We start from the raw sequence: 123681 nt of genomic DNA, 5'->3' as shown, positions 1-123681 counted from the left end.
AGAGACTTGTGCTTTGGTATAGTCTCTCAATGGGTTCTCAGATTGGTGCTTTGGTAGTCTCTCAGGGTTCTCAGATTGGTGCTTTGGTAGTCTCTCAGGGTTCTCAGATTGGTGCTTTGGTAGTCTCTCAGGGTTCTCAGATTGGTGCTTTGGTAGTCTCTCAGGGTTCTCAGATTGGTGCTTTGGTAGTCTCTCAGGGTTCTCAGATTGGTGCTTTGGTAGTCTCTCAGGGTTCTCAGATTGGTGCTTTGGTAGTCTCTCAGGGTTCTCAGATTGGTGCTTTGGTAGTCTCTCAGGGTTCTCAGATTGGTGCTTTGGTAGTCTCTCAGGGTTCTCAGATTGGTGCTTTGATAACACTTGCTATAATACATCCCATGTCTATATGATACCGCTGTTTCTCAACCAATGGTACACACACAGACTACTAGAGGGCCATCCATGGCATAATCAGGCCTGTTTGTGGTCCATGGGAATTGATTTTTAAAATGTAAATACACATGCCTAAATACCTTTTAAATGTATTCAAAAAACGTTTAAATAATATTTAATATAAGTCCATCAAATGGATCAAGCGTGGTGTGGGGAAAAAACAGTTTGAACTAAAATAATGACTGCAAAACGCTTGATTTAATTTGTTGCACAATACTACTTGCAACAAATTGTATCAAGCCGAGGCATTATTTAACTGAAATATACGAGTGGAAGAGCTAAAACATAAAATAAAATAAAATATCAATTCCTATCCCACTGTTACGTTTATTCCATTCTCTTACTTTATCGAACCTTCCATTAAACTCACGTTAACTGATATATTGATTTGTATCTTGTGTATGAGTGAGCTGACACACGTGATTATATGGGCACATTTCCGAATAGGCCTAATGATGACCCAATGAGGCAATCTGGGAAACTTCCCCTTCTTTGAGTATCAGCATTGACTCTTGTCTTGTATAAACTCTGGACAGAATGGGATGGATATGAAAGGGAAATGGGAAGAGGGAGTATACAGGGGGAAGAAAGGAAGATTGGTGCTCAGAAAGCCTGACGACTTCTCGTAAAGTTTTACGAGAAAAGTGAGGTCAATGTAATCGTAACTAGTCCAATAAACAAAAAAACATTTTAGGGCCCTGTGATCGTGACCTCTCCAAGATAATTATTATTTCATAAAAATCACACCCGTGTGAAGTGAGGGGCGCTCTTATCATCATACATCATCATACATAATCTCATTCTGCAGGCCAATCACAATTTGTGTCCTCACTGTTGTCTTCAATGTTTGTGTTTACACACTGTTGTCTTCAATGTTTGTGTTTACACACTGTTGTCTTCAATGTTTGTGTTTACACACTGTTGTCTTCAATGTTTGTGTTTACACACTGTTGTCTTCAATGTTTGTTTTTACACACTTTTGGCTTCAATGTTTGTGTTTACACACTGTTGTCTTCAATGTTTGTTTTTACACACTTTTGGCTTCAATGTTTGTGTTTACACACTGTTGTCTTCAATGTTTGTGTTTACACACTTTTGGCTTCAATGTTTGTGTTTACACACTGTTGTCTTCAATGTTTGTTTTTACACACTTTTGGCTTCAATGTTTGTGTTTAAACACTGTTGTCTTCAATGTTTGTTTTTACACACTTTTGGCTTCAATGTTTGTGTTTACACACTGTTGTCTTCAATGTTTGTGTTTACACACTGTTGTCTTCAATGTTTGTGTTTACACACTGTTGTCTTCAATGTTTGTGTTTACACACTGTTGTCTTCAATGTTTGTGTTTACACACTGTTGTCTTCAATGTTTGTGTTTACACACTGTTGTCTTCAATGTTTGTGTTTACACACTGTTGTCTTCAATGTTTGTGTTTACACACTGTTGTCTTCAATGTTTGTGTTTACACACTGTTGTCTTCAATGTTTGTGTTTACACACTATTGGCTTCAATGTTTGTGTTTACCTATGCCCTTTTTGAGGGGTGCTCTTATCATCATACGTCATCATACATCTGTATTACATCATCTCATTCTGGCCAATCACAATTTGCGTCCTCACTTTTGTCTTCAATGTTTGTGCTTACACAGACCCTCAAAGCTGGACATAGGAGGGGGGCTAGCGCCCCTCAAAAGCAAAAACAAAAATGTCAATCAATAAACAGTATACACGCATTAACAATGAAATGTAATTGTTCTTTGTATTGTAACGACCCTGCAGAAGATTTTAAATTGTGATGGGTTCATCTCGTAAATGTATTTATATTGTATAGCCAAATCTTTCTGGTTGTGGTTTGTGGACCAAAACAGAGAGAGAGCCCCCATGCTGTAAAGTTGACCTGATGAGTCGTGTTGTACGTATAGCTATATGTGAACTGCTTCTTCTGGTGTATTCATTCATATCAAATCATTGCTCTTCTGTTTGGGGTTGCATGGGTTTTGGTTGAGATCAAGTCAGGTTCCAGTTATCAGAGGAAGTAATCTCAGGGGAGCCGTAAGGCATGTGGAAACCACAATCTGATGTTAGACAAGTCAAACTGGTATAAGATCAAGGTATGGATCTGGGTGGGCAGACAGCCACCGATCCCAACACCAACACACAATGGCTGAATAACCTGAATATCCACTGGCTCTGATGACATTTACATTCTTCTGCACTTTGCTAAATGGCAATTGTATTAATGCAGCACTTTACAAGTTTACATATATTGTGCATTACATTCATTACATTCATTACATTCACCCATTCACGCACGCACGCACGCACGCACGCACGCACGCACGCACGCACGCACGCACGCACGCACGCACGCACGCACGCACGCACGCACGCACGCACGCACACACACACACACACACACACACACACACACACACACACACACACACACACACACACACACACACACACACACACACACACACACACACACACACACACACACACACACACACACACACACACACACACACACACACACAGGCGGAGGAAACCATAAATATCTGCATTACTTAATTTCCAAGAAGTCTACACAATTAGAGAATAATTGTCAGTGCTATACCCTTATCCCTAAACTTCTTTAGGGATAAGGGGTATAATAGCATGGTGAAAATATAGGGCCCTAATGTAAATCTCATCAAATTATGGTCTGTGGCTCAAATGCCCCAAAAAGAATGGTCCTTGATGTGTAAAGGGTTGAAAACCACTGATCTAATATATCTGCTTGAGGAATGTGTTTGTGCCTATAGCCAATATAAGCTGCAGTATTCCATTTTGGGCGGGAACCCCTTTTGGTGCTAGCATTATGTTATGCTTTAGCTATTGAAAAATAGCAGACCTACAAGCTCATAGCGCTATGAGCTTGTAGGTCTGCTATTTTTGAAAAATCGAAGAACGACTGACATAGAAATATAGCTTTTTTTTTAAATCTGATCTCGGGTCAAAATGGGGTATTCGGTCCATTATTTCCAGACCAAACCCCCTCACAGCTCGAGAGCTGCTCGTGCTGGCTGGAGGAAAACAAGAATCATTTGTGCTCTCTGCAGGTGACCTATAAATAAATAGGCCAAAGGAAAATATAATCCAATTTCTACGGTGGAACAATCTTCTATCGCACTCTATCAGTGCATAGAGAGAGAGAGGGCCGAAACGAGACCCGGCCGGCCTCCTCACAATCAGTCCTCTGCATGAACGAATGCTACGCACCATCAAGTTCATGGCTACCGGTATTTAGATACTGCGTAAGTATAAACTTACGCAGTGTGTGTGTGTGTGTGTGTGTGTGTGTGTGTGTGTGTGCGTGCGTGCGTGGGTGCGTGCGTGCGTGCGTGCGTGCGTGCGTGCGTGCGTGCGTGCGTGCGTACGTGCGTGGGTGCGTGCACGTTTGTTTTGTGTGCTGATGTGTGTGCACTGTCTGTGGATCAGTGACAGCATGAGATCTGAATTCCTCTCCTGGATTAAAGGATTAAATTAGTTTTTAATGATGTGTTTTCACTAGCTGTGTCTCGTTAACGGACGAGCTACAACCCAGAGATCAAAGGTTCCTTAATCGCTACAGTGATATGAAATGATGGGCATGAATCGGTGCTTCAGCAAATTGGACAAGGAAGGTCAGCGTGTTTGTGCGGTTTCACCCATCCCCATCCAAAACCCACTTCTCTCTGTGTGTGTGTGTGTGTGTGTGTGTGTGTGTGTGTGTGTGTGTGTGTGTGTGTGTGTGTGTGTGTGTGTGTGTGCGTGTGTGTGTGTGCGTGTGTGTGTGCGCGTGTGACGCGTTGTGAGCTTGTATAGATCTGCAATTTTTTGTGAATGTTCCCCCCAGAATAGAGACGCTGATTAAAAGTATGACGTTAAAATCTCTTTATTTTTTCCTTGTGACACGTACACTTAGGGGGGAAGATTCACAGATCTACATAACCGTAATAATGACAGTCACAATATAGTCTAGTAGCCAGCCCATTGAGCCCCATTGTGAACCCGGACATGTTGAGTACACCAAGGTTTTATGTTAGAAATGTTTAGTATGGGTCCCCAGCATGTAGAAACTGCCGGATGCTAACTTGCATATGTTGGGCAATTTTCATAATTGGCATAATATGTGACCATACCAATTACAACCTATAGAAGGCAAAATATTCAAAATTTCATCATGCTTTATGTAGCATGTGATGTGTCAAACTAGGGGGTTTTCATGATGCTGAATCCATTCCAGGCATTCGCTTTGCAAAAAAACACTCATTGGGCTAAAAACGGCCAATGCCGTCATCACAAATTGATGATGTCAGCACATTTGGGCAAGTGGGCATGGCCGTTTTAAGCCCAATGAGTGTTTTTTTGCAAAACATTTCTAATGTAAAACGAATCCGACTTACTCCCGAGCACACGGACACAGCTCTCGCTTTGGGTGTACAGAGATTGGATGGACCTCAATAAGGTCCATCAATAAGGTAGAATGAGCATGAAAACTATTATATCAAATGTATAAAATAGGCTATAGCTATTAAGGAGGAAAGTGACCTAAGTTTCACTATGAAAATCTCAACCCAAACGCCATTTCTGAATAGGCCTAAATATCTCTGAAAACTGGTTCCCACTGAAACACCATTTAGCAGTAAGAACAGGCTCATCATATCAGGACATCAGCCAATTGTCTGTAATTACTGTCTTTTACAATGGGTGTCTCTCTCTGTCGCTCTATCACACACACACGCACGCACGCGCGCGCGCACGCACGCACGCACGCACGCACGCACGCACGCACGCACGCACGCACGCACGCACGCACGCACGCACGCACACACACACACACACACACACACACACACACACACACACACACACACACACACACACACACACACACACACACACACACACACGACATGCGCGCACGCGCACACACACACACACACACACACACACACACACACACACACACACACACACACACACACACACGCGCACACACATGCACACAAATATGTATATTTCAAAATGTTTTTTGTAAATAGAAAAATCGAAGAACTTCTTTAAATAAATAAATCAATAAAATATATATAATTAAATGAAATAGTAGTGAAAATTGTCAATCTACAAGCTACTTCGCATCTGCTATTTTCACTAGTTTGGGTCCCGGGCAAACGTCGAATCTCTCTCTTGGGTCTCGACCTGAAAGGTTTGGAAACCACTGAAGCATTGTGCAAAGTAATGCTATAGCGTCTAACACAGCCTACAGTATAGAAACAATGCCCTCAACACAGATAAACAATGTAATGCTATAGGGTCTAACACAGCCTACAGTATAGAAACAATGCCCTCAACACAGATAAACAATGTAATGCTATAGGGTCTAACACAGCCTACAGTATAGAAACAACGCCCTCAACACAGATAAACAATGTAATGCTATAGGGTCTAACACAGCCTACAGTATAGAAACAATGCCCTCAACACAGATAAACAATGTAATGCTATAGGGTCTAACACAGCCTACAGTATAGAAACAACGCCCTCAACACAGATAAACAATGTAATGCTATAGGGTCTAACACAGCCTACAGTATAGAAACAATGCCCTCAACACAGATAAACAACGTAATGCTATAGCGTCTAACACAGCCTACAGTATAGAAACAATGCCCTCAACACAGATAAACAATGTAATGCTATAGGGTCTAACACAGCCTACAGTATAGAAACAATGCCCTCAACACAGATAAACAACGTAATGCTATAGCGTCTAACACAGCCTACAGTATAGAAACAATGCCCTCAACACAGATAAACAATGTAATGCTATAGCGTCTAACACAGCCTACAGTATAGAAACAATGCCCTCAACACAGATAAACAATGTAATGCTATAGCGTCTAACACAGCCTACAGTATAGAAACAATGCCCTCAACACAGATAAACAACGGTGCATGCAATGTACTGCTAGTCTGTGCATGTTAGTCTGTGGTCATTTACTGTCCTTCGCCCTGTAATAACACATACCTACCCTCCTGTAATAAAACATAGCACAATCTTAATCTTAATCACAGCCTGTTGCCTGTCTACCTGTTGTACTCACACGTACATGAACACGCACGCACGCACACACGCACGCACGCACGCACACAGCTGTGCAAACACAATATTCGTGCACACTTCCACATTTATTAAGGCAGGACCAACACACACACACACACACACGCATGCTTGACGCTCGAACACGCACTCAGGCACGTATGCACGCCCATACGCATGCATGGAGCGCATTGTACACACTTCACACAACACATTTATTGATTTACTTATTTACTCACTCACTCTACATTTTTATCCCACAATTTTGTAACCCCTATTTTCACCCAGTGCCAATTGCTGCAACTGTAATCCTGCAGGTGCTACTCTGTCAACCTGGGGAGAGCCCCGAACTGAGCTCATGCCTCCTTCAACGCATGGGGAGTGAGCAGGCTGCTTTTTATCACCTGACAGGGTGGGGGGGGGGGGGGGGGGGGGGGTTCCCCGGTAGAACGTAGTGCGTGGAAGGAACACGTTATTCCAACCAGTTCCTTTCCCCTCCATCAGGTGACCCGGCTGACCTGTGGGATCCAGTATAGAGACCAGGATTACTGCATGTTTTTGTGAGGGTACCTACCCTAGGGCAGTGGGTTCCCAAAGTGGGGTCTGGGGACCCCTAGGGGTCCTTGAGAGAGTTTCAGGGGGTCCCCAGCTAAATGATAATTAGGAAACAAATGGACCCTTATGTGTCTGTAACTCTGAGAGTGTACAAATGGAACTAGATGGACCCTAATGGGTCCATTTGGTTCCATGTGTATGCTCCCAGAGTTAAATTAACTTTGATTTTACAATGTACATTGGGGTCCCAGAGATAGAAATGCCATTACATGGGGGACCGTAGCCTAATTCAGGTCAAACCGGGACCCTTGAAATTACACTAGTTGAGAATCACTGCTAGAACCATAAAAATCGTCTCTCATGGGGGTCCTTGGCATATATTTTCTAATGGAGGGTCCGCAGGCTAATGAGTGTCAATTTGGGGGTCCTTGACATGAAAACGTTTGGGAACCACTATGCTGTACCAGCACTAAGTATATATACATACATAACATTGATATATATACTTTATGTATAAAATAAATATATTATTAGGCCTAACAATAACAACAATAATAATAATTAATTAGGGATGTCCCGATCACGTTATTCTGCTCCCGATCTGATTCCGAGTATATCTGAAGATACAGATTTTTCCAGATCCGATATTTATATTTTATAGAACACGTTTATGCCATATCACAATAGTACAATATCCCAAATCACAGACAATTTCCACGTCTAATATCATGATATGGATATGATATGGATGGAAATGATTAAAAGTTGTGCCTCGAGGCCTGGGCCATGACTCAGCAGTCCAGGCACCTTGGCTGGTAATCCAGTCCAACAGCCTTTACTGCATGTCTTCCCCCCCATCTCTCTCCCCATTTCCTGTCAGCCTACTGTATGTCCCTCCATAAAACATATAAAATAAAGGCGAAAGCCACAAACAAAAAACGTTGTGCCTCGAATCTTGAATCATATTCTTGCATCATCAACACTATGTCTTATAAGGCGTTATGCACTTTGGACAGTTCATGTGCTTTGTCCATTTGTCCCCTAGCAATATCTCCAGGATGCACGATAATTATGAGTCATCTCCAAACATGTGCACGCGCACGCGCACGCGCGCGCACACACACACACACACACACACACACACACACACACACACACACACACACACACACACACACACACACACACACACACACACACACACACACACACACACACCCTGATGCAATAATATCCCATGTTGACAATATGTTATGGTGGAAATTAAAGAGCTCTGTTTCTGGTGCACCCTCTCTGTGTTATCAGCCCTATTTTATATTAATAATAATGTTAATAATAATAGTAATAATAACAGTACTAAAATACTGATCCACAGGAGTTTGTAAATCCTCTATATTAGCTATAAAAAAATAAATACATACCCAAACTAGAAAAAGTGCCCTTCTGGGCACAGGTCTCCACCAGGAGGATAGGATTGTGTGTGATGTTTGGCAAAATGTTTAGGAGTAATATAAACATGTTTATTTGTTTGTGTGTGTGTGTGTGTGTGTGTGTGTGTGTGTGTGTGTGTGTGACGCGACTTGGACTGTTGTAGCGCCACCATGAGGCTGATTTGAAAACTGTCAAGTGGCATTTCTTCCTCAGCCTAGTAGTGGGAATAGGCATGCACAGTTTCACCGCAATCGGACGCTGCGTTGCGGAGTTGTGGCGATTTGTACAAAACGGGTACAAAACGGGCTACTCCTGAAAACTTTAGAAGCCAATCGTAGCCAATCAGGATGGATAATTATGAGAAATCAAACAAATCACATGATCACATGACTATGGAGAGCATGTGTACCGATTTGCGTGAAATTTGGATAAAATCTGAAGGAGTAATATTAGAAAATGTGTTTTACATATGTCGGCCTCCTGGTGGCGCTATAAAGAGCAGATGTGAAAAATTCCAGGCAAAGGTTTTTCCTTGGCCTCTAGGGAGTGTGCATACATGGTTTTACACAGATCGGTGCAGTTATAGGTAAAAACACAAATCGGCCAGTTATAGCGCCACCATGAGGCTGAGTTGAAAATATTCAAGTGGAATTTCTTCCTCGACCTAGTGGGAATGTGCGTGCAAAATTTCACGGAAATCACACCACGTGTTCATTATTTGCAGCATTTTGTTTGAAACGGAGCACTCCTGCGAACTTTGGAAGCCAATCTTAGCCAATCAGGATGGAGTCTCTGAAAATCTGAAAGACCCGTTTCGTTGAATGGCTCTAGAGAGACTGTGTACCAATTTGTGTAATGTTTGGACAAAATCTGTAGGTGTACTGTCAAAACATTTGTTTTGCACAAAGTGGCCTCCTGGTGGCGCTATAACAGGCCAATGTGAAAACTTTGGGGCAGAGGTTCAGCTCTGGCATTCAGGGAGTGTGTGTGCAGAGTATGGCTGCGATCAAGCCAACGGTACCAGAGATTAGCTGTTCACAGACGGACGGACACACGGACGGACGGACGGACACACGGACGGACGGACGGACACACGGACGGACGGACGGAGTGCAAAACATACTCTCTCCCCATGCCTTCGGCCTGGTGGAGACAAAAAGGGGACACCCATTTGAAAGTGATCGGTTTTACTAGGTACGTATAGGTAGGTAGCCTACTTTGGTGAGTATCTCTATTATATGTACTGTGTGCGTGCGTGCGTGCGTGCGTGCGTGCGTGCGTGCGTGCGTGCGTGCGTGCGTGCGTGCGTGCGTGCGTGCGTGCGTGCGTACATGCGTGTGTACGTGCGTGTGTCTGTGTGTACGTGCGTGCGTGCGTGTGTGCGTGCGTGCGTGCGTGCGTGCGTGCGTGCGTGCGTGCGTGCGTGCATGTGCGCCTGCACAGCTGCGTGTGTGCGTGTCCTCACATGCAGGTCCAGAATCTGGCTCTGGACTGGAGTGCAGAGTTAAGCACCCCCCCAGCAGACTCCGAGCTGCTCTATTCACACCATACCGTAGGAGCTAGGGGATCTCCCCTCCAACATCTGCTTCACATTAGGGTCTGCAGGGCTGGGGGTGCATAAAGAAGAGCCTGACAGAATGTTTTTTTTCTCTGCTCCTGCTCAGTGGGGGGGCGAGGGGGATGAACACCAGACACTCACCGCTTCCTTCATGCCGTGAAGCTTCTCTCTCTCTCGAAACATGCCCATTACTTATTCATGCCATGCACTGATGAAATGATACGTCATTCGTGATGCAGGGATATTTGTATAAACAACACCAGTTATTGGAAGTTGCATTTAGTTTTAGTGCCAACGTGTATTGCTGCTGATTTACCCGTTGTTGTATCATCAGTGTTGGAAAAAGTACTCACATGTTCTACTAATAAATGAAAGTATCAATACTGCTTCAAAATGTACTTGAATAAAAGTACAAAATGTACTCTTTATGCAGAATGTCCCATTTCAAATGTTTTCGAATGTATAAAAATCTTTTGAAAATAGCAGATCTACAAGCTCACAATGCGTCGCGTCGTGCCGCTCAGATCAGCCGACTCAGGGAAGCTGGAAGTACCTTCGCTAAACACCCCGGGACAGCGCTCCACACGTCCCAAACTCTTCTCCATTCTGGCTCCAAAACTATGGAATGAACTTCCCATTGCAACCAGAACTGCAGACTCACTCCCAATCTTCCGCTGTAGTCTGAAAACCCACCTCTTCAGACTCCATCTTAGCCCGTATACAGCACTTACCCTAGCCTTGAAGAGGCGTATGCAAAGGCTTATTTTATGTAACTCAGATAGAATTTTATGTATGTCTGACATAGCACTCTATAGTATATAGTTTCATTATATAGATATCCCACTGTTAGGTTCTGACTATTTTTTATGTATTTGATGTATTACCATGTTTTTTAGTCGCTCTGGATTAAGAGCGTCTGCTAAATGCCTAAATTGTAAAGTACAATATTTGCCTACAAGATGTAGCAGGGTAGAAGTAAAAGTACTGGAAATTGGAAATACTCAAGTAAAGTACAAATATCTCAAAATTGTACTTAAGTACAGTACCTAACTAAATGCACTTTAGTTACCTTCCACCACTGATAAACACCAGTTATTGGATGTTGCATTTTATGTTAGTGCCAACGTGCTCAGTCATCTGTTGCTGACGGTGCTGCTGATTTACCCGTTGCTGTTATATAGGCTCGTCTTACATTTCATGCCTTTAGTTGACACTCATGTCAAAAATTATATATGCACTATAGTGGTATAGGTGCGCCTATACATACGCATGCACGCACTTGACGCACACACGCATACACAGGCTAATATAGTGACCATTCAACCCCCACCCAATTAATCAGCTACAAAACAGACAGACCATTATTACATAACACCAAAGTTGATTAGTGTGTGTGACCTATATCACCATGGTGTCGTGGCCCTAGTCCTACCCTGGAGCAAAGGGCTTCATTTTCATTGTGACTTTGACAGACTGCTGTACCTGATGAGATTGTTGTGTAAGCTTCATACGTACCCTAGCGCAGCAGACGTGGGTGGGGAGTATAACGCGTTTAACTTTACTCCCCATTTCGAAGGAATGGGGAGTAAAGTAAAGTTAAAGTAAAGTTAGGAAGAGTATAGTGTTAATGCAACACACCTTTCACTTTTTACTCAACATAATATGCAACATACTTTCACTTTTTCGAGGGCCTCCTATGTGAAGCTTTGAGGGTTTGTGTGAACAGACATTGTGTTAACACAAACATTGAATGCCATTGACAATGAATGGCCAGCTTTGAGTGTTTGTGAAAACACAAACATAGTAAACACAAACATTGAAGATGAAGGTGAGGACGCAAATTGTGATTGGCCGGAGTGAGATAATGGATGATGATGAGCCCCTCCTATGCCAAGCTTTGTGTATCTGTGTGTACCCATAGCGATGATTTGATTGGCTGGGGGCAAAGCTTGAAATTGTCTTGCAATTTTTGCAGTATTTTCTTTAAAAAAAAATGTTTTAACCTTTATTTAACCAGTAAAAACACATTGAGGCAGAAATCTATTTTACGACTGGGAACATTATTGCGCCTTTCTAATATTTTTGCCTTTGCTTTTTGTTATTATATTAAAATGATACAGTGCTCACATTTTCGCATTAGACCGTGGTTTTGTCATTTACTGTTTTAATTTATTTTTAATAATTCTTTTAGAATTTGCTCCTCCGGCTGGAGCTGGAGGAGGAGGTTCGTTTTCCAAAAATAATTATTAAAAATAAATTAAAACAGTCAATCTTGCACCAGAGTTCTACGATCTGCTAGCTGTGTTCTGGGCCTTGGCGTGGCTGGGGTCACCACCAGGCCAGCCCACTGCGAGTTATCAGCACCAGATGTTGTTCTGAAGTCAGATGATGGCGTACATGTATGGTCCGTCGAGCACCAGACGTCACAGAGGGCCCCCTCAGAGTCACCGGCTGCCTATGTCACCGTGTCACCCACTGCGAATGAGCAGCTTCATCTCCTCTGATGAAAACAACACATTGCCTTACGTCGTCTCCATGGTTATGCCCGATTGTGCAAACACGGTTTCCACCTCGAAAATGTTACATTTCATATTGCCTAGATCAAGGTGTTCACCACCTGGGGGTCGTGACCACTCTGGGAAGGGGGGGGGGGGGGGTGTTAGTCTGTTTTGAAGGAGATGTTCTGATTATCTCAAGATCTGGAGGATTAATTTACGTGCAGCATTTCGTGAGTTTTCTGTACTGTATTTTGTATACACAATATTCGGCCTAGATTTCGAGAATAACAACATGCAGGTGTACTTCCTGCATCATGTGTTTATTAGCTCCTGTAGTTTAGAAACCTTTGATAGGCTGGACCGATTGGCTCCGTTTATTAGCTCCTGTAGTTTAGAAACCTTTGATAGGCCGGACTGATTGGCTCCGTTTATTAGCTCCTGTAGTTTAGAAACCTTTGATAGGCCGGACTGATTGGCTCCGTTTATTAGCTCCTGTAGTTTAGAAACCTTTGATAGGCCGGACCGATTGGCTCCGTTTATTAGCTCCTGTAGTTTAGAAACCTTTGATAGGCTGGACCGATTGGCTCCGTTTATTAGCTCCTGTAGTTTAGAAACCTTTGATAGGCCGGACCGATTGGCTCCGTTTATTAGCTCCTGTAGTTTAGAAACCTTTGATAGGCCGGACCGATTGGCTCCGTTTATTAGCTCCTGTAGTTTAGAAACCTTTGATAGGCCGGACCGATTGGCTCCGTTTATTAGCTCCTGTAGTTTAGAAACCTTTGATAGGCCGGACCGATTGGCTCCGTTTATTAGCTCCTGTAGTTTAGAAACCTTTGATAGGCTGGACCGATTGGCTCCGTTTATTAGCTCCTGTAGTTTAGAAACCTTTGATAGGCTGGACCGATTGGCACCAGGAGGGAGTGTGGGGGAATAAATACAGTACACTACACGGCATCCTGTTGGACAACTTTCTTTCCAAGCTTCTAGATTTCTTTTTTTGTTTTTGTTATGTGAGCATTTCTTTGATTTAGTATTTCTCAATAGTGGGGGGAAAAGTGCATAGAAAGGTTTGGTAACCCCTGGCTAGGCTAGCATGTATATGTAGGGCCAGTTATCAGCCTTGTTTATCACAATAACAACTCATTCCAGAATCCAGAATGCAGTTGCTTCTGTTCAGATGTAACAGATCCTCTCTCAAACAATTACACACACACACACGCATGCACGCACGCACGCACGCACGCACGCACGCGCACACGCACACGCACACACACACACACACACGACGAGTCAGAAGAAGAAAAAAAAAAAACATAGAATAAAGTCTGAAAAACATTAGTGTGTCTGTCTGTAGGCCTAGATACCAGATTGTGACATAGTCCAGTCAGGAGGAGTAAAAGTCTGGTTTGAGAACTGGAGACTGGCTGCATGTGTGTTGTGGTTGTTAAGGAAGAAGAAGGAAACATATTGTGGACCACAGAAGAGTCAGTGAAACTGCTGGTGACGACCATAGTGTTCCAGACCAGACGAAGGGAGGGAGGGTGGGGAACAGGGCCTTTTTATTTGGATGATGAGTGGACTCTGGTGGTGTGAGGAGGCCAGAGTGAGTTAAACACAGTCTCATGGGCGGGTGGGGGTCGGGACGGAACGGGTGGGTGTGGTTGCTTTGGTGCAGCACTATACGTCATGCAGAGAGAGAGAGAGAGAGAGAGAGAGAGAGAGAGGGACGGGACGGGACGGAGGGGGGGGGGACTGTATTATGTCATGACGGATGACGCCCTTTCAGTGGTGGAAAGTAACTTTTAACTCTTGAACGTTCTCAGTAGCCTACCATCCTACCTTCAGTAGCCTACCATCCTACCTTCAGTAGCCTACCATCCTACCATCAGTAGCCTACCATCCTACCTTCAGTAGCCTACCATCCTACCTTCAGTAGCCTACCATCCTACCTTCAGTAGCCTACCATCCTACCTTCAGTAGCCTACCATCCTACCTTCAGTAGCCTACCATCCTACCATCAGTAGCCTACCATCCTACCATCAGTAGCCTACCATCCTACCATCAGTAGCCTACCATCCTACCTTCAGTAGCCTACCATCCTACCTTCAGTAGCCTACCATCCTACCTTCAGTAGCCTACCATCCTACCTTCAGTAGCCTACCATCCTACCTTCAGTAGCCTACCATCCTACCATCAGTAGCCTACCATCCTACCATCAGTAGCCTACCATCCTACCTTCAGTAGCCTACCATCCTACCTTCAGTAGCCTACCATCCTACCATCAGTAGCCTACCATCCTACCTTCAGTAGCCTACCATCCTACCATCAGTAGCCTACCATCCTACCTTCAGTAGCCTACCATCCTACCTTCAGTAGCCTACCATCCTACCATCAGTAGCCTACCATCCTACCTTCAGTAGCCTACCATCCTACCATCAGTAGCCTACCATCCTACCTTCAGTAGCCTACCATCCTACCATCAGTAGCCTACCATCCTACCTTCAGTAGCCTACCATCCTACCATCAGTAGCCTACCATCCTACCATCAGTAGCCTACCATCCTACCATCAGTAGCCTACCATCCTACCTTCAGTAGCCTACCATCCTACCATCAGTAGCCTACCATCCTACCATCAGTAGCCTATACCATCCTACCTTCAGTAGCCTACCATCCTACCTTCAGTAGCCTACCATCCTACCATCAGTAGCCTACCATCCTACCATCAGTAGCCTACCATCCTACCATCAGTAGCCTACCATCCTACCATCAGTAGCCTACCATCCTACCATCAGTAGCCTACCATCCTACCTTCAGTAGCCTACCATCCTACCTTCAGTAGCCTACCATCCTACCATCAGTAGCCTACCATCCTACCTTCAGTAGCCTACCATCCTACCTTCAGTAGCCTACCATCCTACCTTCAGTAGCCTACCATCCTACCATCAGTAGCCTACCATCCTACCATCAGTAGCCTACCATCCTACCTTCAGTAGCCTACCATCCTACCATCAGTAGCCTACCATCCTACCATCAGTAGCCTACCATCCTACCTTCAGTAGCCTACCATCCTACCTTCAGTAGCCTACCATCCTACCTTCAGTAGCCTACCATCCTACCATCAGTAGCCTACCATCCTACCATCAGTAGCCTACCATCCTACCTTCAGTAGCCTACCATCCTACCTTCAGTAGCCTACCATCCTACCATCAGTAGCCTACCATCCTACCTTCAGTAGCCTACCATCCTACCATCAGTAGCCTACCATCCTACCTTCAGTAGCCTACCATCCTACCATCAGTAGCCTACCATCCTACCTTCAGTAGCCTACCATCCTACCATCAGTAGCCTACCATCCTACCATCAGTAGCCTACCATCCTACCATCAGTAGCCTACCATCCTACCATCAGTAGCCTACCATCCTACCTTCAGTAGCCTACCATCCTACCATCAGTAGCCTACCATCCTACCATCAGTAGCCTACCATCCTACCATCAGTAGCCTACCATCCTACCATCAGTAGCCTACCATCCTACCATCAGTAGCCTACCATCCTACCTTCAGTAGCCTACCATCCTACCTTCAGTAGCCTACCATCCTACCATCAGTAGCCTACCATCCTACCTTCAGTAGCCTACCATCCTACCATCAGTAGCCTACCATCCTACCATCAGTAGCCTACCATCCTACCTTCAGTAGCCTACCATCCTACCTTCAGTAGCCTACCATCCTACCTTCAGTAGCCTACCATCCTACCTTCAGTAGCCTACCATCCTACCATCAGTAGCCTACCATCCTACCATCAGTAGCCTACCATCCTACCATCAGTAGCCTACCATCCTACCTTCAGTAGCCTACCATCCTACCATCAGTAGCCTACCATCCTACCATCAGTAGCCTACCATCCTACCTTCAGTAGCCTACCATCCTACCATCAGTAGCCTACCATCCTACCATCAGTAGCCTACCATCCTACCATCAGTAGCCTACCATCCTACCATCAGTAGCCTACCATCCTACCTTCAGTAGCCTACCATCCTACCTTCAGTAGCCTACCATCCTACCATCAGTAGCCTACCATCCTACCTTCAGTAGCCTACCATCCTACCATCAGTAGCCTACCATCCTACCATCAGTAGCCTACCATCCTACCATCAGTAGCCTACCATCCTACCATCAGTAGCCTACCATCCTACCTTCAGTAGCCTACCATCCTACCATCAGTAGCCTACCATCCTACCATCAGTAGCCTACCATCCTACCATCAGTAGCCTACCATCCTACCATCAGTAGCCTACCATCCTACCATCAGTAGCCTACCATCCTACCATCAATAGCCTACCATCCTACCATCAGTATCCTACCATCCTACCATCAGTAGCCTACCATCCTACCATCAGTAGCCTACCATCAGCGTAAAATGAAACCAACGGCGCATTGTGTGCTTGTAGATCTGCTATTTTCAAATGATTTCAATACATTTGAAAACTTGACATGGGACATTCTGCACAATGAGTAGCCTATTTTTACTTTTGGTACTTTAAGTACATTTTGAAGCCAATACTTTGTACTGTTACATTTTTAATTCCGGACTTTTACTTTGCAGTATTGATACTTTTACTTAAGTAAATTATGTGAGTACTTTTTTCCACCACTGTTCCCTTCTCCCTCCACGTCTCCTCTGTCTCTCTCTCTCTCTTTCTCTCCCTCCAACACCCCCCCCCCTCTCTCTCTCTCCCTCTCTCCTAGGCAGATCTACATGGTGCAGTGAAAGCTTGTAGAACTGCAATTCAGAGCCGGGACACCCTCTTACAACGCAATGCATAAATCAGGCTCTTAGGTCGTATACTGCAACACTCGCCTCAAAACAGTCGCCCCGGGCGTACAACCTGGTATTCCTAAATGTAAGCTCAGTAAACTATATGCTTAAACGGTTAAACCTAACCCAATTCCTAAACTTAACCCCAGTAAAACTATGCCTAACTCTAAAACCAAGAGGTCGGCGTGAGGTTGGTGAGAAGGAAACGAGAGTGCGCGTGATTTAAGGCGAGCATTCCGGAAACCCTTATAGGTCATGCGACAAAGTGGAACTAATAAGCCTTAATTTGTCTTCTCCCTTAACTGTTATTCATCCTCGTGTCTTTTTCATTCGTTTATTTTCCCCCTAACGGTGGTCCACCATAACCTTCAGCTTTGGATCAACAGCCCTCTCTGTCCACACTTGTCTGTCTCATTAGACGATCCCCGTCATTCCCCAGCAGTAACACCTGAAAAGCAGTGCCTTACGGGCTGTCATTAGTCTTTCCTTGAAGAAACTGCAGGGCAATCTAACCAATGATTGAGAGCCTAAGGTCAAAGGTCATGACGGGGAAGACAGCAATGTTAATTCTGCCCTGAGCAGAGGACCAGTGGTGTAAAAAGTACTCAAAATGTTTCACTTAAATAAAAGTATAAATACTGCAATATAGAAATACTCTGTTAAAAGTAATAGTATTTGTACCAGAGATGTAGTGGTAAAAGTAGTAGAGGTAAAAGTATTGGAAACTGGAAATACACAAGTAAAGTACAAATACCTCAAAATTGTACTTAAGTAAATGCACTTAGTTACTTGACACCACTGATGGTAGGCTACTGTTGCCAGTTTCTGAACCCACAGATACAAACTACTGGCAGCTATGAATGGATTCCTGATTCACATTGGTGTTTACGTATCAGCAATAGCTTGAGACAATTGAGAGTAAAACATACATCTACCGTATATATATATATATATATATATATATATATATATATATATATATATATATATATATATATATATATATATATATATATATATATATATATATACACGGTAGATGTATGTTTTACTCTCAATTGTCTTACAGATATATGTGTGTATATCTATGAGGACTATTATATTTTTTGAGCATCCACATTGAGGTTGTGATTGAAATGTGGACTCTTGGGAAAAGCAACTCACTTTGTAATGCTCCAAAAAAAACCTTCATTTAGTGACACAGCAGGCCAGGACTCTCCTGCCTGCTGTGTCGCTAAATAAACGTTTTTTTTTGGAGCATTACAAAGTGAGTTGCGAGCCCCTGCTTTTTCCTACGTTGTCTGTTTTAACAGTTTGGCTCAGCACCAAGTAAGGAGCTAGGATGTGCATTACAAATCTTATTTTGTGTTGTGGACTCTGTTGAGTTAGAACAATTTGATTTTAATGTTATAGTTATAGTTAATCATGCTTGGTGTGGGCGGCTCATAAGACTTATATTAGTTTTAAAGTGGAAACACGATGAAGGCAGGACACACTCCCAGTAATAAATATAGGCCTACTACAAGCGCACGCATTGTTTATTCGTAGAAAGAATAGTGTCATTTTGAGTATCTAGATCTATTACGATGAATGGATCAATAACGCTTCCAGCCATGGTGAGACAACACACACAGTTATCAGGTAGTGTTCGAGTCGACGGTTGACAATGAATGGACAGCTTTGAGTGTTTGTGTAAACACAGACATTGTGTAAAACACAAACATTGAAGACGAAGGTGAGGACGCACCCACCACCCCTTTTCCCCTCGCTTGTATGGGCTATATCTTGCGCCACCCCTTAATCCTTATCCCTAATTATTATTATGATGATTTCCTGTTTTTGGTTATATAGAAGTGTATATTTGTACGTCTCTACTTGTTCTGATGAATTGAAAAGGATGGACGGTAAATAATTGTAATGCTTTATGGTGTTGTCCACAGTTAACAGTTTGTATTGAGTTGTGCTTGAAATGTACTGTAATTCTCCAAACTGTTAATAAATACTTCAATCAATCAATGTATGATGATAAGAACCCATGTGAATGCTCACTTCACATGGGTACATGTTGACAGGCCGGGAGGTGGAGATTAAGTTCACACAGTCCATATTCTACAGAATGCGCAGCTAATTTCACAGCATCAAACTTGTATTTCACATTCTCAGCAGGCCAAGGAGGACACTCTACCGATTAAAACAATTATAATAATTACTTCACTCCCCATATAGGTCACACCCAAAACAATTATAATACACATACACCCACATACACATACACCACATACACCCATTCCCGCCTACCATTCTTCTTCAAAACACACTTTTTGCTACCATTCCTACAGATTCCAAAACTGTTCTAACAATGTCTATTTATCAAATTCTACTATACATGTGGGGACATTTGGCCCCCACAAGTACTGTGCACATTGCACATACGCACAGGCACACGCACACGCACACACACACACACACACACACACACACACACAGGCTGTTCAGAGCTTTAACAAGGTTGTAAAAGCATCTGAGCCTGAGGGGGAGGCCTCCTCCGCTCTGCTCTCTTCATGACAGGGTGGTTTCCTCCCAGCATGAACTCAGCGGGTCGATCCGCTCCAAACCTTCAGCTGTTTCTACTGTAGGATTTTACTGTAAGCAGTATTGTAGAGTTATGATTCATAACTAGGGATGGAGCTCGATAACCGATACCCAAGAAAAGCCGATAACAAGCTTATTGAAACTATATGACCAATGAGGAAAAAAAACTCCCATGTATCTATTATGAGAAATACAACAATAATGTGCAAACACGGCAGCAAGATTTGTGAACTGTTGCGACAAAAGAAGGTTAGCCGATGGAATACAACCCCCCTAAGGACTACTATCTGTACCAAGTCGACCGCTGGACCTTGCACATGCAAACAGAGCTGCTACCTTTATTTTCCTGTATACTATTTATATATAATATATATAAAAATGATGCCATTTGTCCCAAAGTGACTGCAAAACAATTGCTGTTATTTGTTTTACAAAAGCTTTATACCCTGTTATAACATGTATATAACTATGCAATGTGACATAGCTCTGTTTACAAAATGCTGTACCTGTACCCTCTAGCTCCAACTGTATATACTTTACCCATTTTCAACTGTTTTTATTATATTGTGACACTTGCTTTGGCAATGTAAATGTATGTTTTCTTATGCCAAAAAAGCTCCTTTGAATTGAATTGAATTGAGTACCCGTTATCAATAAGCTTATCAAGCCTGTTATCAAGCATAGCAGCCCATGGCGTCATGTTTAAACAATCAAGACAAGAGGCGATCAAGAAATAAATGTAATCATCCATGCCTGGCACAAACATGGCGGTCTAAAAGTATGTTGATACTTGGCAACAGCTTAAACAAAATATATATATTATTATTATTTATTTTTTGTTTTGTTTTGTGGCTTCAATAAGGTGCTCGTTATCAATAAAAATTAACGAGCTCTAACCCTATTCATAACACAGGCAATGCCACGATAAAATACTCAGGATGAAAGTGGACTACATCCATACAGTCTGTAGACTGCAGTGCTGGAAAAAGTACTCAATTGTTTTACTTAAAGGACAACTATAGTTTTTTTTCAACCAAGGTTCATGTTTTAGGTTGTTATTAGATAAAGTAAAAGATGAGTGTTCATTTTCTTTCATTTGCTGCTTTCTTTCGTTTTAGGGATTTTAGCTGTTTTTGACAGGGGGTGGGGGCATTCGAGCATGGGGCTAAATATGTATTTTTTTTTTTACACAATTTTATGGTGATTTCTTTTTTTATGGTTTACTATAGTCCTAATAAACGCCAGGAAATTACATCTGGCCACAGAAGATCACAGGATCTACTGAATGTGAAGGTAGCCTATGGGGGAAGGCTTATACTGTGTGTATAGGCTCAATATGTCAGTTCATCACATTCAATAGATCCCATGATCTTTTGTGGCCAGATGTAATTTCTTGGGGTCTAGTAGGACTATAGTAAATAATAAATAAAAAAATCGCCATAAAATTGTGTAAGAAAATACATATTTAGACCCATGCTCGAATGCCCCCGCCCCCCTGTCAAAAACTGCTAAAATCCCTAAAATGAAAGAAAGCAGCAAATGAAAGAAAAGGAACACTCACCTTTTAGTTTCTCTAATAACAACCTAAAACATGAACCTTGGTTGAAAAAAAACTAAAGTTGTCCTTGTAAAAGCATAAATACTGCAATGTAGAACCAAGACCAGAATTCGAAGTATACTTGAGTAAAAGTACAAAAGTATTGATTTTGCACCTATTTTAATGAAGTTGTGTTTTTTCTGTGTTTGGATATTTCAAACATGAATTTGAATGACTGTGACATCATAGTGCAGAATGTCAGGTCTTCCCGGACTACAATGGACTACACAGCCCATGTTTCTAGCTGCAGTTCAAGTCAGACTGGCCCCTATAGGGAAAGAAAAATGGGCGGAGTCAGAAGTACTTAAATTTGGTGCAGACAAAAATAATCGAGTTCAGTGCATTCAGTGCTTGCTTTGACTACAGAGTGACGTATCAAACAACATGGCGGCCGAGTTATGCCGCCGTCGGCCCGAATGTCAACCATCTCGTCACCTCGCTCTTTCCCTATAGCTCCAGTCAATCGTCTTGTTTTTGTTTGTTTGTTGCTAGTTTGGCTTTTGTTTTGAGTTTCTTTAGTTCTTTATGGATTTTGTTTAACCCATTCGGGGGCGGGAACCCCTTTTGGTGTTAGCATTATGTTATGCTTTAGCTATTGAAAAATAGCAGATCTACAAGCTCATAGCGCGCCACCGAGTGGCGCACTACGAGCTTGTAGGTCTGCTATTTTTGAAAAATCGAAGAACGACTGACATAGAAACATAGCCTTTTCAGAAAACTGTCAGGATGTAGAAGACATTTTTAGAATCTGATCTCAGGTCAAAATGGACCTATGCTAGAATAGAAAATTGTAAAAGTTATTGTGGGAGTGTCATGGTGCAGTTAGAACTACAGCAAACATGCAGTCCATGTAGTCCAAGGAAGATACTTTAAGGACAGTTAGTATGTTAGCACCGGATGTTTGGTGAAATAACATTGGAATCTATGAGAGCCGGCTGGACCAGCTTATGAGCAAACACTATTTCAGCGACCTTTGTCATATAATCGGTGCAGTAATATTAAAGAAGACTTATCACGGTTTTCTAATCACTCTGTTGTTGTTTTTTTTTGCTGTGCACACTGCTGTACAATTTTATCGAGCTATTTGGTTGTCATGGCAACGATGGACAGTCTCGTGATATGGCTACTTTGGCATGTTCATAAACATCCACTTTTTCCTCTTTAGATACCTCTATAAAATGATACAGTCTGCACATCGAAAAGCAACACAGCAGAACAATGTCTGATATGTCTTATTATACAGTCTGCACATCGAAAAGCAACACAGCAGAACAATGTCTGATATGTCTTATTATACAGTCTGCACATCGAAAAGCAACACAGCAGAACAATGTCTGATATGTCTTATATATCGTTATATCACTTGGTTGGTGATGGGTGTGGGCACCGCGTTGACGCTCCATTATTGGTGGGAGCGTCTCTGTGGGTGGCCACCGGTAGTTGACAAATACAGGTCACTCTAAGGCCTCACTCACACCTTTCGATAACAACATTGATGCATGCTAGATGTAGGCAAGATGTAAGTATCATGGCCGCCCCAATGCATTTCCAATGGAAGTCACATGGTTTGATACAACATTTTTGAATTCAAGCTGTTGTATGGCTTTCGGCTGTGTTTCGACCGCCCCCCTCCCCCTCATACAACACAAATGTTGTGTCAAACCATGTGACTCCCATTGGAAATGCATTGCGAGCTTGCATCAGCTATACATCTCATACAACAAGCATACATCAATCTGTTGTGCATGTGTTGTGAACAACAGATTCACAAATCAATCTGTTGTGGGAGGGCGAAGGAGTTTCAGTGGAAGGGCGAACTGGACCGGGCGTTCCCACCCGGCTGAACAGGAGTGTCGACAAACCAGTTAACATTCAGGGCGGGAACCCCTTTTGGTGTTTATAGCATTATGTTATACTTTAGCTATTGAAAAATAGCAGATCTACAAGCTCATAGCGCGGCACCGAGTGCCGCAGCTTGTAGATCTGCTATTTTTGAAGAATCGTGAAAATGAGGCGCAAATCTTTGAATATATATTCTTTCAGAGCGAACGTTTTCAATTCAAATCTTTGCTATCTGGGGGGTTCCCTGGAACTACATATTTTCAGATGGGGGTCGGCGGCCAATTACATATAATCTTGGGGGTCCTTGACATGAAAATGTTTGAGAACGACTGATATAGAAACAGGGTTTTTCAGAAAACTGTCAGGATTTAGAAGACATTTGTAGAATTATCCTCGGGTCTACATGGGTTAAGGAATCCGACAAGGACACCATCCCCTGCCAGCTTCCCACCCTGGTCTGGAACACTGCCATTTTGGTTTGTTGGAGCGCCTGCCAAGCCCAAAGCACTGCTCTCATGAACTGAACCCGGTCCTCTGCAAACACTGTTTTACCTCCACACCACTACAAATTAGGCGTATACGAAAGCAGAAGAAGAAAAAAAAATACAAATAAATTAAATTAAATTAAAAAATCACACCCGTATGAAATGAGGGGCGCTCTTGTCATCGTACATCAATCTATGTTTTTTTTTGTGGCTTTCGCCTTTATTTTATATGTTTTATGGAGGGACAGACAGTAGGCTGACAGGAAATGGGGAGAGAGATGGGGGGAAGACATGCAGTAAAGGCTGTCGGGATCGGGAGTCGAACCCGCAGCACACTGCCAGACTGGATTACCAGCCAGGGTGCCTGGACCATTGAGCCATGGCCCAGGCCACATCAATCTATGTTAGCGGACATTTGACATTGCTACATAAGGCCAATAAGGTGGTCCCTTATTGGCCAAGCGCTCCCACCAACGTGATTGGTTGGCCGATTTGCTCGTTTACATATGACGTAAGTTTTCCCTTCAATGTCAATGGCATTTAATGTTTTAATGTTTCATTTACGTCATATTTAGCGGAATTCTGATGTAATTTCTCGCGCCCCTTAAAAAAAGAAATAATAATAAAGGGGGCAAGATATTATCATGATAAAAGATCCCCATAAGGACTATTTGTCCTCTCGAGTCCTCTCTTTTTAATACATCATCACCACAATTAGCCTACATTCATTAAATCATTTTGTTAGGCTAAAGTTACTTTAGAAAACTATGAGCAATTGTTTAATTTAATAATATATAGGCCTATATACTAATACTTTACTATGCTTTATAATTTGGTCCTGTGATGCTTACACATTTTCTCATAATTTACAACAATGTATTCATTCTCACAAAAGTTGAGCTTATAGCCGAATTAATATCCGTTGCGCGATTCGTGCCTGGGAACCGCTTGACAAAAACACAAGACATACAAGATGACAAGGTATCACAATTCATGGATTTATAGATAGTGATATATAAGTGGTAACAATACCACTTGAAATAACTGAAAGAATGAAACTCAAATTTACAATTTATTCTTCCAACTGGCGCTACCCTCGGGCCACAGTTGCACCAAAGTCAGACCACAATGGAAACAAGTCCCCGGGGACATATTTGGGTCATCCTTTTAGCTCAGCTAGAGCTTGAGGATTTATTCTATACTACACCGCGTTCTGTTTACATTTCTGACTAATAGAGAGTTCAATCAATCAAAAGTCCCGCCCTCCTTTCATTTCATTTCATTTCCAATGACATTCAATGCATCCCAAGCACAATAGATGTTTATTCACCCTCTCTCCTTACATTCGAGAAGGTGGTAGAAATAGAGAGTCTAGTAAGAGAGTGGTGACACGCTTTGATCTCGCCGCAAAGCGGGTGCCTATGGGCGATAGTTCCAAACATTGCTCCTATGGCTGGAACTATTCCATTGAGATAGAATGAGCACTTCCGCATTCCATTGTTACAATGAGAGTCAACGAGAGTGTCATTACTCTCTTACTAGATTACTCTGAATAGAACATGACCCCCGAGATTCAACCTGTGTATGTATGAGTTCATCCGCTCCCTTCATTGACACTCTCCTCTTAGTCGGGGGATATATTAATAACATCTGGGAATGCAGTCCTTACCAATACATTTCTTGACCAATGTGTTTGTATAAAGGTGTCTATTAGTAACACATCTCACACATTCTGAACTTCAGTTTCCCTATAGGAGAATCTGTGACAGCTGTTGCAAGTTTGGGTACCATTAACGGTAAGATGTCATTGGTCCGTCCTCCCGTTTAGTCAGACCATTACTAACACACATCGCAAACCCTGTTACCTAACCCTGAACTCACAGGAAGCCACGGGTGACTTTTAGCTTTTAACCCACAGCACGGGTGAGTCTTAAAGGGCCACGCAGGTCTGACTAACAGGATGTCTGACTTCCCATTAACAATCTATATGCAGGCAAAAGTGACAAAATGTGATTCTTCTTTAGGTAGCATCATGTGACGGGTCAAACTAGGGGGTTTTCATGATTCTGAATCCATTGCAAAAGCATTTGTCTTGCACGGAAAACACTCCTTGGGCTAAAAACCTCCATAGCCATCATGAGGTCATCACATTTTGAAAAGTTTAATTTTTCAGCCGCTGACACAAATTCTCCTATAGAAACTGGATTTCAATCTTTGTGCGATGTGTTGCTATAGACACCTTTACAAAGACTGTTGGCGAAGATATTTATTGGTAAGGAATGTATTCCTAGATTGGACATTGTTCTGATAATATTATTCCCTGACTATCTTCCCCTTCATCATCTGGGGTGCATTCCGTTGACGTACTAACAGTCCGACACGCAATAGTCCGACACCCTACCCCAAACCTTAACCTAACCGCATGCGGAAGCCACGTATGTGTCTTAACTGGCAACGCATGTCGGAGCCACGCGTGAGTGTTAATCGGCCACGTATGTGTCTTCCGACATCATCCGACATCATCTGTTCCTCGTTAAGACATCCAGGGTGCACCGGATAGCAATACAGATACATGTGAAATGGCCTCCGAGTAGTTCCAGCAGATGGTGAGGGTGACCAGGACTACTAGGGTAGAAATAGCTGCACGACTGCGTCTTGTATTCATCAGGGGCTTCCTCCCCTTGACCCAGACAACCACCCAATAGACAAACGCCAGAAGATAAAGCACGGCCAGCAGCATCTTACTGCCTAGACTGTTCCACAACGTGCTGTTCTCCAAGGCCTCGAGCTGCAATGCTTGCTTCTGGTGCTGCCGCTTCAGTTTCTCCGAGGCCTCCAGGCCCTTACGGTTGACCCTGGCTTGTACGTTACACTGGTTGTCCATTTTCTCCTCCACGCTGGCGAGCTCCTGTTTCAAGTCATCGACCTGCTTCTCGAGGCTGCCCAGTTCCTGTTTCAAGTTATGGATTTCATTTTTATTTTTCAAGTTATGGTTTTCCTTTTTCACTTTTATGTCATTTTCACAGCGGTGTCTGTCCTCCTGCATGGCTTCCAACACCATCGAGTAGTCCCTCTCGGAGTGAGACTTTAGGTTTTCAAAGGCTACCTCCAGTCGACACTGGTTGTCCCGTAGCTTTTGGATCTCACAGAGCACAGCGTCAAAGTCCGAGCTCTGTCCGCTTTCAAACGAGCGATTTCCCTTGGAGCGAGGTGGGCCTCGGGGGGCTTCTGTGGTGCTGTTGGCCCCGACGGAACCAAAGGCAGCGATGGTGCAGTCGTCCTTACTGCAATGGTGGCATTCGGCACGTACAAACCTTTTACGGATGAGCGAGGCGATCTCTCTGCGCTTGGACACCACGGCGCCCGCTGCAGAATGAGATAACGTAGAGAGGCCGCCCGTCACCTTGGCTCCGACGTCTTTGAGGCCCCGGTGCATGTCCTGGAAGACGTCTTTGGAGTGACGCGGTATGCCGGCGTCGTCGTGCTCCACCATGCGAAGCTTACAGTGGCAGTGCTCCAGCCGCCTCTGCAGCTGATGGATGGTCTGGGCCGACACTTGGTTCGTCTTCTCAAAGGCCTGCTTAATGCACGAGCGCTGCTGCTTGTTAGAGTTGTTATTGACCAGTTTGAGGTATTCCACCACGTTGTCGTGACAAGCACTCTGTTCCATTTTGAGTTTCTCGGAGAGCTTGAGGATCTTGTGTTGAAGTTGGAGTTGGGTGTGGGAAATGGCGTGCTTAGTTCGCTGGGCGCTCGGGATTCCACTGGCTACATGAACACCATAACCCTCCTCGGCGCCATCTTGTTCTAGATGTTTTACGATGACTGACATCCTGTATGGTTTCTCATCTCACAACTTCTGTGTAAACCAGAGGAAACAATCTTAATTCTTCTCGTGTAAAATGGCTTTTAAGCTGTACAGTTCGTTGCGTCATTTGATGACATCACCCCTTCGACGTACTCTGATTGGACAGTGATCAGTCAGACATGATTCAGTGTTCGGCATGTTGTGTCACATTTTTTGAGGGGCCCTCCTATAGTGTCTGTAGATTATTGTCCTAACACAAACATTAAATGCCATTAACAATGAATGGAGAATTTATGTCATATGTGTCTGAGCAAATCAGCTATTTTTGTGCTAACACAAACATTAAATGCCATTGACAATGAATAGAGAATTCACTTCATATGTAGACGAGCGAATCGGCTATTTTGTCCTAACACAAAGACCAGCAGACCTTATTAACTTAATATTTATTTTCATATTTTTGAGTGGTGTAAACCACTCCTACAACTGGCTTTTGTGTGCAGAAAAAAATGAGCATGGTTGCTATGTTCAAAATAATTTCTGACGTAATTAAATCACACCCGGGTGAACTGGATGACCGTAGCAACCATGGTCATTTTCTCTGCACAGAAAAAGCCAGTTGTGAAATCACATCCGGGTGTGATTTCATTACGTCAGATCAGAGCTGATCAGGCTACATAATATCTTACCTTATTTCATTACGTCAGACATTACGTCAGACCACAGCTGATCATGCTATATAAAACCTTACACCACTCAGTTCACACGGGTGTGATTTTTTGTTTTACATCATGCAAGATGTATGATGATAAGAGCGCCCCTCACTTCACACGGGTGTGATTCTTTTATGGCGATGTGGCACCGAAGGGTCTAGAACACAGCTGGTTCTCAGATTTTGGGTTTAGGCCTTAATCAATACTATCATAGATGTATCATAGATCGGGTCTGACTTTTGCTTCCATATCTATGATGATAGTCTTGGACTCTATCGCCCCATCATGTCATCAAACTCTTTGGGCCCACACCTGGAATGAGGGTATTATGCGCTGGGTGAGCGAGTTCCATTGAAATGAGTGCCCCTCTCCAAGTGTAATATAGCTCTGTCACAGTAGCATATCCCTCCAGTTGTAATATTCTTTTTTGAGGGTCCAACACCCATCTTTGTGTGTGGCCCGGCCCCCCACTTGGCAGCCAAGTCTATGGATTTTACTTTGCTTTATGTATGCCCCCCCCCCCCCCCGTGATGTCACAATGTATGTGTGTTCCCCTAAAGGTGTCCCTCACTTTACACTAGTGTGATTGTTTCATTCAGAACCCGCCAATAAACTTGGGGTTTGGATGTATGTATCCTTCCTCCGTTTCACGTTTAGCCTGTGTACCTTTTATGCCCATGTAAGGAGATCCCTGATGTCACCAATATGATGTAATTAGTGCTGACATCATAAGCTTGCCTCCAGGTACTATGACGCACTTATTCTGACAACGGGTACAACAGGTACTCTGACCAGGACAATGTGTACTCTGAAAACTGGTACAACGGGTAGGCCTATTGCATAAGTGGAGGGAAAGTCAGAAAGAGTAAGAATGTGAGACGGTCGGAGGAGATAAGAACAGAAAGAAAGAAAGAAAGAAAGAAAGATTGATTTTGAGAACACGCTAGCCCTTCCTCTATTCAGCTATAGCAATTATTTTTCCCAAGGGTAAAATGAGAAACAGAAAATATTGTGGAGGGCCGGGCCAAAAGGCTGAACTCATATATTAATTTTAAGTAAGAGTATTATGTTATTAGTATTACCTCTGACTTCAGTAAATACATTTTGGCATGAGTGGACATTTGAGGGGTGACAAGGAAGTTAACAGGTTGTACATCACACGCAATTCACGGCAGGTAACAGGCTTCAAAATAAAAGCAATGCTGTTTTAGTCCACACACATAATCGTTTGCCCCACTAACTTCATATTCGACACACGCGGTCCACACCCCTGCAGGGAGTGCAGTGCCCGGTATCGAGTCGGTTGGACTCACGGTTCTCCAGAACCACCACAAAAGGCTCTGCTCAGGCTCTGCCAGTGGGCCTAATCAGCCTAAATCCCCTCACCTGTGCAATTTCCAGCCTCTGCCTCAGCCAATTGATTGCCATGGCAACCCCACACCTGACAATTGATTAGCCTACTTAACCAGTCCACTTTTCACAGTCAGTCAGCCCTCTTCAGACACAGAGATCTCCATGTGGGACACAGACAGACACTTAAAACGGGTGCATCGTTCTCAAGTAGGCCAGTAGCCGACGGGCACGTACAGGTCTAGTAAGGTAAAAGGCACGGTTAATGCCCAGGTCTGGTGTATATTCTTGTCCTACACAAACATTAAATGCCATTGACAAGGAATTGAGAATTTACGTCACATGTGTCTGAGAAAATCGACATGTTACGTGATGATGTACGATGATAAGAGCGCCCCTCACTTCACACGGGTGTGATTATTTGTATAGAAACGGCAACTCGGTTTGGCTCCTCCCCTTTCTTAGTCAACTTCATCCTGGGTGCTTCTGTGTTTATTCCCACTAACAACACCACCATGTTTAATGCAATGGCGCTGACAGAGAGAAACACACTGTATTTGTGGGTATTACACTGCCATCTTGTGGCTGTTTGGTGTCCATACAAAAGAAAACTGCATCACTAGTTCCCCAAATAGTGTCCCCTAGATACACTACCTATTCTTTCAAATGCCCAGATTTATGAAAAAGCAAAAACTAAAATTTCTGCATACCAGAAAAAGTGCTAGCCTGTTGCTCTCGCCACAAAAACTACATTCCAGAAGTGACATCCATCACTGAACTAGCCTGGCTAATTAACCAGACTGCCAACGGCTGATTCGGTCTGGCTTATTAGCCAGGCTATCACTGAACCAGGATGTCAGGCACAATGACTTATGTATGTTGTCTTTTTAATCAACATACAAATCTAAACAATTATTAATTTCCCATTATATAATCTGTATCTTCAAGTAATAAACTTAAAGTATGTGCATGTATTGTATGCAATTTCTTTATGGCAGGCATGTTTTAGCTTCCTTGGAGTGATCAACCCTGTTACTGTCAACCTTTTAAATGTTGAAGTGGTCCGCACACAGGCTTTGCTCCAATAGTGTTTATTTGTATTAAAACACCATTAAATTAAGACACAACGTTTCGGCCTTCATCATCACCTGATGAAGGCTGAAACGGCGCAAGCCACCTGCTTTTTAAACCTTTTAAATGTTACCATAGAAATAAACTAATACAACTAAAATATGAAATTGTAAAGATTGAGATCTCACAATTGCAATTTTAATTTCTATTTAAAAATAAGTGCTGCCTAAAGATAGCCTATTTAAAATGTTTAAACACAATTTAAAAAAGGCATTCCACTTATCCTTTCACTGATGAGACTGAAATGGACCAGAAGTTTATATATATCTGTATTGTACTCATCTAAAGTACTTAGCAGCAGTGGAAAATGTAATCTGGTAGTAGATTTCATGTTTGCATGCAAAGGTCCATTGCATGCTTTCCCATCTTGCATCATTGCATTCGACTTTAATCTAAACCTTGACTGAGTCTGTCATGTCTGATAAATATTGTCTTTTATATTAAATTGCCAATGTCAGACAGTGCACCAGCCCAACTTTGAGAATATCTTCTAAGTTCTATGCCTATCTATGAGTCAGATCCAGCCTAGTTTGCTGATTAAATAAATGAAATGGTACTAGTGCTGCTGGGTAAAACTTAAAACTCACACAAAACTAAGTAACACCCCCCACACACACTACAAAATAATCAAACTGCACAGACAGAGACTACAGCGAGCCATCATGAAAGATCAGATTACAGACTGCAGCCAGCACCACCGCCATTGCATTAAACACACACAACAACTGGACCAACAGTCACTGCAACAAGTCTACATGTTTATTTACCTGGTTGCAGTGTTGCAGTTCATGCTGACGCGTCATCAATATACACCTCACCAGCCATAGGTTACTTAAGTTCGACTGTACCGCTGCTATTGTTGTTAATGAAGCCTACTCTGCCACCTTGTGTCCAATTTTGGTATTGGTGAAGTTGGAGCTGCCCCATAATAATACCGTCGTTTGCAGCAGCACAGGAGGTGAGATGCACACCATTTTGCTTCCTAAATGCATTTACAGTGAGGAAAACTAATTTCTTATAAATGTTAGCAACCCACTGTTATACATGCTTGGGTGCTTCTCAACCTTTTCAGGCTGCGACCAGCCCAAAATAATCATACCGGTATTTGAACTCCTGACAAGCACTTGGAATGTAGTTGAGCCATTCAATTTTGTTTGACTCGGCTCCACAGATAAATATTGTGAAAATAGCAGAATTACAACTTCACGGCACCTTTTTATAGTAGCCTAGTGCCCTAGTTTGTTGATTACTTTTGATACAGTAATGTCTTTTTTCAATAGGTATTAAAAACGGTCTTAAAAGTCCTTAAATTTCACTGTCATCTGGGGACCACCCTGGGAGTCCGACAGACTAATCTGGGGAATTACTTCAGTACTCCGAATTGCAAATGGACTGCATTTATATAGCCCTTTTCTCCAAAGCGCTTACATTACAATGTACTTCACATTCACCCAGTTAACCATGCAAGGCATCAACCTGCTCATTGGGAGCAGTTAGGGGTTCAGAGTCTTGCTCAAGGACACTTCGACACGTTGCCAGGACGAGCCGGGAATCATACCTTAAACCTTCGGATTCCAAATAATGGCAGCGTCTTGTTATATATATTTAGGTTCTCTATTTTACTGCTAGGATATTCCAGCAGTGAGGTTGGAAAAAGATTCAATAAAAGGTAAGAGGCTTTGCTCTGTTGTGTCCGATTTATTTACACGTCAGTGGGACAAACTCCTTTGTGCAAGTAAGGATCTGTAGTCATCAACATTTTGCAAAACAATAGCAATTGACTGTTGAATAGAGGTATGTAAAAACCTAAACGGAAACAAATCAAAATCATAATTTCAATACTTGAGATATTTATAATATATTCTTGAAGCAGTGACAATGGAAAAATAAAAATACATGCTACTGTAGCTAGTGTTTAGAATGAACAACATGAGTGTCTCACTGAGCTAATAAGAGCAGACCTGCTCGCTTGGTTAGGGGAGACATTTTATTTGCAGCTTCAGGCAGTATCACCTTCACCCGTCAACCAGCCTGAACAGTCATTGAACAGTCCGATATTGATATTGAATATTGCAGAAAAGTGAATTGTCAATGTTTCTCAATTTAGCACCCCTGAAATTGCCATCAATATCAAAAAGAGATCCTGAAGCTCGAAAAGAAGAGATGCAGAAGCAAACATCTTCCCAGACCACAGGATGTACATTCCTCAACAGAAGCACAGGGAGACCCCATACAACTGCAGTAGTTTTAGACATGTTACTCTCGTCTAAAAGGTTTCATTAAAGTTCTCCATTGCAGCTTTATAGCAGAGAAAAATGAAATCTTGCTGTTGAAATAAAATAAAATTTAGTTTTCTATCCTGTCAATGCAATTGAATTAACAAGTTCTTCCATATTGAAAGTAAATAATAATAATAAAAAAGGTCAAACTCCAGTGGTGAAAATGCCACAAGCAAACCAGTTGCAAGCTCACACCTTCTTTTAAGAAAACATTAACGCACACGAAGGAAAAGTACCACCCAATCTAGTACTGGATTGGGTCAAAATGGCTGGTGGTTGTGTCATGTAACGTTAGTGCGAGGACTTGAATGAGAACAAGAAAACAACTAGCTGACGATCCATTCGCGCTCATCGCTGACAAGGCAATAACAAGCCACAGCACCCATTACAAGATATATATATATATTAAAAAAAAGAAGATTATAATTCATGAACACAAGCTAAACTGACAAAAGCAGTCACAGATATGCTTTGTGCTTTAAATTGGACCAAAGGGTTCAGGAGCTGTGCTAGGTGCTAGAGGACAACGAGGGAATGGATGCCTAATTTATAGTCTATTCTGTCACACGACAGCGTCGCTGTCGCTGATTCATTGGTCCGCTCTCGGTAAACTCCTAACTAAGCAATTATTTTAATCACAGGGACTGTCAAAGAAGCTCTAATTTGGTGATGAAAAGGAGGTGGTCAGACGAGTTTGTGGGTCAAAGGTACCTAGAATGTGCATGGATCCCTCATACAGAGCCTACGGTGCATGGATCCCTCACACAGAGCCTACGGCGCATGAGTTCAACATTTCACTGCAATTATACCTGACAAATAAACCCTTCTTGACTCTTCCGAGTTCCGCTGCAGAAATTACAAAAATGTAAATCCTGGAGTTCGCTGGGCCGATCCACGACCAGAATCTTAAGAGCTGGAGTCAGCCACACAGAGAGGCAACAAATAACACGTTATCACCAGTACTTATTGGAAGCATCTCCGTCATGCAGTAGTAGTATAAATAGAGCGTTCGTCCAGTTCTCCGTCTCTGGGAGGCAGAGGAGACAAGAGGATGGTGAGAGATCAGGTCGGCCTTACAGGGGGGCAACAGGACAATGGAAATGGGGGGTTGGGTGGCGAGTATGGGGGGGATGGGATGTTCAGGTTGATATTAGAAGCCAGAAGGCGTCAGAAGATTCAAGTCTCTGGGTTTGAGTTTGTGTGGCCGCTGCGTCGGCGGCTGCTGGGGTTCCATGCCAGACATGCCCAGCTTGGGGGGCATGAAGTTGGCAGGGTCCTCGACGTTGAGGTGGACCTGAGGTTTGATAGTCTCCATGGTGCTGGACTTCTGCAGGCCAAAGTATGATTGCAGTGAGAAGCCTGAGAAGGAACATGACAAGACGCAGGAGTCAATATAATATAGATATGAAATTGCAGGCTCTAGTTCGCTATTGGAGAACCTCTCCACGTGTAATGTTATTTCATTTGACGTTTCGACACAATTTTCCCCATACGCACAAGATTGGTATCGGCCGATCGTGAGAAAAACAATCGGGATCGGTCCCAAAAACCTGATGGGAGCATCCCTAAGCGAGACCATTCTGAATCAACAATAACCTAAAAACACGTTAAACGTCAAAGGCAGCGAGTGCCATTAGGAAGAAGAAAGAAAAAAAATACGTGAAAGACATCATCGGCAGTAAAAGAGTTACGTTACAATACTCTAGGGGCAACACAGCCAGTGCTACAAAGCCCTTCCCCAATAATAAATAATATTGTACATATATCCTGTCACGTTAAGCGTCTTCTGAACTGAGGGAGTGAGGCTTCATTTTGGCAGAGGTGCAATGCAAACCTCCTATTATGTATTAATGTTTTTTGTTCGTTCCGTTTTTTGTTTATTTTATTTTATTGTAAGATTTTTAGAATTGTCTGTCTGTGTAAGTGATGCGGTTGTTTTGTTTTGCCTTTTGTTACTTGGGGGATATTTGCATTTTGTTCTTTTTTCTCTTGTTGCTATTTTTCCCCATCTGTCCTCAGTTTTGCCAATGAAAGCTAAATAAAAATAAAAAATAACAGCGGGGGAAACAAATATACCTGTGCTGCTGTCGCAGCCCGGGTCAGTGGGGGACTTCTGCACCATGGAGCGCGTTCCAAATAAGCTCCACCTCTCCGACCCCCCTCCTCCTCCTCCCTCGTTTCCTCCCATGTCTATGGCGTGTTGGTGGTTGGCAGCGCTGAACTCCTCCGGGACGGAGAGGAAGGGTGCAGATCCAGGACTCAGGTTAAACCAGCTCCTGGATATATCCAAACAAGAAATGATGACATTATAGTCATATTTGTCAGGTGAAAACAAACTGTCTCCGTTGTGCATCTTTCCTGCTCTCGCTGCGGTGTGTGTGCATATGGGCGTTTTGGGTGAAGTCAGTTCTTCCGCGGTGCGTGCAAGGTTAATTAAATAAGGTTAGGAAGCAAAGACCGTACGGTGGACTCCATGTTGCTCCCTGGAAGGAAAGAAACATGCGCAATTGAGACCAAGGAAGCTGAACGCGGAAGTGTTGGCTGCATATAGCCCATTGAACCGTACGGTCTAACCCTAAAAAACAACAGCAAATGAGGTTTCTACATTAGCCTCATCTCATTGCTTGATGTCGCTGTTTTCTCCATATATATGGAACTCTAGGTGAAAAGCTGAAAGCCGTCGTTTGTTACGACTAGGACAGCCAAACTAAACATTTACAGCAGCATTGTGACGATTCTCTCACGTACCTGCGGGTGACTAAAGGTGATGCGCGGGGACTGGCGGTGGGCGTGGCACAGGGGGTGACGGAGGGGGTGCCACAAGGGGTGGATTGAGCCGATGTCGTATGCCTGTCCTCCTTGAAGTCCCCGCTTGGCATTCTCAACCTCTGCATAGGCAAAAAGAAATAAACAAATCTCAATATCCATGAGCAAGGCAACAGTGCGGAGTCGTCACTTTGGACATGGAGACAGCATGCTAAGAGAGCCTGTAGTTCTGGGGCCTCTCGGACCCAGAACTACAGAATATTTTGTATTTGTAGTCGTACGATAGGAGAGATAACAGGCAAACGTTGATCAAAAACAACAATTCTTCTACATTCTCTAATTGTGTCGATTTTTTGTAAATTAAGAAATGCAGACGTTTAATTATAATTAAACTCTTGACAGCGTAAAATGAAACCAAATGGACCTGTACGGGTCCAGTTGGTTTCACTTTACGCTCTCAAGAGTTAAAGATCTATAAGGGTCCATTTGGTTACCAACTCTCCATCATTTAGCATGGGGACAACCTGGAATCCTGTCAAGGACCCCTGGTGGTCCCCGGACCACCACTGAGCTAAGAGACATGTGACTTGGGCATGTCATTGTTTAAAGATTTTAACGGTGAGGAAAATAGCACATCTACACTGGCTGCCTGCTTCATTGGTTAAATATGGGATCATGCATTGAAAGTTTGGTATTGGTGTGTGTGTGGGGGGGGGGGGGGGGGGGGAGGCTGGTGGCCCATCGGAATAAACAAAACGCACAAGACCTGGCTGCCACCAGGCCCATTTCCTTCCCAGACACTGTATACTACAGTTATATTTGCACAATTACATTCGTGTTGCTAGTAACAGGGATTGTTTCCTTGTTTCTTTTCCATTTTATACATACATCAATGAAGGCTTTTTACGCTAGTCTCTATGATATTTTGACAATCAATCACAAACAAACAACCACACTGTGAAGCACGTTGGAGAACATTCTTGTTTAAGACGTTAAACGTCTTAAATTCTTACTTCAGTGAGGAAAAAAACCAAACCCACCCGTCAACATTCTGGAAGACCTAGCTGTATACAGCTGCTACCGAGGACAAATATATTTATAAAGCCTTCATCGCCTCACATCAAACAAGACTTGTGTGATTTTGTGGGTTTAGTGGGTCTCCAACTCTCCCTTCATTGAGTGCAAACTTCCCCAGTCCCATCCAGCACACTCCTCAAAGCTCATGTGGCTTAAATTAGTGGGGGTCCTGCATTCTGGTCAGAGTGCAGAGTCACAGTGCTAAATGATAACCTTTAGTCTAAACGCCAGCAACTGGCTTCCCCTTTTTTTTGGAATAGCTCAAACGCTGCTGACCTGACCCTCCTACACACCCACCCCCTTCATTGAAGGGATTCCAGGTGGTCTCCAGCTAAATGATGGAGAGTAACCAAATGGACCTTATAGATCTTAAACTCTTGAGTGTTAACATTTGCATAGTTACATTTTTGTTAAACATCTGCAGTACATAATTTACAAGAAGTCTACAAAATTAGAAAATGTAGAAGAATTGTTATTTTGATCAACGGTTGCCTTGTTATCTCTCCTAATGGTACCATTAATCAATCCAGCATGGAATTGTGGACAAAATCTTATCCAATGAAAACAAAATATTCCTCAAATCTCATCAAATGGTGGTCTGTGGCTCAAATGCCCAATAAATAATGACCCTTGACGTGAAAAGGATTGAAAAAAACCACTGGTTTAGAGATGATTGACTGTTATATTGGGCTACCAATGTCAGGACACCTTGTAGCCTAGCCCGTCTCCGGACCCCCCGGGTTGAGCTCCTTTGGACCCCTACGTGGTAGGGGTCCAAAGGAGCTCAACCCGGGGGGTCCGGAGACGGGCTAGACACCTTGTTAAATTCGCATCCTCCGTGTCGCTGCTTGACAACAAGTAGGTAGGCTGAGGACAGGCTCCATGTTGCGCTGCAGTCTGTCTATGGTTAGCTTATAGCTTAGCCGTCGTATTCAACCTCCTCCAGTTATTAAAACAAACACCGTGTCGTTACGCAGCGAAGCTAACGTGGTTACTAGTTAGCAGAAGATGTGGCTAGAAGCTAATTGAAGGACACGTTCATTCAACAACACAGAGATAGATCAAACAATGGCCAATTTAGCCCGGTTGGCTTTAGTGCTACCGTTAGCCAACAGGCCCTGAACTGGGTCTGGCTGGCTCGTCTCGACAAAAACAATAATGTCATGTCATGTGATTTAACATTAACCACATTCAAGTAATGGGCCTACCTTTTTATGATTAGATTTCTTTTACTTTCCGCTCCGACTCGCTTTCCCACTGTATTCATATTTATATACGTTTTTTTTACAGAATCAAATAGTTAACGACGAAAGCACAAATTGTCCAAACAAACCCCTAGTACAAAAACAAACTGGTGCTTCTTACAAAAAAAAAGTTGCTGTGTTAGAAGATCTGTGATTGGTCCTTTGTTAGACGTCCTGTGATTGGTCCTATTGGAGGTACGCGCGAGGGCGTTGCCTGTCAACTGCTTCAGCAGTGGACATATGACGCAATCTGTTTACCCAAATTCAACTACCAAAAATAACGAATGTATGGATGAATTAATTAATTAAAGTCAATTAAATTAATTAATTAATGGATAAATACATAATATTCATGAAAGGCCACATTCAAATATTTAGATGTACTAATAGCCTATTAATACAAATAAGAATAAGAAAATTACCAGTAAGACGCCCTGAGGCCCTAAAGGGTGAGGTTGTGTTGAAACAACAGAGCTACTTAATACGGCACAGTTAGACAGTTAGCAGTAGTTAAACTATTAATCTACTACTAGTAGATTCCACTACCAACAACTGTAACGGACTGCGCTGTCCTTCTGATTATTATTGTATTTGGTTAATTTGGGAATAATACTAGCCTTAGAATGTCTGTGATATTAGTAGTCTACATCATCATCATGTATGCAGTGGTGGAAAAAGTACTCAAATGTTTTACTTAAGTAAAAGTATTAAAGTATCAATACTGTAATATAGATAGGGCTGAAGTGGTTAGTAATGTATTTAGGGCTGAAGTTACTGTATGTTTTGTAGTAACAATCAAAATCTACAAAGTACAATATTTGCCTCTGGGATGTAGTGGAGTAGAAGTAAAAGTACTGGAAATTGGAAATACTCGAGTAAAGTAGAAATAACTCAAATTTGTACTTAAGTACGGCACTTCTACATCTGTAAATCCCAGACTACATTTACACTTTGGCCCAAAGATTTAGGTCAAGGTCTTTTGCTTATTGGCAACAATAAGTCCCTGTTGGTTTAGAGTAGGTCAAATAGTAAATGATTAATTAATGATGTGCTCGTGGCGGCTGTCAGTGGGGTCAAGGAGAGACAGAGTGGCTGCTTGGGTTCCCGGTTCCATCCCTGTATGTCTCCCCCTAGAAAAGTGTCTTTGAGCAAGACACTGAACCCTAATAACTGCTCCGAGCAGGTTGAAGGTAGCCTGGCTAATAAGCCAGACTAATATCACACAACACTGTCGCGGTATATTAGTCTGGGCTGGCTCCACTTGGATTTCATTTCCCGGGGGGCGGGTTCAAACATTTTCTCTTTGAAGCAATTGGTCAGAGCTACTGTCAGTCAAAAGTCTCAAGCATTGAACGTCACTGTACCAAAGCCCGCCCATATTGCATACCGTGTCCCGATTGGTCCGACCTGTTCTCGCTTGTAGGAAAGAGGCGTGCTACTGAGCCTCGCCAGACCGTAATCCGCTGGTAGGCATTTTTTTTTTGCCAACGGCTGATTCGGTCTGGTTTATTAACCAGGCTAGGTTGAAGGTGCGTTGCACGGTTTGCTGTGCCGTAGCGTTGTGTGAATGTGTGGGGGAAAGAAAGCGTTTTGGATAAATTAATGCACCATTTACGATTGATTATGACCAACCGTAACACACTCCTACACATAATTCACCAATCTGATTTTCTATATTACTCTGCATGAGACCGCAGAATTATCAACTGCATTGTGAAATGCATAATGGTACTACACCATCCAGTGGTGGAAAAAGTACTCAATTGTTTTACTTAAGTAAAAGTATCAATACTGCAACTACCCCGTTACAAGTAAAAGTCCGGAATTAAAAACCTACTTGAGTAAAAGTAACAAAAGTATTGGCATCAAAATGTACTTAAAAGTACCAAAAGTAGACAGTAGTCACTATGCAAAATGTCCCGTTTCAAGTTTACAAATGTATACAAAATACTCAAATAATAGCTGATAATATTGATTTAATTATTTATTGATCTACATACCTATGCTGCTACTTGTATGATACTTTGTATATTGCATATTGTATATATTTTCTTACTAGCTATTGTTAACCTTCTAATATATGTATCACAGTATGGTACAGTAACACGACTGGTCAGGATTGCAACAGGCTGCAGAGGACCGTTAAAACAGCAGCTAAAATCATCGGCAGCACAGCATTGCCTAGTCTCCATAACATCTACACCACTCGCTGTACGAAAAAATCAATGGACTACAATGACAACAACACTGTCTCATTGGTCCTGGAGGGGGTGGGACATTGTGGGCAAGAAAAATGGACAAAACGACAGAGGGAGCACAACCTTATCATACACACATACTAGTACAAGCACAGTCATTTGCTCACATTAAGAACTCGTAAGGATATTTCAATTTCCATTACTCAATCCATCCATCTTCAACCGCTTATCTGTAGTCGAGTCGCGGGGGCAACAGCTCCAGCAGAGAGCAACATTAGTAACTTCCTCCTGGGGGATCCCGAGGCGTTCCAAGGCCAGTGAGTCGATGTGATCCCTCCACCGGCGCCTTGGTCTGCCGGGGGTCTCCTCCCAGTGCCTTGAAGACCTCCCTAGGGAGACGCCCTAGAGGAATCCTAACCAGATGCCCGAAAAACCTAAGCCGGCTCCTTTCCAGGCGAAGAAGCAGAGACTCTATTCCGAGTCTCTCTCGTGTAACTGAACTTCTTACCCTAACGGCCGCTTGTATTCGCGACCTTATCCTTTCGGTCATGACCCACACTTCATGACCATAGGTGAGAGTAGGAACCAAGATTCTCCCCCACCCGTCCTTCCTCTTCGATGTCTCTTTTTTGACTGATACCTGTCCATTCAAACTCTAGACGGGCCCACCCCAAAGTTATTAGTAGAGTTCTCAACAGGCCCAAAAATTAAGGCCCGGCCCTACCTGGGCCCTCATCAAACCCTGTACACTCAAGACACGCTCCATATATGGCCAGACCTCATCAAAACCCTGTACACTCAAGACACTGCCCCGCTGCCACCCTTAGATGTCCATATATGGAGCTGACCTGTTCTGACATTCCATATGTTGATCTGACCTCATCAAACCTTGTATACTCAAGACACGTTCCATATATGGCCAGTAAAGAAATCATTCCAGATGTTGATCTGACCCCCCATCCCAAAGCGCCAGCGCTCACCCAGCAGTCTGCGTGCACGAGGCCTCGCCCTTTAGGGCCTCAGGGCGCCCTCAGGGTGTCTTACAGTGGTTATTATATTATATTTAAATTGAACTTGAAGTTTTGTTTTGCTGGTGAAAGTAGATGGTAAGCCCCCCTCCCCACTAACAGCTGACGCTCCTAAAGAGACAGAGACAGGCAGACTGGCTGCTCTGAGAGTTCAAAGCCATTGACTTAGCCACATTACTATTGCGTCATAAATATTGGTGAAAATAATCAGGATTATTTTGAGATCGATCCGATATGGCATTTCTATGGCCGATAAGGCCGATTTCGATACGCTACTGATTATATTGTGCATCACAATTGTTTTTGAATCTGGTGACAGCTTCTCATACTCACTGGCGTGCCATCGGTCAGCCGATGGAAGTCAACCTCCTCAGCGGAGAGGCCTTTGTGGGGGGAGTAAGTAGAAGCCTCTGTCAGCCTGGCCTGGTGCTCAAACTTCTGCAGGCTCTCATGGGTCTGCTCTATGGCAAACAGACAGAAAATGGGTTATAGTGTTATGCTTATTTTATACTCCATCACATCATGTTGCATGCCCAAAAGAACGGATCGGAATCTGAAGTCAACAACCCATCGCGATGCAACAGAGTATAAACGTAGGGTTCAAATCAACCATTGCCTCCATATGATGCAGCTACTGTACATGCCCAGACTTAACAGTCACTACAAAGTAATTTAGATATCTTTCTTCTGGAAGCACACACTTCCACCAGCATAGAGGATAACGCTTTACATACATACTTACACATTATACTTGTGCAATAATGTGGTGTGTAGAAAGCAACAAACTGTACAGTATCGATACACATTTAAACTAACTGATCGGTGCTGACAGGCAGAAACCTTTTACGTCCAAAACCTTTCAGGAAATGGAAAAAATAACCTGTGTTCCAATGGATCCAGCATAGTTATTATTTAGTAACAAGCTCTTGTTAGTAGTTTTTATTGGTTAAATATTTATATAAACCCAGAGACAGATTTAACCTTTTAAAAGTTTATTTTTTAAGAATTGTTGTTTGACAAAGTATAAAATACAGAAATAATTTATGATAAAAACTTTAAGATGATATGAAGGGTTTTGCCTGACAGCAATGTTACATGTTGTATGTATGATTCTATGAATGAGTGTATGGTATTTTCTCCAAATGTGTTGCAATGACCTTTGGTGACTTACTGATCATGAGCGTGCTCATCAGAGACGTGGCTTTAGCTTTCACCACAGGAGGCTGTGAGTTAGCTGCTGAGGTTGTGTCGGCCGCCAGCTTCCCAGCGCTGAACTCTTCCTGGTCACACAAGTGAATTCTGTTATTATTACAGTAGTTCATAAACCATCCACATAGAGTAGGAGTATGTGGCCCATACATTGGGCCATTATTCTGAAAACCCATCCACCACCAAGATCACATTCCAAATGATGTAACAAATCATCTACTGCAGGGCTGCTCAAAAGGTAGACCCTGATCGACCTGCTGTGCAGGTAGATCACATGACATTCCCCCTAAAAATATACTCTAAATTTAAAAAACTGCCACTTGATTTAAGGTGACTTGATTGATTAACATAAAAAGGGCCTCTCAACTCTCAAACCCAGTTATATATAAAAAACCCTACCAATTCCATTTCCCATTCCAAGTGTGTTTGTCTTATACTAAAGGTTCACGTGCCTTCAGGTGTTTGTATCAAAGGGACCCCCGTCCTGATATGGATGTAATCATAATATGCAACTAATTTAGGCCTGACGTCAAAATTAAAAAAAAATATTTTTAAAATGTTGTGAATGTCTTCACGATTTTTCAAAAATAGCAGATCTACAAGTTCATAGCGCGGCACTCGGTGCTGCGCTATGAGCTTGTAGCGTGTGTGTGTGCGTGTGCATGTGTGTGTGTGTGTGTGTGTGTGTGTGTGCGCGTGTGCATACGTGCGTGCGTCTACCTGAGTACTAGGTAGGTTGAACCTGTGCCGTGGTTTGAGAGGGTCCTTCCAGTTCCACATGTGATTGACACTCATGTCTAAAGGCTCAGAGTTCACGGGGGCGTTTAAGTGGTCGTCGTAGCTGAAAGTGCGCCTCATTCCAACCGGAGACGAATGGAGCCCAACTGGCATTCCAGACTCCAGCCCTGGGCAGTGGAAACCAGGAGCCAATGAGTGAAGTATAGGCGGAGAATGTAAAGATTTTGTCAAGACACCACCATGTCTACAGTTCAGTCAGACAACACTTCGAAAGGATTTAGAATATATATTTATTGAGCATAACTATTTTGGCCTCAGTGTTCTGTCTCTATTCATTCCCGGTACTATGAACATTTTAGTTAAGTTATAAGCCAAATAGAATTAGGCTACAGGGAATTAATTAAGACCCCAGGGGGATCTAGAAACAGAGCCTACAGGTGGATTCTGGGGAGGCGGTGGGATTTGCAAAACGTTTGCCAAACAAGCAGCAGCACAAAAAAAGCAGTATGTTTAACAAGCGAGGCAGGGAGGCAGCAGCGACGAACATCCGCCCGCACAGCAGGAGAGAAGCCAGGAATGAGCAGGTTTAGGCAGAGAAGTTTAATTAGCGCCCTGTTGAGTTGTCTGCCTGAACTAGCTACACAGGCTGCACATCATTAAATGTGTATCAAGTACTTCCATTAACCACTTTCACCCTGGTGTCCCTACTTTGGCTATGATGACAGGTGTAAATGTACCAAAATGAAAAATCATCTACCAACATCACAAATGCATTGAGCTTGTAAATCTGATATTTTCCGATGTTGTAACTATATGGGGCTTAAAACCTCTTGAGCCCCAATTGCCCCTGATATTGGAAGGCCACCGAAGTCTGACGTCACTTTCAGTAGAGGGCTCCAACACACAGGTTCATGTATTTTTTGAGTGGTGCAAACCACTCCAACAACTGGCTTTTGAGTGGTGCAAACCACTCCAACAACTGGCTTTGTTAGTACCCGTGTGTGTGTGTTTGTGTACCTGTCCCTCAAAAGAATGAGCATGGTTACTATGGTCACTGACATTACGTCAGACCACAGCTGATCAGGCTATATAAGACCTTGCACCACTCAGTTCACACGGGTGTGATTTTTTTTAATTTGCATTGAAATCTCCATAGGGCGATTTTAGGTCGCTTCATATAAGAACTGTGTTTGAAAAATAAACCGACCACCCCAGCCTTTCTGTCAGGGGAGTGGCTGTGCGTCGTTAATGATGTCCATTCATATTTGATACAGCCAGTTTCTGGAGAAAATGGAATTAATGTGGCCGCAAAAGCCTTGAAACTACCCAGCTGTCAACACATTGCGTTCCTGAGATTCCTCGTTGACGTAAGCTCAGCTGGTGGTGACTCGACACGTACTAACCACGAAACATTAAATATCAATAAAATAAAAATAAAAATAAATGTAATTAACATCCAGTTTCTGTTGTGCGACGGGCAGACGCAGCCACCCGCATACCCGGAAATGTAGTCTCTGGGTTGTTTGACTCGTTTCTAACGCTTATTTTGTTACTCTTTGGGTATATTTGTACATTTCCACCTTCAGTCGATGCTTCATATCCATATGAGTGAAAAGGCCGGGGTGATCTGTTTATTTTTCAAACACAGTTCTTATATGAGGCGATCTAAAATCCCCCTATGGAGATTACAATGCAAATAAAAAGTCCATGAACCTGGGGACTGACGCCCTCTGCTGACAGTAGAGAGCAGTGACGTCAGGACTTCGGTGCTCTATATCAGTCAGTCACCAGAATGAGGGATTTGTGTTTTCGTGTCCAACACAGACTTTTAGGTTGGTTTGGTGAACCTCTCTGATCAAATTAATATCAAATGTTTAATATTGAATCAAGCAAATTAAAAACGGTCTGGGGTCCACACAAAGGCCTGAGTAGACAAATGCAAATGACCCCAAAAGTATTTTTAAAGTGAAATTCCCCTTCAAGTGGTTAACTAGAAGAGTACCATGCATTGCGTGAATTGAATAGAAGACAAAATTAGTTACCTGGCATGTCTCCCTTTCCGGAGGCCATTTTACAGTCAGATCAGGTGACAGGAGTTCAAGGTCCTCTCACTCTCACTCTCACTCCAAAAAAGCGTATTCCTGTTGACCAATACACACAAACAATGTCACGCAAACCCCCACAACCTATAGGAAAGACCATAGGCTACTAATTAAACTGTGAGGTTAAATAAGACGTCATGCTCTCCGTTATGGGTAAACACACCAAAGGTTCTGTTTGCGTAATACTGTTACAGCACTGCATGCTCCGAGCCTGTTTCTGAAATAGAACCAGGGAGAGAGCCATGGATGCCTAGAGAGCCAAATGTCAGAGAAGTGTTTAGTCACTTTAGTGGACGAGTGGACGTCAGACAAGAGTTTAGTCACACTCACATGCTAGAGAGGGGGGGGGGGGGGGGGGGGGGGGGGAGAACATGCTAGAGAGAGAGAGAGGGGGGAGAGAGGGGGGGAGAGAAAATGCTAGAGAGAGAGAGGGGGGGGAGAGAGGGGGGAGAGAACATGCTAGAGAGAGAGAGAGGGGGGAGAGAACATGCTAGAGAGAGAGAGGGGGGAGAGAGGGGGGGAGAGAACATGCTAGAGAGAGAGAGGGGGAGAGAGCCAGAGAGGGGGGGAGAGAACATGCTAGAGAGAGAGAGAGGGGGGAGAGAGGGGGGGAGAGAACATGCTAGAGAGAGAGAGAGGGGGGAGAGAGGGGGGGGGGGGGGGGGAGAGAGAGAGGGGGGAGAGAGAGAGAGAGAGATTATTGTCCAAGACAGGAAGTTTGTCTTTGGCACTTGTGCTATAGTACATACAGTCCATTGCAAATTGAGTATGTGGATCCGGACACACACACACACACACACACACACACACACACACACACACACACACACACACACACACACATACACACACACACACACACACACACACACACACACACACACACACACACACACACACACACACACACCCCTGAGCCCTCTCATTGCCTCCCACGCCATAAAAAAAAAGATATAACTTCCAGGGGTTTGATTTTTGTACCTTGGCACAGACCTGATGACAGAGCCTGGGTCATATTCAGAGAAGGGAGTTGTTGAGCGTCCACATTGATTTTAGTTTCCTGTTTCATTTCCGTCTGATCATGGAGGCTCCGTGCCTCATATATAGTCTATCTTCCCTATTTTGTGCGTGCTGGCAAGCCTGCTTTTCAGCTGCACTACTTGGTTGTCAAGACATGCTGTAATTCCGTATCTGATTATGATCCCTGCGATGGTTGCAACTTTATCTGCACAGGCTGCTCACTCCAAACATAGCCTAGAAGTACTTTAAATAGTAACAGGAAAGGTGGGCAGACTGGGCATCAATACATTCTGGGCACCTTGGAAGAGTGAGTGTGTGTATTGGGGGGTGGCGGGGATGGGCGGCTCTATAAAAAGTGGACAAACATCAAGGAAAAGGAATAAACATCCGCACACAAGTTTACAGAGCTCCATCAGACTTACTTTTATCAAAGGCAAAGAATTGCAATTATTTTTTTCCTTTTCCTTGATGTTTGCTTGGATGCCTGACACATCCAGCACCTGGCCTAAATATAGGCATTGAGATGTGCACACAATCTTCTCTGTGTGTGAACTATAAAGAGTGGGCCCATGCAGTCTTGCAAAAAAAGAATGGTGCCCAGATTTCCCTTCCCTGTATTCCTTTAAATGTCTACACAGGGATACAGGAGAACTGGGTGAAGTGCAGGGGTCAAGGGGGACTCGGGGGAGAACTGTGAAATTCAAATTGTGAAAATCTTGGTCTGTCTGATTGTCTGTCTATATTATGCATGCTGTTGTCAACAGCATGTTTAGTTTTTAGAAAGCATTATGCTGGATTCATGCTGGGGGCAAAATGAATGCAACTAAATGTTGTGATGAATGCTAATCATGCACCTCATTGTTCGTACATGACTCATGAGTTTAGAAATGGGTTCCAATTGGCATTCCACAATAGTGCAGTTCTCCCCAAAAGCCCTATTCACACTGAGTCACACAGCATGTAATCTTATACTTTCCATTGGAGAGGGGAACTACTAAAAGCTTATTCATCATCTCAGTACACTAAGAAGCCACCCAGATGTTTAGTGTATGGTGTTAACTTATAGGTCAGTGAGTCCGGCGCCTGTTATTTTCTACTTTCTAAAAATGCGTGAGGCATAGGTTATATTTTCCAACATCATATAAAAAAAGTAAAATTCCGGCTTCAGGCTATACTCCGATCTTGCCAGTGGTGCATGCGTTTGTTAAATACATCTGCTTATCTGTCCTCTTGACATTAGCACGGTCCGACCATGATCCATCATAAAATACATTAATTAACGTTAAACTTGCCAAAAAGAACCGTGTTATCGGCACGGACAGACAGCCAGCCCAGCAGACAGCCGGGCGGAGTGTAGCCCTAAATGTAGCTCTACACAGCGGACTGGATTTATGTGCGTCAGTCAGGGCTCCAGGGCTGCACGCGAGCTGCTGACATACACACACAGTGACGTTGCAAAAAACTAATACAAAATAAATAATCTGTTTGAAACAATGCAGAGATTTAGACGGCAGAAGAAGCCGCAAAGCGTTGATCTCCAACAATTTAAAATGCAAATGATGTAATCCTAGACTTATTATTATTAACATTATTTTCAAGTCGGTTGCTTAAATGCTATGCGTGAATTATTAAAAGTAACATATAAATGTTTCATGATCACTGTGTTTTTGTGATGTTAAATCGTGAACACATGATTTGCATAATAATTAAAAGGTCGCATAAATAAATCGACTTACCACACTGTAGGGCAGCCAGCTGCTTCTGTTGCAGCCTGCATCAACTTGCGGTCTTTTGCAGGTGATCCGTGTGTTGTTTTATTTTAGATTCTACGGGTCGTCTCAACAATCTCATCCATGACTTTTGGGCATTGAATCTGAATACACAGAAATAGAGGACCAATGACCCCCAGTGGACGGTGGGGGGGGAGTGACTCTGTCTAATCAAAATGTGAAGGGAACAGCAATTTAATAGGCTACGTAGCCAGCCACGCGGTAGCGATTTTTGTTGCGCTCGCTAAAAACAAGGTCCAGGTAGGGGAGGCAAAAATGACACCGTTGCGCGAATCATGGACGGAATCATTTGCTTACACCAGTTCCCATTTCCCAAACCTTTTCATGTCAAGGACCCCCAAATTGACACTAATTAGCCCGCGACGCGGACCCCCATTTGAAAACATATGCCAGCAGGGAAAGAGAGTAAGAGAATATTTTTATTACGGTTCTAGCAGTGATTCTCAACCATTTTCATTTCAAGGACCCCCAGTTTGACATGCATTTCTACGGACCCCCATTTAAAGGCATTTCTATCTCTGGGACCCCCAATTTATATTGTAAAATCACTGTTAATTTTAGACCCATAAGGGTCCATTTGGTTCCAAACTATATCATTTATAGCTGAGGACCCCCTGGAACTCCCAATGACCCCTGTAATCTTGTCTGGTTACATTTATAATTATATTGGATTGTTTTATTGTAATTGCTTATTCTTTATTTCTATCATATGTTTTGTGATGTTTTCATGATTTTCCTATATTTTTTCTTTTACAGTCTGCCATCTGCAAGTAAGTTTATTTAGTCATGACAGTGTAAATATCTTTACACATGATGATGTGACATTCTGGGCCAGAATGTCAGTGGTCTAAAGTAACCATTAGCCTACATTTACTTATTACTTAAGTACAATTTTAAGGTATTATTGTACTTTATTAAAGTGTTTCCAATTTCCAATACTTCTACTCCACTTCTACATCTCGGATCCAAATATTGTACTTTTACTCCATTATACATTTATTTGAAAACATATACTGGTAGTTAGCTACTTTGTAGATTTAGATTATTATTAAAAAACATACGTTAACCACATCAGCCCTATATCTAGCCGATCTACAAGCTCACAATGCGTTGTACAGTACTTTCTACTTTTGGTACTTTAAGTACATTTTTATGCCAATACGTTTTGTATTTTAACTCAAGTACAATTTGAATTCCGGACTGTTATACTGTTATACTGTATTTCTATAGGCTACTGCAGTATTGATACATTTGAGTACTTTTTCCACCACTGCGTATTCATGTCCCTTCTGGAATTAGAGAAACAGAAACTTGTGAAATTATAAAAACCTGTAAACCGGTCACCATACTCTTACCACTTAATGACCTTTATATTGGTACTGTATAAAGGTAATCATAGGGTAATAATAATTAAAGGTAATAATAATAATAGCCTAGGTGTCGGCCAGCTGTCTGGCTGGACTGAGCAGCAAAGCCAAGCTGGTAAGCTGGGCTTTGCTGCTCAATTCAAAAGATCACTTCAGAAGCAATAAAAGCATGTGATGGTTTAATGGTCAAATTTTCAAATCCCAGACAGTCCACCTACAGGATTTTGAAGGTAAACTACAAAAGAACAACTCAAAAGTCGCCTGCTGAGGGCGCAATGGTGTGGTGTGCTTTATCGGTTGCCGTTGCTTTACATATGTGCATATTGCATATAGATTTTTTCTATATTTCTATATTATATGAGTCTTGTAATAATACCACTACACCATCTGAGGATATAATAATGACTGAATGAATTATGTCACTGTACAACTTTGTTAACTGTTATTTATTGTAAAGGGCAATTTAGCCCATTTTACTACATGTTCTGTACCTGGGTTACATAATATTGTACAAACACTCCTTTACCTGCACAAGGAGGATCTTGATGCAGAGAAGAGAACAAGATCAAACGGCGAGGAGCGTTGAGCGAGCAAGTGGTGACTCAGCACAAAGATTCCATGTTCAAGTCCCAGGCCAGTCCTCCTATAGTTCAATGCTGGAGTGCTTCTACTACTAACGGAGCCCTTTTGTAACTTGTAATAAAGATAAGATTCATAGGGAGATACGAGGAAATCCAATTATCTATTTCTCTGTCAGAGTATGGCGACAGATTATCACCTATGTATGTAAGAGACCTAAGGTCACTAAGGTCTCTTCCTGGTTTTCAGACAGCTGGTGGATGGAAAATGAACCTTGCGTGCAGCTTCCACTTGCCGCGGGGGCAAGGGTTAATGACAATCACTGAAGAACAACATAACATAAGTGTAAGGAGTGTAAGGAGGGGTGTGGAGTCAGTAATCAGTGCGGATGAGTGAAACATATAGTTCAATTCAATTTTTCAATTAAATTTTATTAAAGATTGTAGTACATGTGTGGATGGAAAGCACAAGTCAAACATAATGAACACAGTACATGATCTCTCAGAATGAATGACATGGGAAGGGCCAGGTATTTACAAGCGGGCCCATGCAGGTGCTCTCCGATGAGCCATTAGGGCTGGAATGCCCCACCCATGCTCACCTGACACCTATAGGGAGACAATATTAGGCATGCAGGTAGGCAGGCACTCCCTAACCGTTCATGTGTGTGGGGCATCAAAACCTGGCATTATCAAGGTTTTAAGATTACTGGGTGAATTATTTAGAGATGTCGTTTCAGCAGCTGCAGACGCTATTTAAACTCCAGAAGGAACATTTCTTTGGCTTTTCTGCAAATGTCTCTTTATTAAACTCATTGACTGCCAAATTTCTCTCTCTCTGCGTTTAGAGACCTTGCCAGTGTTTTCAGAGCCAGGTCTTATTTTGAAGAGCGAAAACTCTCGGGCCGTGAACTGGAAGTGAAAATGCAAAGTTAGCCGTGGTCTTAATTTAATTCACCTGGCGGAAACATACATTGTGTAGCCGAGACCAGCGACGCTTTAGTTATGAGCCGTGAATAAAGCTTGTTTTGATCAAATAGGCAATCTGGGAAAATAATCTGAGATAAATGGTTCTGCTGGAGGTGGACGGGCGGCTGACTTTGGACTTCCTGTTATTTCCCGTTTACTTGATCGCCTAGCAACAGAGAGCTATTCAGATGGTAGTGAGAGCCCGATCAAAATTAATTAAATAAAAACCTATTGGTTTTTAAGGCGAAAGTATATGAGAAATGAGAAAATCATTACCTATGGGTCAACTCCTGTTTTATAACTATAAATAAAGGTCACACACACACACACACCATTCACCTTATCTATTCTAGCTGTTTCAGTTGCCAGGATGCACTTAAACAGTGGCTCTGACAACATAGATGCAGCACACACACACACACACACACACACACACACACACACACACACACACACACACACACACACACACACACACACACACACACACACACACACACACACACACACACACACACACACACACACACACACACACACACACACACACACACACACACCTATCAAGGGTTGCTACAGTACAATCCTACAACCTGGCTGTTAATCTAAACTCATTACTACTCTCAATGCAGTTGTTAAACAGAGACCCACAATCATTGTACCTAGATATAATAAGGCATACAGGGGATAATAATAATAAAAACGTTTGATGAATTGAACATGGTGGACCCTCTTGTAAACAAGTGTAATGCTTAATTGGGTCGTCCACTCACAGTTAACAGCCTTTGTATTGAGTTTGTGCTTGAAATGTACTGTAATTCTGCAAACTGTTAATAAATATTTCAATCAATCAATCAAAAAGTACAAGTGTTCCCTCTTGTGGTTCAGATGCATATAACAGGCACACTGAACAACAATCCTGAAGGCTTTAGTTTATATATGTTGACACAGGGACCTGGCAGTTTCCCCAGTAATTGTACCTCTCCGATTCAGAATACTTGACTCAAAGGGTTCTGTCCTTCCGCCTTCGCCTTCAGCCCCGCCCCCATTTAGCCTATAGGCCTACAGTGTCACGTCCTGAAAATAGACGATTTACAAGTTCTAGCCTACAAACCTACAAGATATACACATAGCCAGTGTAAATGGTAAAATGGTAAATGGTGCATTTATATAGCGCCTTTATCCAAGGCGCTTTACAAGGCACCACCCAAACAAACCTGGAAAGATTCACAGGGCAAAAACTGTGTAGGAGCCAATATGGGTGATTTATGGTGGTGTTATTGCACCGCCAAGTGTGGCTGCCGGTGTGGCTGCCGGTGTGTTTGGTCCACTGATATGCGCACGCGCGCACACACACACACACACACACACACACACACACACACACACACACACACACACACACACACACACACACACACACACACACACACACACACACACACACACACACACACACACACACACACACACACACACACACACACACACACACACACACACACACACATTATTGTACACAAACAAGTGCTGCTGAATGCAAAGGAGCCAGGCTGGAGTGCGAGTCGAGCGTGTCAATAAATATATTTGGTGAGTCCAAACTAAGGCCACCATTGGAAGAAACAGTTCTACCTCATACAATTAATAATGGTTTAGCTGGTAATCCATATAGCATAAATATATAACACCACAAATATTTTTGAAATAGGCCTACACCCTACATCAGTGCAATGGCATGCTCTAGCAAAAAAAAAGAAAAAAACTCATTGTTGTAAGGTTTTCAAAAGCAGAAAGCAAAAAGTCTTTTGACAAGATCCGTAGAAATATGCAAAATTATTTGTGCTCGTCTATCCAACTCACTGACAACATGCAGCTGCATAATTTGATCTTCTCAACTTAGTTATAAATACCAGGGCACGATTATTGACAGCACAGACATGCTGTGTAAGAAGGGCCAGCAACGCCCTTTTTTGCCTAAGGAAACTAGCCAGGTTTAATGTCGACAGAGACCTGATGAAACTGTTTTACAGTGCCTATGTACATTCTATTATCTCCTTTTCTATCATCTGTTGTATTGGCAACCTCACCATTAAAGATAAAAATTCTCTTAGAAGTATTGTGAAAACTGCATCCAAAATTACTGGCATTCAGTTGGAGAGCCTCGATCCTTTTTACAATAGACAGCTGCTCATGAAGGCCAGGGCCATTCGGCAGGATAATGCCCACCGAGTCAGAGTACAGGCTGTTGCCATCAGGCCGTCGTCTGGGTGCCCCCGTTGTCAAAAACAACAGATATAAGCACTCCTTTGTCCCTGCCTCGATTCGTGCAGTCAATGCTGCCAGTAATCATGTAATGTGATGATGACGATGCTGAAACATGCACTTTATGCGGCACTTTATATCTTAGCACTTTTTTTGCCTTTCTCTTTTTATCTTTTATTCTATACCTGCACTAGATGCGACCAGACCTCTGTTTAGGCTATGGTGTCTCATGTCTGTTGTTGTCCTGTATTGTTTTGTATTGTTTGTATGTCTGAAATCACTACTGTTGCTGTAAACACAATTGCCCTTCTGGGACATTAATAAAGACCTTGAACCTTGAACCTTGGCCATGGCAATCAATTGGCTCAGGCAGAGCCTGGCAATAAGCCTATCTCACAGAATTTCCCCGCCCACTTAATACGCCCCCTTTCGGGGTTAGTGGTGATAGCGTGACGTCACTCCATAGACGCTACATGTTAACAGAGGTAATTTAAGAAGTCTACAACTTTTGTTTTCTCAAGGTAAGGTTTGTTCTATCTGTTCGAGCTGATTTACCATCTTGTTTGCTTCATAATAATATTGGTCTGTCACATTTTTACATTAGAAAATGTACTTAGATTCTCCAGAGAAAAAAACGTGTAAATGCTAATGTTAAATGACACCACTATTTACCGGAAGTGGGCGTGGAAAGCGGGCTGTGAGATAGGCCTATTGCAGAGGTGTGGGGACTTAACACAAAGCGTGCTAACGATTCTGATTAACTGCATGCCCCTCACTGCTACGATGATAGCATTGGACGAGGAACCTTTTCCTAGGCCGACAGCAAATGTTCTCTTATAGCTCAAAATGTTCTCTTATACCTCAAAAGAAAGCTAAATGTGTCCACTCCAATTATTATATTTAAGATGGAGATATATATCTGGAGATATATATCTTTATGCAACACCTGCTTTTGTAGTAACAGGCTCATCTTGAACAGAAGCCGAGTTAGGAGCTGTTTTACGGCCGATTCATACTCCTATTTTACCGCTGTTTCGGCGCTGTAGTGCCGAAATGATTTCGGCTCGTCAGAAATTTTCAGTAGCACCGAAGAGCCGACTTTAGGACGGTACCCTCCCCCCCGAACCTAAAATGACGTCACATTGTAGGCTCTACAGAGCCGAACCTTTTATTCGGCTCTAAAATAGAAGTATGAATCGGCCCTTATGTCAGGCGTTGACAGGCAGTTTTAAAAAATAAATAGAAATTCTATACACCGAATGAAAGCCCTGAATGTCTACTTTTACGAGGAAAAAGTACACATACCATTTACCTTTCGTCGCTGAATGGCTTTTGTATGAGCTAAAGAATGAGCATATGGGACTGAGGGAACATATCGGGGCTACGTTACTACTGTTTTATTTATTTTTTATGAAGATTATGATGACGGATCAAGTGGGATCACGTGATCGAGTGTTGACACATTGCCCGGGTGTGTACTGTGTAGAAAGGCGATTGAAAGTAATCAATAAAAACATGCGGTAAACGCAGAAATCCGCGTCCCGCACCGGAGGGATTCGAAACACGTAGAAATCCCTTTCCCGCACGGGATGTGTTAAGATCATTAGGTCCACTGGCAGAGCCTGACCAGACTGGACCCCTTTCCCGATAGTTCTGGACAACCGTGAATCCGACCGACTCAAGGCTGCACACAGCACCCTGTGGTGGCCAAATTTAGATCTAACACCCGTAACGTCATATACGTTTTTTACCATTTATATAAGTCCCCTTACCTCATACTGTAAGTTTTAACCGGCCACGTATTGTAAGTCACCTAACCTCATACGTTTTTACCAGCCATGTAATTCCCCTAACCTCATATCAGTTTTAAGCGGCCATGTAAGTCCCCTACCCTCATAATCTTTTACCAGTCACGTAAGTCCCCTAACCTCATATCAGTCTTAACCGGCCATGTAGGCCTAAGTCAGTTTCACTTCTGTGTTTCCTAATCGCAGCCAGTAGGCTCCAGTAAGTAACCTACTGGTGATTATCGGCTGATAACATTCAAAGCCGTTTAGATATTCATACATTTGAAAGTCTAACTCAAAATGTATAATATACTACAAATGATAACAGAAGCAACAATACATTACAATACATAGTTTGTATTATTATATTTCCCTCCAGATGTGTTTATAGGCTATGACAGATATTAAATGATTGTTCATTTTCCATGAAATAATATTAGTTGCTCTCAAATAAACCGTGTCATTCAACTTTTTGGAATGTCAGAACTTGTTGGGACTCAGAAGAAAGCAATATGAATGCAAACATAATGCTCTCAGACAGATGGATATTCAGATCATGTAGATATAAATGTCAGCCAAGGAGTACATTTATTAACAAAATAGAACACAGCAAAATGACATTAAGCCATACCAGAAAAAACTGTAAAAGTTCAAAAAGCACAGTTACCTCAAACAATTCATAATGGTTTACTTATTAATTTATAACACAAATATATAACACCAAAAATAATTTGCAATACATATTATGACCATCCTCTCCTCTAGCCAAAAAAGAAATCACCAAAAATGGTGAAAGAGTTGGAAAGTCTCCGAAGACCAACTCAGTCCTAATAGATGCCAATTTTGACAAGATCCGTAGAAATATCCATATTTTTGTATGTTTCTATGCTTGTATGTCCAACTGACTGCCAACGTACAGTGGTTTCATTTGATCCTCCCAGCGAGCTAATTTATAGTGGATAAGCTTTTGGGGTCTTCAAAATAAGACGGCTGAAAGCTTGCCGTGAAAGATCTATGAATAAACTTGGCAGGTTAACCTTGGCAGGTTTTGACTTCCCTCTCACAGAAGTAAAAATCAGTTATGTAACGTGCCCCGCGATAAACATACATTTTGTAACCACGATAATCAACGCTTTAGTTATGGGCTGTGAATAACCTTGTTTTGATCAAAAACGCAATCTTGGAAAATAATCCAAGATGAATGCATTTAAAAAAATCTGTTCTGCTGGAGGCGGACGGCAGGTGGACATTTCACTTCCGGTTATTTCCTGTTTACTAGATCACCTAGCCAGCCGTTTCGACTGAAAATCAACCGATAATTCCCAGTAGGTTACTTATTAAGCCGATCTTATCTAGCCGGTCAGCTCGTCTGGAGCCTACTGGCTGCGATTGGCGTTGATGACACGTTAACCGATCTTATCGGTCTATTCAGGTCTACTGGACATGCTGAGAGCCTACTGAAAATGACAAGCCTCCTCATACCCTCCCCTAAACCTAACCGCAAGCATGTCGCAGCACGGTCCTAATATTAACGCATGTTCGCCAACCTTAATCCTGTCGTTTTGGTCTACTGCCTACTAAAAACGACAAGCCTCCTCATACCCTCCCCTAAACTTAACCGCAAGCATGTCGCAGTGCGGTCCTAATATTAACGCATGTTCGCCAACCGTAATCCTGTCGTTTTTTTTCAGTCAGCAGGTATGCCCATGCCCAAAAACAATAGTACTGATCCGAACTGATAACTGCGGTCTTGTCCATTGATAACAGTCAAAGCGGGTGGCCTAGCAACCGTGAGTCTTTCAGAAGTTGCATATGAGCGCAATTGAACTTAATCAATATAAACCCTTAAAATGATGGCATATTCTATCAACGACAGTGAACGGTTGGATTTTAAATGACGGAATGTGTTAACCGACTGAAACTCTTGTCACATTGTTAACATTATGACTAGTGTTTCCTCCAGTGTGGACACACTGGTGCGTCTTCAGATTACATGACTGACTGAAACTCTCGTCACAATTTTTACACTGGAAAGGTTTTTCTCCAGTGTTGTTACGCTGGTGTCTATTCAGGTGACTTGACTGACTGAAACTCGTGTCACAATGTTTACAATGGAAAGGTTTTTCTCCAGTGTGGCTACGCTGGTGTCTCTTTAAGTCAGCTGACAGGCTGAAACTCTTGGTACACAGTTTACAATGGAAAGGCTTTTCTCCAGTGTGGATACGCTGGTGTGTCGTCAGGTGACTTGACCGACTGTAACTCTTGTCACATTTTTTACAGTGGAAAGGTTTTCCTCCAGTGTGGACACACTGGTGCGTCTTCAGATTACATGACTGACTGAAACTCTTGTCACAATTTTTACACTGGAAAGGTTTTTCTCCAGTGTTGTTACGCTGGTGTCTATTCAGGTGACTTGACTGACTGAAACTCGTGTCACAATGTTTACAATGGAAAGGTTTTTCTCCAGTGTGGCTACGCTGGTGTCTCTTTAAGTCAGCTGACAGGCTGAAACTCTTGGTACACAGTTTACAATGGAAAGGCTTTTCTCCAGTGTGGATACGCTGGTGTGTCGTCAGGTGACTTGACCGACTGTAACTCTTGTCACATTTTTTACAGTGGAAAGGTTTTTCTCCAGTGTGGATATGCTGGTGTATCTTCAGATCATATGACAGACTGTAACTCTTGTCACATTTTTTACAGTGGAAAGGTTTTTCTCCAGTGTGGATATGCTCGTGTATCTTCAGATCATATGACCGACTGAAACTCTTGTCACATTTTTTACAGTGGAAAGGTTTTTCTCTATTGTGGATATGCTGGTGTGTCCTCAGTGAACCTGCCTGAGTGAAACTCTTGTCACAATGTTGACAATGGTAAGGCTTTTCTCCAGTGTGAATACGCTGGTGTGTCTTCAGGTCACTTGACTGACTGAAACTCTTGTCACAATTTTTACAATGGAAATGGTCCTGGATTCCACCAGTGTGGATACGCTGGTGTCTCTTCAGGTGACTTGACTGACTGAAACTCTTGTCACAACCTTTACAATGGAAATGGATTCCACCAGTGTGGATACACTGGTGTCTCTTCAGGTGACTTGACTGACTGAAACTCTTGTCACAATTTTTACAATGGAAAGGTTTTTCTCCAGTGTGGACACGCTGGTGTCTATTCAGGTGATTTGACTGACTGAAACTCTTGTTACACAGTTTACACTGGAAATGCTTTTCTCTGGTGTGGACACCTCCACTTGTCTCCCCCAAATCATCACTGTCTTCAGTGACTTCAGTGTCAGATTCAAGTTCAACTTCAACTTCAGAGCAGTGTGAAGAGATGTCTTCATCAACTTCACTTGACACTGCTAGTAATGTCAACATTGACCCAACAGGTTCCTCCGTTCTTTGGAGTTGTTCCTCCTGTTTCGATTTAATGTGTGGAAGCTCTGGTTCCTCCTTGAGCAGACTGAGGCTCCTCTCTTGTTCAGGAGAAACTTCCTCTTTACACACAACCATGTGCAGGATGTCTAGGAGCAGAACAATAAAATGATAGTCAACACTAGGTTCCTAAAATTTTAATCTAGTTTTCCATATTCCATGTACATAGCTATAGTAAGACTGACCAACAAGTTAGTAAAAACTTAAAAGTTGTTACAGGTGGTTCTGGAAACCAACATATACATTTTAAAAGGTAACATTAATTAGTTATACTAGATCTGTGACCGTCGGGCACCGGCCTACTTGGGAACAATGAAAATCGGGAATACACCACACCCTAGTATGCAATACCTGTTATGTCCGTTGTCATAGAACCCGTTTTAACAGTCTGTTCTGTGTAAGTTCTTGTGCAGTGGCAAACGTCTGTGGAGAATGTGTGGAGAATGTCTGAAGAGTGCAAACTGTCTGTGAAAAGTGGACTGATTAAGTAATCAAATGCCATGGCAATCAACTGGCGGTGTGGAACACGTGTTGAATTTTAAGTCTGTGTGGCCGGGCGAACGGTTCTAGAGGTATGTGGATTACAGACGTACACACGTATGTACAGTACACGTGGTGCATTTATTGTAAGATTACCCAACAAATGAATATGGTGGTAGAACAAATATTGAATTTGATTCATTTAAAAATAATCACACCTGTGTGAAATGAGGGGCGCTCATGTCATCGTACATGCATTATGTTAGTGGACATTTGACATTGCTACATAAAAGGTACATAAGGTGGTCACTTATTGGCCAAGCGCTCCCACCAACATGCTGATTTGCTCGTTTGTCATATTTAGTGGAATTATCAGCGCTTATCATCATACATCATCATGCATCATCTCATACTGGCCAATCAGAATGCCTGTTGCCTGTGATTGGTTAGCTGATTTGCTCGTTTACATATGACGTACATTTTCCCTTCAATGTCAATATGATTTAATGTTTTGATGTATAATTTACATCATAGTTAGCAGAATTCTGACGTAATTTCCCCGTTCATTGTCAATGGCAAATCTTGAGACGTGTGGGGACAAAAGCTGTAGAAGGGCTAGCGCCCCTTAAAAAAAGTCTAATCCTTTTAGCCTAAACGTTTTACTGTACCTCTGTGCTATTTAAATTATTTGACTAATAAAGTATTTAATCAGTCAATTCATATATGAGCTCTGATTTGGGAGTAAGTTAGGCTGTAGACACTGGAGGGTTTCCTCCGGGCCTGGCTCCTCCTGCGTCTGACCAGAAGTGACTTCTGTGCGTTGGGCATCAAACATCTCATTCTGTCTTGATGGATTTTTAAAAGCTTAACATGTCTGGTGAAAGTTAATGGGTCGTAGTTTAATACAGTTGTAAACTGCATGTCTAGAAATGAGTCTGTGAATCTGTCTGTATCTGGGGCAAATTTTACAAACTAGTAACTACTGCATGCTGTTAGTAGGCCAAGTATTTTTGTTTTTACATCTTAGAATGTGCTGCCAGTTGTGGTCATTGTCACGGGGCAGGCTGTGCTCTATAGACAATAGTAGAGACATGCCGGCTTGGAAGTGGCTTGTTGGTGTAACTATTCACAATATTATTGCAACAGTAGGTCGCAGTTTACTATGAAAACCGGCAAAACCTGAGAGTCAGTCCGTCACGCCTCGTGGCACACTCTATATATGGCCATTACAGAATTAATTCCATATGTTGATCTGACCTGGCCAGGGCCGTGGCTCAGCGGTCCAGGCACCTTGGCTGGTAATCCAGTCTGGCAGTGTGCCGCGGGTTCGACTCCCGATCCCGACGGCCTTTACTGCATGTCACCCCCCCATCTCTCTCCCCATTTCCTGTCAGCCTACTGTCTATCCCTCCATAAAAAAAATATAAAATAAAGGCGAAAGCCACAAAAAAAAAAAAAAAACATTTATGTTGATCTGACCTCATCAACCCCTGTACACTCAAGACACTGCCCCAGCCAGCTTCCACCCTTAGATCTCCATATATGGAGCTGACCTGTTCTGACATTCCATGTGTTGATCTGACCTCATCAAACCCCTAGATCTCCATATATGGAGCTGGCCTGTTCTGACATCACAATGATGACTCGACCAGCTCAACAGAATGATTTATCCTACTATAAATGTGCCACGTCTCTGTGTGTGTACGGTTGTAATGCACGTAACTCGAGAACCGTTTGCCCCACCGACTTCAAATTCGACACACGCGTTCCACACCCCCGCAGGGAGTGCAGTGCCCGGTATCGAGTTGGTCGGACCCACGGTTCTCCAGAACCACCACAAAAGGCTCTGCTCAGGCTCTGCCAGTGGACCTAATGAGCCCAAGTCCCCTCACCTGTGCAATATCCAGCCTCTGCCTCAGCCTCTGCCTCTGCCTACCAGTCCACTCTTCAGACACAGGCAGACAGACAGATACAGAGATCTCCATGTGGGACAGTTAAAATGGGTGGTATGACAACAGGTATTGCATACTAGATCTCCGTATGGGCACAAAAGGGACAGACGGATAGTTAAAACTGCTATGACAAGTTGACAAGTTCACAGCACAGGACACAGGACGCATACCTCCCAGGCGGATGTGTGCACGCGCCGATCTGCCCTAGCAGCGCAAACTCCACACTCTCACCGAGGAGACTGCTGACGAGCAACGCCGCCGTCTGGCCAGGGAACGCCAGCAGCGTCTCACGGAGGAGTCTCACGGAGGATGCCGTCGCGGCAAGGGCCATCACGCTTCTCGCCCTCAGGGCGTCTTACTGGTTTTAAAGTGTCTTTTGTATATTATCTAAATTCTAAGATATTATGTATATGTCTTGTACAACTTTTTGAATAATGGTATTGTAAGAGCCAAATAGGTGAAACATGTCTAAAGAATTTGTGTGACCATGGGGTGGCACCGTGTCAGGTTCACATGCATGGGTAGGGAGGATTGACCCGGAACGAAAGGGCAATGGTTTTTGACCGCAGGGACTGCTGTTTGCATTAAATATTAATTTGCCTGTTTATGCAACCTCAGAGATGCCATACTGCACAGTTTAGTAATATCTTGTCTAAAGCATGAAAAGGCACAACACTTATCCCAGTGCTTCAATTTACAATTTAGGCATTTAGCTGACGCTCTTAAACCAGAGCGACTTACATTAAGCAAGAACAAAAACATGGCAATACATCATATAGAAAATGACCGAACTTGAGCCACGGGAGACACCACTGAGCGGCCCTAAAGGGCTCTGATTTACCGTGTCGAGCGTTGCGAAGTTCAGTAGAGGCGACTCAGACCCGTCCGAGTTGTAACCAGATATGGACAGAATCGTAAATAATGTCAAACTCGAACTCCCAAACACGGTGAAATAGCACTTCCGTACTAGTGAAAGCGACGCCTCCGGCGTGTACAGTATGAAATTCCGTGCTATTTTCGCCGTATTTGTGTGAGATGGGATTGGTCATGAGCTGTGAGACAGACAAACCCTGTTCTAGATGCTTTGGCCTAATGCTACTCTGTAGAACAGTGTAGAATGTAGTGCACTTTTTATTCTTTATTGCATATTTTATGATGGTTATGCACAGGTCTAGTGCATATTGATGGGTTGGTTGATTGATTACTTTACTAATCAGAAGGAGAAGATAGGGTCCGCACACTGAGGTAAGCTTCATCAGACTGATGAAGAGCCGTGAGGCTCGAAACGTCATGTCCAAAGGAACCTTTAATATATTTTTTAAGCTTTGGAGCTTACCTCAGTGTGCGGACCTTATCTTCTTCTTATACTTTTGGCCTCGGCCCGGCACACCCGGCGCTTAGTTAGTGGATGTGTGCGTGCTCTATTGTATTTTTCTGTTACTTTATGTCAAACATGTAAATAGCACGCAGGTACAGTAAAACGTTTAAGCCAACAGGATAACGCAAAAAGTCCTGGGGACTTGTTTCCATTGTGGTCCTATAACATCCGGATATTATAGATATTTTTGACCAAGATTATCCTATAGTGAAAATACATACCGAGTTGTGGGTGGTCTTCAGGTTCCTCCTGTTTAATAGAAATGTCTTCAGGTTCCTGTTTAATAGAAATGTCTTCAGGTTCCTGTTTAATAGAAATGTCTTCAGGTTCCTGTTTAATAGAAATGTCATCAGGTTCCTGTTTAATAGAAATGTCATCAGGTTCCTGTTTAATAGAAATGTCTTCAGGTTCCTGTTTAATAGAAATGTCTTCAGGTTCCTGTTTAATAGAAATGTCATCAGGTTCCTGTTTAATAGAAATGCCATCAGGTTCCTGTTTAATAGAAACGTCCCTGGCTGAGTCTGGAGAGTTCATCTTCACCTGCAGTCTGGACTCCACACACTGCTCTGAAATGAAGTAAGTGAATAAGGACTTTAATACTATTCGCAGAAGGTAAAGGCGATACCTAAGCCCAACTCTCTAACATATGTAGAAGCCATTTCAACTGTTTTGTTTATTATTATCATGATTGTAGTTGTTATTTAGCATTTAGAATTATTTATATTGATAGCTAGTTTTTTACCTGTAGATGTCAGTAGAGTAGGCAGAAAATATTTTTACGTGTTTCCTGTCTAAATATCTGTCAAGTCCCACCGATCAGACTCACAGATACATTTCTAGACCTCTCACCTCCTACAGAGACACCATGATGGTTTACAACTACTACCAAATTGTAACCAGGCATTTCTGGCTTTCATGGCTGGAGTTACCTCTGTTTCATGACTGCACTTGACAAACCCTGTTCTAGATGCTTTGGCATATTGCCACTCTGCAGAAGAGCTGTGAAAAATCTGGTGTAGATTTCCTTTTTATTGCATATTTAAATTATGGTTATGCACATTGATTGGTTGATTGAATACTTTATTAGTCAAACATGTAAATAGCACGCAGGTACAGTACAACATTTAGGGCTCTAGGGTTCGTCCATCCTAACCCCCTTATCCCCAAACTACTTTACTTTAGGGCTCTAGGGTTCGTCCATCCTAACCCCCTTATCCCCAAACTACTTTTCCTTTTTTACTATATTGAAAAACATTTTTTAATATTTAAAATGGCCAGTCTAAAAGCGCACAACGTGTCGATGTAGATTAGCTATTTTAACAATTAAAAAATGTTTTTCAAAATAGTAAAAAGTAGTTTAGCACGGACGAAACAAATGTTCCATCTTAAAAGGAAAGTAGAATGAGGAATTCCCACAGCTCAGCTCAGCTCAGTTTTGAATTTTAGAAAAATAATTCCCAATCACAGTAATGATTTGTGCAAATTAAATTAGTTTCTTCTCCTCACTCCACGTTACACAATATTCTTAATGTATAAAATAAACACACATCCTAAAGCCGGGAAGAAGGAAAACAAAAGAATGATTTATAACCAAAAGATAAAGGTTTAAGGACTACAATATAGTACTTAAATCTTTATGTTTTGGTGGTTGTGTGTGCGGTCACAGATGTGCAGGTAGCAGCAACGACCACTCACTGTCTTCTTCTCAATCTCGTCCCACGTTGCCAGAGGAACTTTGAGTGAAGCCCTGGTTGCTCAAAGCTCTATCTGGGTTGTGCAACTTGTGCTCTTTGTGTCTTCAGGTTGAAAAGACAGTCTGTTCTTTCATATAAAGTACTGTAGAAATGTGCTAACTGCTAACGACCCGGACGAGAGAGAGCGGAACACCGGAAACGTGCCCGTCCCTCCTTTCACCCGTGTTGCAACACACACTACGTCTTTAGTTCCGGCCGAGTGACGTCACCAGTGAACTCTATGAGTGGCACCACTTTGATCGATCGATCGATTGATTGATTGATTGATTAAGAGTTTGCAGAATTACAGTACATTTCAAGGCACAACTCAATACAAAAACTGTTAACTGTGGACAACACCATAAAGCATTACACGTGTTTACAAATTACAATAGGATCCACCATTTTCAATCCATCATAGCATTTAGAGACATACAAATATACACTTCTATATAGTCAACAGGAAATCATCATAAAGGAGGCAGGGCCGGCTCCAGGATGAAATGACATGGGGTCAGTCGAAGATTTCGAGGGGGCACACTTGGGCCAAGTGTTATTATTTTTTATACAGTTATTGCGTTGTTAAATCTGGAGTTGTTGTCTCCTCTTCAATGCAAGAACGAATGTTACCTTGAATTGTAGTTGTAGACAGTAGACACCAGTTTGAATAGCCTACTAATTCAAACTGTGCTTAGGTCACATTCTCACCTAATACTTCGGTAGACTCGATGCGAATGGGAGGAGAATTGGGACTTCTTGCATATTTAATTTACTGCGGTTTGCCTTCACACTGTCATCCGCAGCTATTGGAAACGCAGCAGGGGGGACCTTTATCAATGTGTTCCATTCATAAACTAGCCTACACAGTGGAATCTATGGTGATACAATTATACTCATAACGTGCATGTGTCGTGCCGTCTGGGACTGGACCCCCCCCCCCCCCCTCTCTCTCTCTCTCTCTCTCTCTCCGCACGCAGCCACGCACTGTTAACAGACAGCAGCGCAAAATGTTTACAAGTTTATCGAGATGTAAGTCCCTACTCCCCACACAGTGACAGCACTCCATGTTTACGGCACGCACAGACAGACAGACAGAATATTCTCTAGGCTATAATACACTGCAGTGTTTTTATGTGTTTCCTTAAGCAATTGATTAATGTACTCGTAAGGGCAACTACCGCCCTATTTCTATTCTTAGTTCCATCTCGAAAGTGATGGAAAAAATAGTCTATGAACAGGTTGAAAAGTATCTTGCCACTAACAAATTATTGTACGAGTTCCAATCTGGCTTCAGAACATCCCACTCCACTGACACATGCCTTCTCTATTTAAGCGACCACATCAAACAAGAGGTGGACGCTGGCAAATACTGCGGCATGGTCATGCTGGACCTCCAAAAGGCTTTTGACACCGTGAACCACTCCATACTGGTTAACAAGCTAAAAGCAATTGGTTTCGATAGCACATCAGTGAGCTGGATGCAATCCTACCTGGAGGGGAGAGAACAGATGGTGGAAGTGAACGGAACACTGTCCCCCCCCCTCCCAGTGAGCTGTGGCGTTCCACAAGGAAGCATACTAGGGCCTCTACTGTTCCTAATATATGTAAACGACATGACTTCAGCCTGTGACTGCAACTTGTTCCTGTTCGCAGATGACTCAGCACTGCTGGTCTCGGACAGGGACAAACTGCAGGTTGAAAATGCCCTCAGCTCTGAACTCGGTAGAATCTGCACCTGGCTCGCTGATAACAAACTATCTTTACACCTGGGAAAAACTGAATCCATTCTCTTTGGCTCTATTAGTAATCTCAGCAAGGCAAATGGCTTCTTGGTTAGAGTGGGTGACAATGTTATCACACGTAAAGATGAAATTACCTACCTAGGTTCCATCCTGGAGGCTAATCTTTCCGGTGATAAAATGGCCACCAACGTAATCAAAAAAGTCAACCATAGAACAAGATTCCTCTACAGGATCTCCTCACTGGTCAACAAAAACACCTTGAAGACCTTAACAGGAGCCCTTGTACAGGGTTTCTTTGACTATGCATGCACCTCCTGGTACCACAGCACCTCAAAGGCCCTTAAAACCAGGCTCCAGACTTCCCAAAACAAACTGGTCAGGCTCCTACTTGATCTAGCCCCCCGAACCCACCTCACCCCTGCCCACTTCGACAGGCTGGAATGGCTTAGGGTCGACGACAGAGTACAGCAACTTGCAATGGGTCTGGTCCACAAGATTCGATACACCACCAAGATACCCATGTACCTGTCTAGATACTTCCTTAATGTTAACGAAGTCCACACCCACAACACCAGAGGGAGTGCAACGAACCATGTACAACCCAGATTCGGCACAAACAAGGGACTAAATTATTTTCGCTCCTATGCCACCAAAATGTGGAACGCCCTACCAACTGTCATTAAGACATGCGAATCCCTTGACTCCTTCAAAACCGCTCTCAAAGGGCACCTACGGATGGCTGCAATTCGAAACTGGCCCCCGTAAAATCTGAATCCCCCCCCCGCCCCCCCCTTTTTCCCCTCACTGTATATATTTCTTTTCCCTTTTTACCTCCTTTTTGATGAATTCCTGTTCTGTCTATAGAAGTGTCTATTTGTACGTCTCTAAATGTTTTGATGATTTGAACATGGTGGACCCTGTTGGAAACAAGTGTAATGCTTAATTGGGTCGTCCACTCACAGTTAACAGCCTTTGTATTGAGTTTGTGCTTGAAATGTACTGTAATTCTGCAAACTGTTAATAATTTCTTCAATCAATCAATCAATCAATCCTCATTTCGATCAGGGCTTCAGTCTGCTCATTCGACCACGTCTATCCACGGTAACGGGACATCTTTGCGCTGCGTAAAATATGCCTTCTCCGTCTCCAACTGTGTTCAGCTCCTCACCTGCCACATTGTTTGCTTCATTTCCTTTATTTACTGCGGATTGCATTCACACCTGCACAGAATCGTAATCTAGTGCGATTGGAAGCGAAGCGAAACCCTCGTTTTTGCTCGGAGTAGAATGCGGTTCTTTGATACGCATTAGATTTCGAATGAGCTTTCACACCTGCCAAACGAAGTGCACTTTCTGACAATGCGCAGCAGGATTCGTTTTAATCACAGCAAAGCTCTCTGGTGTGAATGTCACCTAGCCTGGTTAATAAACCAGACCGAATCAGCCGTTGGCAAAACAAAATTGCCTACCGCGACAGTGTTGTGTGATATTAGTCTGGCTTATTAGCCAGGCTAAATGTCACCATAGTATTCATTGGCAGGTCTCTGTGTGTCTGCGACTCTGCGTGCGTGCGTGTGTGTACGGTTGTAATGCACGTAACTCGAGAACCGTTCGCCCCACCGACTTCAAATTCGACATACGCGTTCCACACCCCTGCAGGGAGTGCAGTTCCAGAACCACCACAAAAGGTTCTGGTAAGGATCTGCCAGTGGGGCTAATCAGCCTAAATCCCCTCACCTGTGCAATTTCCAGCCTCTGCCTTAGCAATTGATTGCCATGGCAACCCCACAGGCCCACACCTGCCAATTGATTACTTAACCAGTCCGCTTTTCACAGTCAGTTTGCAGCACCCTTCAGACACAGGCAGACAGACAGATACAGAGATCTCCATGTGGGACACAGACAGACAGTAAAAATGGGTGCTATGACAACGGGTATTATTACAGGTTCCCAAGTTGTATCGTTCCCAAAACTGTAGGCCGGTGGATGATGGGCACGTACAGGTCTAGTTAGGTTAATGTGTGAATTGCCTCTAAACTATGGCTTACAGCCAGCCATTATCACCTCAAGAAAGACAATAGCAACACTATCAGACATCAGACATTACAAAAGAGGAAAAAAATGAATTTTATAAAATAATAATAATAATAAGTTTCTTTGTTATTGTCAGAGCCCCCTTATGACCCCAGCGCCAGAAGTGACATCTCGCCATACAAGAAGAAGTGGAACAGAGAGCCAGGGCCTCGTCGGGGGGGGGGGGGGGGGGGGGGTACAGTAAGAGGTGGGGGTCCCAAAGCACCCCGCGCTATTCCCCCCCAGCAGCACACGGGTGGGCCTACATGGATGGACCAGCCGCTCCACCACCACAGCCACCCCCACTGGAGGGTGGCTGTGGCTGAGGCGCAATACCTGCATCGGTATTGCGCTCGTCGGAGTGGGGGGGGGGGCACACCCCCCACCATCCGTAACCTCATCCAGCTCCACCGCAGCGGAGAAGAAGTGGTTGGGTGTACTATCGCTAAGCAGGAAAGCACGTAGCAAGCATATATCTAGCGAGGCAGGATGTTTATGGTTTCACATGTATAGCTGATGAAGGTCACATATCCGTTCAGAGCAGTTCCAGCGAAGATATGTTATCTGCTTGCATGCCCTTATATGGTTTTTAGTATGCAACATGTTTAAACTGAGCGTTCTGCTCAGTTCTCCACAGCTAGAAGGTCCTGGGTTCGATTCCCGCTGGGGACGCTGTGGGCGTGTTCCCTCCTCCGCGTCATCAGTGCCCATATCCGAGGTGGGGTTGGCGAAAGGGCCTTTCTGTGTGGAGTTTGCATGTTCTCCCCGTGTCCCCTAGGGTAGGTACCCTCACAAAAACACGCAGTAATCCTGGTCTCTAAAACTACCTTCCCCTGGCCAGCCGGGGCGCCTGATGTTGGGGAAAGGAACTGGTCGGAATAACGTGTTCCTTCCACGCGCTACGTCCGGCCAGGGAAATTCCCCCCTGTCAGGTGAAAAGAAGCAGCTTGGATATGCATGCATAGAAGGAGGAATGAGGTCAGTCCGCTGCCCCCCCAGGTTGGCAGAGGAAGTGTAGCGCCCAGGATTACATTAGATAATTGGCACTGGGTGAAAAAACTGGGTTACAGAAAATTAGCGTTCTGCTAAAATGCATAAGCGTATAGCCTACATTGAAATAAGTGGGCTGTGCGGGAGGAAGTGGAAGAGAGCGTAACTTAGCAACGGCACGTAGTGCCCGGGGTGGTGGAAACAGCTGTATAAAGAGAAGCGGGGAAAAGTTCTCTGCCTCTTTCCAGACGACTGCAGATTGAGCGACAGCAAATATATTTACTTAAATCATCTTTTATTATTCTGAGCCGTTTTTTTTAGTAGACTTTTTGCCTCTCATGTTTTTTACCCGAATCTGAACATCTTGTGTCTCCTATGCCATTTTCCTGAATTACCTCTTGGTGAGTAATTGAGTATGACTAGCCATTTGTAGGCCTACTAGCGGAGTAGAATTACTCTCCATCCCCGAGTGGGAGAAACGAGTTGGTGCACATACAACGAGCACAGTTGTTAGCCACTTGAATGGGAAAAAGGGATATTTGACCGTGACCGAAATTGACGCAAGCTGCGTGGCAGGCCCCAGTGAGGGGTTCAATGGTCGAGAGGTGTCAATAACCTCCATCAAGCCCGAGTCCGGGACCGTTTCATGCAGTTTGAGAGTGGAGGCTCCGATGTGTGTGCTTCGCAACTGTGATGCTGAGAGCTCTGGTGGGATACATGATATAATGAAGCCTACTGGTTAAACTCTGTAAAGGTGGTGGTCTATAAAATAAACAACTGTTAGTTTAGCTTACGCATAATTAATTCACAAAGACAGGTTGGTTAACAATGGTAATTAATTGAGTGCATGGGGGTATGGACACAGAGGAAGTCAAGTTGAGTAAAGTAAATTAAAGCCCTCAACCAGCGGTCAAGGTTAGCGCCTTGTCATTACTGGGGTCTGGGCTGAGCGCACGTAAGTGTGGGCTCTCTTCAGTTATGCTAGTATGTAGGCTATAAATAAAGTGCTTTATAAATAAAGTTGGATTGGATACGGAAACGATGCACACTTGCACTAGTCTCTACGTGTGAATTAATTTATCGGAATGGCAGGCCTTAAACCGTCTGGAACAAATGGTTAGTGTGACACTTTCGGGGACAAAAGATACAATTAGGGAAACAAAGAAAAGAATAAGTAGGCCTAATAGTTACTTTCGGCAGGGAGTAATATGTAAAGTAGTAATATTACTTTTCTTTTGTTAAGTAACTGTGTAATATAGCCTATTACCGTTTTTGAGTCACTTTTCCAACACTGGTAGGGAGTCAAGGACCAGTACAATGAAGAGGCTATTATGTCAAGCACTACTATGCCATACGGGCTAAGGTGGAGTCTGACCTTGACCTCTTTACACTGGTTTCTGTCCAAGTTCCACTAAAGTGAAGCATTTCTGCATTTTCGTCAGCCTGTGAACTCTCAGAAGCACTTGGCTCACCTTTGTTCTTTGGAGCAATTCTGCATTTTTAGGGTGCTTGATCCTCTTTCACTAGTTGTCACCTCATGTTATTTCTGAGGTGTCAGTGGAGCTGTAGGTGAAATGGACTTCATTCCTGTCTGAGTAAAACACTGGATGGTTGTCACTGACGTTTAGGAGTTCAGGTAGGATTATAATTCCTTCATCCTGTTCACTGTGACTTTTCTGTGTTATTGATGTATCTTTCTTACAGGGCTCTGTGGATATCTTATATAATAGGGATAATGTAGGCTAATGCATAGGCCATTTATTTTATTTCTGGCTAATGTTAATATAGTGTTAATATATTCCAGTAGCAGTTGTTGCTATATAGAGAATAAGAAACAAAATTAAGACAAGGAATGTCAGTGCCACTTTCTTGTGACTTTTATAGCAACCTCAATGCACAAATCAACAATTAACCAATAGGCCTATTGCAAAGCAGCACGCCAACAGTGCCACTGCTCACATTTATTTTTTTCTCCTCCCCTTTAAAGTGCTGTAGATGTCAAATTACAGACAGTAGCCTCCTTTACAAAGAAAGACACAGAGACAGACAGACAGACAGACGAACATTGAGACTAAACTGACCCTCAACGTAGTGGAAATTAATGTGCATGCAAAGTGTTTTTTGTTCATAACATGTAGGCACTATAGGCCACACCTGCAAACTTTAGATGTCAATCTTAGCCTACCACGATTGAATATTAAAAAAAATCACACAGATCTGTCTTGATCACATGACTGATCATGTGTACCAATTTACGTGACATTTAGATAAAATCTGAGGGAGTAATGTAAAACAAAATGTGTTTCATATCGGCCTCCTAGCTGGCGGCACTATAAAAATTAAAAGGCACATATGAAAAATCCTGGGCAGACGTTTTTCCTTGGCCTCTAGGGAGTGTGCATAAAAACGTTTACGTAAAGACGTGACTGTTGCTCTTATAGCGCCACCATGAGGCTCATTTGAAAAATGCCAAGTGGCATTTCTTCCTCAGCCTAGTGGGAATAATGTGCGTGCACAGTTTCACCGCAATCAGATATTGCATTCATGATTTGTGGCATTTTGTTCTTAACGGGCAGTCGTGCAAACATTAGATGTCAGTCATAGCCAATCAGAATGGAATATAAAAAATAAAACAGATCTGTGTTGATCTCTATAGTCATATTATGACTATAGAGATAGTGTATGTATACAGATTTGCGTGATGTATGGATACAATCTGTACAAGAAATGTGTTTTGGGGGAGACAATAAAAGGTTACATGTGTAGTGTACTGTAACTGTTTTACTGTTGTCTCCTCTTTAGATCATCAATGCTGAACAGTGTTGTCACCAACCAGTGTCCACAGCAGAGTTACTCCACCAACAGTACCTGACAGTTGACCCTGAAGACAGCCATGATGCTACAGACAGGAAGATGCCATTGTTTCTCCTTCTTATTTCTGTTGTTCACGCTTCATCTTAGTCCCACACTGGCTTACTTCCTGAAAGGCTGCACTATTCTTTACTCTGACAATGTCTCTGCTGGTGTTTCAGTGGATTGTGATTATTGTGATGTTGATAGTGTACCAGACGACATTCCCAGAGACATTATATCATTAACCCTACAGTGGACTGACATAAAAAAGATACACAGGAATTTTTTTTGCCATCTGTCAAATCTCACATATTTGGACCTTAGTTTTAATAGCATAACTCATGTAGATGACGGGGCTTTTGTTCCTTTATTTCAACTTAAAGTGCTCAATATGCACAATAACGAACTGTCAAGATTGACAGACGACATGTTTCAGGGACTGTCTAACCTCTTGATTCTACGCTTGTATTTTAACGATATCCATTTCATCAGCCCTTCTGCCTTCCAGTCACTCACCAGCTTGCAGGAACTAAATCTAGAGTGCACTCAAATGGCAGATATCATTACCATCTTACAACTACCACGCTTACAGGTGCTGAACATCACAATCACAAAGTTAGAGACTTTTCAGTCAAAAGATGTGCCATTAAACATGTCCTCTGAGCTCAGGGAGTTGAGAATAATTTCAGAGTCGATAAAAATGTTTAGCATCTCAACAGCTGTATTTCCACATCTTAAGACAATCGACCTGTCACACTGTTGTTCCCGATCTGGATGGGAGTGGGACATACCAGACAAGTATTTTCTAAAGAATATAACTACGGTGTATTTGATTGGTTATAGGTCTTTTAACATCAGAAAGGCGCTACAGAGCCTTGATTCACTGGAGTATCTTGAACTGGAGTACCGCAGTTGGATAGACAGAGATATCTTAAGTATCATCTGCAAAATACCCACACTGAGGACATTCATGCTAGATGGTGGCATCAATGACAGCCTAAATAAAACACTGTCACCTTGTACTCAGCTAACCAACCTGGGTCTATCAGGTAATAGACTTTACCTGACTGAACTGTCTAAGGATTCAATAAAACAAATGAATCAACTGAGTCACTTATACCTCGCCTCCAACAACCTTTTCAAAGTACCAGACGATGTTAAGCATCTTTCCATGCTTCAAATCCTAGACTTAAGTTACAATAATATTCATTATTTAAGATGCTCAGACTTCTTAAATTTAACCAGACTCACACACCTTCTTCTAGATAACAACCACATCTATGAACTCAAACCGTGTTTTTTTCAACATCTTAATGAGTTAAAGGTTCTAACATTGAGACGCAATTTAATTGAGACATATGGCAACACATTTGAGAGTGGCCTACACAAATTAGAATTGTTGGATTTAAAAATCATTAATGTCCACCACCCCAACAATGGGCGATTCACAAGTCTGAAATCACTCAAGCACTTAGACGTAGAATTAATTGACATGGAATGGGATGCATGGGACAAAAACTACTTGGAAGGACTAGATGAACTTGAAACATTTAATCTAACTATTTATTTAAAACCTGAACCCATCAAAATTACATCTTCACCACCCAATGAGTTACAATGGCAAAACTATAATACCACCTTACTGAAGAGCTTATGGATACGATTTGATCCATTAGATCCATTCTTTGATAGAATATGGGACACAATATGGGACAGAGGTATGAAAAATTTGGAACATTTGAATGTCTATGGTGAACCACCAGACACACACTCATTAAAATATGTAGGCCTACCACAGCTGAAGACTCTTTCCATTAGGCACAGTAATCTGAAGTCCCTGGATTTCCTGGCACAAGCCAATCTGACTAGACTCTCCTGGCTGGACCTGAGACAGAATCAGTTGACGTTGATCAATGTCTCTGTGTTCAGTTTCCTCCCTGCTCTCAGGTTTATTAACATGAACGACAACCCTTTAGCTTGTGATTGTTCTAATGCTGACTTTCAGGAGTGGATGCAGAACAACAACCAAACACAGGTAGTTGACGCTCACAGCTACACTTGTGGTTTTCCTCTGGCTAAAAAGGGAACCAGGTTTCTGGACTTTGACTATCATTCATGTTGGGTGAACACTAGCTTCATCTGCTTCATTTCCTCTACTTGTGTGATTGTGCTAATTCTGCTCACATCCTTCACCTACCACTTCCTGAGGCTGCATCTTTTCTATGCCTACTACCTCTTCCTGGCCTTCCTTTATGATGCCAAGGAAAGAAAGAGGGGGTCTCCTCAGCGCTACGATGCCTTCATCTCCTACAACGTTCACGATGAGCTCTGGGTTTACAGAGAAATGCTTCCAATGCTGGAGGGCGAGCAGGGCTGGAAACTCTGTCTGCACCACAGAGACTTCCCACCAGGTATAAACAATTTACAATTTAGGCATTTAGGCATTTAGCAGACGCTCTTAATCCAGAGCGATTTACATTAAGCAATAACAAAAAGCATGGCATACATCACATATATAAAAAGTAGTTATCATGACTCATGCGTAAACTAAGAACGTAACAGTGGAGTATCTATGTAAGCTATACATACTATACTATATAATATATTATACATGTGTACTATAAAGTGCTATGACTACATAAAGTGCAATTCTAGAGCTGTCTACGTAACAAGCTATAAGTCTGTTTAAAATACTATCTAAGTCTACATAATGTGCTATCTAAGGGGCTAGGCTATAGGGCAAGTGCTACGGGCCATGGTGGAGTCTCTAAGTAATACTGTATTTATATTAATGTGTCTGTCTCTTTATGTCACTAACAGTTGTAAGCAGGTCTGTGTCACCAGAGAGGTCACCTCTCTGCCTGTGTTGTCTAGCCTACAGTGGCATTATTAATTTCTGTCCGTCCGTCCGTCTATTATCTATCTATCTATCTATCTATCTATCCAGAAGTGAAATAGTTTTAAATGTGGTTTAACCGTTGTGTTTATGTTTTATTTCCAGGTAAACCCATCATAGAGAACATTGCAGATGCCATCTATGGCAGCAGAAAGACCATCTGTGTAATCAGCCATCATTACCTGGAGAGTGAATGGTGCTCTAGAGAGATCCAGATGGCCAGGTGGGGGCAGTAATGCTGTTGTTATAGCCCAATGATTAATTGGATTGATTTTGATTCATTTAGACCCCTTTATTTGCATTTTAGAGTACTATTGCTTGTGTTATGAAGTGAAGATATTGTAATGAGGCTGTGTGTTATTATACAAAGTGTATACTGTGTGTATACAGTATATAGTCTCTGCCCTGTGGCTCTTGGTCATTATAAATAAAACTGTCCATACAACTTGACTGAGTGTAAATGTCCTCTGGTCTCCTGTCTGCAGCTACCGTCTGTTTGATGAACAGAAGGACGTGTTGATCCTGGTGTTTCTGGAGGACATTCCAGCCCACCAGTTGTCTCCCTACTATCACATGAAGAGGCTGGTGAAGAGACACACCTACCTGAGCTGGTCCCATGCTGGACAGCACCCTGGACTGTTCTGGCAGAACCTACGCAGAGCTCTGGACACACCTCACGCTGACCCGACCTCTAGCATTTAATTTACGTATCTGTACACAAATCATGGACTATTTTGTCTAAAAACTGAGGTTCAGTGCCCAGATACCTGTCAAGCTACTTCTCCAGAGTGAGTGATGCCCATGGGCATAATACCAGAGGGAGCTCATCTGACCTAGTTCCCCCTAAATCTGGCTCAAACATGAGGAAAAAATGCATTCTACTATACTGCCACCAAAACAATGCCTTACCAAAAAACATCTAAGATCTATACTCCCTCCCCCACGTCAAAACTAAACTAAAATAATGGCTGACCTTAAAATATAATTGGGCTTAGTTTAGGTAGCCTGGCTCCAGACTGATTCGCTAGTGAGAAAATAAATAAAATACATAAAAATGGCGAATGTAGCAATCAGTCTGGATTCCAGGCTATAGTTTAACACCTTTGAACACTTTGGTAGGCTACTATAGTAGCATCCTCTGCCCCCAGCCCTCCTGTACATATACCTGTTGATGCTACTGAGTTTGTATTTGTATGTATAGAGGGTATGTGGCACTACAGTATGTGCATGCATAAAGTGACTGTCAAATCAAGTGGCAAATCGAGTGGTAAAGTGAGTTTAGTGTCGTTTAACGTTGTTTAATGCAATCAGATGGGACTTTTCTGTTTGTATGTATGGGCTGTCAAGGCCAGAAAGTATTTTTTGCCACTCAATAGCCTATAGGCGTTCCAGCATAACTTCCAGGTATGATAATGTCACGTGCATACCCTCTATTGTATATTGTATGTATTGTATTGTATTGTATTATATCATAATTATGTACACAAGTGTGATTTTTAGCATAACTCTTGACCTGTACTGTTAACAAATGTTAATGTTAATAAAGTATTCAATCAACCAATCAATCAAAACTGATGAAAACAAGTCCCTGATCTTTCTAAGACTTTTTATCCATTGTTTATTTGTCACGTTCTGTGATATTCTTCCATGCATTCTGTGTTTCATGTATTCTCCCTGCCCCTCCCTGACACCCTCAGCAGCTGAAACCCTCATCCACGCCTTAATTTCATCTGGACTACTGCAATAGCATCCTCTACGGCATCACCACAAAAACCCTCAATAAACTCCAATATGTTCAAAACTCAGCCGCCCACGTATACTCACCTCCACCCGATCCAGAGACCACATCACACCAGTCCTTCAAGACCTCCACTGGCTCCCCGTCAAACAACGCATCGACTTCAAATGACTCCTCACCACCTACAAATCCCCTCACAACCTGGCTCCCCCCTACCTCTCCGATCTCCTCAAGCCCCATCCCGCTCCCTCAGGTCCAGCGACCCCGGCCTCCTTGATGTCCCTAAAAAGAAATAAAACGCAAAACCTGGGGTGACAGGGCCTTCTCTGTGGCCGCCCCTACCCTCTGGAATGCTCTCCCCAAACTTATCCGAGATGCCCCCTCACTTCCTTCCTTCAAATCTGCACTGAAAACCCACCTGTTCAGAATCGCATTTCCAAGCTGATGTGTTTTTAAACTTGTTTTATGCACTGTTTTATTGGTTTTACTCTTTTAATTGTTTTTTCTAATAAAGTTGTCCTTTTCTTGTCCCCCCCCCCCCCCCCTCCTGGCCCCAACACATGTAAAGCGTCTTTGAGTGTCATGAAAAGCACTATATAAGTCCCAGATATTATTATTATTATTATTATTGTTTCCCATGCGCGCTTCATGCTAATTACCGGTATTTGACTTATTTTGTTTTAACCCATTCTGGACGGGAACCCCTGTTGGTGTTTGAAGCATTCTGTTACTACTTACACATACTTTAGCTATTGAAAAATAGCAGATTATCTCAAACCCTCACCCTAAACCTAACCTCCCACGGGGCAGCACACCTAAACCTAACCTTAACCCATGTCTAACCAATGACTAGTCTAAACTAAGTATGCACCCCCTACGGGCTTGTAGATCTGCTATTTTTGGAAAATCGTGAAAATGTGGCACAAATTTGGAATATATATTCTTTCAGCTCGAACGTTTTCAACTCAAATCTTTGCTCCTGGGGGGGTCCCTGGAACAATATATTTTCAGATGGGGGTCGGCGGCCAATTACAGATAATTCTGGGGGTTTGAGCACCACTGACATACAGTAGAAACATGGGTTTTTCAGAAAACTGTTAGTTATTTAGAAGACATTTTGTAGAATCGTCCTCAGGTCGAACATTGGTCCATCAGGGTGATATTTGTGTGCACTTTGGCTCACTGGAAACACTCTGCTACACCAGTACGGGTCTCAAAGTGTGGTCCAGTGAGTATCATAGTAATCATATTCCTGCTAAATACTAATCCAAATGGCCAAAACAAACGGACACAGTCTAAATTAAAATGTGTTTTATGACTGTGTGTAAGTAACAAACTCTGCAACCTGAATCACGAATCAACTTTAATGTCACATCACTGGTTTACATGTGTAAAGAAGTGGGTGAAATATTATGTTTTTGCATTATGCTCCATCATGTTTTAATTCATAAAGGGAGAGGAAAGGAGCGCAGGGAGAATGCATGTCAAAGAGAACTTCAACCTTCAACCATGTGTTCATTTTGACAGCAAATTCTTAATTAGTCTTTTGAATAACACCATTTCTTTTAGTCCTATTTTAGTCACCTGAAATTGGTCTTTTAGTCTTAGTCAACAAAATGAACACTGACTTCAACATATTATTTTGGATAACATCTCAGCATCACGTTTAAATCTTGGAGAACAGAGGCTACTGAGAAGAGAAGCCATCTAGTAGTAGTGTGCCCTCAGTCTCTTGACTGGTGCTCCCTGGGTCTGTGGGGGTGTTGGTCTGACTGGTGCTCCCTGGGTCTGTGGGGGTGTTGGTCTGACTGGTGCTCCCTGGGTCTGTGGGGGTGTTGGTCTGACTGGTGCTCCCTGGCTCTGTGGGGGTGTTGGTCTGACTGGTGCTCCCTGGCTCTGTGGGGGTGTTGGTCTGACTGGTGCTCCCTGGCTCTGTGGGGGTGTTGGTCTGACTGGTGCTCCCTGAGTCTGTGGGGGTGTTGGTCTGACTGGTGCTCCCTGGCTCTGTGGGGGTGTTGGTCTGACTGGTGCTCCCTGGCTCTGTGGGGGTGTTGGTCTGACTGGTGCTCCCTGGCTCTGTGGGGGTGTTGGTCTGACTGGTGCTCCCTGAGTCTGTGGGGGTGTTGGTCTGACTGGTGCTCCCTGGGTCTGTGGGGGTGTTGGTCTGACTGGTGCTCCCTGGGTCTGTGGGGGTGTTGGTCTGACTGGTGCTCCCTGGCTCTGTGGGGGTGTTGGTCTGACTGGTGCTCCCTGGGTCTGTGGGGGTGTTGGTCTGACTGGTGCTCCCTGGCTCTGTGGGGGTGTTGGTCTGAGGCGGCAGCTCCTCAGCGAAGGCTCTCTCCAGCACCTTCAGGATGGACCTGCAGAACACGTCCTTGGAATCCCGACCCATGAACACGTACAGCAGCGGGTTCAGACAGCTGTTGAGGAGCGCCATGCAGAGGCTTACGGGGATCCCGATGGTGGTCACGCGACACGTGGCCCCGCTGTACCCTGCCGCCTGCATGTTCACGAACTTCATCAGATTTATGACGTGAAAGGGGGCCCAGCACAGGAAAAACACGGCGATAACGGTCGCTATGATTCTGAATGGGCGACCCAATTGGCTGGCCAGTGAGCGATTATTCCTGAGCCGGTAGATGATGACGGAATAGCAGGAGACGATGACGGTGAAAGGGACCACGAATCCCACGATGAAGCGAGGGACGATCTTGACCCCGAATCGAAATGCCCTCAACTGCTTCGTTTCAGGCGTACAGTCGACATACTCATCAGGGAGTCCAAAGTCGTCAAAGCACCAGCGCAGGTTCTCATCGTAGGGGGGAGTGGTCATGTTTCTGTAGAGGTAGTGAGGGGAGCTGAGAGCCAGGGCCAGCGCCCACACGCCCAGACTCACCCAGGACGCTGTTCTGACGCTGCGGTGGTTCTGGGCCCACACAGGACGCACCACGCACGCGCACCTGTCCACGCCGATGACCGTCAGCGTGTAGATGCTGGCGTACGTGTTCGTGTAGAAGACGGTGCCGCTCACTTTGCACAGGAACCAGCCGAAAGGCCAGTGGCCGCCCAGTTCCTTGTACGTGATGGCCAGGGGCATGACCGCCGTGCCCAGGAAGTCGGCCACGGCCAGGTTGAGGTACCAGACGGTGTTGACGGTTTTCTTCATCCTGAAGCCCGTCGCCCAGATGACGACGCCGTTGCCCAACACACCGAGTACAAACACCAGGCTGTAGATGACCAGATACATGGTGTAGGGCGCTATCGTAGAAGGCCTGGAGACGTTCGCGCAAGAAGACGCAGGGTCTTCCCCGAAAGAGCCGTTAACAGCAGCAATCTCCATCGTTTCCATCGTCTCAAAACCTAAAATGAAAAAACATGCTTTGTTTTAACACGCCATACATGTATTATTATAATTTCACTGAAAATATTTGGTGTCCTGGGGGACCCCCATACACGATTTGTATTATTGATGATTATTCTATTATTAAAATGTTGAAATATATCTATATCTATATCACAGATGTGTGGAGATGCACTCTGCTTGATTCAGAGATATAGGGTGCGTTCTGAAATGCGCACTCACCTATTAGTTTGCATTGCACAGTGCGCTCAGTGCGCTATTTCCGAACGCGCCCTGAAGCAGAAACAACTGACTAGAAAGGTGCCTCCCCCAGGCCAGTGTCAGTCATAGTCAATCGCAATGGAATGTGAAAGATATTCTGACTGAAGTACTGGAAATTGGAAATACTCAAGTGAAGTAAAAAAAAAAATACCTCAAAATTGTACTTAAGTACAGTATTTTCCACCATAATAGCCATACCAGGGACCACGCACATGACGAAATATATCTATATCTATATCACAGATGTGTGGAGATGCACTCTGCTTGATTCAGGGTGCGTTCTGAAATGCGCACTCACCTATTAGTTTGCATTGCACAGTGCGCTATTTCCGAACGCGCCCTAAAGCAGAAACAACTGACTAGAAAGGTTGTTAAGGCAATCTGTGGGACACATGCTCAGGAAGACATAATAATGAGGCAACACAATAGTTCAGAGTTTGGAAGTATAGGATTTACTCGAGTAAGGAGTCAAGAACTTACACGACCAGTTCAAATGCAATGGAATCCCCAGTCTGACTCAAAGAGTAAACATAGGGTCACAGCCTTTATAGTCTTCACTCCCACAAGAGGCAAACCCCCAACATAGCCCTAAGGAATTTGGGACAGTAACAAAGTAACCAAACAGCACCACAGGGGTGTCACAGATAAGATAACATCAGAGTGCAATAAAGGGGTATTATTATATGTTTGTATCTAAATTTCTTCGACATTACCCCACTTTTAAACATTTAAAAACCCCTAAACACCACTTATCAGTACATCGCAGATGTAGGCAAAAAAAACCTGGAACCCAATGGGTTAGACAAACAGGGAAAATTCCTACATGGCCCTCATCTATAGAGCGACCGCACACAAGGCCTACGATACACAGTGTTACAATAGTTTCACAACAACAAACAAAACAAGGCAAAGCCAAATTAAACATACAGCAAAACGTTGTAGCCCTCAGACCAAAAAAACATCTCAGCACCAGAAAGTGTCCGTTCAGAACTGTCCACTTGCACACTTGATAGTGTACTGCAGGTGCCATGTGGTCAACACCGCACAGAGCAATCCAAACCGGAAGTAGCTCTTTCACAGAGCTCAAAGCACCAACGTGCATTATATCCACAAGCTCCAGACATGTCGTGAGCTTGCAGATCGGCCATTTGACAGAACAGCTACACACGTCACAGCCTTCCAAAAGACCAGAAATTGTCACCGCACAGGTGACGCAACATCATTCAGAAACAGGCTCCCGAAGCACATGATTGCAGAATTCAGAGTCCAGAGTGCAAACGGCACTTGATTCCCCATTTAGGGACATCAGCGTGGACACGTCGCGGACAGCAGACTAACCACTCATTTCTGAAAAAGAAAGAAAACCAATGCGAGTAATATGTCATTAACCACACCTAACCGGAGCCGGGCATTCATTCGAGATGGCCACTGACCTTATATAAATCACGGGTCCCGCTCCGTGGGCATGCCTGCATTTAAGCCCCCAGCCTGCAGGAGCAGTCACAGCAACCCCTGGTCTATTTCGTCAATTATATTATGGGTAGGTTAAGTCGGGTCTGGAACCTAACCTGCATTAATCAATCGTACTTATCTCCTGTCCACAACAATCAGCTGGCACATTATTACCTTGTGTTATCTCAACATGGATAGGCATAATAAGCTTTGGCTTCACCTTCCCGGTGCTAAACCCGATCATGTAACACAACTGTCTTTTAAACACGGAAATGTAAGTACCAAAATTAACTATTCATTCATAAACTAGTCTATACATACTATCATTCATTCAACCCGACTCCGCATCTAAGTTGACCTTAGTTAGTTGACTTAGTTGACAACTTCTCATCAATACATATTCCATATCATCCCCAAACGATACTTAGCCATGTCATCAGATCCACTTCATCATTCGTCATGTTATTCCAACACTACTCTTCTCATTATTATGGAGCTGAAAGAAAAAACTACAACACCATTGAAAAACCCTACTCTACCTGGATCACATTTCCTTCGCTATGTCATATCCAGCTCAGATACAGTCACATTACTACTAATTTGAATGTTGACGGTGGACTCAATACTACGTAGCTACAGCAGCAATAAACATGTATTATCGAATTTCATTTACTGCTAGTCCACCACTTCTCAATGCCCTTTCTGACTCAACCAGGCAGCTATGCTCAGCTCTAACGTACAACTCTAACTCTCAGTAAGCATATGTGTTTGTGCAACTATCTATTGCGTAGATATCTTATCTCTGAACACATTCCTATATGTCTCTTTAGTATGGCATCATCAAACAATACTGTTGTTCAGAACTAATCGTATAACTGCAACAGAACATACACCAAGTAAAACATTCTATGCACATAGAAATATGGTAACAAGAAAAGATTTAGAACATCCTCCTATGCTCAATTATTCCACCAGGAAACATCAAGTTGTTGCATAACTTACCCACGTAATACTCACAGATTTTGATACTTTTTTCTGCAAATACAGCAAGATAACATTCGGCGTACATGCACACATGCACAATTTCAATTTCCGTCAGAGATTAGTCAATTTCGTTAGTAACATCATGCCACAAACATATGAGAGAAATCAATCTCATGACACAAATCTGGATCGCTCCACCATGAACCTAAGAAAACTTGGATCAGAATATTCATACAGGAAACATAACAATTTTAGTACACTCTTACATACTTTTGTTTGTTTCAAGGCGTCCCTCGAAAACAAACCCCTTTAACCCAGGCCCAAAACGACCCCACTCATGTTATACTGCATACTGAGAAGCAGCAAAATGTGACCATCATGTCCCAGACCGTTTCAACATGTCCAGCAGAAATCCCCCCATGGCCATCTAGCCAACAATCAACACTGGAATGTCAACACTTTTTAGACATCCTCCTGCTGCAAGACATGTTTCGTAGTCACACGTATCGTATATACGGAAAGAAAAAGCACCCCCACGTCTCACAAAAGCAGTTCATCACGTTGCAAAAAGGTACCCTATGAATAATGTTTACAGTGAAACACAAACTTTGTCCTATTTTAAATACACCATATAGCACTCCTATTTTAGTATCAAACAAAGCTGTCATATAAGTTCACAAATGTTACTCAAATCAAATGTTTAATCAAAACTACACAGGAACTTCTAACTTAAATTTACAGTGCGTTTGCGAGTGCATTTGTGCATCTAACCTGCGTCTTCACTATCCAATCCAACTTTTTTTAGGAGCAATGTTTAACCAATGTTTGACCAAATACAATTCAGTACTTTGTCAGCAGCAAAAATACACTGCCTGTGGTCCATCATTATTCCCTGTCTTCCTAGGACGTAATAGACTAATATTTCCCTACGATGACTATCTGATAACAATGTGTTACCCATCAATATAATTCTTATTTTTAGTAAGCCCAGGCTACTACTAAAGCTTGATCACAATCTGATCATGTAAACAGGTTATATCAGTACAGTATGTCTTACATTTATCTCATACAGCTAATACATCAATAACAGCCATGTAATCAATAGGCCTTTTTGCTAAAACCACTCATAATTTCGGCACCACTAATTAAACTATTTAACTTTTACTTTCACTATACCTTGGTCTGAATATTTAGCCGAATGAAGCCCCTAGGCAACACTTAAACGTCTATTTCCAGAAGGGGGTTTTATTGTCTTCTGCTATTGACCATATGTCACAGGAACTTAGATAAGTGCCCTGAAACAGCTGGAAATCCCTTTGTTTACTGATAAGATCATTTTACGTCCTGCATGGGACACAAAAAGTCAAACTCTGTTTTTAATAGTTTGCCAGTTGTCAGTGAGATTGACAACCAATCACAGTATTTATCACTACTATATTTTAGTAAATACAACCAATTTTTGTTTTATAGCAGCAGTGCAACAACGCAACTCTGTACTCACAATTGATCCCAATGTACACCTGTCCGCTTCACCTCACCCCTCCTCCATAACTGCAGAGAGAAACCCAATCAGGCACAAAAATAGCACAGCTTCTTTCGCAATTCAGTTGTCACAAACGCGTACTCCTTCATGTCGGTCTTTGTTTCCTTCAGATTCCGATCGTATCATTGTCCAGTGATCCCCCATCACTGTTTGCAATGTCAGTGCATCAATGTCCAATGCTAGTGACCAATGTTCAGTTCATCTCAACCCTGACACAGAGTTGCCCCCTCATACTGGAAAAAACAAAACCAGTAGTTTGGCCGGTACATGTGGTATCCTCTTTCCCACGGAACAGGATGAGGTGTTGTCGACAGCTGTACATTTATTTTTGCATAATATTGCAATCCACTGTACACTAAAGTTTGCAATTATAGCTGCTATATTCTATTCCATATTTAACTTTTGGGTTCCTGTCCTTCAAATAATGTCATCAAATCAATCACTGTCACAAGCTATCAGCATGTGGGCATACTCATTTTATTTTATGCCTTATTTGGACTTTCAAAATTACAAATCTGTATATACTTTAAGACATAGGCCTACTGTAGATTACACTTTAAGACATACTGTAGATTACAACCCAACACAAACCGGGTATACTTATGACTTACACTACATTTCTCCCTAAGACCTAAGTCCTTAAATAGAACACCAGCTGGTTCTCCCTATACTGACTATTACTAATACAACAAAACACTAGCCCCAGGCATTATTTGTCTACCACAGGGACTCCACATTCTTTGCATCTCTTCTGCTTTTACAGGCTTGGAGCTTACTTTACTACTCCCCCAGCCCGTTTTACGTTCTTAATTAACCCTAACACTACCAGTTGGCCTAGGGGTGAAAAGGATGCAATATACTGTAGGTGGTAAATAAAGGTACACTACCAGTTGGCCTAGGGGTGAAAAGGATGCAATATACTGTAGGTGGTAAATAAAGGTTCGTTACATTGTAGGCCTTTTATTGGGCTCTTAAGGATTTCCCTGTCCTTTACAAAAAAAAACTCTGGCTTATCCAAAAGTGTCGTTTACAAAAAGCAGGCACTCATATTTTTCTTAGCAGTACTGACTCAACAACTTTCACAGTTTAAGCAACCTGTGTTCCGTTCTGAAACAAACAATGAGGCCACACCGAACCTTCAGGGGATATTTGTCTCCACCAGGCCGAAGGCATGGGGAGAGAGTATGTTTTGCACTCCGTCCGTGTGTGTGTGTCCGTCCTTCCGTCCGTCTGTGAACAGCTAATCTCCGGCACCGTTAACCCGGTCGATGCCAAACTTTGCACACACACTCCCTGGATGCCAACGATGAACCTCTGCCCCGCATTTTCCAGAACGGCCTGTTATAGCGCCACCATGAGGCAGCTTTTCACATTTTTACCTAAAACTGCACCGATCTGCGTGAAACGTTGCATGCACACTCCCTAGAGGCCAAGGACAAACCTTTGACCTGCATTTTCCGCATCTGCCTTTTATAGCGCCACCAGGAGGCCTACTTTTGTAAAACACATTTTTTGATATTACTCCTCCAGATTCTGTCCAAAAATCTCACAAATCGTTACACAGTATCTCTATGGTCATGTGCTCAAGTCGGATCTGTCCGATATTTCATATTCCATCCTAATTGGCTATAATTGGCTTTCACAGTTTGCAAGATTGCCCCGTTTTGAACAAAAGCCTCAAATCATGAACGCAGCATGCAATCTACGTGAAATCTTTCACACATTTTCTTACTAGGCTGAGGAATATATCCCACCCTTTTCACATTGGCCTGTTATAGCACCACCACCTGGTTGATTTTTGCAAAACACATTCTTGGAACAAAATTAACTTAACAATAATCACTATTATGGGTCCATAAAACATTTTCAGCTCTTTCGAATGCATTAATTGCATGTTCCTAGACCCTAATCTGTCTACCATCTGCACTTCTTTAATCTCTATTATACCATTTTGTTTACCTTAAACATTTTAACATTAACATACTGTTTTTCTCCCAATCTGTCTATAATTAAAACAACGTGCCTATAATAACTAGGTTCGCGCGCACGCAGTAGATCTGTCATTTTCCAAAAAAAAACTTTCTTTCAGTCTCAAGTAATCTTTATCTCAATCTTACTACACTAACTGTCACACTGTCCAATTTACTATTGAGCAGATGCTCTTAATTCAGAGTGATTTACAACAAGAATATCCAGGGGCATACTTACTGTATACATTAAACTGCGTATTACAGAAAAACCAGGTGATAGCCTCCTGACCTATACTGTATGGTGCATGGCTTAGCAAGGCTCACTTCTCTAGGAACTAAAGAGCCACTTAATTTTAAACACTTAAACTAACTTTTAATATCAATCAGGGCATGGCCTGCCTGGGGAATTTAGATTAAATTCTTTCTACATAAAACATTTTTTTTCCACGACAACTCCCCTTAAAGGGAACCGTAATAGCCCTCAGGGGCTAGCTACCATGCCATGTTAAGGATAAATAAGTCTATATTAGACAGTCACTTGATCAAAATGAAGTGATAACTAGTAAACCAGTCATCGATGCTACTCTTTCATCAAGGCTACTTTAGCCCCACACTCAGGATAACTGAGTGAGGTAATAGATTAAACTATTTTGACTACCATTTTCACCTGTTGACTACTCTAGCCCACATTTCGACACAGAAACTGCCCATAAATTCACCTAAATATCTTCTCCAGAAATGTTCTTCACAAATTTGAGCATTTTCACTCATACACATGTGTACACTCACGCTTTCAAACAGTATACATTGAGACATATGTACTCCATACACATACTGTAGGTACTATTCACTTCCTTATTTTTATCCCTATTTGGAACTATTTCCATTTTCTCGTCTCGAGAATCATATGACATATGATTTAAAACTTATTACTTTACCTTTCTGGTATATCTCTATATCATAATCCTCATATCTTCATTTTCATTCTAGGCTGTTAACTATTTAACATCCCTTTTTCACAATTTCCTCTCACACTCCTTTTCTGTCTCACACTGTCTGCCTCTCTCACACACTCACATACAGGCAGACCATTCCATTCAACACTCAATCAGTTGTCATGACAGACCATTCACATTCATTTTCAAGCTACGAAGTTAGGCAAGACAACTTGTCTCCCTTTTAGGCCAACACTCACAGACATACACTTAGGACAATACACACACACACACACACACTCTGGCTAGCCAATTTTTTGTTGCTTCATAAAACAACAGGGTACCCTAGGCAGGAATCTCGTCCCCCTATTTAGACAGCAGGCAACGTAATGAGTGATTTATTGAATAGACTATTCTTTTTTCCCAACGTACCATTCGTCAGACCTCCTTGTCTAACCATCTTGAGTCATTCAACCAACCAAACACTGTTCCTCCGTCTCTCATGGCATGCACATGAAAGGCAAAACTTCCGTTTTCCTCTTTTAAATAGGCCATCAAAAAATGCCTATCGTGATCACAACCAAATTTCATCACTAATACCTTAAAACCCCGAATAAAAGCAATACCTCATTTTCTGAACATCCAAACAGACACCCATATACTCACTTGCGCGCGTCGTCGGCCCAGCCCGAAAGAATGAACTTACTCACCAAGTCCAGCATACAGAACACCGTCTCGGTGGAAACCTCCAAAATGTTAAGGCAATCTGTGGGACACATGCTCAGGAAGACATAATAATGAGGCAACACAATAGTTCAGAGTTTGGAAGTATAGGATTTACTCGAGTAAGGAGTCAAGAACTTACACGACCAGTTCAAATGCAATGGAAACCCCAGTCTGACTCAAAGAGTAAACATAGGGTCACAGCCTTTATAGTCTTCACTCCCACAAGAGGCAAACCCCCAACATAGCCCTAAGGAATTTGGGACAGTAACAAAGTAACCAAACAGCACCACAGGGGTGTCACAGATAAGATAACATCAGAGTGCAATAAAGGGGTATTATTATATGTTTGTATCTAAATTTCTTCGACAAGGTGCCTCCCCCAGGCCAGTGTCAGTCATAGTCAATCGCAATGGAATGTGAAAGATATTCTGACTGAAGTACTGGAAATTGGAAATACTCAAGTGAAGTAAAAAAAAAATACCTCAAAATTGTACTTAAGTACAGTATTTTCCACCATAATAGCCGGGACCACGCACAGGTGCACAGGTGCACCCTTTGTGATCCTATTGGCTGGGGTTTAAACAGCCATAACTCCCGGACTGTAATTGTTATTATTATTATTATTTAAAACTCATCAAAATCAGTCTGATAACTGTAATCCATGTTGATTTCACAGCTCTGGTCATATAATAGCATACATAACTAGATCTTTGGGCACTTTAGTCAGTGCTAAGAGGCAGCTTGGAACAGACAGTCAATCTGAGAATGCCTTATTATTTTTAAGCATACAAAAAAGCAACATGTTTATTTTGCCTTGCTTGAAACGTTTGAGAACTACTGATTTAGAAGGCCTTTTGTTGGCTTAATTCGCTCTATGTTCTAGATAGCAATCATTGCTTGTCTAGATAATAAAGACAATGAATTAAAACATATATACCTGTTTCAGTGTTGAAGAGATGTCAGCGAGAGCAGTGTCCTGTTCAAAGGGTGGTCAGTGAACACTGAATGATTCGTCATGCAACTCCTTGCAACATGCAACTCCTTGCAACATGCAACTCCTTGCAACATGCAACTCCTTGTGACCATTATCACTTTTCATTGGTTCAATGAAAAGTATCAACAACAACTTGTGACTAAATAATAACTACATTAGACCCATTGGAACACCACTAGAGGTTCTTTCTTCCATTTTATACAAAGTAACCATTTTGGACGAACAAGCTTGCAGGTTTCCACCCAACAGCGTCTGAAGGCCAGACCGCACCAATGCAACTATAGTCGCAATTCCTTGCAATGCCATTGGGGAGTTCTATGGTTGCAAGTACTGTAGCTGCTGTAGACATGTTGCAACTAGGAGTTAGCCTGGCATGAGGGTTGCATGTTGCAAGGAGTTGCATCGGTGCGGTCTGGTCTTAAATTAGGTACTCTCCAGTCTCCACCCCCAAAAGATGCACAGAAACACACAGAGTGAGCCTTGTGAACCACGAAAACCACAAATGCATCTGTCATTTTTAGATTTGAGATGAAAACCTTATTTTATACTTTTTTATTTTATACCACCTTCCTGAATCAAATAAAATCAACCCAAGGTTGACTTTTTGTATTAATATTGAACCAGGTTTTGTAATTTAATATGTGTTTTCTATGCTATATGTTTTCACCTTGACAACTGTTACCATGCAATGTTATGAAAACAGGGGAAATATTTTGGATTTTCATTTCAAATCTACAGAAAGACTATTAAAGATATCTCACCATTATTTGTTGTTACATCATGGCAAAGTAAAAATAAATACACAAACCAAACATGTACAAAAGTTTAATTGTGCTTTAAAAGGTCACACTGAAGTGCTTCACAGTAAAAAGTAAAACAGTCATCAACAATGCCCTTCGGATCGTAACTGGCTGCCTGAAGCCATGCACCCCAGTGTCCTACCTGCCGGTCCTAGCAGGAATTGCCCCGGCCGGCCTCCGACGAGAGGCCGCGACCCTCACACTTGCAAGGAAAGCCCAAGAACTGGCATATCCTGCACGAAACAACAACCAAGGCAGCGCCCCCATGCAGACTCAAGTCCCGCCACCCCTATGACAGGAGAGCACAAGAGATGCTTGGTTCCATCCCTGAGGACCTGCCTACAAGGGCATGGCTGGCAACCACCTGGAAGCGGGAATAGGAGTCAGCTGAGCCCACACGTCTGCACCGCTACATCCAAGACACGGGAGACGGAGTCGAAGGAGAACACCTACCACGCCGTCATTGGACCCTGCTGAACCGCCTCCGTACTGGGGTTGGTCGCTTCAAATCGTCCATGAAGGAGTGGAGCCTGGCAGACAGCGCAGCATGCGAGTGTGGCGAGCCTGAGCAGACCGCCGAACACATAACCACCCCCTTGTCCTCTGTACAGACCTCCTTCAGAGGCTGGCCTCTTCTACGTGGGACCAGAGACCTGTCCTCTGTACAGACCTCCTTCAGAGGCTGGCCTCTTCCACGTGGGACCTGTCCTCTGTACAGACCTCCTTCAGAGGCTAGCCTCTTCCACGTGGGACCTGTCCTCTGTACAGACCTCCTTCAGAGGCTGGCCTCTTCTACATGGGACCAGAGACAATGTCGTGGCTTTGTGACACTGAGCTGGACATAACGATACACGAAAGAAGAAGTAAGAGCACAGTACTGTACTGTACTGTCACTGTACTGTACTGGCACACCTGAAATCTCCATATATACAGTTAATATGTGCATGTGTTTGTGTGTGTGTTAGGTTGCGCACAGGTGGTGAAAAACAACCATGCTGTTTTCGTGCTCAGACGCACCCACCCACCCAGAGACACACATAGTCACTTAAGGAAGTGGTTGCACCACTTAAAAAGAAACTTATAAAATAGAAACAACTCACTATACACAAATAAAACATATACAAACTAAGTAAAACTCAAACTGGGTTAAATGCTAGAGGTCAGGTCAGCGTGAGGTGTGTCCAGAGCTCTGCGTAGGTTCTGCCAGAACAGTCCAGGGTGCTGTCCAGCATGGGACCAGCTCAGGTAGGTGTGTCTCTTCACCAGACTCTTCATGTGATAGTAGGGAGACAACTGGTGGGCTGGAATGTCCTCCAGAAACACCAGGATCAACACGTCCTTCTGTTCATCAAACAGACGGTAGCTGCACACATGGACCAGAGGACATTTACACTCAGTCAAGTTGTATGGACAGTTTTATTTATAATGACCAAGAGCCACAGGGCAGATACTGTATACACATAGTATACACTTTGTATAATAACACACAGCCTCATTACAATACGTCACTTCATAACACAAGCAAATAAAATGCAAATAAAGGGGTCTAAATTAATACAAATCAAGGCAATGAATCATTGGGCTATAATATCAACATTACTGCCCCCACCTGGCCATCTGGATCTCTCTAGAGCACCATTCACTCTCCAGGTAATGATGGCTGATTACACAGATGATCTTTCTGCTGCCATAGATGGCATCTGTAATGTTCTCTATGATGGGTTTACCTGGAAACAAAACACACATTATTCACACCACATTTGTACTTAGTTTAGACAGTTTTTGGTTTAGACTAGTCATTGGTTAGACCAGTCATTAGTCTTACAACTACAACCTCAAACATTCACCCTAACCCTAACCTCCCACGGGGCAGCACACCTAAACCTAACCTTAACCCATGTCTGACCAATGACTAGTCTAAACTAAGTATGCACCCTCTATTTCACTTCTTCATACTGTAGATATAGATAGATAGATAGATAGATAGATAGATAGATAGATAGATAGATAGATAGATAGATAGATAGATAGATGGATGTAATGATACACTATAGGCTAGACAACATAAGCAGAGAGAGGTCCCTAGCTGCTTTACAACCAGTAGTGACAATATCCCCATACATGGGAATGCCCCCAAATAAGCCCACGTAACCTGCAATGTCTCCCTTTTGACTGATACCTGTCCATTCAAACTCTAGATGGGCCTGCCCCAAAGTTATTAGTGCAGCCGTGCCCAGCAGTCAGCAAAAACTAGAATTCTCAACAGGCCCGAAATTTAAAGCAAGGCCCTACCTGGGCCCTCATCAAACCCTGTGCACCCAAGAGAATGTCCCCGCTACCACCCTTAGATCTCTATTTATGGAGCTGACCTGTTCTGACATTCCATATGTTGATCTGACAATGATCAAACCCTGTACACTCAAGACATGCTCCTTATATGGCCAGTACAGAATTCATTCCATGTTGATCTGACCCCCCATGCCAAAGTGCCAGCGCTCGCCCAGCAGTCTGCCGTCAACGAGGCGGATGCGTGCACGGCCTTTAGGGCGAGGTCGCTTCTCGCCCTTAAGCGTCTTACTGGTATAAATACAGTATTACTTTGAGATAGAGAGAGGTTTGTACCTGGTGGGAAGTCTCGGTGGTGCAGACAGAGTCTCCAGCCCTGCTCTCCCTCCAACACTGGAAGCATTTCTCTGTAAACCCAGAGCTCATCGTGAACGTTGTAGGAGATGAAGGCATCGTAGCGTTGAGGAGACCCCTTCTTTCTTTCCTTGGCATCATAAAGGAAGGCCAGGAAGAGGTAGTAGGCATAGAAAAGATGCAAACGCAGGAAGTGGTAGGTGAAGGATGTGAGCAGAGTTAGCACAATCACACAAGCAGAGGAAATGTAGCAGATGAAGCTAACATCCACCCAACAGTAATGGATGTCAAAGTCCAGAAACCTGGTTCCTTTTTTATCCAGAGGAAAGCCACAAGTGTAGAGGTGAGCATCAACTACCAGTGTTTGGTTGTTGTTCTGCATCCACTGCAGAAAGTCAGCATTAGAACAATCACAAGCTAAAGGGTTGTCATCCATGTTAACAATGCTTAAAACACCAAAATGGTTTAAGGTTATTGTAGCAGTCAATTTATATTGGGGGTCGGGAGGGGGCGGGGCGGGGGTCCCGAGACATTGCCAAAGCATTTCCGGGGGTCCCCGGCCAAAAAGGTTGAGAACCCCTGATCTAGGGGACACTATTTGGGGAACGTGATGCAGTTTTCTTTTGTATGGACACCAAACAGCCACAAGATGGCAGTGTAATACCCACAAATACAGTGTGTTTCTCTCTGTCAGCGCCATTGCATTAAACATGGTGGTGTTAAGGAAAGAGTGTAAACAGCCAGGAGAGTTTAGTCAGATTGGCTTGTGCCAGGAAATCCAGGGACGTCAGATTACAGTCTATTAAGGAAAGAGTCTTCAACTGTGGTACATATTTAAATGAGTCTGAGGGACCATGGACAACATACAAATAATCCAAATGTTTCATATCTGAGAGCATGTCCAATACGATATATGTTTTCTGGTCGTTTGTACTGAATTTGATTGTTAAGCTCTTCAGGCTCTGCAGTAAGGTGGTATTGTTTTGCCTTTGTAACTCATGGGGAGGTGAAGATGACATTTTTAAGTGGTCATTAAAAGTTAGACTAAGTGTTTCAAGTTTATCTAGTCCTTGAAAATAGCTGTTGTTCCATGGAATGTAGACTAATTCCATGTCTAATTGCTTGAGTGATTTCAGACTCATGAAATCCCCTTCGAGGGGCATTGAGATGTCATTCATTCTTAAATCCAAAGATTCTAGTGTGTGTAAGCCAGTCTTGAATGTGGTGCCATACGAGCTAATACAATTGTGTACCAGAGTTAGAACCTTTAACTCATTAAGATGTTGAAAAACACACGGTTTGAGTTCAAATATGTGGTTGTAATCTAGATCAAGGTGTGTGAGTCTGGTTAAATTTAAGAAGTCTGAGCAGCTTAAATCATTAATCTGATCGTTACTCAGGCCGAGGATTTGAAGCATGGAGAGATTCTTAACATCGCACTTTGGAAAGTTGGTTATTGTAGAGGTTTAGGTTACTCAGTTGATTCATTTGTTTGATTGAATCCTTCGACAGTTCAGTCAGGCCAGATAGACCCAGGTTGGTAAGCTGAGTACAATGTGACAGTGTTTCGGTAAGGCTGTCATTGATGTTACCTACACTGAGTGTCCTCAGTGTGGACATTTTGCAGATTATATTTAAGAGATCTCTGTCTATACCCTCATTGTACGCCATATATAGATACTCCAGTGAATCAAGGCTCTGTAGAGCCTTAATGATGGTGTGAGACACAATAGAACCAGCCAGACGCACCATGGTTATATTTCTCAGAAAATACTTATCTGGTATGTCCCACTCCCATCCATAATCATTACAACAGTCTGACAGGTCGATTGTCTTAAGATGTGGAAATGCAGCTGTTGTGATGCTAAACACTTTTATTGACTGTGACATCACTTTCAACTCCCTGAGCTCAGAGGTCATGTTTAATGGAAGATCTTTTGACTGAAAAGACTCTAACTCATCAATAGGCCTATCTCACAGCCCGTTTTTCACGCCCACTTCCGGTAAATAGTGGTGACTTTAACATGGGCATTTACACGTTTTTTTCTCTGGAGAATCTAAGTACATTTTCTAATGTAAAAATGTGACAGACCAATATTATTATGAAGCAAACAAGATGGTAAATCAGGTCGAGCAGATAGAACAAACCTTACCTTGAGAAAACAAAAGTTGTAGACTTCTTAAATAACCTCTTTTAACATGTAGCGTCTATGGAGTGACGTCACGCTATCACCACTAACCCCGAAAGGGGGCGTATTTAGGGGGGCGGGGAAATTCTGTGAGATAGGCTTATTGCGATGTTCAGCACCTGTAAACTTGGTAGTTGAAAGACAGGGAAAATATCTGTCATTTGAGTGCACTTCAGACTTAGTTCCTGTAAGCTCGTGAGTGACTGGAAGGCTGCAGGGTTGATGAAATGGATATCGTTATCGAACAAATTCAGTATCAAGAGGTTAGACAATCCCTGAAACATATTGTCTGTCAGCGTTGTTAGTTCGTTATTGTACATATGGAGCACTTTAAGTTGCACCAAAGGAACAAAAGCCCCGTCATCTACATGACTTATTAAATTATTACCCAGGTCCAAATATGTGAGATTTGACAGATGATAAAAATCTGACATGTTTATCTTTTGGATGTCACACCTTATTGTTAGTGATATAACGTCTCTGGGAATGTCATCTGGTATGCTATCGAGATCACAAGAATTACAAAACACTGAAACACCATCAGTGAGATTTTCATTGTAAAGAATAGTGCAGTCTTTCAGGAAGTAAGCCAGTGTGGGACTAAGATGAAGCGTGAACAACAGAAATAAGAAGGAGAAACAATGGCAGCTTCCTGTTTGTAGCATCATGGCTGTCTTCAGGGTCAACTGTCAGGTACTGTTGGTGGAGTAACTCTGCTGTGGACACTGGTTGGTGACAACACTGTTCAGCATTGATGATCTAAAGAGGAGACAACAGTAAGACAGTTACAGTACACATGTAACCCTTTATTTGATCTGTAAATCTACATAATATTCTTCTCAGTCTATATTCCACATGACTCATGTTCCCTTTAAAGGACCATAGCATTATGTGTACAGACTTGTCCCATTACATTGTCATCCTGTCACATTCAGATGTCCAACTTTTAAATACACAGAAAACTCTCAAAAGGTCATGGATTACTCTGTCAACTTCCCCATTTAGCCTCGATCTTTCACTTCACTGATGGTCATCAAGTTCATGTTTCATAATTATTATTATTATTATTTTTTCTTATAATTTTTATCCCACGATTTTGCAACCCAGTTTTTTTCACCCAGTGCCAATTATCTAATGTAATCCTGGGCGCTACACTTCCTCTGCCAACTTGGGGGGGCAGCGGACTGACCTCATGCCTCCTTCTATGTGTTGCAACATGAGGAGTCCAAGCTGCTTCTTTTCACGTGACAGGGGGGAATTTCCCTGGCCGGACGTAGCGCGTAGCGCATGTTTCATAATTATTAAGCAATATTACACAAGAGTGTGTGTGCTTCACCGCCATTAATGGCGCGCCTGTGTTAATTGCAGCAGGAACGAGCCGATAGGCGAGTTCTGTAAGCAGCGCAGATAGAACATTGGTCTTGGTACTGCCATGACAGCTGAATTACCTACATGGGATCCCTGAAATGAAATGAAATGATTACTATATTTACCCAGGGTATCTGGGCTAAGCTCAAGAACTTGTTTCCAGCCAGGCCCTGCTCATAGGACACATTTCATCGTAGTGGTTCAATGCCTTGTTCAAGGGCACTTCAGCGGTGGTAATTTTAACGTGTCGGACTGCTGTTTCGAACTGGCGACCTTCCGGTATCAAGACCGCTCCGCAATCCGTTCGGCCACCTGCCTGCCTGCATGTCTGCCATCCTGCCACCAGCCAGCTATAGCCAAAACGTGAACATGCAGATAATAGCTGCAATAGGTGGCATTGCCAGGCAAGCTCGTAACGTGTCACATTTCTGCTTAGGAAATGTTGCGGGATGTACAGTATAATCAATATTTTTGGGCAACGTTCTCACTCACTGTAGCACTGTAGCATAAAAGCACGCATCCAGCACCTTGGCTGGATGCGTGTCGCAGGTTCGACTCCCGACCCCGACGGACTTTGCTCTCTCACTTTGCTCTCTCCCCTTGAGCTACAATTTTAATTGGAACTTTGCACTTGCAAGGATTTGTCCATGCAGGCAGATTGATATCAATGTGCAATTTCGAATGGCTCGTAGGCCTACTAAGGTAATTAATAATAAAAAAAATGTATTATGTCGTGGCTTTCAAATTATTGTGGTGTTTTTTCCACATTGTTGCTGTTGGAAGTGAATTATGAGATCTACAAAAGCAGGCCTATCCACTGCATACACAATACACATCTGCATGAATTCAAGGTTTCAACATGGGGTGTGTAATTGATAGGAAATAAAGTTATTTTTTAGGGTGAACTACTCCTGTAACATAGAAAGGACATTATCCCTATAAGATATTAACAAAAGAAAATCACAATTATACTTTCCTGGATGAAGAAATTATAATATTGAATCCTACCTGAACACCAAACGTCAGTGACAACAACCATCCTTCCAGTGTTTCACTCAGACAGAAATTAAGTCCATTTGACCACAGCTCAGCTAATGCCTCAGAAATAACATGAGGTGACAAATAGTGAAAGAGGAAGCACTGTAAAAATGCAGAAATGCTTCAGTTCAGTGGAACTAAGACAGAAACTATCAGGACTCTTATGCAAAGCTTAAGAATACATTTTAATTTTGATGTTTTGATGAATGTACAGATTATTTATTTTTTATATTAGATTGATTGATTGAAATCTTTATTCACGGTACATTTCAAACAAAAGCACAGGTCCATACAAAAACTGCTACGAGGATGATTCGAGAAAAAGCACTAAGACCTGTTTAGGGTTCTCCATTTTCAATTCATTAGAACATTTAAAGACGTACAAATATACACTTATATGGGGGGGAAAAGGAAATCATCATATACGGTTAAAGAAAAGGGAAAAACATGTACAGTTTGGAAAATAGTGTGGGGGGGGGGGGGGCAGTTTCGAATTGCAGCCGTCCGTAAGTGCTCTTTGAGAGCAGTTTTGAAGGAGTCTAGGGATTCACATTTCTTAATGGCTGTTGGTAGGGCGTTACACATTTTAGTGGCATACAGTAGGAGCGAAATTTATTCAATCCCTTGTTTGAGTCGAATCTGGGTTGCACGTAGTTTGTTGAACTGCCTCTGGTGTTGTGATCATGGACTTCGTTAACATTAAGGAAGTATTTTGACAGGTACGTATAATGACATTTATTTATATAGCACATTTATAGACAAAGTCAAAGTGCTTTACATCAAAAGAGAACAACAAAAGATCAATCCATGCAATAGCAGGCATAAAAATACAAAACATACATAATAATACAAAAATGACAGTTAAGAAAAGGCTTTAACATAAAAGGTGGGTTTTCAGGACAGATTTAAACGTGGATACTGATTTTGCACATCTTAGGTCAGTATGTAGGGCATTCCAGGAGGCCCTGGTTGCAAAGGCCCTGCAGCCCTTAGTGACAAGCTGAGTTGTAGGGGTCTCCAGGAGGGCATCTTAGTGGTGTAGCGAATCTTGTATAGACCAGGTCCATTGCAAGTCATCAACCCTAAGCCATTCTCCAGCCTTATACTGTTAAGGCTGATGCTATAGGATATTGGTTGACCTTTGATCCTAGATTACTGAGTCACTACACTGTCTCTATGCATCCGTTTTGGGTCAGCATGAGGGTTGGTAAGGGCATTCAAGGTGACAGTATAGAATGTCCCCCATGTTTGAGCCCAATTGTGGGGGAATGAGGTCAGGGATAAACTCCCTCTGGTGTTACGTCCAGTAGATTGACAGGTATGTGGGCAGTGAACCCCCAAGTATCTTAAAGACCAGCTACAGTACCATTTACCAGTAACCTATTTGGGTAATTTGACACAAAATATCCATCATTTGTAACAATGTAGCCTATGTGCATTGTGCAATGTATTCAGCTACATACATTATTCATTCAAGCCCAGGTCAGCGTGAGGTGTGTCCAGAGCTCTGCGTAGGTTCTGCCAGAACAGTCCAGGGTGCTGTCCAGCATGGGTCCAGCTCAGGTAGGTGTGTCTCTTCACCAGCCTCTTCATGTGATAGTAGGGAGACAACTGGTGGGCTGGAATGTCCTCCAGAAACACCAGGATCAACACGTCCTTCTGTTCATCAAACAGACGGTAGCTGCACACAGGAGACCAGAGGACACTTACACTCAGTCAAGTTGTATGGACAGTTTTATTTATAATGACCAAGAGCCACAGGGCAGAGACTATATACTGTATACACACAGTATACACTTTGTATAATAACACACAGTCTGATTACAATACTTCACTTCATAACACAAGCAATAGTAGTCATTAATGCATTGTATGTGGCTGCAGCAGGGGTGAAAGACCAAGACAAATTTCCCTTGTGGACAATAAAGTTTACCTTGACCTTTATAACTAAAGATGTCTAAATGAATCAAAATCAATCCAATTAATCATTGGGCTATGACATCAACATTACTGCCCCCACCTGGCCATCTGGATCTCTCTAGAGCACCATTCACTCTCCAGGTAATGATGGCTGATCACACAGATAATCTTTCTGCTGCCATAGATGGCTTCTGCAATGTTCTCTATGATGGGTTTACCTGGAAACAAAACACACAGACATTATTCACACCACATTCAAAACTATTTAACTTCTTGATAGATAGACAGACATCATTTACATATACAGTATTAGTTAGAGACAGAGAGGTTTGTACCTGGTGGGAAGTCTCTGTGGTGCAGACAGAGTTTCCAGCCCTGCTCTCCCTCCAGCACTGGAAGCATTTCTCTGTAAACCCAGAGCTCATCGTGAACGTTGTAGGAGATGAAGGCATCGTAGCGTTGAGGAGACCCCTTCTTTCTTTCCTTGGCATCATAAAGGAAGGCCAGGAAGAGGTAGTAGGCATAGAAAAGATGCAAACGCAGGAAGTGGTAGGTGAAGGATGTGAGCAGAGTTAGCACAATCACACAAGTGGAGGAAATGAAGCAGATGAAGCTAACGTCCACCCAACATGAATGATAGTCAAAGTCCAGAAACCTGGTTCCCTTTTTATCCAGAGGAAAGCCACACATGTAGCGGTGAGCGTCAACTACCAGTGTTTGGTTGTTGTTCTGCATCCACTGCAGAAAGTCAGCATTAGAACAATCACAAGCTAAAGGGTTGTCATACATTTTAATAAACCTGAGAGCAGGGAGGGAACTGAACACAGAGACATTGATCACCATCAACTCATTCTGGCTCAAGTCCAGCCAGGAGAGTTGAGTCAGATTGGCTTGTGCAAGGAAATCCAGGGACGTCAAATTACAGCTTGTTAATGAAAGTGTCTTCAGCTGTGGTACATATTGTAATGAGTCTGGGTCTGGTTGTTTACCATGGACAACTTTCAAATAATCCAAATGTTTCATATCTGAGAGCATGTTCCATACGATATATGCAAGCTTGTCGTTTGGACGGAATTCTAATATTAACATCTGCAGGCTCTGTAGTAAGGTGGTATTATTATAGTTTTGTAACTCATGGGGAGGTGAAGATGTCATTTTGACGTGGTCGTCTTTAAAATTTAGATGAAGTGTATCAAGTTCATCTAGTCCTTCAAAAAAGTTGTTGTTCCATTGTTCATATTCATTGGTATAGTATTCAATGTTTAAGTCCTTGAGTGATTTCAGACTAATGAAATCCCTTTCGAGGTGAGATGTTGTTATATCCATATATACTAGTTTGTGTAGGCCAATCCTGAATGCGGGGCCATACCAGATAATTAAATTGCTATTCACAGTTAGAACCTTTAACTCATTAAGATGTTGAAAAACACACTGTTCGAGGTCAATAATTCTGTTGTGATGTAGATGGAGTTGTGTGAGTCTGGTTAAATATAAGAAGTCTGAGCAGCTTAAATCATTAATACGATTGAAACTCAGGTCAAGGATTTGAAGCATGGAGAGATTCTTAACTTCGTCTGGCACTTTGGAAAAGTGGTTGAATGCGAGGTTCAGTTGGCTCAGTTGACTCAGTTGGTTCATTTGTTTTATTGAATCCTTAGACAGTTCAGTCAGGCCATTAATTGATAGATCCAGGTTGGTAAGCTGAGTACAATGTGACAGTATTTCACTAAGGCTGTCATTGATGTTACCTACACTGAGTGTCCTCAGTGTGGGTATTTTGCAGATTATATTTAAGAGATCTCTGTCTATAATAGTGTAAAACAGATATAGGTATAGGTTATCTAGTGAATCAAGGCTCTGTAGAGCCTTTCTGATGTTTTTATAAGATATATTAGAACCAATCAAACACACCTTAGTTATATTCTTTAGAAAATACTTGTCTGGTATGTCCCACTCCCATCCAGTACCATTACAGCAGTATGACAGGTCAATTGTCTTAAGATATGGAAACACAGCTGTTGTGATACTGAACGTTTTTATTGACTTTGACTTCACTTTCAACTCCCTGAGCTCAGAGGACATGTTTAATGGCAGATCTTTTGACTGAAAAGACTCTAACTCATCAATTGCAACGTTCAGCACCTGTAAGCTTGGTAGTTGTAAGACAGTGATAATATCTGTCATTTGAGTGCACTTCAGACTTAGTTCCTGTAAGCTGGTGAGTGACTGGAAGGCTGCAGGGTTGAGGAATTGGATATTGTTAAAATTCAAGCTCAGTATCAAGAGGTTAGACAGTCCCTGAAACATGTTGTCTGTCAGTGTTGTTAGTTTGTTATAATCCATATAGAGCGTTTTAAGTTGCACCAAAGGGACAAAAGCCCCGTCATCTACATGAGTTATTGAATTATATCCCAGGTACAAGTATCTAAGATTTGACAGATGGTAAAAATCTGTCCTGTGTATCTTTTGGATATAATTTCCCTCTAGTGTTAATGATATAACAAATCTGGGAATGTCATCTGGTATGCTACTGAGATTAAGATGTTGACAATCGATTTCACCAGCAGTGAAATTGTCAGAGTAAAGAATAGTGCAGTCTTTCAGGAAGTAAGCCAGTGTGGGACTAAGATGAAGCGTGAACAACAGAAATAAGAAGGAGAAACAATGGCAGCTTCCTGTCTGTAGCATCATGGCTGTCTTCAGGGTCAACTGTCAGGTACTGTTGGTGGAGTAACTCTGCTGTGGACACTGGTTGGTGACAACACTGTTCAGCATTGATGATCTAAAGAGGAGACAACAGTTACAGTACACATGTAACCCTTTATTTGATCTGTAAATCTACATAATATTCTCAGTCTATATTCCACATGACTCATGTTCCCTTTAAAGCAGGGGTTCTCAACCCGTGGGTCGCGACCCCTCGGGGGGTCGCCAAATTATTTTAGAAGGGCCCCAAATTATTTTCAAAAAAAAAAAAAAAAAATCACGATTTTTCAAAAATAGCAGATCTACAAGCTCATAGCGCGCCACTCGGTGGCGCACTATGAGCTTGTAGATCTGCTATTTTTAAATAGCTAAATTATAACAATGCTTAAAACACCAAAAGGGGTTCCCGCCCAAAATGGTTTAAGGTTATTGTAGCAGTCAATTTATATTGGGGGTTGGGAGGGGGCGGGGCGGGGGTCCCGAGACGTTGCCAAAGCATTTTCGGGGGTCCCCGGCCAAAAACGTTGAGAACCCCTGCTTTAAAGGACCATAGCATTACGTGTACAGACTTGTCCCATTACATTGTCATCCTGTCACATTCAGATGTCCAACTTTTAAATACACAGAAAACTCTCAAAAGGTCATGGATTACTCTGTCAACTTCCCCATTTAGCCTCGATCTCTCACTTCACTGATGGTCATCAAGTTCATGTTTCATAATTATTATTATTATTCTTTTTTTCTTATAATTTTTATCCCATGATTTTGCAACCCAGTTTTTTTCACCCAGTGCCAATTATCTAATGTAATCCTGGGCGCTACACTTCCTCTGCCAACCTGGGGGGGGGGGGGGGGGGGGGGCAGCGGACTGACCTCATGCCTCCTTCAGGAGTCCAAGCTGCTTCTTTTCACGTGACAGGGGGGAATTTCCCTGGCCGGACGTAGAGCGTAGCGCATGTTTCATAATTATTAAGCAATATTACACAAGATTGTGCTTCACCGCCATTAATGGCGCGCCTGTGTTAATTGCAACAGGAACGAGCCGATATTCGAGTTGAGCCCTTATGAGCCCTTATTACATTATGAGCAGTTATTACATTATGAGTTGCTACAAGCACAGATAGAACATTGGTCTTGGTACTGCCATGACAGCTGAATTACCTACATGGGATCCCTGCCTGCCTGCATGTCTGCCATCCTGCCACCAGCCAGCTAGCCAAAACGTGAACATGCAGATAATAGGTGGCATTGCCAGGCAAGCTCGTAACGTGTCACATTTCTGCTTAGGAAATGTTGCGGGATGTACAGTATAATCAATATTATTGGGCAACGTTCTCACTCACTGTAGCACTGTAGCATAAAAGCACGCATCCAGCACCTTGGCTGGATGCGTGCCGCAGGTTCGACTCCCGACCCCGACGGACTTTGCTCTCTCACTTTGCTCTCTCCCCTTGAGCTACAATTTGAATTGGAACTTTGCACTTGCAAGGATTTGTCCATGCAGGCAGATTGATATCAATGATGTGCAATTTCGAATGGCTCGTAGGCCTACTAAGGTAATTAATAATACATTTTTTTTATTATGTCGTGGCTTTCAAATTCTTGTGGTGTTTTTTCCACATTGTTGCTGTTGGAAGTGAATTATGAGATCTACAAAAGCAGGCCTATCCACTGCATACACAATACACATCTGCATGAATTCAAGGTTTCAACATGGGGTGTGTAATTGATAGGAAATAAAGTTATTTTTTAGGGTGAACTACTCCTGTAACATAGAAAGGACATTATCCCTATAAGATATTAACAAAAGAAAATCACAATTATACTTTCCTGGATGAAGGAATTATAATATTGAATCCTACCTGAACACCAAACGTCAGTGACAACAACCATCCTTCCAGTGTTTCACTCAGACAGAAATTAAGTCCATTTGACCACAGCTCAGCTAATGCCTCAGAAATAACATGAGGTGACAAATAGTGAAAGAGGAAGCACTGTAAAAATGCAGAAATGCTTCAGTTCAGTGGAACTAAGACAGAAACTATCAGGACTCTTATGCAAAGCTTAAGAATACATTTTAATTTTGATGTTTTGATGAATGTACAGATTATTTATTTTTTATATTAGATTGATTGATTGAAATCTTTATTCACGGTACATTTCAAACAAAAGCACAGGTCCATACAAAAACTGCTACGAGGATGATTCGAGAAAAAGCACTAAGACCTGTTTAGGGTTCTCCATTTTCAATTCATTAGAACATTTAAAGACGTACAAATATACACTTATATGGGGGGGAAAAGGAAATCATCATATACGGTTAAAGAAAAGGGAAAAACATGTACAGTTTGGAAAATAGTGGGGGGGGGGGCAGTTTCGAATTGCAGCCGTCCGTAAGTGCTCTTTGAGAGCAGTTTTGAAGGAGTCTAGGGATTCACATTTCTTAATGGCTGTTGGTAGGGCGTTACACATTTTAGTGGCATACAGTAGGAGCGAAATTTATTCAATCCCTTGTTCGAGTCGAATCTGGGTTGCACGTCGTTTGTTGAACTGCCTCTGGTGTTGTGATCATGGACTTCGTTAACATTAAGGAAGTATTTTGACAGGTACGTATAATTAATTTTATTTATATAGCACATTTATAGACAAAGTCAAAGTGCTTTACATCAAAAGAGAACAACAAAAGATCAATCCATGCAATAGCAGGCATACAAATACAAAACATACATAATAATACAAAAATGACAGTTAAGAAAAGGCTTTAACATAAAAGGTGGGTTTTCAGGACAGATTTAAACGTGGATACTGATTTTGCACATCTTAGGTCAGTATGTAGGGCATTCCAGGAGGCCCTGGTTGCAAAGGCCCTGCCGCCCTTAGTGACAAGCTGAGTTGTAGGGGTCTCCAGGAGGGCATCTTAGTGGTGTAGCAAATCTTGTAGACCAGGTCCATTGCAAGTCATCAACCCTAAGCCATTCTCCAGCCTTATACTGTTAAGGCTGATGCTATAGGATCTTGGTTGACCTTTGATCCTAGATTACTGAGTCACTACACTGTCTCTATTCATCCGTTTTGGGTCAGCATGAGGGTTGGTAAGGGCATTCAAGGTGACAGTATAGAATGTCCCCCATGTTTGAGCCCAATTGTGGGGGAATGAGGTCAGGGATAAACTCCCTCTGGTGTTACGTCCAGTAGATTGACAGGTATGTGGGCAGTGAACCCCCAAGTATCTTAAAGACCAGCTACAGTACCATTTACCAGTAACCTATTTGGGTAATTTGACACAAAATATCCATCATTTGTAACAATGTAGCCTATGTGCATTGTGCAATGTATTCAGCTACATACATTATTCATTCAAGCCCAGGTCAGCGTGAGGTGTGTCCAGAGCTCTGCGTAGGTTCTGCCAGAACAGTCCAGGGTGCTGTCCAGCATGGGACCAGCTCAGGTAGGTCTGTCTCTTCACCAGCCTCTTCATGTGATAGTAGGGAGACAACTGGTGGGCTGGAATGTCCTCCAGAAACACCAGGATCAACACGTCCTTCTGTTCATCAAACAGACGGTAGCTGCACACAGGAGACCAGAGGACATTTACACTCAGTCAAGTTGTATGGACAGTTTTATTTATAATGACCTGCTACAGGGCAGAGACTATATACTGTATACACACAGTATACACTTTGTATAATAACACAGTCTGATTACAATACTTCACTTCATAACACAAGCAATAGTAGTCATTAATGCATTGTATGTGGCTGCAGCAGGGGTGAAAGACCAAGACAAATTTCCCTTGTGGACAATAAAGTTTACCTTGACCTTTATAACTAAAGATGTCTAAATGAATCAAAATCAATCCAATTAATCATTGGGCTATGACATCAACATTACTGCCCCCACCTGGCCATCTGGATCTCTCTAGAGCACCATTCACTCTCCAGGTAATGATGGCTGATCACACAGATAATCTTTCTGCTGCCATAGATGGCATCTGCAATGTTCTCTATGATGGGTTTACCTGGAAACAAAACACACAGACATTATTCACACCACATTCAAAACTATTTAACTTCTTGATAGATAGACAGACATAATTTACATATACAGTATTAGTTAGAGACAGAGAGGTTTGTACCTGGTGGGAAGTCTCTGTGGTGCAGACAGAGTTTCCAGCCCTGCTCTCCCTCCAGCACTGGAAGCATTTCTCTGTAAACCCAGAGCTCATCGTGAACGTTGTAGGAGATGAAGGCATCGTAGCGTTGAGGAGACCCCTTCTTTCTTTCCTTGGCATCATAAAGGAAGGCCAGGAAGAGGTAGTAGGCATAGAAAAGATGCAAACGCAGGAAGTGGTAGGTGAAGGATGTGAGCAGAGTTAGCACAATCACACAAGTGGAAGAAATGAAGCAGATGAAGCTAACGTCCACCCAACATGAATGATAGTCAAAGTCCAGAAACCTGGTTCCCTTTTTATCCAGAGGAAAGCCACACATGTAGCGGTGAGCGTCAACTACCAGTGTTTGGTTGTTGTTCTGCATCCACTGCAGAAAGTCAGCATTAGAACAATCACAAGCTAAAGGGTTGTCATTCATTTTAATAAACCTGAGAGCAGGGAGGGAACTGAACACAGAGACATTGATCACCATCAACTCATTCTGGCTCAAGTCCAGCCAGGAGAGTTGAGTCAGATTGGCTTGTGCAAGGAAATCCAGGGACGTCAAATTACAGCTTGTTAATGAAAGTGTCTTCAGCTGTGGTACATATTGTAATGAGTCTGGGTCTGGTTGTTTACCATGGACAACTTTCAAATAATCCAAATGTTTCATATCTGAGAGCATGTTCCATACGATATATGCAAGCTTGTCGTTTGGACGGAATTCTAATCTTAAACTCTTCAGGCTCTGTAGTAAGGTGGTATTATTATAGTTTTGTAACTCATGGGGAGGTGAAGATGTCATTTTGACGTGGTCGTCTTTAAAATTTAGATGAAGTGTATCAAGTTCATCTAGTCCTTCATAAAAGTTGTTGTTCCATTGTTCATATTCATTGGTATAGTATTCAATGTACAAGTCCTTGAGTGATTTCAGACTAATGAAATCCCTTTCGAGGTGAGATGTTGTTATATCCATATATACTAGTTTGTGTAGGCCAATCCTGAATGCGGGGCCATACCAGATAATTAAATTGCTATTCACAGTTAGAACCTTTAACTCATTAAGATGTTGAAAAACACACTGTTCGAGGTCAATAATTCTGTTGTGATGTAGATGGAGTTGTGTGAGTCTGGTTAAATATAAGAAGTCTGAGCAGCTTAAATCATTAATACGATTGAAACTCAGGTCAAGGATTTGAAGCATGGAGAGATTCTTAACTTCGTCTGGCACTTTGGAAAAGTGGTTGAATGCGAGGTTCAGTTGGCTCAGTTGACTCAGTTGGTTCATTTGTTTTATTGAATCCTTAGACAGTTCAGTCAGGTGATTATTTGATAGGTCCAGATTGGTAAGCTGAGTACAATGTGACAGTATTTCACTAAGGCTGTCATTGATGTTACCTACACTGAGTGTCCTCAGTGTGGGTATTTTGCAGATTATATTTAAGAGATCTCTGTCTATAATAGTGTGAAACAGACATAGGTGTAGGTTATCTAGTGAATCAAGGCTCTGTAGAGCCTTTCTGGTGTTTTTATAAGATATATTAGAACCAATCAAATACACCTTAGTTATATTCTTTAGAAAATACTTGTCTGGTATGTCCCACTCCCATCCAGTACCATTACAGCAGTATGACAGGTCAATTGTCTTAAGATATGGAAACACAGCTGTTGTGATACTGAACGTTTTTATTGACTTTGACTTCACTTTCAACTCCCTGAGCTCAGAGGACATGTTTAATGGCAGATCTTTTGACTGAAAAGACTCTAACTCATCAATTGCAACGTTCAGCACCTGTAAGCTTGGTAGTTGTAAGACAGTGATAATATCTGTCATTTGAGTGCACTTCAGACTTAGTTCCTGTAAGCTGGTGAGTGACTGGAAGGCTGCAGGGTTGAGGAATTGGATATTGTTAAAATTCAAGCTCAGTATCAAGAGGTTAGACAGTCCCTGAAACATGTTGTCTGTCAGTGTTGTTAGTTTGTTATAATCCATATAGAGCGTTTTAAGTTGCACCAAAGGGACAAAAGCCCCGTCATCTACATGAGTTATTGAATTATATCCCAGGTGCAAGTATCTAAGATTTGACAGATGGTAAAAATCTGTCCTGTGTATCTTTTGGATATAATTTCCCTCTAGTGTTAATGATATAACAAATCTGGGAATGTCATCTGGTATGCTACTGAGATTAAGATGTTGACAATCGACTTCACCAGCAGTGAAATTGTCAGAGTAAAGAATAGTGCAGTTTTTCAGGAAGTAAGCCAGTGTGGGACTAAGATGAAGCGTGAACAACAGAAATAAGAAGGAGAAACAATGGCATCTTCCTGTCTGTAGCATCATGGCTGTCTTCAGGGTCAACTGTCAGGTACTGTTGGTGGAGTAACTCTGCTGTGGACACTGGTTGGTGACAACACTGTTCAGCATTGATGATCTAAAGAGGTCAGGATACAACAATAAAACAGTTACAGTACACATGTAACCTTTTATTTGATCTTTAACTATACATAGATCTGTTGGGACTCAACTACAACAATAACTTAAAAAATCACACCTGTGTGAACTGAGTGGTGCAGTGACGTCACACACTAACCATAGCAACCATGCTCACCTGTGCGTGGGGCCACGTACAGTTGCTAACCATAGCAACCATGCTCGTTTTTTTGGTACGAACAAACACGGATACACGGGTACACGGGTACAAAGCCAGTTTTTGGAGTGGTTTGCACCACTCAAAAAATATGTACACATGTTGGACATTCAAATGTAAACTTTTAAATACACAGAAAAAACTCAAAGGTTCATGGATTACTTGTCAACTTCCCCATTTAGCCTCTTTCACTTCACTTCACTGATGGCCATCAAGTTCATGGTTCATAATCATTTTCTTAAAATAATTGTTGAGTGAACTAGGGAATTGCACATTTCCCGTCACTGTGTCACACCCCAGGTGAGAGAGCATGTGACATCATCAGGGATGGAGCATGTGACATCACGTGACATCATCAGGGATGGAGATCCCTGATGTAATCAATATTAAGCCCATATATGGAGATCCCTGATGTCATCAATATTTGCCAGCATCTGACCTCAAACCTGTAGATCTCCATATATGGAGCTGACCTGTTCTGACATTCCATATGTTGATCCCCCCCACCCGTCCTTCCTCTTCGATGTCTCCCTTTTGACTGATACCTGTCCATTTAAACTCGAGACGGGCCTGCCCCAAAGTTATTAGTGCAGCCGCGCCCAGCAGTCTGCTGTCACCCAGACGGATGCGTGCACGCGAGGTGGCTTCTCGCCCTCAGGCGTCTTACTGGTATCATAGCACAGGGGTTCTCAACGTTTTTGTCCGGGGACCCCCGGAAATGCTTTGGCAATGTCTCGGGACCCCCGCCCCGCCCCCTCCCGACCCCCAATATAAATTGACTGCTACAATAACCTTAAACCATTTTGGGCGGGAACCCCTTTTGGTGTTTTATGCATTGTTATAATTTAGCTATTGAAAAATAGCAGATCTACAAGCTCATAGCGCGCCACCGAGTGGCGCGCTACGAGCTTGTAGGTCTGCTATTTTTGAAAAATCGTGAAAATAAAATTTAAAAAAAAATCTTTTATTTTTTGAAAATAATTTGGGGACCCCCTAAAATATTTTGGCGACCCCCCGAGGGGTCGCGACCCACGGGTTGAGAACCCCTGTCATAGCACAATAACAAATCAAATAGATAAACCATGTACTCTTCACACGTTATTCCTAACCCCTACGTGTTGCTACCAGTTTATATTACAAACAATCAACCTAGCATCTGTCTAAACAACATGCTATGTAAATCACATTTGTGGTCAAGAGAAATACGTTACAAAAACATGAGTGACAACAAGCTTGTAGAGCTTGTAGATCTGCTATTGTCAGCATGCAACCAAGTGTAAAATGATTTATACTGGATCTCTTGTCCACTGGTCCCTTCCAAACATTTTAGTCTCGTTTTTATTTGTTGTCAGTATATTTAGTCTTAGCTTAGTTTTAATTTAGTTTCCATTTAGTTTTCGTCAGTGAAAAAAGGTAGTCGACGAAATTTTTTCGTCTTTAGTCGACGAAATCAACACTGCACATGGACTGAGGACCGAGGACCGAGAGGAAAGTGGTCTCAATAATAGTTTTTTTTAACTAGAATTGGGAAAACGTAATTTATTACTGTACAGAAAAGTTGTATTAGTTTAGAGACAAGATCAACTATGGCTTCATGGGGTGCGAAATTGATACGCATTTTTTTGGGGTGAACTACTCCTGTAACATAGCAAGGACATTATCCCCATTATATAAGATATATACTTTTCCTGGATGAAGGAATTATAATATTGAATCCTACCTGAACTCCTAAACGTCAGTCACAACCATCCTTCCAGTGTTTTACTCAGACAGGATTCAGGAATGAAGTCCATTATTTGACCACAGCTCAGCTACACCTCAGAAATAACACAAGGTGACAACTAGTGAAAGAGGATCAAGCACCCCGAAAATGCAGAAATGCTCCACTTTAGAGGAACTATAGGACAACAAGATTCCACCGTTGGCCTGCAGCGCTTGACCTACTAACCCCCGACGACCATGCAGTCTTATGTAAAGGTTAAACATAATATGCAATTTCAATGTTTGTGAAGTTTCAATGCACAGATTATTTATTTCCTGATATTAGACTGTTAAGACTGATGCGTTCTTGGTTTACCTATGACCCTAGTTTACTGAGGCACTACACTGTCTGCACTACACCTGGAGAAGGAGCACAGAGCTAGATGTCAAACAGAAGGGACTGACGTGGAAACAGCTGGAGAGGATGGCGCAAGACAGACGAGGGTGGAAACGACTCATCAATGGCCTATGTTCCGAAAGGAATACAAAGGCCTAAGTAAAAAGTAAGTAAGTACACTGTCTGTGCATTTGATGCATTTGTTTGCCTTGCCTACTGTAAGTCTGTGACTGTAAGTCATCTCTGGATGAAAAGTGTCTGCTCGGCTACTAATACTATAGAGGCCTAGTATAAGCCTACCTACGAAACCTAAGAAACAATAGTCATGTTTGTACACTTTGTACTCATTGTTGTCCTCTTGTGACATGCTGTACTCCAATTCTAGGCACTTACAGTTAACCCATTTTGGGCGGGAACCCCTTTTGGTGTTAGCATTATGTTATGCTTTAGCTATTGAAAAATAGCAGATCTACAAGCTCATAGCGCGCCACCGAGTGGCGCGCTACGAGCTTGTAGGTCTGCTATTTTTGAAAAATCGAAGAACGACTGACATAGAAACATAGCTTTTTTAGAAAGCTCAGGATGTAGAAGACATTTTTAGAATCTGATATCAGGTCAAAATGGGTTGGAGCAGAATTGGTCCTTACAACTATAGTAGGAAAAAACTAAAAACAAATGATTGTTTGTATTTATTTTCATGTTAGAAAGATTGAGTGATGTTATCTGGCTGCATTGAAGTGTATGATACAACTTGTCATGGTTTATATTGTTCACAATTGTTTTTTAATGTTGTAGTATAAAAAAAAGCTAATCATTTTGGGGAAGATATAGCAAAACATTCAGTGGCGTGCACAGACATTTAGAGGGGCAGGTGCTCAAGTAAGAAAGGGCACCTTGTGCAGCGCGTGGAACCGTCCGGTTGCCTTAATAGTGTGAGATTTATAGATTTTGGGGCATGAATAATATATTAGAAGCTTTTTTTTTAAATCAAGAATTGATCAATGTCACCACGGTCCACATACTATACAAAAAAAAGTTTGTCTTTTTTTTCTTCAAAAGGGCACATTGCCGTCCAGAGGGCAAGGGCAGGTGGTGCTCTAGCATCCCCTAGTGTCTATCTGTGCACGCCACTGAAAACATTGTAATATCTAATCGCAACAATCGTTGAATCACAGAATCGCAACATAATGAAGAATCACAATACAACTGTATGAGGTAAAACAAAATCACACCCATGTGATGTGAGGGGGGCTCTTATCATCGTACATCATCATGACGTAAAATAGACACTGTCTATTTGCTCAAACATTATGACGTAAAATTGTCCATTCATTGTCAATGGGAATTTGATGTTTGTGTAGGACAAAGTTTGTGGACACACACCAAAAGCTGGATATAGAGGGTATGCGCATGCATAAAGTGAATGGGAAATAGAGTTTAACGTCGCTTAACATCGTCTAATGCAATCAGATAGGACTTTTCTGTTTGGATGTATGGGCTCTCAAGGCCATAAAGTAGTGTTTTGCCACTCAGTAGGCGTTCCCGCATAACTTCCGGGTATGATGATGATGTCACGCGCATACCCTCTATAGGAGGGGCTAGCGCCCCTCAAAGAGGATCTCTACTGGACCAACAAACCTTGTTTTATGGAGACCTTCACACAGTTCTGTGTTACTTGTGGGTTCAGATGAATTGAAGGTTTGAAGTGGATATTTCTGCCTGAACCCAGAGTATGATGGCTTCATACTGTCACTGATGTTCTGATACAGTATACATGTGTTTACTGTACACTGGTGTTCTGATACAGTATACATGTGTTTACTGTACACTGGTGTTCTGATACAGTATACATGTGTTTACTGTACACTGATGTTCTGATACAGTATACATGTGTTTACTGTACACTGGTGTTCTGATACAGTATACATGTGTTTACTGTACACTGATGTTCTGATACAGTATACATGTGTTTACTGTACACTGATGTTCTGATACAGTATACATGTGTTTACTGTACACTGATGTTCTGATACAGTATACATGTGTTTACTGTACACTGATGAATGATACAGTATACATGTGTTTACTGTACACTGATGTTCTGATACAGTATACATGTGTTTACTGTACACTGATGTTCTGATACAGTATCCATGTGTTTACTGTACACTGATGTTCTGATAGTATCCATGTGTTTACTGTACACTGATGTTCTGATACAGTATACATGTGTTTACTGTACACTGATGTTCTGATACAGTATACATGAAGAGGAAATATATCCGTGTGTCAGCATCTAGACCTCTATCTAAGTAAACATTTACAATCAAATACCGTAGAAACATCTTAACATATAGTATATGGTCATTTGGTCAGGTCTAAAAACACTAACTCTACAGTAGAATATAACTACAACTTCTATGTCACGAGTTGTATAAGCAACTTAAGCATTAATAAAATAAGAAAAACACTTTGGATTTGATTATTTGTTTATTTTTTCATGTTTGTAAATGATTAAAGAGTTAGTAGAGATCAGATATTTCCTCATGAACAACCCACAAACAGATTGGATTTGTTTATTTTGTCATGAGAATAATCTACAAATTAACAAAAACAAAAAACATTGATCTCATAGATAGAGTATATGGGAAAACGATACAATAGTGTAGCTTTCAGGATACATCGAATATGATGAAGCAATATTCCAATTCCAGTTTTATATATATGCTCATATATTATATATTAATATTGCTCTTACCCCATGTTAGCCGTGAAATAATTCACTCTGTTGTCACTGTTTTGAAACTGTTTCATTCATTGAAATGAGGTTATGAGAATAACCTAATAATGTTCAGTGTCTACTACAATAATTAAACAGCAGACAGCAATGCATTCAATTTGGTTGTGGGTTAATTTCATTCTGAAAGGCTTTTAGAAATAGACACTTTACTTGAGGGTTGGTATAAGGGCATTCCAATTATTGGTGACAGTATAGAATTTCCCCCATGTTTGAGCCCAATTTTGGGGGAATGAGGTCAGGGATAAACTCCCTCTGGTGTTGTGTCCATGTAGCCTGGGTAAACACACTCCCCCTGCTGGACAACATTTCATTCTGCCAGGAGGGTTGCAAATCTGGCGCGGGGGGAGGGGTTTAGCCAGGCTAGTGTCCATGGGCATCACTGACTAGAGCAAGCAGTAGCTTGACAGGTATCTGGGCAGACCAGCTACCATTTATCAGTAACCTATTTGGGTCATTTGACACAAAATAGTCCATCATTCCTATGTACAATGTATACAGATACATAGATTATTCATTCAAACCCAGATCAGCGTCTGGTGTGTCCAGAGCTCTGCGTAGGTTCTGCCAGAACAGTCCAGGGTGCTGTCCAGCATGGGACCAGCTCAGGTAGGTCTGTCTCTTCACCAGCCTCTTCATGTGATAGTAGGGAGACAACTGGTGGGCTGGAATGTCCTCCAGAAACACCAGGATCAGCACGTCCTTCTGTTCATCAAACAGACGGTAGCTGCACACAGGAGACCAGGGGACATTTATATGGACAGTTACATAAAGCATTATACATAATGACCAAGAAGAAGAGTTATCTTCAACACCTCTGACTTTTAGCCAACATGGTTCCCCGTGCAGCAGTGGTATTATCAAAGCCTATAGTGATTGTCATGCTGTATCAACTACTTTAGTTGGGGACCCCCTGGAACCCCTTCAAGGACCCCTGGGGGTCCCCGGATCATACTTTGAGAACCACTGCTTTACACCATCAGCTGACATGATTTAACAACAGTGGTTTTGTAATCCCTGTGAAATGATGTCGGAATACATCTGACATATGATTCATATTTATAGTCGTATTAACATGCCAGTTACAATTCTCACTTTTAAGTGAATGTTTTAGATTTGAACATTTGAACATTCTGAATTTGATTACAATTTAATTACATGTAATTCTCCTGTAAAGTGCCCATAATTGTGATGTCTGTGAGGCCTGAGCAAAAGCAAGGCTCTGAAAATTATCATGTGATAAAGCGGATGAGAATCTTATCCTCCTCACTTCGGTTTCGTCTTTAGAGTCACACAAATGTATCCTAATATAAATCAAAATCATCAAAGCATACAGCTTGCTGCTTAGCAGTAATGGAAATGACAATGTAAATATTAATTAAGCTGTGTTTTGTGAACGGAAATGACAAACAAGATGACAGCTTCCTGCCTCGGATTTCAGGAGCTGTAGTTCCAGCATTTGGAGATTGTGGAACAGTTAATTGTCTGGCTACACAAGACTACTTAACCCCCAACTGCTGCTTTTTAACCACAATAAAGTGCTCCTAATAGTTAGGATGGTAAATGCAGAGGACAGATTTCACATACAGTACGTGCAAATGTACAATGACAAAAACCTCCAATAGACAACTACAGGAGACTACATTTATTTAAATCAATCAAGTAAATTCATCATTGCACTATAATTCTGCAACTATGTGCTGAGAGCTGCTACAGTGCCACTGACTGTATAGGGCCCATAACATGAGCAATACTGCCCTCACCTGGCCATCTGGATCTCTCTAGAGCACCATTCACTCTCCAGGTAATGATGGCTGATTACACAGATGATCTTTCTGCTGCCATAGATGGCATCTGCAATGTTCTCTATGATGGGTTTACCTGGAAACAAAACACGTTATTCAAACCATGTTCAAAACTATTTCACTTCTTCTTGAGAGACAGGTAGATTCAGACATAATCTACCTGCTTACAAATGTTGGACAGAAAAAGACAGACGGATTTAAATAATTACAGTATTACTTAGAGACAGAGAGGTTTATACCTGGTGGGAAGTCTCTGTGGTGCAGACATAGTTTCCAGCCCTGCTCTCCCTCCAGCACTGGAAGCATTTCTCTGTAAACCCAGAGCTCATCGTGAACGTTGTAGGAGATGAAGGCATCGTAGCGCTGAGGAGACCCCTTCTTTCTTTCCTTGGCATCATAAAGGAAGGCCAGGAAGAGGTAGTAGGCATAGAAAAGATGCAGCCTCAGGAAGTGGTAGGTGAAGGATGTGAGCAGAATTAGCACAATCACACAAGTGGAGGAAATGAAGCAGATGAAGCTAACGTCCACCCAACATGAATGATAGTCAAAGTCCAGAAACCTGGTTCCCTTTTTAGCCAGAGGAAAGCCACACATGTAGCGGTGAGCGTCAACTACCAGTGTTTGGTTGTTGTTCTGCATCCACTGCTGAAAGTCAGCATTAGAACAATCGCAAGCTAAAGGGTTGTCATTCATTTTAATAAACCTGAGAGCAGGGAGGGAACTGAACACAGAGACATTGATCACCGTCAACTCATTCTGGCTCAAGTCCAGCCAGGAGAGTTGAGTCAGATTGGCGTGTGCCAGGAAATCCAGGGACGTCAAATTACAGCTTGTTAATGAAAGTGTCTTCAGCTGTGGTACATATTGTAATGAGTCTGGATCTGGTTGTTTACCATGGACAACTTCCAAATAATCCAAATGTTTCATATCTGAGAGCATGTTCCATACGATATATGCAAGCTTGTCGTTTGGACGGAATTCTAATATTAACCTCTTCAGGCTCTGTAGTAAGGTGGTATTATTATAGTTTTGCCATTGTAACTCATGGGGAGGTGAATATGTAATTTTGTCTTTAAAATTTAGATAAAGTGTTTCAAGTTCATCTAGTCCTTCATAAATGGTGTTGTTCCATCGTCCATATGGATCGGGATAGTATTCAATGTGTAAGTGCTTGAGTGATTTCAGACTAATGAAATCCCTTTCGAGGTGAGATGTTGTTATATCCATATATACTAGTTTGTGTAGGCCAATCCTGAATGCGGGGCCATACCAGATAATTAAATTGCTATTCACAGTTAGAACCTTTAACTCATTAAGATGTTGAAAAACACACTGTTCGAGGTCAATAATTCTGTTGTGATGTAGATGGAGTTGTGTGAGTCTGGTTAAATATAAGAAGTCTGAGCAGCTTAAATCATTAATACGATTGAAACTCAGGTCAAGGATTTGAAGCATGGAGAGATTCTTAACTTCGTCTGGCACTTTGGAAAAGTGGTTGAATGCGAGGTTCAGTTGGCTCAGTTGACTCAGTTGGTTCATTTGTTTTATTGAATCCTTAGACAGTTCAGTCAGGCCATTAAATGATAGATCCAGGTTGGTAAGCTGAGTACAAGGTGACAGTATTTCACTAAGGCTGTCATTGATGTTACCTACACTGAGTGTCCTCAGTGTGGGTATTTTGCAGATTATATTTAAGAGATCTCTGTCTATAATAGTGTAAAACTGATGTAGGTGTAGGTTATCTAGTGAATCAAGGCTCTGTAGAGCCTTTCTGGTGTTTTTATAAGATATATTAGAACCAATCAAATACAAATACACCTTAGTTATATTCTTTAGAAAATACTTGTCTGGTATGTCCCACTCCCATCCAGTACCATTACAGCACTGTGACAGGTCGATTGTCTTAAGATGTGGAAATACAGCTGTTGTGATGCTGAACATTTTTATTGACTTTGACTTCACTTTCAACTCCCTGAGCTCAGAGGACATGTTTAATGGCAGATCTTTTGACTGAAAAGACTCTAACTCATCAATTGCAACGTTCAGCACCTGTAAGCTTGGTAGTTGTAAGACAGTGATAATATCTGTCATTTGAGTGCACTTCAGACTTAGTTCCTGTAAGCTGGTGAGTGACTGGAAGGCTGCAGGGTTGAGGAATTGGATATTGTTAAAATTCAAGTTCAGTATCAAGAGGTTAGACAATCCCTGAAACATGTTGTCTGTCAGTGTTGTTAGTTTGTTATAATCCATAGAGAGCGTTTTAAGTTGCACCAAAGGTACAAAAGCTCCGTCATCTACATGAGTTATTGAATTATTTCTCAGGAACAAGTATCTTAGATTTGCCAGATGGTAAAAATCTGTCCTATGTATCTTTTGGATCGTATTGTGCTCTAGTGTTAATGATATAACAAATCTGGGAATGTCATCTGGTATGCTACTGAGATTAAGATGTTCACAATCGACTTCACCAGCAGTGAAATTGTCAGAGTAAAGAATAGTGCAGTCTTTCAGGAAGTAAGCCAGTGTGGGACTAAGATGAAGCGTGAACAACAGAAATAAGAAGGAGAAACGATGGCAGCTTCCTGTCTGAAGCATCATGGCTGTCTTCAGGGTCAACTGTCAGGTACTGTTGGTGGAGTAACTCTGCTGTGGACACTGGTTGGTGACAACACTGTTCAGCATTGATGATCTAAAGAGGATACAACAAACAGTAAACAGTTACAGTATTGTATTTGATCATTAGCTTTATACACTGACACGAAGCTAGACAGGAACGCCCAAAAACGTCACATCCGGTTTTAGTCTGGGGTAAGAATTTTCTATGGCTGCCAATGCAACTTGGTCCAATCCTTAATCACATACGGACAAACATCTATGCCGATGCTATCTAACTTGCGGAGGTAGCGTGCCTTGTCCACGGGCAACAGATCTTTCAACGTATGGCATTGCAAATACGTTTGATAATCGCTACTCTGCTCAATATTGTTTTGAAAATGCCGCAAATTGCATTGCAGTGAACGAGCGCAAATCACAACTTCCCCAGGGGGTGGGCGGAGTCACAGTTTGAGGCGCTGATTACGAAATATTCACAGTAAGTTATAAACGTTAATGTTGCATCTTCATCAAATTCATACTGTATAGCAAATCAAATACACACAATTTCATACTCTTTATACTTTATTCGTAATTCCTGTGTTTTTTTTTTTTACCGTTTACTAGCACAGGGGTCTCCGCGGGGGATCCGGGACCCCTAGAGGGTCCTCAAAGTTACTACAGGGGGGTTGAAGATGCCTGTCCTGATTTAGCAGATGTTCTTATGCAGTGACTGTACAGTGTATACAAGGTAGAGATTGGAATAAGCAGAAAAACCATGAACTCTATACAGCAAAATGGTCAATAGTCACATAAGTATAGAGTGCTGAGCCATAAGCGGCGGGTGGATTTTACCTTTAGGTAGGATAGAATTGCGTGGGACGACGACGCAGATTTATTTATTTATTTCCCCCAGGCCAGATGGTCTAACAATGTCATGATTTGACCAATTTATTACCAATCTCGTACACCATTGCTCACAAAAGCAAGATCCTTGACCCAATTACAGCCACTGCATCTTACCTTTTAATTAAAGTAAAAGTAGTCTGAGGAAAAGGAACAATTCTGTTCCCCGGACACTGTTTTGGGATATTTTGGCTGAGATGACCCGGCGGTGTTGTGTTGCTGCCCCTCCGCTCCCTCCCGGCTCATAGGCTCTTTACAGACGGGCCGACGGTACACAGACAGCAGCATCTCCGCTGACCGTGTCAGTGAGAGACTCGCTGTAAGCACTGGACCAGGGCTATACTGCAGGAGTGTGAACCGTGCGGTCACTGGAACAAAGCCACCGTATTAGCATTTTAATACCTGTTCTGTGAACACTGAACACCGTAAAGGTGTGTGCAAAATTACCTGGGGGAGGGGAGCTTCAGCCTTCAGTCAGTGGGTGCTATTTGGCTTACTATTGTGTCAGTGGGTGCTTAAGCCCTCAGGCACTCCCGGAGTTGACGCCGTCGCCAGGAATGATTGGGTATTGTCATGGCAACAGTGTACCGTCATTGTCTCCACCAGGCCGAAGGCATGGGGAGAGAGTATGTTTTGCTCTCCGTCCGTCCGTGTGTCCGTCCGTGTGTCCGTCCGTCCGTCTGTGAACAGCTAATCTCCGGCACCGCTAACCTGGTCGATGCCAAATTTTGTACACATACTCCCTGGATGCCAACGATGAACCTCTGCCCCAAAATCTCCAGAACGTCCTCTTATAGCGCCACCAGGAGGCCGCTTTGTGCAAAACAAGTTTTTGGACAGTACACCTACAGATTTTGTCCAAACATCACGCAAATTGGTACACAGTCTCTCTAGAGCCAGTCAACAAAACGGGTCTTTCAGATTTCTCAGACTCCATCCTGATTGGCTAAGATTGGCTTCCAAAGTTCGCAGGAGTGCTCAGTTTCAAACAAAATACTACAAATGGACCCAAACACATTTTCTAATATTACTCCTTCAGATGTTATCCAAATTTCACACAAATCGGTACACATGCTCTCCATAGTCATGTGATCAAGACGGGTTTGTTTGATTTCTCATAATCCACCTTCATTGCCTACGATTGGCTTCTAAACTTTTCAGGAGTAGCCCGCTTTGTACCCGTTTTGTCACAACTACTCAACGCAGCGTCCGATTGCGGTGAAACTGTGCATGCATATTCCCACTAGGCTGAGGAATAAATGCCACTTGACAGTTTTCAAATCATGGTGGCGCTACAACAGGCTAAGCCGTGTCTCTCTCTCTCACTCTCTCACACACACACACACACACACACACACACACACACACACACACACACACACACACACACACACACACACACACACACACACACACACACACACACACACACACACACACACACACACACACACACACACACACACACACACACACACACACACACACACAAAACATGATTATATTACTCCTAAACATTTTGCAAAACATCACACACACTCCTATCCTCCTGGTGGAGACCTGTGCCCAGAAGGGCACTTTTTCTAGTTTCCCCTGTTGTTTCCCAGTAAATGTTTGCGTTACCATTCACCTCAAGTGTCTGTGGCTCCTTTGGATATAATTCCCTGTGCCTAAACTGGCGATAGAATTGTTTTTGAACTAACACTACTATGTAGGCCATACATGGGTAACTGGCGGCCCGGGGGCCACATGCGGCCCCCACCATCACTTAATGTGGCCCTCAGGTTAATATCAGAATACTGATATAAAATAGCAAATAATCACCCTAACCCAAATAATTCAGGATTTCAATTCAAATATAGCAAAAATAGCCAATCTGCAAGCTCAAAACGCGTCGCAGTGGAACGCGTTTTGAGCTTGTAGATCTGCTATTTTTGCTACGATTTTTGGCCCTCTGGAGTGAGTGTGGAAATATAGTGGCCCTCTACATCGTCAAAGTTGCCCACCCCTGATGTAGGCTATATAAGACAGAAAAGTCACAAGTAATTTCCAGGAAGAAGGAATTGAAACATTGAATCCTACCTGAACTCCTAAAACTCAGTGACAGTCCTCCTTCCAGGGTGTTAATCCGAGGAGAATGAAGACAGTCCATCTGTCATGGAAGTCCATTCGACCACAGCTCATATGTGACACAGCAGATGACAATAGAGGAGAGAAGTGCAAAACAAAGCACCGTAACAATGCAGAAGTAGCCTACTTCACTTAAATGGGAATAGGACATAATTAATGTTGTGTAGGCCTACAGTTTAAACAACACTCCTCTGTGCTGCCAAACTGGATGCACTACTTTCCACTATGTACCATATGAATCATTGTGTATAGACCATAGAGTATATATAGTATAGACGCCTTAACAGACGACGTCACACTGATAAGAAACAGCATGCGCGCTCATAAAGGCAGCAGAACACCACCTCTCATAAGATGCAATGGAAAAGTTCTAACTGCACTCACGTGTAAAAAATGCCCCATCAAACTTTCAGATGCTGTTTTTCTACCAGTGTGGAGGAAGAATGATTAGGATATTAGGATATAGTCCATCAAGTATAATTTATGCTTCGTCCCGCGATGGTGTCGCGCACGCAGACCTCTACGCTCACAACAGTCGCATCTGCGATGCAATGTGAGCTTGTATATCAGCTGTTCTCTGTGCGCAATACTGTTGGGCTTTGAAGTATAAATGTCTCCTAGGGTGCACCTCACTAGCCAACTCACAAGAGGAGGTTGAATGGACTGAAACCAGCGCTCCCCAAAACAACAGGTTTGGAGATCTGTTGGGAATTGATTACATGAAACAGACACCCACCCGTGTGCCCAGTCCCAATGTTTGTAAACAAATAATTGGTCTATAGTATCAACAACAAAACACAGGGCACTATCTGACACCCTACCCTCTCCTCCTCTGTGCATACATTCCAGTAAACACTTTTAATGTAAATTACTGTGTACCGTATGAAAGGAAGAAGCTGGGTATTGGTCATGTGGTTATCATCAAGTATAGACGGTAGCAGTCATGAAATAAATAAATACAATACAATGCATCACGTCTCTGTGTACGTACGTGTGTACGTCTGGAATCACAGTAACTCGAGAACCGTTCGCCCCACCGACTTCAAATTCCACACACGCTTTTCCACACGACCACAGGGATTGCAGTGCCCGGCCTTATGAGTCGGTCGGATACACGGTTGTCCATAGAGTTAAAGGTCAGGCTCTGCCAGTGGATCTAATGAGCCCAAGTCCCTCCCTACACCTGTAGAATTCCCTGGCTACTGTATACTAGGGTGGGTGGGGTATGCATTCCCGATTTTCATTGTTCTCAAATTGCATCGTTCCCAAGTAGGCCGGTGCCCGGAGGGCACAGGTCTAGTTATAATTTAAATATAAATAAAGGCAAAAGTAATTTTACAAAAGGTTTATGAGTGAGTTTATAAGTCTGTAGAATAATAGTGGATGTATGTAAATCAATGGTTCTGGGGGGGTCCAGGGGACCCTCATGGTTCCTTGAGAGAGTTCTAATGTAACCTTGCATGTCTGTCACTGAAATGAGTGAGGGCTGTGGACTGAGTGAAGGCTTATATAGGGACACACCTGGACTGTCGGTCCAGTCGGTCGCTCGGTCGGTGGTGCCTCGTGTGTGGCTCAAGTTTGCTTGAGACGGCATGCCTCCGTCGCGGTCAAAACAGTAGCCATCATCAACCTACTGAGATCGTTAGGTCAGCATCTCACCTACTGAGACCAATCAACAGTCTTGATTAAACGCGATAACGTCCCTCAAAGTGCATTGACAGCATCCGAATTGGGTGTCAAAATACTAGCCACCACCACCCACAAGGCACTGAACCATGTGGCTCCACCCTTCCTCTAGCCACCACCACCCACACCACTGAACCATGTGGCTCCACCCTTCATCTAGCTACCACCACCCACAAGGCACTGAACCATGTGGCTCCACCCTTCCTCTGGCCACCACCACCACCCACACCACTGAACCCTGTGGCTCCACCCTTCCTCTAGCCACCACCACCCACACCACTGAACCATGTGGCTCCACCCTTCCTCTAGCCACCACCACTCACACCACTGAACCATGTGGCTCCACCCTTCCTCTAGCCACCACCACCCACACCACTGAACCATGTGGCTCCACCCTTCCTCTAGCCACCACCACCCACAAGACACTGAACCATGTGGCTCCACCCTTCCTCTAGCCACCACCCACAAGACACTGCACCCTGTGGCTCCACCCTTCCTCTAGCCACCACCACCCACACCACTGAACCATGTGGCTCCACCCTTCCTCTAGCCACCACCACCCACACCACTGAACCATGTGGCTCCACCCTTCCTCTAGCCACCACCACCCACACCACTGAACTATGTGGCTCCACCCTTCCTCTAGCCACCACCACCCACACCACTGAACCATGTGGCTCCACCCTTCCTCTAGCCACCACCACCCACAAGGCACTGAACCATGTGGCTCCACCCTTCCTCTAGCCACCACCACCCACAAGACACTGAACCATGTGGCTCCACCCTTCCTCTAGCCACCACCACCCACAAGACACTGAACCATGTGGCTCCACCCTTCCTCTAGCCACCACCACCCACACCACTGAACCATGTGACTCCACCCTTCCTCTAGCCACCACCACCCACACCACTGAACCATGTGGCTCCACCCTTCCTCTAGCCACCACCCACAAGACACTGAACCATGTGGCTCCACCCTTCCTCTAGCCACCACCACCCACAAGACACTGAACCATGTGGCTCCACCCTTCCTCTAGCCACCACCACCCACAAGACACTGAACCATGTGGCTCCACCCTTCCTCTAGCCACCACCACCCACACCACTGAACCATGTGACTCCACCCTTCCTCTAGCCACCACCACCCACAAGGCACTGAACCATGTGGCTCCACCCTTCCTCTAGCCACCACCACCCACAAGGCACTGAACCATGTGGCTCCACCCTTCCTCTAGCCACCACCACCCACAAGGCACTGAACCATGTGGCTCCACCCTTCCTCTAGCCACCACCACCCACAAGGCACTGGACCATGTGGCTCCACCCTTCCTCTAGCCACCACCACCACCCACAAGACACTGAACCATGTGGCT

At 42.7% G+C, this 123681-nt stretch overlaps 6 protein-coding genes across 8 annotated transcripts; 1 reads left to right on the top strand and 5 right to left on the bottom strand.

Annotated features, from left to right (window-relative positions):
* Positions 1-26464: 26464 nt before the first annotated feature.
* LOC306915974 (transmembrane and coiled-coil domains protein 1-like) lies at positions 26465-27763 on the bottom strand (the record flags this gene model as incomplete). Its single annotated transcript, XM_079493675.1, has 1 exon — positions 26465-27763. One exon carries the CDS (start codon positions 27761-27763, stop codon positions 26465-26467), a length of 1299 nt encoding a protein of 432 aa, XP_079349801.1.
* Positions 27764-32611: 4848 nt separating this feature from the next.
* Positions 32612-48410, bottom strand: LOC306930392 (putative monooxygenase p33MONOX). 3 transcript variants are annotated; one of them, XM_079511336.1, is made up of 8 exons: positions 48331-48352; positions 45515-45658; positions 43455-43639; positions 42697-42805; positions 41859-41986; positions 35961-36100; positions 35289-35488; positions 32612-34571 (listed from the first exon to the last, which is right to left on the bottom strand). In XM_079511336.1, exons 2-8 carry the CDS (start codon positions 45540-45542, stop codon positions 34363-34365), a joined length of 999 nt encoding a protein of 332 aa, XP_079367462.1. In that variant the 5' UTR covers positions 45543-45658; positions 48331-48352; the 3' UTR covers positions 32612-34362. The 3 variants fall into 3 exon arrangements, with proteins under 3 accessions (XP_079367462.1, XP_079367463.1, XP_079367461.1); XM_079511337.1 differs by lacking the exon at positions 45515-45658 and having other exon boundaries at positions 48331-48410; XM_079511335.1 differs by lacking the exon at positions 48331-48352 and having other exon boundaries at positions 45515-45810.
* Positions 48411-68402: 19992 nt separating this feature from the next.
* Positions 68403-75573, top strand: LOC306915894 (toll-like receptor 13; the record flags this gene model as incomplete). The annotated part of the gene is made up of 4 exons (XM_079493554.1): positions 68403-68476; positions 73923-74386; positions 74977-75094; positions 75357-75573. 4 exons carry the CDS (start codon positions 68403-68405, stop codon positions 75571-75573), a joined length of 873 nt encoding a protein of 290 aa, XP_079349680.1.
* A 2723-nt stretch (positions 75574-78296) lies between these two features.
* On the bottom strand, positions 78297-79921 carry LOC306915808 (fMet-Leu-Phe receptor-like; the record flags this gene model as incomplete). Its single annotated transcript, XM_079493441.1, has 1 exon — positions 78297-79921. The coding sequence occupies exon 1, from the start codon at positions 79854-79856 to the stop codon at positions 78297-78299; it is 1560 nt and encodes a 519-aa protein (XP_079349567.1). The 5' UTR covers positions 79857-79921.
* Positions 79922-90601: 10680 nt separating this feature from the next.
* Positions 90602-99764, bottom strand: LOC306915735 (uncharacterized protein). The gene is made up of 6 exons (XM_079493316.1): positions 99126-99764; positions 98891-99008; positions 98349-98551; positions 92258-92692; positions 91245-91362; positions 90602-90998 (listed from the first exon to the last, which is right to left on the bottom strand). Exons 1-6 carry the CDS (start codon positions 99631-99633, stop codon positions 90782-90784), a joined length of 1599 nt encoding a protein of 532 aa, XP_079349442.1. The 5' UTR covers positions 99634-99764; the 3' UTR covers positions 90602-90781.
* A 4636-nt stretch (positions 99765-104400) lies between these two features.
* LOC306915677 (toll-like receptor 13) lies at positions 104401-106319 on the bottom strand (the record flags this gene model as incomplete). Its single annotated transcript, XM_079493182.1, has 3 exons — positions 104401-105062; positions 105397-105514; positions 105632-106319. 3 exons carry the CDS (start codon positions 106317-106319, stop codon positions 104846-104848), a joined length of 1023 nt encoding a protein of 340 aa, XP_079349308.1. The 3' UTR covers positions 104401-104845.
* Between the last annotated feature and the right edge of the window lie 17362 nt (positions 106320-123681).

This window comes from Electrona antarctica (assembly GCF_951216825.1).
Source record: "Electrona antarctica genome assembly, chromosome: 1".
Lineage (NCBI taxonomy): Eukaryota > Metazoa > Chordata > Actinopteri > Myctophiformes > Myctophidae > Electrona > Electrona antarctica.
Note: the sequence above shows the minus strand (reverse complement) of the source record. Positions and strands in the feature narration are given on the sequence as shown.

Excerpts from the sequence above, each read along its gene's own strand:
- LOC306930392 (XM_079511336.1), bottom strand. The coding sequence starts at position 45,542 with ATGGCCTCCGGAAAGGGAGACATGCCAG. Across the intron at positions 42,806-43,454 it reads TCAACCTACCTAGTACTCAG|GAAGAGTTCAGCGCTGGGAA; the intron begins GTAGACGCACGC and ends TTGTGTGACCAG. Across the intron at positions 34,572-35,288 it reads GGGCTGCGACAGCAGCACAG|GCTTCTCACTGCAATCATAC; the intron begins GTATATTTGTTT and ends GTTCCTTCTCAG.
- LOC306915735 (XM_079493316.1), bottom strand. The coding sequence starts at position 99,633 with ATGGTGATCAATGTCTCTGTGTTCAGTTCCCTCCCTGCTCTCAGGTTT. Across the intron at positions 99,009-99,125 it reads CCACAGAGACTTCCCACCAG|GTAAACCCATCATAGAGAAC; the intron begins GTACAAACCTCT and ends TTTTGTTTCCAG. Across the intron at positions 98,552-98,890 it reads AGAGAGATCCAGATGGCCAG|CTACCGTCTGTTTGATGAAC; the intron begins GTGGGGGCAGTA and ends TCCTGTGTGCAG.